General features: G+C 40.2%; 2 protein-coding genes and 1 long non-coding RNA gene across 11 annotated transcripts; all 3 read left to right on the top strand.

Annotated features, from left to right (window-relative positions):
* The first annotated feature begins 31,243 nt into the window (after positions 1-31,243).
* On the top strand, positions 31,244-39,104 carry ttpa (tocopherol (alpha) transfer protein). Its single transcript, XM_014970746.2, has 5 exons — positions 31,244-31,616; positions 34,289-34,442; positions 36,142-36,335; positions 36,446-36,556; positions 36,701-39,104. The coding sequence occupies exons 1-5, from the start codon at positions 31,437-31,439 to the stop codon at positions 36,947-36,949; spliced, it is 888 nt and encodes a 295-aa protein (XP_014826232.1). The 5' UTR covers positions 31,244-31,436; the 3' UTR covers positions 36,950-39,104.
* Positions 39,105-54,808: 15,704 nt separating this feature from the next.
* asph (aspartate beta-hydroxylase) lies at positions 54,809-101,555 on the top strand. Of its 9 annotated transcripts, none has more exons than XM_088015016.1 (12): positions 54,809-54,982; positions 66,305-66,475; positions 68,511-68,555; positions 71,015-71,083; positions 80,158-80,247; positions 80,939-81,031; positions 81,538-81,608; positions 83,550-83,618; positions 95,706-96,453; positions 96,596-96,628; positions 96,742-96,789; positions 99,222-101,555. In XM_088015016.1, exons 1-12 carry the CDS (start codon positions 54,940-54,942, stop codon positions 99,230-99,232), a joined length of 1,491 nt encoding a protein of 496 aa, XP_087871142.1. In that variant the 5' UTR covers positions 54,809-54,939; the 3' UTR covers positions 99,233-101,555. The 9 variants fall into 9 exon arrangements, with proteins under 9 accessions (XP_087871142.1, XP_087871140.1, XP_087871141.1 ...); XM_088015014.1 differs by lacking the exon at positions 54,809-54,982 and adding an exon at positions 63,619-63,773 and having other exon boundaries at positions 81,541-81,608; XM_088015015.1 differs by lacking the exon at positions 54,809-54,982 and adding an exon at positions 63,619-63,773 and having other exon boundaries at positions 96,745-96,789; positions 99,225-101,555.
* A 196-nt stretch (positions 101,556-101,751) lies between these two features.
* Positions 101,752-105,453, top strand: LOC148154863 (uncharacterized). Its single transcript, XR_015765929.1, has 2 exons — positions 101,752-102,805; positions 105,224-105,453. It is a non-coding gene; the product is annotated as an uncharacterized LOC148154863 (long non-coding RNA).
* The last annotated feature ends 15,192 nt before the right edge of the window (positions 105,454-120,645 follow it).

Here is a 120,645-nt window from a genome sequence, read left to right as displayed (position 1 = left end):
GACTCACCTTTATACTCTCTCCATGTCCAATGATGACAGCAGCATGGTGAGGATATTTTTGTTTCAGGTGTTCCAGGAAAACATCCTTTTTCTTTTCCAAATCCAGTTTTTGTATTATGTGACTGTTCTGCTGCTCACTTTTGCAGGTGGCACCAACAAGTGTAAAATTTCTAGGTAAAGTATTTGGAGAGGATAGAACTGGATCAACTGTGGAAAGATTGATGTTGGTGTGTTCCCTCTTCTTTGTTAGATGTTCTATGCCGCTGATACTGGCAGTCAAATTTGTGGAGTGAGAGAGTTTGGATGGTAAGGTTCCAAAATCTAAGCCAAACAGAGAAAAAGGAAAGAAATAAGTAAACAGGATGAGAGAAAAAAGATAGGGATGCACTGAAAGATAGGGGGATGTACAGTTACCAAACCAAATTCTATATGACACTTTAAGGGTCATATACAGGGGAGGGGAAGGCGGAGAGGGCTTGAGCCCCCGCCCCTTTTTATCCTTGATGCCTCTAGTGCCCTTTCTGAGTTTTTTTTTTTCTTCTTCTCAATTTTTCTTTAATTTGTGTGTCAGGAGACGTGCTTGTGTCCTCCAACAATAACATTTAGTATTATAATCAGGGGTGAAAGTAAGGAGGTACGGTAGGGTACTGCGTACCCCTAAAAGATTTAGCAGGGGTACGCAGTACCTGCGAGAGGAGCGGCTGTAAAAAATCAATGGGTTCACTAATCAGTCGTGACTGATTAGTTTTTCAAGAACAATCTAAAACACGACTTAATCAGTTAATAAATAACTTTTTTCTCATTTCATATGGTTTCTGAACTCTTCGTGCTTTGCTAGAGCAGGGCAGCAACACGTCGATCTCGGCATTAGGTGACAAACTGAACGCCGCCAGGAGGCTGAGACCAGCAGGTCTTCCTCTGACTCCTTATCAAAACGTTCATAACTTTATTAAAGAACAACAAAAATCAACAAAACGTGCTCAAATTAATGACCCAACAACAATAATAATCTCAGTGATTATTGTTTCAACAAGGTGTTGCGCAATTCTGCGGGTTTCGGTTCCTTTACCAAATTAACTAGCAGAGCAGGAGTTTAACATTAACTAATCAACAGTGACGCAACTACACATTATTCAGGTGGATGCGAATACATAAATCCTCCCTAGGCCTCCCTTGTTTAGATAGAGAAGCGCTGTAGCCCTGAAATTAAACAGGTCTCAGAAGGTAATAAAATTGCTTCGGACGACCCAACTTAGTAATTTGAAACTAGTTGTAGCCGTACAAGGGAAACAACACACCTTAATTGCATAATTGCATAAATTAAAACAAAGGAAACACCCTTTTGAATAAAAGTACAGTAAGGGCCCCAGAGGAACAAATCAGATTTGCTTTTGCAAGTCTCCAAAGACGTCTTTGCTTTTTGTTCATCGTTTCCATTTCCTCTCTCAGGTAAATTCATGTGTTGTTTGTGCTTTGAGTTTCTGATGTGTTGTGATGTGCTCTTGTGGTGATAATATGCATCTGTCTTGACTAAATGCTGATTATTGGGACGCTGTTGCCTCTGTGTGATCTCAGTTTCTTTTGCGCACAGCATTTTCTGAATCTGGGCATGAGAGGATAAAACGAGTCAAAAGGTTTTAAACAGGGTTAATAAGCTTTAAAATTTTCCTCTCTTAAAAAATTCCCTTCACCCTCTGTGGGGTGGTCTCTCTCTCTCTCTCTCTCTCTCTCTCTCTCTCTCCCTCCCCCCCATATAATCAATATAGTTGATTATATTTAACTAACTGATTTTCAATCAATCAGTGATTATTATGATTTGCCATGATGTATTTGTGAACAAACCCAGCTCAAATACAAAGATTACACCATACTGTAGCCATGGTAACACAACAATCAAACTATCAAGATGACTCTTTACAGTTTTACAAAGTAAACTTCCTAACAAATCCTCAATATACTATTTTTTTCTCTGTTGACCGCATTAAAGAAAATTTAATAGCATTGTAATTTTCAATAAATGAATGCTACAGTTTTAGATCTATGGTCTGGGTTACAATTCAACCATTTATAGGGCCCCTGAATGTCTGGAGGGCCCTGCCAGCAGCTACTGTCTTACAATTCTAGATCTGTGCTAACATCAACAAAAATAATGTAGAGTTAAACCCTCTGAGCTTTTTTGATATTTAAAGCAGTCTGCAGCCAAGTTTTAGAGGTTAAACAGAAGTAGTAGGGCTTATTTAGTAAAATAGCATAACATTTGTTTATTTCATAACATGCTTCATAACCAGCAAACTTTTCTCCTATGATCTGTTTAACAGCCACAGTCTCAAATCAACACAACCCTTCAGGTTTGTCAGCAAAAACAGTAACTTTATACCTGCTGGGGAAAAATAGACTTTGTTTGCTTTGCATTGCCCCACATGATGGCAATGATAGAGTATGATCCGATTAAATATTATATTCTTCATTAATATGGGTTGTTGCTATGTTGTTCAGTGTTTGAAGATTTTGTTCAATGTGCCCCTTTTTAACTTTGAGTCCCCGCCCCTCCAAAGGTCTCTGCATGGCCCTGGTGTGAGACCTCCTGTTCCTCCTAGGATCTTTGCTGCAGAGCAGGAGAGCTGCTGGTGTTCATCAAGTCTGCTGCCTGGATATAAAGAGCTGAAGGTTCATTCTGACCTATACCGGACTGCATTCTGGTCCAAGTTGACTGACTTCTCCTCCAGTTACTCTGCCAGTAACTCAATGTGTGAATTTCCTCAATATTTGCTCCAATCCACTCAGGTCTTAGTACTTACCCGCCTGCCTGCTCTGCTGTGTGTGGCTTATTCCTGGATTACCAACACAGTCTCTGACCCATGCTGGTCTCACCTCATCAAACAATCAAACCAATCTGTCAGCAGAACCTCCTCCCAAGGCTTTTTCTCCTTCTGCAAAACTTAAAACTGATCATTCAAAAATATTCAAGTAAAACTTACCTGTGAACTTCTGATATCTAACCCTGTCTCTATTCCAGAAGCTATCGATCTGGAACGGCGGGCGGGACTTCCTTCAGAGGTTCGCTCACCCTGTGGGCTGCACTAATGTTATACTTTTATATCATGGTGGGGGCCACGAGACATCGTCCTGCGGGCTGCAATTGGCCCGCGGGCCACGAGAATGAGACCTCTGGTTTGAAACAAATCCTCATAGTTTTTGCTGTTTCTCTGCTGTACACCCAAATCTTCCTCAAAGCACTGTTTAAATGTCACTGATTATTGTTACAACAGCTTAGAGACACTTCTGCTGTTACTGATGCTGGTAATAGGGCAGTTTGGCATTTCATATTATTATTTGAAACAACACACACTCAAAAACGTACACACTTTTATCATACATATTACATGCTGACTAATATTATTTGGGATTAATTGGAGCAGAATAATTAAGAGTCTTTTGTTTCATTACTTTTTTGCACACATCTTTCTGTGTGTTGTTTGCCTTGCATCATTTTGAGTCTAAGCAGCATATTGGGCCTCCTGATATACATTTGCAGAAGTAGCTAGATAGAATAGAATAGAAGTACTTTATTCATCCCAACAGGGAAATTACTGTGCAGTTGCAGCATACACATACACACAGATCAAATTACAATATGAAAAATAAAATAAGATAAATGCATAAAATGTAAGATTCTGTACAGTATGAACAGTGAAAATTAATAATCTGTACAGTCTGTACAAAAGTGCTTTGTAAACAATCTGTACAATATCGATTAATGAGCAGATATGTTAAGGTAACTTAACGTTTATTATATAAAGTGATAGCCTGTGGCAGGAAAGATTTCCTGTATCTGTCCCTGCGACAACGGAGCTGAAGCAGTCTGTGTGAGACTGCTTCAGCACTAGAGCATTTTTAATGCTCTAGTGCAGGGGTCCCCAAACTTTTTCCTGCGAGGGCCACATAGCTGTTCCTTTCTCTGGTTGGGGGCCGGTCTTAGTTTTTGGAGAAAGAAACCTTAGAAAATTCTTGTCGAGGGGGGGGAAGGGGGGGGAGAGGGCTGTTCTGTCTTTGAAACTGTCGAGCGGGTGGGGGGGTGCGCGACGACACATTCGCGCTTTTAGATAGATTTTTACCCAGAATGCAAATGGAAAAAACCGTGAGTGAAACGGTGACTGGGACTGACGAGTATATATTCCATTGAGGGAAAGCTGGTTTCACATCTGCTCAAGCCCACTGGTGGTTGAAGAAAAATCCACATATAAACCGGAAAATACAATATGTGAAAAAATACACTGAACGCTCTCTGGTATGAGCAGGCAGGCCAGATCCGGCATTGTTCAGGGGGCCGGACCAAATGACGTGGCGGGCCAAATCCGGCCCACGGGCCGTAGCTTGGGGACCCCTGGTCTAGTGCATTAAAAATGTTAAATTAAAAATTTTTATAGGGACAGCTAAAACATGTGATAAAGTGCATGACAACACATTAATGACTAAGCAAACTATAAGTTTGTAAATTCCAGGATCTGTTGTTTAGTTTTGATTACAGTAAGGAAAATTATGAATGTCTTACATAAGGTATTGATTTGAGTTTATATATATATATATATATATATAAGGGATATATATATATATAAATTCCCTTCTCACCCTCCGCGGGTGGTCTCTCTTTCATCCTCTGAGCTCGGGTCCTCTACCAGAGGTCTGGGAGCTTGAGGGTTCTGCGCAGTATCTTGGCTGTGCCTAGAACTGCACATTTCTGGACTGAGATGTCTGATGTTGTTCCTGGGATCTGTTTGAGCCACTGCTCCAGTTTGGGGGTGACTGCCCCGAGGGCCCCGATGACCACAGGCACCACTGTGGTCTTCACCTTCCAGGTCTTCTCCAGTTCCTCTCTGAGGCCCTGGTATTTCTCCAGTTTCTCCTTTTTCCTGATGTTGTGGTCACTTGGTATTGCTACATCCACCACAACAGCTTTCCTCTGTTCTTTATCCACCACCACAATGTCCGGTTGGTTCTCCATTACCATCTTGTCTGTCTGGATCTGGAAGTCCCACAGGATCTTAGCTCGGTCATTCTCCACCACCTTTGGGGGTGTTCCCCACTTTGATCTCGGGGCTTCCAGTCCATATTCTGCACAGATGTTCCTGTACACTATGCCCACCACTTGGTTATGTCGTTCCATGTACGCTTTCCCTGCCAGCATCTTGCACCCTGCTGTTATGTGCTGGACTGTCTCAGAGGCCTCCTTGCACAACCTACACCTTGGGTCTTGTCTGGTGTGGTAGATCTGAGCCTCTATTGATCTGGTGTTTAGGGCCTGTTCCTGGGCGGCCAGGATGAGGGCCTCTGTGCTGTCCTTGAGTCCAGCTTTCTCCAGCCATTGGTAGGATTTCCTAATATCAGCCACTTCAGTTATTTGTCGGTGGTACATCCCATGTAGGGGCTTGTCCTCCCATGATGGTTCCTCCAGCACCTCGTCCTCTGTTCCCCATTGCCTGAGACATTCGCTGAGCACATCGTCCGTTGAGGCTTTGTCCTTGATGTATTTATGGATCTTGGATGTTTCATCCTGGACAGTGGCTCTCACACTCACTAGTCCTCTGCCTCCTTCCTTACGGCTTGTGTACAGTCTCAGGGTGCTGGATTTGGGGTGGAACCCTCCATGCATGGTTAGTAGCTTCCGAGCCTTAACATCCATGGTCTTTATCTCTTCCATTGGCCAGCTAATTATTCCGGCAGGGTATCTGATTACTGGCAAGGCATAGCTGTTTATTGCACGGATCTTGTTCTTGCCATTGAGCTGGCTTCTCAGGACTTGCCTTATTTGTTGGAGGTACTTGGCTGTGGCTCCTTTCCTTGTGACCTCATCGAGGTTGCCATTTGCTTGTGGTATTCCCAGGTACTTGTAACTGTGCTCTGCTATTGTTCCTTCTGGGAGTGAGACCCCTTCTGTGCGGACGACCTTCCCTCTCTTTGTAACCATCCGACCACACTTCTCTAGTCCGAATGACCACACTATATACAGTATATACATATATATACTGCTCAAAAAAATAAAGGGAACATTTCACTTTAATTTTGTGTGTGGCTCCAAATCCAGGCCTCCATTGGTTAATAAATTTGATTTCCATTGATGATTTTTGTGTGATTCTGTTGTCAGCACATTCAACTTTGTACAGAACAAAGTATTCAATGAGAATATTTCATTCATTCAGATCTAGGATGTGTTATTTGAGTGTTCCCTTTATATATATATATATATATATATATATATATATATATAAAGCTATTCACAGATTACTCCACCTCAGTTTATTCTAAAAAACGAAAATGTTCACTGGCTGCTAAATGCAGCAATACATGATTGGGGCTTCTCAACACTTCATATGTAAACTGCAAAACATCAAATAAAATGTTACCATTTTCAAGTCTTTTTTGAAGCATTTATTTTAACACTAAAGCAATTATCGGTCTCAAGAAATGGCAAAGATAAAAACCACATCTATCTCACTAGCATATAAAAGTGCTGGGGATCAGGCTGGGTTAGTGTTTTTCCAGGTCTATCCACCAGAGGGCGCCTTGTGGCTGTTTTTCTCCAGAGGTTGGACCAACAGGTCTTGGTTGACACACCTGCAAGAAATAATCATCACCATGAGGAGTATATGAGCAGCAGGCGGCCAGTTCCTCCTCGCCAGAGTGTTTGCCAGCACTGGTACACAGAGCCCTCATAGTGTTGCTTAACAGCCTGAGATTTTGATACGTAACTTCTTCATAGTCTAACCTGTCTTTGTGGATCCTCTCTAGGTCGTTGCAAGTTCCACTGGAACCATTCGAGTTACCTGAGTCTCGGAGGAATCCTCTCGTGCCGCTTCTGCACCGTTTTCCTCTCGGTCTTGCGAGTTAGACCAACCTGTCCGCCCTCCAGCCCTGTGAACCACCTGAGCAGCCAACAACCTGGAAATAGCCTCGCCTACCTGGCTCCGCTTGCCTCTCCCCGCTCGCTCTCCAGCCACTGCAAGTAGGAACTTACGGAGTTTCCTTAGAACTGAAATTTCCCATCCGCATTTGAACTCACCATTGCTCTCTACCTGTGTGCAGTAATTCCCAGATCCTGGACCGAAGAAAGATAAACTCCAACTGACTGTAATATCTTTATTTGTCAGAGCTGTAAATAAACCTTTAACTAAACCCAGTCTCCTGAGTGTTTCTGCATGTGGGTCAAGAATCTAAAACCCATCATGACAAAAAGTTTAAGTAACACTGTTAATCAGTTGACTGAATAGCTACCCAAGTGTCTAAATTGTATCTAAATATTCACAGTGTTGCTCAGCATAGTGAATAACCAACATTTACCTCCAGGCCTCCAGTGAACTAGATCAGTCCTGTCTCCTTAATCACATCATGGGAAACCAAAAAAGAGAGATGTAATAAAAAAAGAAATACTTCTAATGATAAATATATTGTTGTACTTGTATGAATCTGCTTATGCCTGCATTATTTCCCATACTGGCTAGGCCGATCTGAGTTTAAGTGTGTTACTGTGCATTTACCTCGTTAACAGAACTCTGCATGCAGCGGTTGTGTGTTCCGGGGGAATGTTTTTTGTGTTAGTTCTTGATGCTCGCTGACTCTGGTGTGGTTATTATCCCGCACCTTTACAATCCATCCGTGGCCCACGTTAACAATATTGGTGTCTAATCTCATGTTTTATTTCTCCAGAATAATGCGATTTCCATCCTTCTATTATCTGAACATGCTTGTCCTTGCACGGTTGTGAGGGGGGTGGTGCTTATCTCCAGCAGTCAAGAAAGTGATTTGTTCTAATTAATATTGCTAAGTATAACAACAAAAATATATTTTCTAGATTAGGAAAAAGTCATGATAAACCAAGGAAGTCTAGCTTGGCTCTTTCGCTTCAAACACCCTGAAGGCCAACAGGCTTGAAGAACTAAGTCAGTATGATTTTGACATGGAGCATCGCTCTGCTCTGCAACACTCAAATGCTGATACACTGTCAAGACAGGCTACAGAAGGGTCAACAAGCTGTGACTGCTATCAAGCAGGCAAGGATGTAATGGAGCTGCCCTGCAGAGGATGTTCTCACTGTCAAAGACTGCACAAACAATGGGCCAGATTTGAGGAATATGTTGATGACATTGTCCCACTCATTATAAGGCATGTGACAGTGGAAGAAGTTGGAAACAGCACAAAGGAGCAGCACCAAGCTGAAGCTGAGATTCAAATCCCCCCAAATAAATTGGATGCAAACTTTGACCAGTCAGCAGCTTTCAGCAGCACAGAAAGAGGACACTGTACTTTCCATCCTACATAGCTGGAAGGAAGCAGGGAGTTTTCCAACAAAGGATGAAGTTGCGATCGAGAGTCCAGCAGTTAGAAAATACTGGCTCTGCTGGCCACAGATAGAACTCCATCAAGGGGTCCTATATTATCACTGGCAGAATGTGTATAGCTTAAAACCTTCCGTCCTGCTGTTGGTCGCTGCTTCATTGCAAATGGAGGTCATGCAGGCCTGCCATGACCCACCACTTTCAGGACATCTAGGTGAAACAAAGACTCTCCAACGTCTCAGGCAGAGCTTGGGAAGTGACCTCCACAAATACATCCAACAATGCCCCCAGTGCATAGGTCTGAAGTCAAGCAGCCCCTCGAAGAGAGCTAAGCTACTAAGTTACCAGGCAGGGGCACCAATGGACCGGTTGCACCTTGACATATTAGGCCCCTTTTCCATCTCAAGCTCTGGAAACAAGTATATTCTTGTCATCATGGATCAGTTTACAAGGTGGGTTGAGGCTTTCCCAGTTCCAGACCAAGGAGCAGAAACAACTGCCAGAATGTTAGTCAACAACTTCCTAGTTCATTTTGGAACCCCATTAGAGCTCCATATGGACCAAGGCTGCAACTTCGAAAGTGTGCTTTTCAAAAGTATTTGTCAACTTTTCCAGATCTCTAAGACCAGAACCACTACCAAATATGCTGATGCTGGGGAGAGAAGTTCATCAGCCACAGGACCTCTGGCTTGGTCTTGCAGAATGAATTTGGAGTGAAAAGGACCCCCTGGAGTATGCTCATGACCTTGAAAAGACCCTTGGCGAAGTCCATGACATGGCACGGCAACATCTACGTGGAGCTCAGCTCAGACAGAAGAGGATCCATGACCTGCATGCCAAGCAATGCAGTTACAACATAGTGGATCTGGTCTATGCAAAGGACAACACGAGTAAGTTGGGCTTTAGTTCCAAGCTGCAGCCCCCCTGGAAACGCCCATGTATTATTATAGCCCAGCTTGGACCTGTACTATATGAGATCTTAACACAACGTGACAAAAAGGTGATGCACCACGATCAGTTGAAGCCTTACACAAGTGATGTCATACCAGCATGGGTCAGATGACAAAGACATGTGGTCCTTCCTCAGTGCCGAGATGTAGTTCCATTACCCAAACACATGACCACTTTCCCTACACCAGCACAAGATGAGCCTGGAAGTGACAGCGGAAGGAAAGCTCTGGTTGGGTCGCCGAAACTGCTAAGGCAAAAAGGCAAGCGTCAGGTTGCAGCTCGCAGAAGAAGGTTGGCTGTGCAACATCGGCAGCAAGATGAACTACATACCTCTGGATCTGAAGAAGACAAACAAGGACCCCGTATTCAAAAGACTCTTAAGGGTCGAGAAATACGGGCCCCTGCCGCTATCAAAATGACTGGACTGAATATTTATCCTTCATTAAGAGATGAGTTATGTTAAAGTTCCAAGCAGGGTGTTGAAAGTTAGAGAAATAAAATAAAACAAAAACGGTTTGCTCCAGTAACCTTAAAATTTGCACTAGTAATGTTGCAAATGTGCATTTGGCTGTAAAACTTAGCCATGCCATAGTAGCTTGATGGTCTTTGAAAGGGGGGGAGGGGTAGTGTAGTACTTGTATGAATCTGCTTATGCCTGCATTATTTCCCATACTGGCTAGGCCGATCTGAGTTTAAGTGTGTTACTGTGCATTTACCTCGTTAACAGAACTCTGCATGCAGCGGTTGTGTGTTCCGGGGGAATGTTTTTTGTGTTAGTTCTTGATGCTCGCTGACTCTGGTGTGGACGTGTAAAGTTTGTCTGCATCGGTGTTAGAGCACATAAACCATCCAGCTGTACTCCTATTCAGTTATCTTTATTAAAGGAAGATTAACACTATTCAATCCTGGAGTGGTTATTATCCCGCACCTTTACAATCCATCTCTGGCCCTAGTTAATATCTTTCTCACATCTTGTGTTGCAACTTTATTTTGTTATATAGTACAATGGAAATTGAATCAGCACAAAATAAATAAATATTTATCATGTTTATTAATATGACATTTTTATTAATATGTCATATTAATAAAATATGCCATGTGAGTTGGAATGTAGTTTTTTTTGTACAAACACTCATGTTTTGGCTTTGTAATGATAACTAATAGATTCAATGTGGTAACCTTAGAAGCCGTCAGATTCAGAGCCCCTGGGAAGCTGCGGGGGCAACCCCGTAGACACACCTGCAGCTCGTTTGGAGGGCGCGGATTGAGGATATAAGCAGCGGCTGAACGACTTCTCATCGCCTGAGTGTTTGCTTACCTTGGTGATCCTGTTGTCTCCTCGTTGTCCCCGTGTGTGCCGTCTGCCACGGGGCTCAGAGTGAGTCTATGATCCTCGCTGTTGTGAGTTACCTTCCTTGTGTGTCCTCCCTCGACGCTGCTGGTGTTACCAGTCAGACGCCACTCCTTGTGTGCTCGCCTTCCCCCTGTCATCGGTCCGTCTCCAGTGGATTTCCCTTCGGGACGCTAGAGGATCTGTCGGTCCGAGCCCGAACCCATCTGGAGAAAGGAAACAACTGGACCAAGTCGAACTCCGCTCGTTCCGCCATAAACAAACCTGTCCGCCCTCCAACGAAGCTCCATTATCCAGCACGCTGTACTCTCCTTCAAACCAAGTAAGAATCAGTTCGACTCATTCCTGGAAATTACTCACCTTTCCTCGCTAATCCTTCTCTCGTTGACAGTAAGACGACCCGGTCACCTGCTTCGGTATTCTTCCCCTTTTCCCCTTCCCCTGGAATCAATAAACTTATCATTGTTCATTTATCTGCCTCTCCTGATTGTGTTCTTGCATATGGGTTAGAAAGCTTAATACCAACATGACAGTTTTATCAAATGACCAATTTATTAAACTGAGGAAGCCAGTGCAGCATGTCAACCACGATGTGTACAATGATCTGTGAAGCCTACCTGAGACCAGCTCACCATGACGAACCTTTTGTTTCTTCCTCTGTCTCATTCTCCCTTAAGGCGCATTTATGGAATGTTAAATATGCATATGGATGGAGATTTCAATCCATTTTAATATCTTCACATATCATCTACCTGTTTTGCCACATGTGGCCCGCCATGTCATTTTATGCGGCCCCCCTACCGTTTTATAGGTCCATGATTGACTTAAAATAGGTTTTGAGCACGAATTGACTACAAACTACATCTCCCACAATGCATTCCGATTGTTACCAGCTACATTACGGCTTCTCGCCACTAGAGAGCAGCAGAGTCACCTTAAGCTGCTTATTGATTTTCCCAGCGAATAAAACTGAGACATCGACAAGCTAACATCAAAACGTCCAAGAAAAGAAAAATTGATTTACAAGTAAGACTGAATGAAGATGTGTGAGTTGGTGTCAGGGCGGCAGGTCGCGCTAGACTTTTTTTGTTATCCGTTATCTTGACCGACAACATAAAAAAATCTGTCCTGTACTATTTTTATCCGTGAAATTACAATCATATTGGCATCGGCCATTTAGCTGCATTTTATGCGGTTTAGTTAATATTCACCGTGAGTCCAGATCCCATCACAAATTAAGCAAATAAATACATCTACATTTTTCTCGTAGTGAGAAAAACCACTGACTGAGGCCCCAATAACTTTTAATAAATTGAATTAAGCGACTTCACTTAAATTAGCATCACTTCACCCGCTGGGGTCTGAACGCACTTCCTCCTGGTTCCCATCTGCAGTAAAATCTGCGCTAATTCATCAGTCAGTTGGATCTGTCTGATCCAAACAGATCAACTGAACTCTGAGTATTTTTACCCGGCGCGGTCCGGTGTGCGCTTTTACCAGGAATTTTTTTTTTTTTTTTTTTGCGTGGTTTCGCTTCTCCCAAATGGTCAGATGTTACGTCTGCAGCTCCTCCAGAACGCCGCTCTCCTGGGGAACGTGCACCAAGGCTCCGTTTGTTAAAACCGCTGGATGAGTTTTAAGTCTTCGCAGCGGCGGAGCCTCGTCCGCAGTGGTTGAGCAGCGGACTGCGCAAGTTACAGTTTAATTAACTTCTGCGTCGTCATTTATTTCCTCAGGATAAACTGCCGACTCCTCAAATGGATTAACACAACGTTGCATTCTCTTTAGTTTTCTCTGGTCTGTAATGGAGACTTTAATTTAACGCGCCATTTCAACCAAAGGTTTGTAATGCGCTTCCTAACCAGACGCTCCAAAGCGTCCGGTCCAGAACTCTTCAACACGCTGTCAGCTCCTGGTCAGAAAGACGCTTTTAGTTCAGAGTCATGAGATGATATTCAGAAAGGATTTTTTTAATGAATTGATTTCAGTTGCCTCTGAGACTAAATCTTTGCGTAAAGTCTATAATGTATATATATTACAGCCCTACCATTATTTATTTATGCTAGGGGTACCCAAGTCTAGTTTTCCAGAGCTACTATCTGCAACTTTAGATGCATTCCTTCTCTAACACACCTGTACCATTGACTCATTATAAGCCTCTACAGAACTGAGTTGCTGCTAATGAGGGAAGTCAACCTTTTGTCTGGGGTGTGTTTTAGCAGGGATGCATCTAAAAGTTGCAGTCTGAAGGACTGCAGCTGGGCACTCCTGATTTGTACCGTCAATGTGGCCCGTTGAGGCCCGTATGCTAAAGTGGCCCTCGGTGAAATTGAGTTTGACACCACTGCACTAATGAATCAATCCCAGTCTGTTGTTCAGCACCTTTCTGACAACAGGTTTGTGTAATCTTGACTTGGATTATAATGCAGGATGAGGATGTTCTTAACTCTCTCACTCCCACTCCTGTTTTCACAACTTGTTTTGTCTATAAACAGAGAAATGTGATGGACATTAATCGACTGACAGAGGGATGACTCCCATCACCCAGGTCACCACCGTCCCTTAAGAACAGTTTGACAATGATGGACGTTACCAACTTGGCAAGCTGAATGTTCTGGAGCAGTGTATTGATATGAGACTGTGGTTTTTACACGACAATAGGAGAGAAGGTTACTGGTGAAGTATTGTAGCACTTTCAGTATCTAAGGCTAGATTTAGCGCTCTGGGTTCTATTTATTTACCAAAGCACCCAAAGAACCTGGTTTCATTTTATTTCCCATGAACCACCATTTGTTAACTTGGCAATATCAGACCCACCAATAATGAGACTTTATAAAGTATTTATTTATCAAACTTTAAAATTAAAATAGACCACATATGAAATTGTGGAATATACCATCCCAAATATTGTTAGCAACAAGCTGTATAATTAGAAATAATAAACAGCTATTATCCATTTGCTCTCTCTTTAACCTTCAAATAACCCCCAAAATAAAAATACAATAGGCAAATACCCAGATTAGAAAGAGTGACATTCCCTTTCTTTTTAATCTCTTTTAGAACTCAAAATTCACCTATTTTGAACATATGAGTCTTAGCTAAATTAACTTGGAATAAATGACAGTTTTTAGTTAGTGGACCACAAAAAATAAATAAATAATGCCAGCAATATTGTCAATAAACCCCCTGTTGCAGGCCTGATGCTGACGACACTCACCACTGTTTCTTGATCCACGGTGGCTGGTTTATATAAGGTCCTGATCAGTAGCACCTGCAGCTGTACCCACTATGCATACTTTGAGTGATTTTTTTTTTTTTTTTATTATGGTTGTTGTTTGATGTCTTTACAACATGGAGTCAGAGGCACTGACAATCATTTTTAGACCGAGGGCAGCTAGACTCATTTATTTTTGCTAAATTGTTATTTTTAGCTAAATACTACTGTTGAGGGGCATAACCAGGCCTCCTGATACCCCTAATAAAAAAAAGCAAAAAAAACAAAAAAAAGAGACACTTGGGGAATCAAGGATAAAAGGGGCAGGGGCTGAAGTCCCCTCCCCTCTAGCCTCGGACATGCCTGCTAGTTGCCATAGTAAATGTGATTATCTTAACATTAAATAGGCATTGAAGCAGTTTGTTTTATATCATAAGCCTCTATATGTAGACATGTTTAATGAGAAAACATGTTAATGCTCATTATCTTCACTGTAACAAGAGATATTCAGTCTCTTCAAGTACTAGCAAGACATTGGCAACTGATCATTTTTCACCGTGAACTGTATTGTTTCTCTGCTCCCTGTTAGTCCAGCTGTGTTTAAGTTAGGATGTAAAGAAAGGGAATGTACCTTTGCTGAAGTTAGTTCCTGTGCACTTGGGTTTGTCCTGCAGGCCTGGTAGTTGTCCTTGCTGTGATCCATCTGAGAAAATTTGGCTGTGTGTTTTGACGGGTTTGTCGAGCAGGTTCCCTTCACTACCAGCCCTCATCAGTCTCTCTCCAATTTTTAACATGCATGAACGATTGCCATGCACTTCCTTTCTCAAGCTAGGGCTCTTCCAACCAGCTGATCCATGCCGTTCAACTTGGGAAGAAGACTTGGACATCTTTCTTCCTGAGCTGAGCAAAGTGTTTGTGAAATACTCCAGTTTGCTTTCTTCTTACGTACTGCTTTGTTCTTCAATGTTTTCCTTCTCAGTTTGATTATTATGTTGCTCTGAGGATTTTGCTATCCTTTTTCTCTTATTTTTTCTTTGCTGGTAACGATTGCTGGATTTCTTTGCTGGATGAGTTGATTATTAGATTATTCTTTTGAAAATGATGTAGGTCTCCATTCTTGTGTTATTTCCTGTTCAAAGCAAAGCAATTTTGCATTTTTTGCATCCTTCCTTTTCATATCTTCTTCAAATGTTGCTTGCAGCATGTGGTCTGTTTGTATTCCTCTGTCCTGGACCACTGCTTTCCAGCCACCGCTGCATCCTTCTGTGAGACTGAACTACTCTGGGAGCGCTTGCTTGTCATCCTACAATCTCTCCCTCCTTCTCTCTCTTGACTCAGCTCTGTTTGCTATTGGGTCTGCTTTTGTCAGTTTCTATCCTCACAACAGCCTAGGAATTGCCTTACTCCATGAATCAACCCAGCCACTTTTCCTTCCCTTTTTTTTCAGTAAAAATGCATTAATTATTTTTTAAATTATCATTTTACACTTTTTGAACTTAATTATGTTTTATTTCTTATATATATATATATATATATATATATATATATATATATATATATATATGAATGAATGAAAGAGACCACCCGCGGAGGGTGAGAAGGGAATTTTTTTTTATATATATTAAATAAAATTCCCTTCTCACCCTCCGCGGGTGGTCTCTCTCTCTCTCTCTCTCTCTCTCTCTCTCTCTCTCTCTCTCTCTCTCTCTCTCTCTCTCTCTCTCTCTCTCTCTCTCTCTCTCTCTCTCTCTCTCTCTCTCTCTCATCCTCTTTCATCCTCTGAGCTCGGGTCCTCTACCAGAGGCCTGGGAGCTTCAGGTTCTCCTCCAGTATCTTGGCTGTGCCTAGAACTGCACATTTCTGGACTGAGATGTCTGATGTTGTTCCTGGGACAGATCCCAGGAACAACATCAGACATCTCAGTCCAGAACCTCACTACAACAGATTGTAGTCACTGCTCCAGTTTGGGGGTGACTGCCCCGAGGGCCCCGATGACCACAGGCACCACTGTGGTCTTCACCTTCCAGGCCTTCTCCAGTTCCTCTCTGAGGCCCTGGTATTTCTCCAGTTTCTCCTTTTTCCTGATGTTGTGGTCACTTGGTATTGCTACATCCACCACAACGGCTTTCCTCTGTTCTTTATCCACCACCACAATGTCCGGTTGGTTCTCCATTACCATCTTGTCTGTCTGGATCTGGAAGTCCCACAGGATCTTAGCTCGGTCATTCTCCACCACCTTTGGGGGTGTTCCCCACTTTGACCTCAGGGTTTCCAGTCCATATTCTGCACAGATGTTTCTGTACACTATGCCCGCCACTTATATATATATATATATAATTCAGTGACTGTGACACATTTTACATTTGATTTCTCTCCTAGATTTAAATTTTGAATTTTTAAGCAATGAACAGATGTTAAATTCCTCTCATTCCAAGAACAGCCTGTAGAGGGAGCTCTTACAGGGATTGACTGACAGGCTATCTGTGCAGTGTGCACATGCTAGCAAGCACCAAACAGATCCTACAACAGTCATATAAATACATATTCACGTTTGCCTGGCATGCTTTTACTATTGTTGTTTCTTGGTCAGATATTTTTCATATTTCAGCCCCGTCCACACTGAGAAGATTTTAGGGATGTTTGCAAAGATTTTTTTGTGGTTTTGGCATTTTGGGAGACCACAAACTATCCCAGAAACCAGAGTAGATATATTTTAAAATCTGAGTTTCATGTTTCAATGTGTCCATAATGACAATGTAGCTCCATCTCTGTAACCTGCATGCACCTCACTCGCACAAATAACAAACATGATGTCGTTCTGTGTTGTTTGGAGTGTTTTTTGCATCATTCTGTGGCTCGGCATACCTTCGTTAGCGTTTTCAGTGATGCTTCATTCAGTCATGTGGATGCACATTTTTGTTCTTTACAAAAATTTACCGGGTTTCTCTCCGTGTGGACGGGGCCCTAATACAAAAGATGCCAATGTTCACTCTCTGTTAACTGGAAATGACTGGTTTGAGAATGCTAAGACTACCTCACAAAACCAATCATTACAACCAAGGTTGTGAGAGTATCCTTTCTGGACTTACATGATGAACAGAAGAGAGCTGAGCTGCTGCTCCTCACCTCCGCAGACGTTTCTACCTGTGTTCAAAACTTTTCTTGTTAGTGTTAAATACTATTTTCATTTTCACTCTACTACTATTTTAAATTTTAATGTTAATAAATTTGCTCCAGTCCAGGAGTCCTTTGGTTTTTGTTTGGAATAGGTATAAACATCCATCCATCCATCCATCCATCCATCCATCCATCCATCCGTTTGTCTGTTTTCTTATACCCTTATCCCATTGGGGGTGCTGGTGCCTATCTTCAGCTGTCAAAGGGTGAGAGGTGGGTAGGTATAAACATGTTGGATGGATTTTTCCAAGCAAATCATCAAAACAATTCTTATTAGACTGAATGATTCCAAATGGCTAACTTAAAAGGATTGCCTGGGCTTTGAATAAATAATACCTATCTATAGTTTCTATGCTTCTCTTTTTTTTCTTTTTTTTGATGAATTTAGTACAGCTAATGTTCAGATTCTGTGGTGTGATTTGCTTGATAGTTTGGATTACAAATACTAAAGAATATTCAGACTATAAAGAGTAATTTGTTCAGGCAAAAATAATCGATAGTGTTACTCAGATTTAGAAATGTGTGATTTTATTTGCAATGTGGACACGGAGTGGAATAAGTCTGCTCTGACTACTGGTGAAGGTTTGGTGTTGAATGGTGTTGACTTTATGACTGTCACCATTATACTCTCCAACAACATAGAAAAGGAGTCGCTAGATTTATCACTGGTTGTTTTGAAAAAAGTCACTAGAGCTCTAGTGAAAAATAAATATGCTAAGTATATTAAATCTTAGCACATTTGAAGCCAGACTAATCATCAGTATACTTCAGGTTTTTTAAGGATTATGTAACTTGAAACATGCTATGTTGGAACAACTAATTTTGTGCTTAATATATTTAAAGTTATACTTTGTACACTTTAAGTATACGTTTTTTTATGTAATAAAGACATGTTTGATTAAGTGTACCATTTTCAGGAATAAATTACATTTAAAATATATTTAGAATGTATTTTAAATAAATAAGCATTATATATATTTTATATATTATAAGTGTGACCACAGTATGCTTCTTCTGGTTTATTATAATTGGTAATTAAGTACACTTTTTAATCACTTAATGTTGCTTATTGTTCTGCTTTGTCACTTTGTACATTACATGCTTCATACACACTACAGCACTGCAAACATATCAGGTACCAGAACACAGAAGGATCAATTACAACACACCACACTTTCTGGCTAAAAAATTATATTGTGTATTCAATATATTCACATTTATCAACAGTATATTGTCAATTGTATAAATTGTTATATCAAATGTTTACAGACAATATGCTTATGAAAATTAGCACAATAAAACGATAGGTACACTTTAGAGGAAATGTGAAAACTGTTTCACCAAGGTCAGAGTATTGTTTTAATTCAATCTCACAGCATTCCAGTATTACTGCAGACAAACTGACATTTCTCCTTCCTAAGAACAGTGAGGATCAACAACAGAACATTCCCATTCACTGCACCTTACAGAAACCTACAAAAAAGAACAATAGAGCAATTAAACAGAGAAAGCATTTGTAGTTTAAAGAGTACCGAAAAATGGCAAAGAAAAAATAAGACTTACAATTTTAAGACGTTGTGGACTCGCTGTGTATGTGACATCATCAGAAGTGATGATGTCACAACAAATAAAATGTATGAAAGAGAAATGTTAGATTAACAAGGAGAACAAATTCTGTTCAGTTACCTTTAAATCAAATCATGTTTATTAAGCACTTGGTGTTTGTAACACACCAGTTTTTGTTGTTGAAAATGTAGCTAGCTGGTCAGTAAAAAAAAAAAACTTACACCATGAAGACGATGTGAAGGTTCATCCTCAGAGCTGGTTGTTGATCTGGTGAAGCCAGAGCCTCTTCTGAGACGGGAAAGTCTTTAGGTTTTCTAATACCTGATTTCTCTGGCTTCATCTTTCATCTTCTTAGACTGCAAAAATATGTTGAAGATAAAAACATTGATGAACAAGTTATAACAACAACCTCACAATATCAAAGTCTCTTTGTCATATGGAGCTTAATTAAAACCAGGTTAACCTTTGTGTTGTCTTGCGGGTCAAAAGTGACTCACTAGCATGTTTAGCTGTAGAAAAAAATACCCTAAACCTGTGGTCCCCAAACCCGGTCCGTGGACCGGTACCGGTCCATGGACCAATTGGTACCGGGCCGCGCAAGAAATAATTAAATTTTTCCGTTTTATGTATTATTTGAGTCTGGAGGATCTTTTATTTTGAAAATCCTTTAACCGGATTCTCTCAGTTACTTGCGCGCCAACACTGAGCCCACAAGCAGCAAAATGAGTAAGAAACAGATCAGATGTCTTTGGAAAGTTTCTTTGCTAAGGGGAAAAGGCCCAGAGACATGGGCGTAGGAAGCGGGGGGGACGCGGGGGACATGTCCCCCCCAATATTGGAGAGAGCCACATTCGTCCCCCCCAATAATTTCACTGCAGTTGCGAAGAATTTTAAAATCTTCCACTCGCGTGCTTTTATTTTGAAGGCGGATAACAGCGCATTCAGCAGAGCGCTTCCTGCCCCTCCCCCCTCTGAACGGCTCAGAGTAAAGGCAGCAGCAGACGGAGTCAGAAACTCCATTTGAAGGAGGTAAACGATCTGTCAGGAATGTTGCCATGAATATCGCTCGTTTATTGTCAGTTTACTTTCATATATAGAACTAAATCTTTTTGGTTTAGCTGTTTAAATTCTGGAATAGTCACATGTCCAAAATTTTACCACTAACTTTAACAGTTAGCTAGTCTAGTCACAATGATTTAGACTGAAACAGCAGCAAACTGAGCAACACCTGATCATACTCGACCACTTAACATGTGTTTATATATTATATTATATTATATTATATATTTAGGAGAACAGCAGTGCTAGAATAATGTTGAAGAAAGGGGAAGAAGCTCTGGTGAGGTCTTCATTTAGTTTATTGAAATATGTATTAACTGTTTTTAATTTTTAAATAAACTATTTTATTATGAGAGGAGCAGGTCAGGGAAGACATAAGAGAGCCAGTTGGCGTTTCAGGGTGTGAAGATATAAAAATTATATTAATTATAATAGAACCAGAAAGGAGAACAGGAGGAGACTGATGTCAGGTTGATTTCTTTCAACGTTTCAATATTTTTTCATTATTTCCACACCATAAGGTTAATGGTTAGAAGACAATAAGAAAAGTGCTTGAGGAGAGGTTTAAAAATAAATTAGTGAAAATTTTTGCTACACAGTTAATAGAGTTGAGATGTATAATAATGTATACATCTGAAAATTAAGTTAAATTCTCATTCTGTATGATAAACACATACTTTTTATATTTAGTTCACATTCTGACACTGTACATCACTGTAGTGTCTGTTGTAAATCCATGAATCCATGCAGGAACATCAGGCTGCAGAGAGTCAGAGGGAGGCAGAGACAGAAACACATATCCGTAGATATTTTAGTTAAATGTTTGCGGCTGAAAATGACAGGAGAAAAAAAAAACATTTAGTCTTTTTGCCTCAGTGTTTTTCATGGATCTTTGGTAAGTTACTGAATGCAGGGCTGGAAAGTGAGACTGAGTTAACAGTGAGGAGCTCAGGTGTCTGTTAGACGTGAAAAGTATAAGTTTTGTTTATTTTGTAGATCAAACTGATCTGTTAAAAGATGTTAAAGAAGAACAAAACTTGTTTTTTTAGATTTTATTTTTGTTGGTCAAACTGCTGTATTGGGTTTAAAACTGTTGTGTCTTATTTTATGAGCTGTTTTCTACTTTGGTTTTAGAAATAAGTAGAACCTGTTCAATTGCAAGTCAATTTATATCAATGCATTTTGACCAATAAGATACATCAGAATCTGGTCAGCTCTGTGCTACCAGAGTATTTAGCTTGCTAGTTGTGAGGCAAATGCTAAAGTGAGTGTTCATCCTGGAATGACAGTCATTATACTGCATAACTTTAATCTGATTATTGGATTGTAAATAGCAACGTGTTAGAATACTTGTTACTGAAACAAGGGTCAGATTAGAGTAACGCGTTACTGATGTGTTGATGGCATAATTGTTTGACATTTCTGCTCAAGCTATTTACTGATCTGTCAGGTTTCCGATATGCGTCCCCCCCAATGACAGACTCGTTCCTACACCCTTGCCCAGAGAAGAGACAGGAGGATGGATTTATCCCGGACCGGTAGGTGAGTCAAACATTACAAGCCGCTCTGCGTAACATGCGGCGACCGGCTGCTAATGAGGCAATGAAGCTTCAAACTGCTTCGCCACGTAGAGACCAAGCAGGCTGAGGATATAAGCAACACTTCGGGTGTCATTGCCTCCATCACTCCCAGATGGGACCGTCTGGTTGCAGAGAAACAAGCTCAGGGCTCCGTTAGTCATTATCGTGAGTTAAAATCTTCACGAAAGTAAAATGTTCGTTTTTGTGGCGCATCTGTATCTTATTTTGAAGGGATATGTAAACGTTACCATAGCGACCAGAGTCAGAGCGTTTGGGCACTGGTCGAGAGGAGATGAGTAGAGCTTGTGAGTCTTAAGTCTGGTTTAGACGGCAAGATTTAAGAACTGTCGGCCGATTCTCCAAACCTTTGTGACCACAGAGCTGATAAAAGTACAACAGGTTCGATCGGTTCATGTTCAGCCACACGGCAGGAGCAACAAACCACACGAACCGATTCCAGTCACGAACATCCCGATTCCAGAGGATAATCCAGAAAAACCCCAACATAGCGGGAATTTAAAATAACCAAACACGGATGACGATGTAGAAGCAACAGTGACAGTTTGTGGAGTCATTTTAAGAGATAAAAGACTAAAAAAGAAAAGGCGGTGGATAAAAGACGACGGGAGCAGCCGCTCTATTTGCTGCACTATGATTTGGAGGTGAGTTATGATTTTTCATAGTTAACATTTTTAACTGAATAAACATAAACATATATAATAACGACCTTTACATATAATAATAAACATTTCCACATATCATCTCCGATATCCACCAGACTCTCAGTTACGCGATATGTGAGCTGTTTAGGATTCCCCTCTGTTCTTACGTCACCGCGCTTTCTGATTGGCTACCTGTCACATTCAACAGGTTGTGTTCTCGTTCCCAGTCAGGGAAGGGAAAACCCCACAGGCTGCGATAAAAGTGCCAAGACAACCCAAATTGGGGATATTCAGGATTTAACGGGAACACCAACGTGCAGAAGCCTTATCTGACGGTTCACCACCCCTTCCCCCCCCACCCCGGGTCCGCAGCAAAATTTTCCAAGTCTTGACCGGTCCGTGGTAATAAAAAGGTTGGGGACCACTGCCCTAAACTATCTTTTTCTAATTTGAAATTTTATGACTTTTTCTAAATTGACCCCTTCATTAGAAAAAGTGATACTTTGTTTTTGTTTATATTTCCATGTGGGCTGTACACCACTAGGGTATAAGGATTGTCTTATGGGTCATTTTGGACTCGTGAAATAAAAAAAAACATTTAAACACCAGAAAAAGAGTTCAAAGGACACACACAAATTCTCTCCAATACACACACACACACACACACACACCTGCTCACTCCCACCCACACACACGCACATATACACACACATATCAAAGAAACTGGATTGATGTACGAATTGGACTTGTATTTGACCTACACCTGCACCTGCAGCTAACCCCTCACATCACACAAGTTCCTAAACACAACAAAAACAATCTCAGACATAATAAAAACAAATTAGGTTTATAGGATATGATGGTATGGTGAATCTAAGTACTGCTAGTAGGTTCCTTGCTGACGCCATGAGTAGAAGTTTCACTGCCCAACAGGTCCTATGTTGTATGTTTGCACATATTGTCCTACATGGGACCTTGAACATAAGAAGTTGAACATATTCTTGTGCTGAAGATGTTCAACACAGCAGCATCTTCATATTGTGAAGAATATATTCACGTTATGAAGATTTTCTTGAACATATTGTATTGAACTTTTTGTGTTCAATGTGGGATGTTCTTCAGTGTATGTTGAACGTGGGGTAGGAAGGATAGGATGATCTTCGGTTTATGTTGAAGATGTTCAACATAAGAGCATCTTTATAAGATGAAGAACATCTCCATCTCATGGGGTTGTTCTTCATCTTAAGTTCAATGTGGGGTGGGAAGGATAGGATGTTTTTTGGCTTACGTTGAAGATGTTCAACATAAGAATATCTTATAAGTTTAACACCTTATGTTGAACAGAAGATGTTCATCTTGTGTTGAGGATGTTCAGCATAAGAACATCTTCACGAGATGAACATCATCTCGTGAAGATGTTCTTATGTTCAGTACCTTATATTGAGCAGAAGATTTTGTTCATCTTGTGTTGAAAATCTCAAATAATTATGAGACATAACATTAGCTGATGTTAAATTGTTCACAAAATCAAGCAACATTTTGTTTTGTTGTGTTATGAGAGGTATTTTTATAATTCACTTGTCATGAGGTGGTGGTTTGTGAAGGTGAGGATGAACGCAGGAGTCCAAGTTATGAAGAAAGTGATGATGAATTTAATGATGAAAGTAGCTCAAACAGTCCAGATCAGGCAGCACGGCAGAGACAAAAAGCACACAGCTAAATACCGGTAGCAACTGACACAAAGACTGAACATGGAGCAAAGTAGTCTCAGGACTATACACTTCGACTGAGAACTTCTGACGACAACCGACAAGCTACATACAACTAGGATCTGACAACAGACAAAGACAACAGGTGGACTTAAATACACTGGGAGGGTGATCAGGGAATGAGACACACCTGGGAAACAATTAACAGGGAAGACAGGACATCACAGAGACTCAGGGAACAGGATCACAACAAACAGAAAAAAACAAAAATAAACACAGAAAACTCAAATCCTAACAGTACTTCCTAAAAAATATAAAGCAATCAGCCGTTGACTAAAAGATTCCTGTTGACTTTTTGTTCCCTTTCAGTATAATTAATTTAGAAGTAATAACTTAACATTTATATAATTACAATAATAAAGTGTGTAAAGGAAAACTGCTTCAACACTTGGCTTGTGGTAAAGAAAGAAAATACTGTTGATCATCTTTATTGTGTAACAAGAATACATGATAAAAAATTTATTAAATTGAGTTGAATTGATAACAGATTGTTTCATCGTGCCAAATAGATTTTGGATTCAAAATTCAATTAATTTGCTTTATTTTGGGGCTTTTGTTAGGGCGGGTCATTTTTGACCCTAAGGACAAGGGGAGTAAACAGAATATGAAGACAACACAAGGGTTAAGTTTATGAAGAATATATTACACTATATTTATATTAAGTTGCAACTCACAGTGAGACTGGCATTAGAAAATAAATAATCAATTAAATTTTGTTTAAATGTGTGCAGTTTATGCTGTTTCCATAAATATACCCATGAGGAAAACGGTTTGCTGTAGGTATTCTTAATCGTATTAGAGTAGAGGAATTAATTCTATATTAATACAAAAGCATGACACACCAAGTTACACAAGCCTAGGAATGTAGAGCACTGAAGCGGTAAGATGAAGGAAAGAGAATCCATGACCTCAGGGCAGGAGAAGAGAAGAGAAAGACAGTTAGAGCGTGAATAAGGGGGAGATGTCAGAGTTAGCTGAACTGGACGTGAATGGGGCCCTGAAGTACCAAAGTACACGAGCAACATCTAGGGATGAGAACTTGAACTGAGGTTCAGGAGAGTCTACACCTTTTGTTTCTGTCAGTGGTGGTTCTTTGTGGACTGATGTTTGTCCCTGGGCCCAGGCATCCCTCCAAAATACAAAAAATTAATGTGTGTTAGATTAAAACAAATTAATGGGATACACTATGTGCTTTCATTCATATAGTGCTCAGGGTGAAAATAATGAAATGTGACAGAAATGCGTAGTTCATGGAATAGATGCATCTAGAAGCTCTCTGGGTTATTAAATAAATTTCACAGTTGTTAGTGCTGTTGGCTCTCATAGATTCAAAACAGGCATATGAGATTAGCTGTCCACTGTAAACAGGCAAAGATGACAAGAGGAAAAGAAAAGGCTGAGTAAATGGGCAGAGGCTGCACATATATCAGCATAAATACATAAATAAATATGCACACTCATACATATTCATGTTTATTTACCCATTCTATATAATTGTAGTGAAAACCAATAGTATGGGGTCTAAAGTAGTGAGTGAAGCTCAAAATCCTCTTAATTTTCGAAAACTCAAATACATTTGGAAGTCTGAACATTTTATTTCAAAGGAAACTGAAGCCCTCTTTTTTCTTTCCTTTCATTTCTTTACATGTCCAGTCGTTGGCATTTCATGCAAATCATACAGAAATAATGGTTGCCTTCACGTGTCTGGGAAAATTCACTCTCTAAAGGGGACACTTCAAATTCAAATTAAAACATACTTAATTGAACCCATAGGCAAAATAAGTGATGTTGTAACTCATTTGCTTTATTAGTGTATTTGTGACATTTTTTTTCTTTTTTTGAGTGGTAAATTAGACCATTTATCCATCCATCCATCAAATTAGGGAGGTTATTTCAAATTTTGCATGGATGTACAGACTGCAGTAGGCATGAGGCACCAGAAGAGGGCGGTAATAATACAAAGCAATGAAGTCTGCAGTCCTTTTGTTGTTCCTGTTCATTTATCAGACTGAGTTTGAGTATGAGACCTGAATACTTGAGCTGCTGAAGCAACATTGTCTTATACAGATATAATTTTGAAAGTGTAGGAAAAATTAGATGTGTAAATCTTTAGCATGTGGGGCGTACTTGGATTCTATATACTGGACTGAAATGCACATTGTATACTCTGTCAGTGGTCCCCAACCTTTGCAAACCAACTGCAAACCATTTGCACAAGTGTCCATCAAATGTGGCATATACCAAGGAGATGCTCTGTCCCCACTGCTGTTCTGCATAGGCCTGAACCCCCTCAGCCAAATCATCAAGACTGGCTACAGATACCGACTCAAGAATAGGGCCACCATCTGTCACCTCCTATACATGGATGACATCAAGCTGTACGCCAAGAGCGAGCGAGACATCGACTCACTGATCCACACCACGAGGATCTACAGCACTGACATTGGGATGTCATTCGGACTAGAGAAGTGTGGCCGGATGGTTACAAAGAGAGGGAAGGTCGTCCCCACTGAAGGGGTCTCACTCCCAGAAGGAACAATAGCAGACATAGAGCACAGTTACAAGTACCTGGGAATACCACAAGCAAATGGCAACCTTGATGAGGTCACAAGGAAAGGAGCCACAGCAAAGTACCTCCAACGAATAAGGCAAGTCCTGAGAAGCCAGCTCAATGGCAAGAACAAGATCCGTGCAATAAACAGCTATGCCTTACCAGTAATCAGATACCCTGCCGGAATAATTAGCTGGCCAATGGAGGAGATAAAGACCACGGATGTTAAGACGCGGAAGCTACTAACCATGCATGGAGGGTTCCACCCCAAATCCAGCACCCTGAGACTGTACACAAGCCGTAAGGAAGGAGGCAGAGGACTAGTGAGTGTGAGAGCCACTGTCCAGGATGAAACATCCAAGATCCATAAATACATCAAGGACAAAGCCTCAACGGACGATGTGCTCAGCGAATGTCTCAGACAATGGGGAACAGAAGTTGAGGTGCTGGAGCAACCAGCATGGGAGGACAAGCCCCTACATGGGATGTACCACCGACAAATAACTGAAGTGGCTGATATCAGGAAATCCTATCAATGGCTGGAAAAAACTGGACTCAAGGACAGCACAGAGGCCCTCATCCTGGCTGCCCAGGAACAGGCCCTAAACACCAGAGCAATAGAGGCTCAGATCTACCACACCAGACAAGACCCAAGGTGTAGGTTGTGCAAGGAGGCCTCTGAGACAGTCCAGCACATAACAGCAGGGTGCAAGATGCTGGCAGGGAAAGCATACATGGAACGACATAAACAAGTGGCGGGCATAGTGTACAGGAACATCTGTGCCGAATATGGACTGGAAACCCCGAGATCAAAGTGGGGAACACCCCCAAAGGTGGTGGAGAATGACCGAGCTAAGATCCTGTGGGACTTCCAGATCCAGACAGACAAAATGGTAATGGAGAACCAACCGGACATTGTGGTGGTGGATAAACAACAGAGGAAAGCCGTTGTGGTGGATGTAGCAATACCAAGTGACTACAACATCAGGAAAAAGGAGAAACTGGAGAAATACCAGGGCCTCAGAGAGGAACTGGGAAAGGCCTGGAAGGTGAAGACTACAGTGGTGCCTGTGGTCATCGGGGCCCTCGGGGCAGTCACCCCCAAACTGGAGCAGTGGCTAAAACAGATCCCAGGAACAACATCAGACATCTCAGTCCAGAAATGTGCAGTTCTAGGCACAGCCAAGATACTGCGCAGAACTCTCAAGCTCCCAGGCCTCTGGTAGAGGACCCGAGCTCAGAGGGTGAAAGAGAGACCACCCGCGGAGGGTGAGAAGTGGATTTTTAAAATTTATATATATATATTGCTTCTTTGTGTGCTTTGGAGTTTCTGTGCTGATTAATTTTTTTGCGAAGCGATAAAATCTGTGTAGCTCTTGAATTGCTACAAAATAAAGCTGTATTTCTCTCAGCCCACTGGCTGCAATGTTGAACCTTGAGATGCCATGAGACCTAAATTCTGAACATCATGGCATGGAGTGCATCCCAGCTTTCCATGTCTGGCATATAACCATTCATTTTATCTTTTAAACTGGTTCTATTGATCCTGTGTCCAGACAGAGGGATAATCAGCAGCCCAGCATCATGACCTGTTTGTTCTGAAGATCCTGCAGCTTCCACTTCTCTTCCTAACATGGGGCCTCCTCACCCTGACTCTCACACTGACAGGAGGAACCACAGAGCTCTGTTAGGTTAAAGCTCATCTTCTGAAGTTGGGATATTTTTCCTCCAACAGGTTCCAGAGGAATCACCTCAAACCAGATGTTGGACTGGATTTTATTTCACTGTCATTTGTGAATGTTAGAGCCTCATTTTCAACAGTGGAGCTATAAAGGTTGAAAAAGGTTATTATTTTGGAGAAAATCTCATCAACATCAATATTTCCACTAAATAAGAGGCAAATAAAAAAGTTTGATAAAGGAAAAGCCTCTCAGACTCTGAGCCCGACAGCACCAAACTATTTTTTTATATTAGACAATTAATTTAATTTCACATAATTATCATGGTAGAAGCCATTTGTTTGTTAAATACTTAATGAAACATATTTACATTGTTTGATGTTTGTTGTAAATGACAGACTAACGAGGTAATTAGTCCAAGTTTGTCGTTTATTGAACATTCAGAAACTCCAGCGGCTGTGATTCGCCACAGCAAAGGTAAACAAAGGTAAAACAACCTGAACAGGTGATCAACTCTAAACCACTCCACCTTTTTATTCTCCGTCTCTCTCTGTCATTTAAGCTCACCCGTTGCCATGGCAACCTCCTGCGCTCCACAAGCCGACCAAAGATTATGTTAAAAACATAACATTCAGTCCGTTATGATATCAGGTTTGCAGACTTGATATTTATTTTGCGATTATTAATAAGCCTCCCTGAACAAGTACTTCGTTACTGTACTTAAGTACAATTTTCGTGTATCTGTACTTAGGTAGATTTAATAATGGATACTTTCTACTTTTACTCCACTACATTTTACAGTAAGTATCTGTACTTTCTACTTCACTACATTTCTACAAAACTGTCACGTTACTCGTTACATCCAAGTCCCGTTGCGCTTTTTGTCCGTTAAAATGTGAAGTTCAGGGTCTTAAGGTGGCGCCGTAAAATCCAAGCAATAACGTGACTTACTGTCTGTTGTCACCCATGCCTCCACCTTTACTTGCACGCGGATCTCCAGACATGCGCAGTGGTTTCCTCTGAGCGGGAGAAGATGTCTGTCTAATCGTCAGTAATATATTAGCGCTGCATAAATTATAAGATATGGTGACATGTAAAATCAGCAGCGCTTGCTTTCACAGACGGTGGGAACTTCGTCCAACTTTTAGCTTAACTTGGAAGGAAAGATTAAAGGTAAGATCTGTGGACGTGATGCTAGCAAAGCTAGCTGTACTGAGACACACATGTTGCATCTGCGATGAAAAAAAGTTGTCACTCTTGCATTGTGTGGAGGTGTTGACTGAGGTGTCCATATATGGGACAACGCTGTGACCAAAGTCTGCACTGATATGACATTCAGGAACGATCCAATTCTTCTGGACGGATCTTTACTGATTAAATTTATTTCAGCTCTAAGTATTTAATATCTAGGTGTTTTATGGGAATCTAGATCTTTCAGATCAATGGACTCTTTGCACCTAGGGCGCTGACGTCACATCTCCATGAGCCAGCGCGGCTTATTTCTTTCCGCTTTGAGTTACCATGACAGGTAGAAAAGACAAAGTCATATTTGAAATGCAAATAAAGCAATTCTATGAAGATTTGTGTCTTCCTAATATAATGGGCTTTAAAGTTTTAATTAATTTCCAAGCGATCCTAAATTAAGAAGTCGTGGCTTGTACATATTTGTCCTTACCAGTTAAAGCTAACACCGCACAACATAAAGTTTGCAGCCTTCACTTCACTCCGAATCAGCTTCTTTAGCCTAAATGCACCGAGGGGATATGGATGGTAAATAAAGGAGCCTCCCTGAGTTATTTCCATGGAATCACTTCTATATTCAGCCTGAAAGAGTTTATGGAAACGAGAGAGTAGACCAAAGCCAGACAGCCAAGCAACTGATCCGCTTGTACACGCTGCTACAAACACCGTCATATTCGAGCTCTTCACAAGAAACATGCTAAGGTAATAAAACGAAATAACACGGAGACACGAAGCAACACGGTCATATTTTTCTAAAAGCAGCAACTTTGAACCTGAACCGCTGAACCAGATCTCTGACACCAGAGCTGCGCTACTGTTAAGCTACGAGGCTTGTTGAGCTTCGTCAGGCTTCGGAAGTAAAAACCTCCCCGTTAGTCTGTGACACTAACGACAATAAGATAAAAATATTGTCCGTTGGAATGTTTAGATACATAAATAGCACATTTGGCTCAACAATGTCAGAGAATATTGCCTACTAACATAAGTTAAGGTTAATGTTAGCCACAAAGTTTAAGTAAAACTCACCTTCGTGTCAGTGAATGCATAACGAGGCGAACATCTAAAACCTTTCTCCAGCTGACTTGTTGGGGCTTCGGATCGATGTACAAACCTTGGCCAATCCCTGCAAGCACCTAATGTAAAAGGCCATTTTCAATAGATTGGAAACAACCGAGCCGCTTTTCCCCGAACGCGGAAGCTCAGGTGCAAAGAGCCCATTTGAGAAGCAATTTTGAAGGTAAAACTTATTTTTTTGTGTGTGTCAAGTAGCGCGGGGTGGTGGTCTTGACTTGGTCTTGGGTAGGTGGTCTTGACTACAACTCTGCTACGTGGCTCCTGGTTGCATGTCCTCCCTCACCCACCTTCTTTCCATCCCCTTTCTGTTGGATTTCTTTCAAAATAAATGCCACAGTGGCAAAAAAAAGTGAAGTTCATGCTATGTTAGGACAGGAGACAAGATCCCTGAAATTATGATGCATATAATCACATATCTAAGTCTAAACTATGCAGGGCTTAAAGAGCTCCGGCCGGGGGCAGGTCTAATGTATTGTCAGGATTAATTACGATACAGCTACTGTGCATTCACAGTAAACTTCTGGCGTGTATAGCTGCCAGTATTTGACTGTAAATTTACAGGATTATTTCTTAGAGTGTAGTTTTGGATCTATTCAATTTATAAAAGTTACTCTTACTATTTAGCTTAAATGAGTACAAATAACTAACTTATTTTTATTAAAAAGCACCATTGGGTTTCACAGTGTAGAAACAGCACCCAGCTTGACGCATTGATCTCTGATTTAACCATTAAGCATGTACGGATGACTTCATAGGAACAATATGTTTTAATATGTTGATCACTATTCAGCTCTTTATGATCAATTATCAATCTTTTACATTTTTCCAGGCTCCAGGTTTGAAAATGTAATAAAGTCTATTCCGTCCTCTAATTGCTTTGAGTAAAGCGAGCCTTGTGCATATTCCCCACTTACAACTTTTAACAATATTTCCGATTATTTTTCACCAAATCTCTATGACCGCAGCGCGTAATAGCAACCAATCAGCAAATCAATAGACTACTTTGTCCTCAAGGTAAGGGGCGTTTACTTCGGGACAAATTGCGACAAACCCAATGAGTTGATTGACAGGAACACATTCAAAGTGCTAACAGAGGTGACGAAACACTTCACTTTCACCCCACTGTACAGTAAGTGCATTCCGAATCCCTCCCCTCTGGAAGCCGGACCGGCCCCTCCTGTCTAGCAGCGTCCGGAGGAGACCAGCAGCAGAAAACCGACCTGAGTGCGATATGAACGGTTCTCAGCTCACGGAGCTCCCGGACAATTCAGAGCAGCTGAGGCCGCATGTGGTGAGGCTCAGGCGGGCAGCCCTGCAGGCCGATGATCTGTCCGCTGTGGGAACGTTTTCCGACGGCTTCCTCATCAGATTCCTCCGCGCCAGAGACTTCGACCTGACGCTCTCTCTGAAGGTACAGAACCTGCGCTTTCCCAGCTGGAAAACACTGACAGTTACAGGCTGGAAGCCCAGCCAGCAGGAAGGCCTGGGCTTTTACCACTAAAGATTCAACCGATTGCAGAGACTTTACATTTTCTGTGTAGAAAAGAAAAACAGTTTTTTTTTTTTTGTTTTTTTTGTTAAAAGTAATTAAGCTGAATAAGATTTAAAGACCAGTCCATTTTTATGCATTTTGTGTATAACGTGCCAAAGGTTTGAAGTTTTGAAACCAAAACAGACACAATAGAGCTTAGACAATGGAACTATTGTGTTAAAACAAAAACATTTTATTTTGGATATCTTGCAAAATCAGTCTGCTCTGAGGATGTCTTCCAGATGGCATCCGTTGTCACAAAGCCTGTAAAATTATTTCCTGAGGTCCTCAACAGGCCTTCACAGATTCAGTATAGAAGTACAAACTTTAACATCCATCATATCATGGACCACAGATGAACCCAGAGTAGAATTTAATTTGGAGGCTCACTATTAAGTAATGTTAAAACAGCAACACTATTATTTACTTTATAATATTCATGTTTTACAAATTGTAAATATCCCATATCTTGTTTTGTTCTGAAATGTGATTTTCCCTCTGGGATTAATCAAGTTTATCCATTTATTCATTCATTCATTCATTTAGAAGAGCTGAGGCTGCATTAATTTATAGTTAACTGTGATCCAGGGATAAATTACCTACATTGACTGTTAGCTAAATGTGTTCACAAAGCCTCATCTGCATGAAAATTAGGGATTGCTTCAGAAAGAAAGAGCATAGAAATTATAACAATATTAAAGGAATTATGGACATAATTAAAAACCTATAAGATATAAGCATATTAAAAGTATCTGGTTAAAAGCAGCATTAAATAAGAAGTTGAATGAATAAAGTTTTGATTTTCATGATTTTCATTTGTTTTAATTGTGTGTTTTTTGTAGTTATTCAGTCAATATTATAATGGAAAATTAGCAAAGAATGTGTTAAGTATTTTAGACTCTAGTTTTAGTCCTCGCAACACCAAAAAAATTTAAACTACAAAAATCTAACTAGATAATTGTCCAGATAAAAATCAGACACCATCTACTGAAATAATACAATGAAAAGAGGCAATATGTAAATGTAAAGCGTGAAGAGCCATATTCTTCACAATTCAGGAAATACATCTACACAAAAATGTCTCTCGATGTCTGGATTTGGCATCAAAGTTCCTACAGCCGAATGGTACCAGACCTGTATAAAGTAAATTCATGCATTGGTTCATTGCTCTTAATCATGTGGCAAATCTTGATTTTTCCACCATTCTTTGGGAGATTTAGCATTGTGGACGATCATCTGTATCAGATTTGAGCAGGGGTAAGCAGAGTAATTAGCACTTGTACTCAATAAGAGCTGCTTTACTTTAATATATTTTAGAATTTGTCAGTCTAAAAATGACTCAAGTAAGAATAAAAAAAATATTTGGTACAAAGATGTTCACATACATGATAATGTCTGAAATTGTCAAAATTATGTGAACAAAACAGAAAGTTATATGCAAACTTTGGTGCTTTCAAATAAAAAATGTTTCTAGAAATAAATATTAAAACAATAAATAATTCAGGCACAAGAAACGCACATTTACAAATCTCACTTTTTGTCAACATAAAGTTCACAGGAGGTACTTTGAGGCACTTCAGATGACAATATTGAGACATATTCACTTTACCTCAAAGCAGAGAACAATTGTAAACCAATGAAGCATGTCTGCTGCAAAAAACCACACTTTTTCTGTCTCACCCATTAATTGCAGGGAAAGTTGCTGGTTCTTAAACAACACACCAGTGCTAAAATCTAAAGTATTCAGTAATATTTGGTTTAATACTAACATTGCAAAAAAGCTGAGTTGTTACAATCTGCATGATCATTTAAACACACATAAGGCAAAACAAACAGCATTGTTGACTACTGTTGATTGAGCAACATTTCCTAAAAGACGGAACATTAAGAAATCTCATTTTAGGTGAACTCTTTTCTCCACTTGCTCTAAAATCTTGAGAAGCTAATGGTTCTTATTTGAGCACTAATTTCTGAGTAATTTAGAAACAAACTGTCCTGCAATGTGAAGAAAGTGTAAAATACTTATGTCTGACAAACAAGACCAATTGAAAGCAGTGCGAGCCCAGCCAACTGGGTCAAAGCTCTGCAATTGGGACACAAGCAAATAAGCTTACCACAGAAACAGCTGCTAAACTTTCTCCTTTGGTTTTTATATATATATATATATATATATATATATATATATATATATATATACATATATATACATATATATACACACACACACACACACACTTTAATTTTATTTCTACTGCACAATTGTTTACCATATTGTGTTGGTCTTTCACATTAAGTTCCAAAGAAATATATCTATATTTTTGGTTAATATTCATTAAAGTGCTCAGTGGAAATTGTCTTAGTTATGCACAGAAGCTAACATCTACTATGTGCCTTACATCCACTCCTGTGGATTCAGTACATTCCACAGAACCTTCTGTGAATATTGAATAGGCGGGGGTCTACGGACGGTGTATCAATTTGATTGTCTAGTCAAATGCAAAGCTCATGTATAGGAGAGCAAGCTGTAAGAGTTCTTCCACATGTGTTTCCAGCTCTTGCTGAACTACCTGCACTGGAGGAGGGAGAGTCCTGAGATCAGCACATGCCTGTCTCCTTCATCTGTGTTTGGTCTCCTCAAGACATCATACCATGCTGTTCTCCCACAGCGGGACCACACTGGCAGCAGGGTGCTCATCTACAGAATTGGTGAGTATAGCTGTGTGTTTGTGAGAATGTTGTACGAAGCCTCTACAGGTGCAAGAAAGGCAGGAATCTCAGTGTTTTTAGACAGTTCTGTTTAACTTGAGAAACAAATGTCGACTTGGTTTTATCAATTATGCCAAACTGCCAAATCCTACATTCTTCCTAAAAGGCTGACAACTATTGTTCTTGCATTTATTACCTGCAGATTAGATTACTGCAATCCTTTATATTGTGGAATCGATCAATTAATCACTCAATCATCAATTCATCACTTGCAGTTAGTCCAAAACACTGCTGCTCGTCTTTTAACAGGTACCAGAAGGCATGACCTCCTCACTCCAGTTTAAAGGATTTACATTGGCTGCCTGTTCATTTTTGTATTGATGTTGGTGTTACTTACTCGTAAAAGTTTGGCATCTAATTATCCAACTGTTCTCCTTAACTTTTACAATCCAAAAAGTCTCTGAGGTACTCCTAGAGCAGCTGATGACCAGATTAAAACCCAGTAGAGATCGAGGCTTTGCCATTGCAGAAACACGACTCTGGAACCAGCTCCTTCATATTCGTGCTGCAAAGTCTGTACAGTTTTTGAAATCTCTTCTGCAAACTCATTTCTTTGGTTTCTGTTTGAGTTCAATCAGATCTGTTTGCTTGCACTGTCCTGTTAAGTTTATCCTATTTTTTGATTTCATTATTGTTTTTACCCTTTGTGAAGCACTTTGTAGTTTTTAAATAAATTTGACATTGACACTTTTTTAACTTGAAGAATTCAGTTCCTCCCCATGAAATTAAAACCTTTGCTTGCCATCCATTTTACAATCAAGCTTAGGTCCTTCAGTGTTTGCAGCGAGATGCTGCAAATCATCTGTAGCTGCTGCTGCTGTATCATCTGTCAGGATAGCATCATCAGAGTGAGGGACATAAACAGGCAGGTTCTGTTCTGGGGAGTCTGGAACCTCTGGAGATGACTGGACAAAGGAAGCTTCTTCATAACATGCAGAACATTACAGACAACCTGAGCATCCTCTTCATCAGACTGTTATCTCCTGACTCACTGTGAAGCAGACTGCTACTGCATCCCCAGCAGAGCGTATCTGAAAATCATCTGAATCTAAACACCTGTGTATGTGCTGCATCACATTCTCAAAGTCTTGCCAGTGTTAACTCGCATTACTGTCATGTAATGTAAATGTTATCTTTGATGTGGACAAAGATAACATTTGTCCAAAGGCTGTTTTTGCCATGTTGGGGTTATTCTGTGGCCAGTCAGGTCTCCTGCTCTTAAACACATTTTTATGGTGCTGGGATGTAAACTCTGATCCAACATATGGGGTTCAACCTGGTAAAGGAGAGAATAGAAAGGAAATAGTGTTTGTGTCAAGCTTTAGAGGAGACACTATTTGTTGACATTGGACCAGTTAAGCAATGTTTGTTTCATTCTGCACAATGAAACACATGTTTCTCAAATCTCAGCCTGGGTCACTCAGTGTGTTCTCTGAGTTTCTCCCTTTCACGTTTCATAATAAGGCATGCTATGTTTTTGTCTGCTCCACAGTGTTAGTAGATGGGTGTATGTGTGCATGGTCTTGGCCTTTGTGTTGTCATGTGATGAAATGGGGACCGACCCAGGGTGCACTCTGTCTCTCACCTATTTGCAGTTACATTTATCCAAAAGAACTAATGCCACATGTCCTTTCTGCAGGGCAATGGAACCCAAAAGATTGGTCAGCATTCCAGGTGTTCAGGGTCAGCCTGATGACATCAGAAATCATCTCCAGGGAGACAGAGACGCAGAGGCGAGGTTTGAAGGCGATATTTGACCTGAAGGGGTGGAGTTTGGGCCATGCCCTGCAGATTAACCCTTCCCTTGCCAGAAAGATATCCTCTGTGCTTTCGGTATGAAGGTGACATGGGATGAAAATGACACCCAAGACTCAACTCTAACTACTGTTTATATGTTATTGTGTCCAGCACCAAATAATGTGATTGTATAATCCTTTGTTCAGGACTCTTTTCCACTAAAAGTGAGAGGAATTCATTTGGTTAATGAGCCGATGTTCTTCCGTCCAGTCTTCACTATGATCCGTCCCTTTCTACCAGATAAGATCAAGCAGAGGGTGAGAGTCATCATCATTGCCCGCTTCCACACAATGATTTGCTACAGCACAGAGCTAACAATAACCATTTTCTTACATTCTGGTTTACACACAAACATCCACTGTGGATGTACCCTAAGGTATATGGTATTTTTTCTGTCATAGGTTCATATGCATGGTACAGACTTTCACCGTACTTTAAGTGACTTCTTCTCACCAGATGTTCTCCCTCCAGAGTATGGAGGAGAGGGTTTGGGAATAGAAGAAGTCTGTCAGGCTTGGACCCAGGAACTGTTTCAATCTGAGAACCTCTTGAAACAGATTGCTGCTCACCCAACAGGAGACATTTCCACAAATACTGGAGACGCTTTGATCTCAGAGGAAAATGAGACAATGACACTCACCGAAGGCTGATGTTTGGGACCATGATAACTTGGTTGTGTTGGTGTAAAACAGATAAGTTGTTGGCTGGGTGACATCATGACTAAAGTCAGATCTGCTTTATACCTTTCAGGACCAAATCATCTGAGTGATGGTATGTTTTAGTGAAGTTTACTTTTGAATTAACAGCCTTCTTGTTACATTTTTAGTTCAAATTCTGATCAAGAGGATGAAGTTGCAACAAAATTACTCTGATAAACATCAACTAGAAGATGTTGATGTCAGGATTATGTCTGGGCAGGCTGGGATTAATCTGAGGTCCAGAAAGTAAAGCTACTATTTCTGATTCTCATTTGATGCACTAATAAAGTATTTAGGTTTTTACACCTGGTTGGCTTTGAACAGGCAGTTATGGAAGCCTCAAATGCTGAACACTGTCCAGTCTGTCATACCTGGAGGGAGCTTGGTATACGATCTGCCTCAATCTTCAATGTTAATAACAATTGATTTCTATCCAAGTCACTTTCTGATGCAAATGTGACATGTTAAAAGAACAGAAAATATTATGTTAAAATGTTAAAAGAACAATGTCATTTTCTTCTTGAAACTCTAGGGAAGAGAACAAATTTCTCTGTTCTTGAATAGCCCTGCTCTCATATGCTGTTAGCTTGAACTTCTACAAAAATAAAAACCTTCCTCAGATGTTAACAGTCTTTCCACCAAATTTAAGCTTTTAACTGCTGTTTCAGTCTGAGTTATTAATATGAGTCTGTGATATGAAGGTGTGAACTTTAAGCTTGGCACCCTGTTATCTAAATTTAAAACTTATTTTCAAATAAAATTGGAAGTTGTTGTCCAGTTGTATAGCAGAGCTGGCTAACAAAGACTGTGATTACTAGGAAGCCTCCCACACTTTTCAGTTCTTTTTGAGGTATAAGTGATGATGATGAGTTTAAAATGGAAATAAGAAAATAAGACACTTTATTTATAACTGTTGTGAGCCTGTTGTGACTGGGTAACGATCAGCCACTAATAATGTTAATTAGCAGTAGCTGTTCAAAACAGAGACCAGATGCAAAAAGCCACTGTTCATTTGTGCACTGAAAGCACAAATGAAAAAAAGAATCAGAAAAAATATTACAATATTTACCAAGAATATTGCAAAGTCAATATGTTTTTAGGATTCATCCCTAAAAGTGACTCTTTAAAACACAAATTGAGATAATGAAATCCCCTATTTTTCTGAAAACATAAGACTGTGTGTTTCTAAGTTTTCTTAGACTTAGAACAACATAGAAATAGATACAAAACTCTAGAAAAGTCTGGACTATTATTTCACACTTGTTACACATTCTTCAAGCTAGGTTCCTGATTTGTGAAAATCTTATAATAGTAAGGGGAAAAGGATGTTTGTTTTGTTTTTTTGTTTGTTTTTTGTTCATGTGAACCCAATATCACATGTTGTCTCAAGAGCTTGATTTAGCATCACACACTGAATACTAATACAAAATTAAGGCGTTGAAAGAGTTAGGCAAAGCAGGTAAGATGTTACCTACTGATAACGTCTCAAAAGAACCAAGTTCATTCATTCCGATGTGGGTTCTACTGGCTGAGATCCTCCACATTTTTTGGACCAATCTCTAAAAACCTGCTCAGTTCTTTGCTACAGCGAAGCTTTAAAGGCAGAAGTCATAACATTTTAACTGCTCCACTCATAATCAACCTTCTTAAACTCACATTCCTACAGTTTGTAGAGCATTTTAATAATGTGTTCATTTTAATTCAATCACATTCCATATCTACAATTTGAACAACTTTTCCAAAAAAAACTTGACTGTCTCTATTCTTCATACTTATAAATATATATTTGGACTAATATCAGTCCTGTAGAAATGACTAAGATAAATGTTAATGTAATAATGTGAGTGATCTGTGTAATATGCAGTGTTTCTGTCACTGCTGCAACAGTTTCTGTGAATACAATGTATTTTGATTATTATTGCTTTCAAGAAATTGAATTTATTGATAATTATTTTTACAATGCTAAATTATGATTTCTGTTGAGAGTAATTTAAGCTATGAAGTATGACTTAAAAATGTCAGTATATTTTTCATATGCAAAACTCACACAAAAGCAAGTCTGCGCAATAATTGGATTGCAGGTGATAATAAAATGACCTGAAACATTCATATGTCTGATTATTTGTGTTTTCTTAAATATGGTTATGTTCAATTTTACTTCATAGCTTGAATGTTTTAACCCGTCATTAAAGATGAATCATAATATCTAAATATTATGATTCCATAAATGTTGTTTCTCTGCTTGTTAGACAATATCAAAGCAACATTGCACTAATAGAGATTTATAACTTTGTTTAGGTAAATAATATAATGTAGTGCAATCATCAAATTTAACTTTTCTGACAAAGTTCTCACAAGTACCAAAAAAAACTATTGTTTTAACTAGAGATGTGCCAATCAGGTTTTTTCCTGCCGATACCGATCACCCATGAGGGCCGATCACCGATACCGATCACCGATACCGATCACATAATTATTATTTATTTATTTTTTATCATAAACACTACCGGTTACATTATGTGGAAAAAGGAACCATGAATTCACCTTAATTTAGACAAAAACTTGTTTTTAATAACTTTTTTCAAGAAGAAAACTAAACAAAACAGGCTTTGTGCAAATTGTACTGCTAATGATAATACTATCTTTAACAGACTGATAACATATGAAGGCTCTGAAGAGGCTAAATAACGCAAAGAGCCAAAATAAAACCTCTCAACATTGCCAAAAAAATTCAAGTATAAAACTTAACATTCAAAGGCAAAAACAGGATCCATTACAATAAACAATCCAGAGTTACTGAATGAAAACTTCCTGATAGCATGGCGGCTAGCTGATTACTGCTAGCTCTGATTGGCTGTTTCTGACTGAGCGGAGTAATTATGCAGATCAGGGAGGAGATGGATTATTTATTTATAGAGATTATCTGTCTCATGTTAGGACAGCGACAGTTTTAATATGTAGGTAAAATTTATTTTTTAAGTTAGATGCTGCAGCTTTAAGCAGGTTCGGTGTGAGAGTCACTACCAGGTGGAGCAGAAGCGAAGCTCAGTCTGTGAAATATTACTACCTGTAGCGTAGCAGCGGTTCAACAGCGAGAGCAGAACCAGCGTCTTACATCGCAGCTCGATGACTTAAATAATTTTCCAGGTTATTTGTTTAGCTTTCTGACCGTCATGCTAATCCGGGTGAGTGTTTGTAGCTGTGCGCTGCTTTACCTGCTATCTGATCCTCCGTATGTCTTTTTTACTGCAGTGAGCCTCGATGTAGCCAAACTCCGTCAAGTATCTCATTGTTTTTATGTCGTATTAGATTCGTTGTGTTGATGCATTTTGACCTGCTTTAATTTTCCGCCGCAACACGCAAACTTCCCCATTAACTCAGTGCGTTATAGTTCCACATCGCTTAGGATTTGTTGCTGCGCGTTTGGGCAGAGTGAAGGAAAGAGGAGACCAGCTGTACAGGCAGGCTGGAAATGAGATGATCGGTATCGGCAACAAGAGACAATGATCGCCGATCACCGATCATGCACTTTTTCACGGAAATCGGCCCGATTATGATCGGTGACCGATCGATCGGCACACCTCTAGTTTTAACCCTTCCTCCTTCAATATGAGCTGTCTCAGGTTCTTAGCAGCGCTCAGGCTGCCCATCAGCACAGACTTGTTGTGGTGCTTTTTTTTTTTATAAAGTTATAATTAAAAGGTTTGTGCTTCATAAAACCCCAGCTTAAATGTATATACAATAGTAGTCTATATATATTTTAATGAATATATAGATATAAACCTTTATTTATTTTGAAAGTGGAAACCAAAGCCAGAACTTAGTTTTCCCTCCATCTGGTACTATATAAGATGAGTGCTAATACCAAAACATAAAGTTTTTCACACGTAAATATAGGTCTATTCACAAAACTGCAGGTTGAAGTTTCAACTTCAAGTAGAACAACAGCCCTAACCTTACAGAAAGAGCAACAATTAAATGGTTTAGGTCATTACATATTATTTTTAAGGATGGACTAGTCAAAGTTTAGACAAATCTACATAAGAATCTGTGGCAAGGCTTGAATACTGATACTCTGACAGTCTGGCTGAGTTCCTCCTAATTTGCTAAGAAGAATGGATAAAAACGTCAGTCTCCAGAAATTCAAAGCTGGTAATGGGGTACATACCCCCAAAACAACTTCCAGCTGAAATCAAATTAAACCAAATTACATGAATAACTCAAAGAAAATTTAAATGTTGTAACTCAAACAATTCAAATTGTGTCTAACAGTCATTGTTGATAGTGACAACTGTGTGCAGGTAGGATAGTGGCTTGTACAGCTTTTATTGTGTTATTGCATGTCTGTGTTTTCTTCCCTGCACTAATAGTCCATATTGTAAACACATGCACATTATGTACGTAAAGTCATTCTCTTCAGTTGCAGATCTCCTTAACTGTGAATGTAACACTTTTAGTTTTGATAACTGGACAGTAATTTATGTCATAATCTTGTAGATAATTTTGTGATTATTGCTATTAATCTTGTTTTTCATATTTTTAACACTTTTTGATCTTTGTGTGAACTTAGGCCTCATGATGCTGCTGCATCATTTTAACAAAGTTCTGAAATCCACAACACTGTAATTGAAAGCTGTACTTTTTAATGTGCTATGAATGTATTTGTTATTTTCTCTGAATTGCGTGTTTTCAGAAAGTGATTTTAATGTATTCTGATATGTTCTGGCACATCCTGTGAGTTGATAGGCTGTATCAAACAGGACAACATAGCGTCTGTCAGTTGATCATAAAAATGTGCCTGCTGAAGCCGGCATCCTTCTGGTCATGTTTATGCTCTTATTGTTAGCATAGATCTCTGTCTCCATTTTTGATTTTTTCATTTTTCATATTAAATATTCAGAATGGACAAAGTTCCCTCCATCTTATTCCTGCTTCTCTGCAATGATAGTTGACATCACAGACGATTCTTTTCCTTGTCACTCCTTGTCTCCTCGTTGGTGTTTTTGTGCCGCTCTGCTCTGTACACAGTGTACAGACCTTTGGTCAGTGAGGGAACCTCATGTCAATCAGCCCAAACTCAGTCAGACAAACATTCTCTGCTCTGCAGCTGCTGATCTGCCTGATGATGAATGAGCTGTGAATGTTCAGACAGATGCACAGAAACCTTTTAGATATGCTGTTCTATGTGTTCCAGATACATGCTGTGTTGTGGAAACCATTTACATCAGGTTATCATGACCTACTTATCTCTGCTGGCAGTTTGCATATCAGCTTATATCGATAACAGTTCAATGGGCTCTGCTTAAAACAGGTTAACTGATAGTTACAATACCAAATTCAAAGGTCTGACTGATTTTGAATATTTCTTTATGACTCAATGTTTTTCAATTATCATTAATATTAAAGTAATAATCATTCTTAATTAGGATAACAATGAATTAGAATGTATTGTAGACTACTTGGGGCCCCAACATTTAGATTTTCTTATCAAACCACTAACCTCCCCTCCATGTGATTCTGAAATATTGCTTAGTCAACGTTACACAACTTAGAAACAAGTCTGTGAAAGTGCTGTCCTCAGTTTCAAACACTATGAAACTTGACCTATGACCAAGTGCGCGCCCAGAGAAAAGCAGTTAATCATTACATTGAAACCTGGCAGGAAAGAAAAAAGAAATCTGTTGTTTTTATATTTTACTGACCTGACCTGTTGAAGCTTATTTCATACAAAAAAGCATAGGTAGATTATTTGATTCTTAAAATGAACTGAAGCAGGCAGTGTGGTCTTCAATGTGTCAACATTTGGACAGTTGTTTGTGTTTGTGTGCTACTTTACATTTTCAGGACAGCACAGAACAAAACAGATTTTTCTTTTCAGGTTCTGAAAATTTTAAAATGGTTTTGGCTCAACACTATTCTAATCAGGACAAAGATGAGTGAGAAAGGTTTTTTTTGTCACAGTACTCAATAAAGACTATACAGGCCTTTCTGTCCCAAACATCAATTGGCTTAAAAACAGTTCCCAGTCGTAAGCAGTTTCTTCCTCTCAATGGTATTTTTTCTCCTCGCTGGTGAGGAGAAAAGGATGTTCTTTTGTTGTTGGCATAAATCTCTGTCTCTGTTTTGAAGCTAAAGGATGTTCCTCTAGTATCTGCACTTTATCCCAACACTTTTTACATTTCATATTAATGCTGGTCAGAATGTTAACTCTCTTCGTCTGAGTAATACTACACAGTCGCTTATTATCATACAACATGGCTGGCCTACTGCTGGTTACATTGATTATTCAGTTACATTAGTTCTAATTTCAACTTAGAAAGAAAATCTTTGCAGTTTTCCCCAGTTATGTCCACATGATACACATCCATTTAATTATTGTATTGTTATGAATATTTGGTATATTAATTGATGGAAAAAAATGTTTTATGATGGAGGATCACCCAAGCTTCAAAACATTCTTGTATTTGCTACTGGAGTAAATGAGACACCACCAATCGGTCTCCTCCAGCACCGTTCACTGAGTTTCCCATTGAGGGCAGTGAAGGCAAAAGTGAAATAAAATTAAAGTAAAACACATCATTTTCATCCAATTTCTTTGCCTTAATCTTTATTTTGCCGTTTGTAAAGTTTGAGTGTCAAATATTTGTTTTACTGCCACCTTCTGGGCAGTTATGTACAGTCCAGCATGGCGTGTTGGATTAAAAAAAAGTTTTGTTTTCTAATGTCAGCTTTTGGTTTTGTGCTACATTAATTTGGAAAGACTGTGTAATTTTACACCATACATTTCCTAGATGGATGTGCTTTTTATAGCTGTTCTACGGGTGATGGTGGGAACTGCAGTTTGTCATGTTATTATTATTAAATAATTGTTAACATATTATGTGTGTGTGAAAGTCAACTGTTTCCTTCCCCCCCAAGAAGGTTCTGGGTTCGATTCCCAGCCTGGGGTCTTTCTGCATGGAGTTTGCATGTTCTCCCTGTGCATGGTGGGTTCTCTCTGGGTTCTCCGGCTTCCTCCCACAGTCCAAAAACATGACTGTCAGGTTAATTAGCCTCTCTAAATTCTCCCTAGTTGTGAGTGTGTGTGTGCATGGTTGTGTGTCCTGTCTGTCTCTGTGTTACCCTGCGACAGACTGGTGACCTGTCCAGGGTGTACCCCGCCTCTCACCCGGAACTTTAGCTGGAGATAGGGAATAGTACCTCCTGACCCCACTAGGGGACAAGGGTGTACAGAACATGGATGGGTGGATGGATGGGTGGATGGATGGGTGGATGGATGGATGGATGGGTGGATGGATGGGTGGATGGATGGATGGGTGGATGGATGGATGGATGGATGGATGGATGGATGGGTGGATGGATGGGTGGATGGATGGATGGGTGGATGGATGGATGGATGAATGGATGGATGAATGGATGGGTGGATGGATGGATGGATGGGTGGATGGATGGATGGGTGGATGGATGGATGGATGGATGGGTGGATGGATGGATGGATGGATGGGTGGATGGATGGATGAATGGATGGATGGATGAATGGATGGATGGATGGGTGGATGAATGAATGGATGGATGGGTGGATGGATGGATGAATGGATGGATGGATGGATACAGAAAAAAAAGAAAATAATTACAAATGTCCACTAGAGAGGACAATTTTTCAACTTTTAAATACTACGATAAAGTACAGTCAAAATAATTCATAGAATGTTTTAATATGTTGCTAAGAGACTTATTTAGAATATTCCAAAACAATTTTAAACCAAAATTTGCACAATAAAAAGTTTTATGCACTTACTTTTTCTATTCCCATAAAATGTGCTTGTACTGATGTGCGCTATTTTTATGAATGAGAAAAAGATACGTACAAAAGTCCCACCCCTTCATAAGTGGCATCATTGAAAAGCCCTAAGTGTCCTCTGTAGATACCAAAAGGAATTAATTCAGTAGCATGCAGTGGGTGGGAGATATTCAAGTTTAGAAACTCTACAGAGGACAAATTTTAACTACTGGTAGTCAAGAGGATATTCAAATTTTCTGAGATGCAGAGTTTTGGGTTTTCATTATCTGTAAGTTATAAACATCAGTATACAATAAATAAAAGCTTGAAATATTTCACTCTATGTGTAGTGAAACTATGTAATATATGAGTTCCTCTTCATGAAGTGAGTGACAAAATGCATTGCATTTTTTCACAATATTTGAAATATTTTACATATACCTCAGTGGCGCAAACAGTGTGTATGCAGCGCAGGCAATGCATAGGGGCGCTGCACCAGAGGGGGCGTCAAAACCCCGTCTGGAGGGGGCGGCGCCGATGATGACTTTGCCTACACTTCACCGCGCCCTTACGCGCCCGATTTAGGGTTTTGCATCCACCTGAATAATATGTAGTTGTGCCCCTGAGATACCTGCTTGTAAAATGTAATTTTGCCAACTGTCAGTGAAAAGCATTTATTCCATTATTTCAGTGTCATCTGCCTGTCATAAAGTGAAAAACAGAAACTAGTCCTAAGAATTTATTTTAAATATCCCATCTGGTGCCATTTATTTAATCCTCATTATCCCACTTTTCTAGATAGATGATGTTTCTGTTTACATGGCATCTAAATGATGCATTATAGGGATATTGTATAAAGCTTTAGAGGGTGTCCCTAATTATTTGATTATCAAAAGATAATCAAATAATTTGAACTTTAAAATGAGAAAATCCATGACAGACATCCACTGGAACCAGAACTTTGCATTTGTATGTGTGCAGGCTGAATTGTCAGAATGTATAGAAGCATGAGGAAATGGATTCTGTCCATTCCCTCATGCAGGAGCAGGAGCAGGAGCAGGAATAACCGGAACAAAGAAAACAGCCCCACATAAGCCTCTACCCACAGAGCTCAACACACAACTATTACAGGGAACAGTCAAACAGGAAATAATTGACAAAGATTTAGAAAGGTAATGATTACTTTTGGGTTACCAAAACAAATCTGGATATACCTAATTCAAGGCTATGTTTAGATTGGCTAGAAAATTGAGAGAAAAAATCTTTAAGAAAGAACCAAACTTTGTAAACCATGCATCTTTTACTTTGTTAATTGTCTATTGCTGGGTTTTTTTTAGGTTTTGGCGTAGTGACCTGATGACTTGAATTTTCAGTCAAGTTTATTTATAATCATTATACTGAAGTCAATGTAATGTAAATTAGAAGTTTTTGATAAATCAATCTCTGCATTAAAAAACACAAATATACTAGGGCTGAAACGATTCCTCGAATGATTCGAGTACCTCGATTACTAAAATTCCTCGAGGAAAATTTACCTGCCTCGAAGCTTCGTTAATTTGTGTTTTATTAGTTAGCGCACCGTGTTCCGGCCGGGACTTCATTTGCGTTGCGCAGAGCACTCACTTCCGCCTCTGAGTTGTTAACAAAAGCTAAGTCTCAGCGGCATAAAGTCCAATCTTCAAGATTGGCCCGTGGGGATTTTATTGATTGATGATAATGCCCGACTTTTTATCGTTTTTGGGGAACCAATAAGCATCCTTAAAATGACTGGGGGAATGCCTGGAGTACGGCAGCATTTCTCCTCCGGGGCTGCTGGTTGAAAGCGAACGGCGGGAAGAGCGCTGAGGTGAGCGGATAGCCTGAACAGGGCGGGCGGCTGAGTAGCTGATGCTTACCGTGTAAATGTAGCTTTACCGACGAACCGCACAATAAATTTCATATCCCGGTCTGAAGAAACGGGTGGCGGAGCGCATCGTACATGGCTGGTAGATGAGTTTCTGAGTGTGACCAGTGAAGGTGTCGTAAATATCCCGTATTGCTTCCCCCCGTGTTCGTCCCCCGGTCTAACGGTTCGTCAGTCCGCTGGTCTATTTCCTCCCCTCCACCCCATGTTCGTTCATTCGCCCTCTCCTCCCACTCCAGGCACATTTCCCGTATTTTCAAACCCAAAGCGTGACAGGTTAGGTGGCAAGGTGAGTTTAATTAATCTATTAAACTCACTGAAGATGAATACATAAACTAAAAGCTGGATTGTAGACATTTTTTATAAGCATATTTGTGAGCCTGCCTCTTTGTTATTAAATTCAATATAATTTCAGATTTTTCTATAACTTTTCTTCTGGTTAACTTAGAAAGTGAGCTATTATTGTTACAGGTTAGTTTTCTAAACTACAAAAAAGCAACTGTTAGGGATGCTCAAATATGAAAAATTGGACTGATTGATATCTGATAGTAACACCAGTATTATGCCAGATTTACCAATATTTCATTTTATAATTTTTTTTTATCCGATTACTCGATTAATCGTAAGAATAATCGATAGATTACTCGATTACTAAAATATTCGTTTACAACAGCCCTAAAATATACATTAGCAAACTACAAACTAAGTGGACTTGTGCCTCTGTTCTCCCTTCATGCAAATGATAATCTGTTAATCTGATTAGCTCACCTCTCTCTATCATGATTAGGTTATATCAAATGGCTTATTGTACAAATAGTAGGCAAGGACAGCTGTCAGGAAACACACATGCACACAAACGCATGCCACACACACACACGTTTTTGTTACAGAACAAAAACACACCCGGAGGCTACTGTCTGTAAGCTGACCAAACAATGGAAATGCCTGCTGAATAACCAAATGTTCTGCTTTGTGCAGACGGGAGTAGAGTCAAGTCAATTCAATGCAAATCATTGCTTATTTTCACATATAAAACTACTCTATCCATTTGAAAAAGGTACTTATTTTTAATGACAGAAAGCAAAAACATTGGAATCAAGTAAACCTTTTGTTTAGCTTTTTCAATCCAGACAAGAGTGCAAGGGCATTCTTACATGTTATCAAGAAAAGCTTTTAGTGATCAACTTTTATTACTACATATACAAATTTAGCATCTAAATGATAGTGAGCAAAGATCATAGAGACGTTCAAGGGCGGAACTACTGGGGTGGCATGGGGTGGCAGTTGCCACTCCAAACGAGAGCCTTGCCACCCCTGTTCCCACCTCAGCTAGCGACAATGAATTCAACAAATAGTTATGGCAAATCGGATATTAAGCGCATGAAACTCTTTGTTCCGACAACATTGAATGCAACACAATGTAACCTGACACCCACTGCTAAGTAGCAGGAAGTGCGAGAGAAGGACAGTGATTTATCGTAAGTCACACATGCGCCATTGCTGTCCATGGGCTCTTTGCACCTAAGGCGTTGACGTCACATCTCCAGGAGCCAATGCGGCTCACTTTTTTCCGCTTTGAGTTTCCATGACTGGTAGAAAAGACTAAGTCGTATTTCAGATGCAAAAAAACAATACTATTAACATTGTTGTCTTCCTAATATAATGGGCTTTTAAGTTTTCGTTAATTTCCAAGCGATCCTGAATTAAGAAGATGGCTTGTAAATATCTGTTGCTACCAGCTAACGCCGCACAGCAAAGTTTGCAGCCTTCACTTCACTCCGGATCAGCCTAAAACTACCGGGGATACGGATGGTAAATAAAGGAGCCTCCCTGAGTTATTTCCATGGAATCACTTCTATATTCAGCCTGAAAGAGTTTATGGGAACGAGAGAGCAGACCAGAGGCAGACAGCCGAGCAACTGATCCGCCTGAACATCCTGCTGTAAACACCGTCCTATCTGAGCTCTGAACAAGAAACATGCAAAGGTAATAAAACGAAATAACACGGAGACATGAAGCAACACGGTCATATTTTTCTAAAAGCAGCAACTTTGAACCTGAACAGCTGAACCAGATCTCTGACACCAGAGCTGCGCTACTGTTAAGCTATGAGGCTTGTTGAGCTTCGTCAGGCTTCGGAAGTAAAAAGCCCGAACCGGAACCTCCCCGTTAGTCTGTGACACTAACGACAATAAACATACATAATATACTTGAAAATAAGATAAATACATTGTCCGTTAGAATGTTTAGATACTTAAATAGCACATTTTACAAGAACAATGTCCGAGAATATTGCCTACTAGTATAAGCTAACGTTAATGTTAGCCACAAAGTTTAAGTAAAACTCACCTTCGTGTCAGTGAATGTATAACGAGGCGAACATCTTAAAACCTTTCTCCAGCTGACTTGTTGGGGCTTCGGATCGATGTACAAACCTTGGCCAAGCACTGCAGCACCTAATGTAAATGATATTTGTATTGGATCGGAAACAATCGAGCCACTTTACCCCGAACGCGGAAGCTGAGGTGCAAAGAGCCCATTGAGCAGGGCTTAAAGAGCTCCGGCCGCGGGCCGGATTTCCGGCTTTTGACCAAACGGTCCGCCTCAACTAAACTGTAGTCTCCGGGCTAGACCGGAACGTGTCGGCGGCGACACATCTAAATTTGCAGTACCGTAATTCCGCCACACGTAGCGCTATCTGAAAAATTCCAACGGCTTCTGAAAGGGGAGACGTTGCACTTTCCAGCAAATATCGGGTTAATACCAACTTCACAGCTGCAGCTGCAGAGAGTGTAATTAATCCGGGGGGAACTCATTTAATAGACGGTAAATCGCGAAAATAACTTGCTGGATATTGAAAGTTCCTGTTGTTATGGATACATGGGTAAGTATATCATCTCACAGGACATTTAAAGAACTACTTACCATTAAAATAAGGAAGATTTATTTAGTCAGACGTTTGAAACTTGGGCGTAAATAGCTCCGTCTGGGGACCAGACTTCCAAGCAAAGCGAGCATGGACCTTACCAAGCTCCGCCCAGAAACCCCCCCTAAAACCCCACATGGCTGCATGTCTCACAAACAAAGCCTCGGAGCTTAGTTTCTATGTGTAAACACGGCGTCTTTCACTTCGATTGATTCTCTGCAGAGTATTTCTGAGTCGATTAGTGTAGCATTTCTGCCGGATTTTCAAAAAAATATCAGCCACGACAATGTACAGGGTAACCAACAAGTTCATATCATCTTTTTTGGACGACATCAAGGTGTTTGAGCCACGGGATGCCTCCAACATTGTGCGCGTTGCAGCGAAATGCTACCGGACGATGAGGAAAACAGCAGATCCTCACACCCTCAGCATAAATATAGCTGTGGACAAGATCACTGATGCCTGTTGTTCTTGCAAGGCTGGGTAAGTCGGGCATTCATGGTTTTGAGGGTTACTTTTGAAATCAGTGATTTCTGTTGTTGGCAAATATTTGAGTGTGCCTAGGCCTGATACACTGTACTCGGTGCTAGCGTGGCTAACACGATTACAATTTAGTAAAAAGCCTTTTCAGGTAAAATAAAATCTTTAATGTATGTCAGATACGGTACACATTGCATATTGATCTGTTCAGATAACGTAAGACTGTGTAACAGACAGGCTTCAAGGTGTAGAAGTTGTATCGGTACTGCCATTATGCTGTACTTAGCTAAAAGGTTTTCATAATGGATGTGTTAATTATTGGCTTTCTTTTTTTCATTCACTAAACACAAAGAAAGCAAAGCAATAATACTTACACCGGCACACACTCCTTTGTTCTTATTGTTCCTAGACGGTTGAGCTGCAAATGTGATTGTGCACAAGCTTTGATCCAAGCAAGGCATTCCGTTTCAGATTTTGGAAATCTGTGAATTTTAGTTCCACAAATACTATCAGGATACCTGACATCGCCTGTACAGATTTCCCACTGACAGTGGAGAACCATTCTTTTTCGAGTCCTGAAGCAAAAACTTTCTGCCGGTCTGCTAGTCCACAATGTACATTAGCATGTGTTTACTACTGTGGCTTGTGTTTGTGAGACGGTCACGCACGTGGTAGCTGCGCTGTGACGCGAAATGGGCATTAGCCAATGAAACGCGGCCCCTGTGGTAAGGTTTATTGGACCAAACGGCCCGCCTCAACTAAACTAGATAATAGACAAAGATGGCTGCCAATCAGAATTCTAGCTCCCGTGTTCTTGACCAATGACTGTAAAACGTTTTGTAGAAAAGAAGCGCATGCGTTCGGTTAAATCAAATGCGATATGAAAGAAGATGGAGTTTGTCTCACCCGGTAAAGAAATAAATTTACTTGAGAAAGGAATTAAAAACAAGTGGCGCTGGGCATGGCTAGAGGAAAGGGGAAAAGACGGGAAGCTGGCGGAAAATTTTACAAAAGTGGGGCGCTGGGATTTCTTTGGGGGGCGTTTGGTCGAAGGTAAACTTTACACCTTACAATGACAACAATACCAGTTTAGACTTTAAGCAACTTCCTAAAACTGTATTGTGTAACATTAAAACATTCTTGGTTGCAGCTGTATCGACGCCAGCTCTTCTTCTTCTTCTATTCAGTGTTTGTAGCTTCTTGGCGCAGCTCCGCTCCTGCTACTAGTAGCTTCACCGCATCAGTTCAGTGTTACACCGGCTGATGACGTTGCTTTGATTCACTTTGTCTGCTGTCTGATTTTCTAATATTTTATGTTTTATTGAGGATTTTTGTACTTATGTTTTGTCAGTTCTGTGGTCATGTCAAAGCAGCAACTTATATTAAAAATTGTTTTATTTCCGGATGCTGCCCGCTTCCATGGAAGGACAACAGAAAATTGCTTTTATCAACAAATAATTACTAAAATCACGATACCCTGACTTTGTATCCCTCTGAAAAATGAACCATTTAAATAAAGAAATCCCTCCATGGTGACACCTCGATAGAGAGCGTTCATTTTGTAGCGTTAACACCGGAGCTGTAAGTGGTCTGGTATGAAACGGGTGTGACAGAACATCGGAACCACAATTTCAATAATCAAAATACCAAAATTGTTTCCGTTGTTTTAAAAAGTTTATGTCAGTCTGCCTTTTCCCCATCGATACGCCCTGCACCTTATAGGGTAAAAAAAAAAAAAACGACGCGCAAATCACACAAAACTCTGAAACAGGAGAAGCGGGACATAAAACGGAGCGACGAACTAGATGTGAATTATGGCATAAAAACAGAGAATCTGATGCTGAACAGTGAAAAATCAACACATGATGTGAAACATGATGATTAGGCGGCGCAGCAGGTGATGAGTGAAGATTACTGATGGTGAGCGTCAATAAATGCTAAAATAAATCTAACAACAGGAAAGAAACTGAAGTGGACACAGCAATAAACCAAGAGAGGATAATACTAATCAAATGAATCTAAATGGAAATGAATGAAGAACAAAATGCAAGAATAAACTAAGAAACTAAAGTAAATACAGAGGAATAAACTGGTATGGCAAGACCTTTTGATCAATAATTAATACAGAGGACTGTATGGCAAGAATAAACAGACACTATTTCCAGATAAAAGGTAAAATAATATTGTTGAAATGCCATGGGTTTGGTGAGACCACATCTAATACTGAGAATAAATATATCTTACAGACCATAACAGTAAAGAACTGATCACTTATTTATGTTTTTAATTAGATTTGATATATTTATTTCTTCAATATTATTTTTCATGTCAGTGTTAATATCATGAGGCTGATGACTCCATGACACTTTCAATTTGACTCATTAGGATTTGATTAAGAACCAGATTTGTTCTTTGTAATTTCTGTCCAAGAAAACTATTAATCTATAAATCAATAGACACGTCTATATAAAGATATAGACATGTTTCTGTCTCATAGGGTGCGTTCACACTGCAGCCTGATGTGACTCAATTCCGATTTTCTGGCAATTCCGATTTTTTTGCCGGGACCGTTCACACTGCCAGTAAATGCGACCTCTATGCGTTCTGTAGTGTAAACGGGCAAAAGACCTGAAAGTGTCCTGCATGCGCAGTAGAGGGCGCAATAGCGTCAGCGCCAACCGCCATAAAAAGAAGAAGTGCTCAGTGTTTGCGGAAGTAAACATGGAGGCTAACGGTGGAGCTTAGCTTACACATTTGAAGTTGTTGTCCGGCCGGAGCAGCATATTAACAACTTAATCCTCATATAATCCGTCATGGTTGTTGTTTTTCTTCCCACTTGCGCTTATCAGGACACAGATTAGTGAGATTTGTTGAGAAACAGTGACCTTCAGTTTGGATGAATGCGACCTGGACGTTAGGTCGCATTTGAATCGGATATGGGTCACATTCGAAAAAGAATCCGACCTGTGCTGCTCACACTGCCATGAAAAGATCGGATACAGGTCGCATTACGTAAAAAAAAATTGGAATTGGGTCACTTCAGGCTGCAGTGTGAACGCACCCATATTTGTGTGGCACTAAAATGATCTGGAACTTTTGTTTTTCCACTGAAAGCTCTGGTTTGCACAATAAATGCCATGTCGGTGAAATTTTATGGATGGTACTCTGATGTCCCATTCTCCTGAAGGCAGCACAGAGCTTCACCACCAGAAACTGACAGAAACACTGAAGAGAAGAAGAGTTATGATTAATGTAGTTACAGTTCTATCCATGTTTTAATGTTGCAGAGCTCAGTCATTTAGCAAATAGATCAAAGTTTAAACTGGCATGTTAAACATCTTTTATCTGCTCATTTTGTGTAATATTTAACAACTAGAAAATGACACAAAATAAGAATATTTTTCCACTCTGATTGGCTGCTGTTGGCCCACAAATTTTAAGTTGATTGTTTATTAAATGTTTCATAGACACCTGTGAAAATAATTTCTATTCCCATGGCTTTTTTGTTCTCTGGGAAATTATTTTTTGATGATAAATACAGAAACAAGCATAAAAATCAAAACATCTACAATAGTGATAGTAATATTAATAATAAAATAATAATCAGTGCAAAGTAGCCTACAAATTCTTTGTTGGGGGGTGGTGAGGGACCTGGATAAAGCAAGGCACAATTAATCAGCACCAATCCAGTGCTGTCCAGTGATTGGACAGCACTGGATTGGTGCTGTCCAATCCAGTAATACATATCAATTAGCAGGAGTATGAAAGACATAAAAATAATTAACTATCCTATATTAGCAAATTATATTTAATCCTCAGTGCTACATGAAGCTCATTTTGAAACAATGCAAGTTAAAAACAATATTTTGCAACAAGTAAATCAAGTAAATTAAGTCCAATGTTAGGTCTGTATCTATGTAACCTGACACCTACTGCTATCTATCTATCGATCTATCGATAGATAGATAGATAGATATCACACATTGTCTGTCCCATAACAAACTGCTACAACATGCTGACAGCTTTAACAAATATGGAGAAAACATATTTTTTATTAAAGTTATACTGCAGCTTGAATAAAATGCAACTACATAGCATTTTTGAGAAGTCTGGATTGCTTCATGTGTAGTTGCACGTTGCTTTTGAATGTTGCTCATGGGGAGAGACATTTCAGTATCTAAAACTAATAGAAAAAATTTAAGCATATTGGATGTGGACTGTTGGATGTTAAATTCATGAGCAGTAAATATTGTGCTAATTATCAGAATTGAACCAAAGAAAGCAAGGCAGATGCAAGCCTTTAAAATTGTGACGCTTTTTATGGGTCAAATAGACTCAAAAAATTGTAACAGCAGCTACAATTTTGTGGGGGATGGGGGGCAGATTCTTGGCTGCGCCCCTGAGCGTATGTATCAATAATGTAAAATAATATTACATCTGTTTTTTGCCAAATGAAAAAGATAATGTTTAGAACCCAAAGCATCGTTTAACGGCAGGGGTAGGAGATTTAAATATTAAGCGCTGTGGCCATAAATCCAGGAGCAGAAGCGACGCCACTGGATCTACCATCTTGCCACGTTCCAGGGGAACACTGGAGGCGGGACAAAGATAAAGACTAGCCACACGCTTGAATAAGTCCAACGCTTCTGGAATACCATTGGCCTGTAGATCTGTAAGACTCGCCTATTTTTGTAAGTGCCACATTTTATTGGCCGTGGGAGCTGTCGGGCATACAGCGGATGGGGTTTGTCTTCCTGCCTTATAGAACTCAGATCTCAAAGAATTTTTGATTTCTTTTCGCTGCTGGAACTGTCAGTACGCTGTTCCAGGTTCGGTTCTGCCATACATCCAGCATGGCTTCAAAGAAGGCTTCAAAGTCAAGCACAAAAGGCAAAGGTGCGTTGTTGCTAATCTTTTTCATTCTGTTCTACCAGGTTACAGAGGTTGAGATGCTGTTATCAAAGCCAGGCCTGGAGAAGTTTATAAGCTGTGTTTAAACTTCCCCCCTGGCTTATTCTCCTCGCTATTCAGGCATTAAAATGTTGCGTCACCGTGTCGTTTTCCGAGTGTTTTAGTGGTTCATTGAGTTCTGCACGCTTGTAAACAGCACCAGCGCGAGCTCACTACGTTAACACGTCAACACGGCTGCGTCAGAAAGAGTACTCCTTAGTTACGATTCTATGTCTGTTCGCTCAAAACGCTTTAACTTCGTTGCTTGCATTATTATGTCAAATATTTTCATAGTAGCCCATATTATCATCTGTATGCTTGAGAAACCGTCTGTCCTGTAGCTATTGGTTGACTGGCTGGCGGATCTAGCGACAGGGATTACTGTGGAGCGCCACTTCACACGCACAGATGACGCCAGTCGCTCAGCCCCGTCCGCGGGCTCTGCAGCAGGGAGGCCTCTTGCTTCTTTGCGGAAACTCTGGGACACACACTGACTTTCCCCGGCATAGTAAATGTGCGCCCCGCTTTCCAAACGTTCACGTGTCAGTATACCCCGCGGAGGGGTGTCTTACAGAAGGCGGCCCGTGGTCCAGTAACCAATCAGCACGGAATGATCCTGTACAGCTACGTCCTCACTACTTGCGTCTCTTCAAGCGTCAGGCGCAGATAGAATTCTGCTGGAGTCTGTCATGTAGGGAGCCTGCGCCAAGAATCAGACATTCAATCCCAGCACATCATCCACCATCTGAGAAGTTTAGGCTGTTAAATACAGGAAATGTATAGAAAATTTATAGACTGTATGGAAAGCTGCCTTGTTTATCTCTAAACCACACTTCTCCATCCGCTCTCCTAGTACTTTTGAAATGAATGATCACAGTAGGTAACATTCAGAAGTTACCAGGATATATTTACCTGGATGGTAACTTCTGAATGGAGCTTGGGGGTGCCTCCCTTCTGGAAAGACTGTCTAATTGCACTTATGTATAACTTTAAGCATGTTGCTCTTACTTCATTTATCTTTGAGCTTTTTGAGAAGATAACAGCAGATTTGTTGAGAGTAACCCAGAGTAACCTAAACCTCTGTTTGTATTTTAGATCCAAAAGAAGTTCTGAAATTACCCTGAAAGGCCGTTTGAATGACTCTGTTGTGTAGAATAATATATTCAGTTTTGAAGAGTCCAAGTATTGTATTTTTTATTTATTTATTTATTTTTTAAACAAACTCTCAAGGTAGTGAAAAATTAGGTGGAACTGCCCTTTAGCCATCTCCTGAAACAGACAACAATGGGAAGCCAACTTCAGCTTTGTCTTTGATTTTTTTTTTTTTTTTTGGATCAAATTTGCAAATGCTGTTTTTTTCTATTATAAAATCAGAAGACTCAATATTGGAAAATTCTGTGATTGGGTTGTCCCTTGGACGTCTCAGACACTTTCACTATGCAGAAGTAAAATCAAGAAGAAAACAGTATTATAGTTGAGGGTTTGCTAACTAGTGGATGGCCATGCATTTGTTACCTGGGCCATAAGAAGGGGTTTACCGATTGTATCCACCTTTATGATGTCACAATTATAAAAGTTACCAATGCTATGGTATACAAAAAACCCAACATAGCAAATCCTGACATCATCAGCAGCTTCCTGCTTTAAATGCGTCATTCAGACAGGTATTTAAATGCATTCTGAGTGGACACATTGACCTGGATCTCACTAACTCTGCTGTATGCAAATAAATACAGAGACAAGACAGCTAAGACTTTATTGTGGACATTTCTGTTGGGGGGCAGCTCTGTGCTTTTATACCCAAATGTGGGGCTGTGACCAAGTTGTACCAAGCTGCACTGGGTGCAACCAATAGGAAAATTCAACTGCCTAAGAATCTGTTGACAGAAGAGGCTCAGTAGTGAGTAGTAAGATGGTTTTAGGCAAAAATATATTTTAAATATATTTTTAACAATATTGATAAAAATACATATCAGTGAAAATTGACGACCAAATTTTTACACCATAACTTGACAGAAAATGTTAATGTCTTTACAGTCCTTAGTGCTCCATTTCATCTAGTGTTGAGTCATCTGGGTGGGGAAAAATTAATTTTATAGGCTCTTATAGGTTTTCTCTAACAATTTTTTGTTTTCTTTAAGTATTTCAGTATCTTATTCACTAGTGATGATAGGATGTAACGGGAGATGAACAGACACACTGAGTCTTTGTCTACAGTATTGAGGACCCCACTCTGCTCTACTGGGGTGATGCCAGGGCAAAGCTCTCGATTTATTGGTCTATGTACGTTCTGACCCCATGAGATATGAATCATGACTGAAAGAACAAGATCCTGGATACAAACATTTGAAATGAGCTTTCTTTTGAGGGAGGCTGGACTCGGCCTTAGAATTAGGGTGAGGTGTTTCATCGTCCGGAAGCAGAGCTCGAAGTAGAGCCTCTGCTTCTCCACATCAAAAGGAGTTCGCTGAGCCGGTGCAGACATCTGATCAGGCACATTCTACTAGCTAGTTGTCCAGAAAAAGTAGTGTGTTCATTTTATTTTCATTATTTTTATTTGGTTTATTGCAGCACTTTACACACACACACACACACACACACACACACACACACACACACACACACACACACACACACACACACACACACACACAAGGAATTCAACTCTTTCTCTTCTTACAAAATATCTCAAAATAAAAAATACATTTTGTCCTAAATATTGCAAACACTAAAATGTCCTAGATAAAAGCCTCCTATGTTTCAGAGGTTTGATTTCTGATTGTCTTTACTCTGTCCAACCAGCTTAAAACATAAAGATGGGGTCCAAGTTCCCAATAACTCCAGAGTTAAAAACTGTGTAAGAATTTCCTGAGTTTATGTGCAATTTTCTTGTGTGTTCTGACTGGCTGAGTGCACACTTTTCTCAGGAAGCCATATTTTTGTCAGTTATTAGGCTGTTCTCCGCCTTTCTTGCTGAATGATTGAACAGCAAAGGAGTGTTTGATCTAATTGATGTGACTGGAACATGTGCCTCGTCAGCATTTCTTCTGTTAGGTCTTCTGATCAAACACTGACAGTGGCTCGTCAAATACTTACTTTGGCTTACTGAGTTGCTTGATAAAGGTGTACAAACAGTGAGCTGTTAGCCAGGCGTTTGAATATCTGATCATTAGACTCTTGGAATGTTTGAGACCTTTTTTTTGTAATTAGTATGTCTTCTTCTATTCAAAATGTACACAGCGTTAACTTTTACAAACAATAGTTGGGAGCACAAGACTAGATTTACTGTGGTATTTGTTTTCTAATCTAAATGGGATCAAAATCATACATACATTCTCGAATATTTGCATAAATGCACCAAATGTTTCCTGTTGTAAAATACAAGGAAACCACATACTGGACACTTTACCACTTTTACTTTATGGAATAAATTGAATGTGGCCCGTTTCCTGGCACAGACCAGACATTTTGAACATGCACAAGGTACCTTGTGTATGTTCTAACGTGTATAATGTTAGCCTTCAAATGGACAAACTACCTGTAAACTTAGCTAGTGTTCAGAAGTCGTCCAGTTAAAAGAAATAAAACTTGACCATTCCTTACACAAAGAGTGGTCAAACATCAACTTTTATCTAATTATTACTGGGGCTGTATGTATATATTTGACACTGTATAGACCAAAAACAATCCACAGAAAATTGGATTGTTAAACCCAATTCTTGTTTTAACGATTCATTGAATTTGTCTTTTCTGATTATTCCTCCATGGAAAAAGGCCAATTCAGAGACATTATTGAAGGTCCTAAATTAATGACATCATGTCTGATGGATGGATGAAAAGCTGGATCTGTGTGTTTGCAATCAAAGATTACTGCTCTCATCATTCTCATTGTATTTGCGCTTACATATTTATAATGGTTTCCTTAAGGGCTCTTGCTCCTCCTTCCCTGTCCAGAATCCTGGGAGCTGCTGAACTCTGCAGAGATGGAAGGGTAACAGCCAAGTCTGTTCCTCTGGGATCGTTGTGCTGTGTGTTGTAGTGTTCTTTTTCTTTTTTTCTTTGGATTTGCATAACGTCACAAAAATCCTTAGATGCAAATGCCTCTGGCTGACCTTGCATGGACTTGCGGTGCTGTGTTCATTTGGTTTTCATTAGGACGTGTGTTGTGTCTGCAGTTAAACTAATCTGTAAGCTGTAGCTCTGCAGCCTTGTTTTCAGGAAACGGCTGATTCTGTTAAGGTGTATTCGGTATTGTGGAATTTTAGCAGCACCAAATTAGATGTTTGACTCCTTACAGACTTCAGATCCAGCCCTTTTTATAAACTTTAGCGGCTGACTAAATAACTTCTAGTGATACGGTTAGGTTACTTTAGGAATTAATTATTTTACCTCCTCTGTATCTTTTAAGCCATTTTATTTTAAGGCTTAAGGCTTATTTTCAGGATTCTTCTCCCCACAAATCCAGATATGATTTCCTTTTTACTGCTTTTGAGGTGCCCAGGTCCCAGCCTTCATCCCTGGAATGCACTGTCCAACTTCACAGATTCCAGTGTTTGAAAAGTGAACCAGCCGGGGTTTCTGCTTGGAAATACTTGCAATAGCTTGTGTAAGATTCCACAAAGTGGGAAACCTGATAGTCCCCACTTTGAACTAAAAAGACAGATTTAGTGAAAAGTTTGTCAACTGTGTCAAAGCTTGCAGAGTGAGAAAAGCCTGAATGTCCTCAAAGGCATACAGAGATCCATGTGGGAGTGTGGACGCAACAGCAGGCATGCTTGTAAAAAGCCTGCAGGGGAAGAGTTGGGGTTAGGAGCCAGGAACTCGGCAGAACTTATGTAAGATTTAAGAGGAGTAGCTTAAACTGAACAATGTGTGCAGGGTGTTACAAAAAGAAGACACTCCACAGCAAGGTCTCCTATTTGTCTGAAAATTACTGGAATGCAACCATGTGTGTGAAATAACTGCTGCACTACTAATATTAACAATCTGGAAGGCATGGAGGAACAGAACGGTATGTTATGCAACAGTTCTGTGTTTGGGGATGGCAGTTTTTACTTATTGTGTGAATGGGCTGGATAGCCGTCTCTTTGCACAAACTGCGTTAAACATACTTGGAATAAATATTAGACAGCACTGGAAAAATGTTCTGCATTATGTTGATGATACTGACATTTATCCATGAAGACTAACAAAAGGAATCGTTCGGACTACAAACATTTCCTAAAGACAAATTCTGGATGACACAAACTGACTTCTACTTCTAAACTGTAAACATTGTCTTGCATTATCTAGTGAGTTGAATAATATCAATTATGAATTGTTATGCTAGATGTCTCAATGGGTACAGTTCTGTGAAAAAGTTTTAAAACTACATCCATAGTTTCTTTTTTGTTTGTTTTTTCCCCCCCTTGTTTTACGTTTCTGATAAATAGCAGTTTGTGTGCTGCATGGTGGTGAGTTGGTAGAGCTGTTGGTTTGCAGTAAGGAGGTGCTGAGGCCTTTCTGCATGGAGTTTGCATGTGTTCTCCCTGGATACTCTGACTTCAACAACAAGACTTTAATGTTAATTGCCTCTGGACCATTGACCACTGGAGATCATTGGTCACCCTCAGGCATAAGTGGTTTAAGATGGCAGATGGATAGAATATTTTAATTTTATATTTTTGTTTTTTGTTTATCAGTGAGCATAAACATTATTTCTAGAATTTTACAATTTGATAAAAATTACTTTTTCTAATTGAATTTCTGAAAGTTCACTTTTACATAGCCCTTCATGATAGAGACACACCTGTAGATTAGTCAGCTCCTCTAGTGTCCAATATAACCTTCTAAATTTGATTCCTTTTGCTAGACATTAGCTGCACAAGGTTACTTTAAGCAGCAAACCAGTGGTCCTTTTGGGGCACCGAGATCAGTGCAGTTTAATGTACATAGGTTTCTTCTGTTTTCATTGGTTTAGTTTGATTTGACCCAAATGCTATATCTTAAGCTCACTGGTGCTCAGGGACTCGTTTGTCATAATGCATAAACCAGATTTTCCTGCTTTCTCAAATATGTTGCAACATAACTACAAATGCAAAAGGAGCAGCAGCATTTACAGCCACGCTTTCTTTGTGGTTGACCATTTAAAATTGGGCCACTTTTTTTCTTTTTCTTGTTAAAAATCATGTTTCAACATCTAGACACATTCATAACAGATACTAAATGTTTAATTCATGTAAATCTATTTTATTCTAAACAAATTTTATTCAAACTCTTGCTGGATGTAAATTTGCTACTAAACTGATGAAGGAATTGTTCTGGTTTTGCCACCTCCATCTCAGTGCCAAAGTACGTGGGATTATTTTTTTTATTTTATTGTCAAAGAGAACAATGGAGTTAATCTTTGCATCTGTTTGTGTTTGAATGCCATGCATAGTGAAGTTATGAGAGATTTTAGGCTGGCTAAGCAGGACTTTGATATGTAAATGATCTGATCTTTTTTACATAGTTCTAAGACATTTGAATTCAAGCTCAAATTTACAAAACCACACCACAGATTTCACGCCACTTTTATTTAACATATGAAACCAAAAAGGAAAAGCTGTGTGCGGCAAGCAGAGGCACTACAACAGACTTTTCCCACTGATATGACTACATTCCCAAGAAAAACCTAACTGAACGAAACATTGGGAGGGGCTCTGATGCTGGGGTGGCGATGTAAGGAATTGTGTGCATTAATACACACTAGAACTGAACATTTTGAGTTGCCCAATTGCAACTTTGGCATAACTGAACTTGGACTACAAAATCATTGTGAGCAGGGAAAAATGGTGTATTCACAAAACTGATTAGCCATGAAGTCATGATCTTGTTTAGCAGTTCCACAGTAAAGTTGGCGACGTCAGAGAAGAAAACGTTGTAGGCAATACAGAAAAATGAACAGAGTGAAAAATGTAACCCAAAAACAGCACCGGCAGAGAATAAATTAAAATTATTTTCATGCCTAGACACTCAAAGTACATAAAAAAATATTTAAGGGCTTAGAAAAAAGTGAATTTCAGATGATTGTCCCCCCAACCCCCTTTAAATTACTTAATTTCTGAACAAATATAAATAAGAAAAACAAAATCCTTTTATGTGTTTTTTTTATTATTGGGGGGAGAAAAGTGATTTGAATACAATGAGTATTTTGAATTTGGCAAATTTGACCATGTGGCCAAAAGTTTGGAGACCACTAGCACTAGATGCATATAAGCCACTAGGATTTAAAGGAGCTGTACAATGTTTTTGCAGTGACTGTTTATAAGAAATGAGGGTGATGGCCTATCCAGCCATCTATTGTTCATGCAGGGTGGGAGGAGGCTGCATCTGCCTCCTGGGTCCTTCTTGCTGCAAGGCAACAGTACTTCCGACTACTGCCTAGCTGTATGAAGGCAGTGACCTCTTCACATGACATGACATGTCATGTAGGCTATCTGCTTTGACACTGCAGTGCAAAACAAATGCCTCAAGGCTCTGAGATGAGGTGGGCCCATGCTGGGTTGGGCTTTAATGTTTGCTTTGGTTTCTGTGCACTTGTCCAGTGCACAGAGCAGTGAAGTGAGATCCACCAAATTACACAAAGATATTCACACAGATATTTCCAGATTACTAAACAAAATGCTCTTCAGTCTCTACAGGTAGGCATGAGTTGGTTACCTAGAGGGGGCTGAATGATATACACTTATAAACTTTTGCTGCACCCTACCAGTCAACTGGCTGAAAGAAGGCTGCTATGCTTTTCATCAAACAGAGGCTATGAGAACAATATTTCCTGTTTCAAAAAGTCCCACAGTAGGGTAGTAGAATGCCAACATTGTTATGGCAAGCTGTTATAACAATGTTATAACCAGCAATATGATATTACATTGAGGAACTGAAGAAACTTTCATGGAAAGCAATGTCTCCTGTCATGCAAGCACGTAAAGGGAGACCAACATAAAAACTGCTGCTAATGTTTAAATGTGGTTTGATATTGTTGGAGTTGATCAAATGAGCTGACCAAGCTGTCTACTCAGACGAAAGTTGAACCAATCACAAAGTGTAGTCTTAATGTATTTTCCTGGACTTAGTAGAAACAATGCCTAGCTGACCTAGAATGACCATAAGAAAGATAGATGTCTGTTTGGAGGGACATAATAGGTGGAGAGAGAGCAGGGAAGAAGCTGTGGTTGTCAGGTTAAAGAGGGAGTTCTTGGTCCATTAACTCACTCAGTGAGGGACTGATCGTTGCTCAGGTTAGTTCACAGAATCATCAGTGCATTATTTAGCACAATCTTTAAATAATATTGTGGTCTATGTAAGACGTAGATGTCAAACATAAGATTTTATTCTTTTCTCTCTACTTGGGAGCAAATTCTTGTCGACTCCCCCTCCACTTGTTCCAGGCTGTGGAGGACAGTGACTGTGTTCCTTGCTCTGCCTGTATGTCAGGAGCAGCTGTTTAACAGCACTATAAATAGGTCTGAATGACCTCTGCATCCATACCCACAGCAAGAGTGACTTACTGACTGACCCGACTACAAACAAAACAAGTCAGGAGGGAAGGGCCGGATAGGAACACAAAGGAGGCAGCAGAGGCGGGGACTCAGAGCTGCTTTTTCAGCTTGCCACTAGTTGTCAAGCTCTCATACGGCAGGGATGGGTGATCCAGCAAACCTGGTAGAGTCCATCACACCGCCTGTTGTCACGGCGATTCCTGCAGGGGAAATGCAAGGTGAGGAAGGGGTCTGCTCATGAGTGACTGACTGGGTAGTAGGGAAGGTGAGGGCAGGTTCAGAGTCATTGAATGGGACTGGTTGTTAGGTTCAGAGTGAAGGACAGCTGTCTTCTGAAAACCTGTCGGTCTGGTTGTGTCAGGTCATCCTGTCCCATTAACTTCATTGGTTATTTTATCACGTATTCTAAATGTTTGTTTGAAGCCTTTAATGGAGTCAGGTTCACACCTATGTTTGACGTTTGGCCACATTTAGGCATTCTGTGTCCAACTGTGCATTCACTCAATTCTGAAGCAATAAACCTTTTGTACAAATGCAGCACAGATCTCTGTATCACACTTCAACATTGTTCTGGTCGAGTTTTACCTGACAGGTGAGAATTCCCTTACAGGTTAAAGGCATTAAACATTCCATTTGTTTCATCCAGGTTAGTGGACTTTACGAGTGGAACAGTGTTCAGAGTTGAGCACTGCTAGGCGTCTCTGAAATCTGACCTGGCAACACAACTCTCCCTTTAGCACCTGTTGATTCTCTCTGCCCTTTCTCCTGCCATGCATTGTGGGATATCTTTGGCACACCCGGAATAACTTTTTGGATCTGGTTCGTCCTTTCTGGTGTAGCCTTTCTGCTCCTTGCTGTAGTGCAGAGGTGCTCAAGTCCAGTCCTCGAGAGCCACCGTCCTGCAACTTTTAGATGCATCCTTACTCCAACAGACCAGGATCAGCTCTGAACAGGCCTGGCAACGAGCCATTCATTTGATTCAGGTGTGTTGGAGCAGGGAAGCATCTGAAAGTTGCATGATGGTCGCTCTTGAGGACTGGACTTGAGCACTCCTGCACTAGTGCTCTAGGATTTTCAATTCTGGTTCTCAGTTCACACTACTCAGCATGTTTTAACAGTTTCCCTGCTTTAACACACCTGATTCGGATGATTGCAGTGCAGGTAGAGCCTGTTGGATCAAGACACCTCTGATTTTCATAGTGATTTAAGATACCGTTGTTTTACAGCAACAAAGTACTATAGCATCAGCATGTCAAGCAAACATTTTATATGAGCAGAATAATTTTAATTTATAGCAGCACTTGTTGCGGATTACGGAGCTCCTCCTGCCCAAGGGCAGCCTCAGAATCACTTCGTCTACCCGCAGTCCAGCGCCTGCTCTGTTGCAAGGGTTATTGAGAAAATATCAGCAGATTGGAGTGGACTGGCTGGTAAACCTTCATAAGAAATGACTCGATGGCATCTTGGCTGATGAGCCGGGCCTTGGCAAGTCTGTGCAGACGGTGGCTTACTCATCTAGAAATAATTAGGGATGCACCAATATGAAAATTTGGGCCCATATTCGATATTAGTACATGCCATTGATGTTGCTGTGATGGCCAATAACTGATATTTACCAATATTATTTATATTTCACTGCTGTGAAATAAGAGAAATAAATATCAGTCATTAATATTGGACCATTTTAATTTATCGGGCCAACACCAACATGTTAAAAAATGGATATCAGCCAATACCAATGTCAGTCCTGATATATCGTGCATCCCTAGAAATAATTATCCATCCATCCATCTTCCGCTTCTCCGGGGTCGGGTCGTGGGAATCGTGGGGGTAACAGCCTAAGAAGGGAGGCCCAGACTTCCCTCTGCCCAGCTGCTTGTTTCACCTCCTCTGGGGGAATCCCAAGTCGTTCCCAGGCCAGCCGAGAAACATATGCCCAATAAACTAGGTTTAATTATTTCTACCTGTTTCCACTGGCTCGGCCCGGCCCGGCTCTACTCTGCTTGCTTTGCGAGCGTTTCCACCTGCATTTTTTTCCCCAAGGCTGCTGTACTGCAGCCTTGGAAACCTTATGAGAAAATGGGTGGTGGCTGGGCCCCCTCCCTCGGCCACCACACTGCACCCAAACCCTTTGGCCCCTCCCACAGGAGGTGAGCCTATGGGAAGGGGGAGCCTGTTCAGGTTGAGCCCGGCCGGGCTCCATGGGTAAAAGCCCGGCCACCAGGCGCTCGCTAACGTGCCCCAACTCCAGGCCTGGCTCCAGAATGGGGCCCCGGTGGCCCGCGTCCAGGAGAGGGAACACTGAATCCAGTGCTCTCAGTCATCATTAGGGGTCTTCATGCTGTACTTTGTCTGGTTCCTCACCTGTCTGCCTTGGGTGAAGCCCCAGACAGCATAGCTCCTAGGATCACTGGGACACTCAAACCCCTCCACCCCGATAAGGTGGCAGCCCATGGAGAGGTAGAAATAATTAAACCTAGCTTATTGGACTTGTTCTTTGAACCTCAGATACTCATCAAGCTAAATTAACAAAGCTAAATTTTGCTGGTGGGTAATAAATGTTCTAATTTTTACTGCTCAGCTGTTGATTACAAACATCAACATAAAGAATATGTTTTGCAAGACAAGGTAAACTGGTGCTTTGGGAAAAGAATTCACTGACCTTAGTTAGAGTCATCATTTAAATGGCTTTGCTAATGAAAACTAAATGACAGTCCTAAACCTGATGCTTTGTGTGTTTCTGGTCCAGATGCAGGTAAAAGCCTGTTATCCAGTAAGAACGGGAAGAAGCCGGACTCTGGCTCCGGCAGCAGCAGCAGCAGCAGTTTCTTCACCTGGTTCATCGTGCTGGCCCTGCTTGGTGTCTGGACTTCTGTGGCTGTGGTCTACTTTGACTTGGTCGACTATCAAGGAGTTCTAGGTGAGCACATGTTGGAACATACAATCACATCTAACACTTAAGGCTCATATTGTTGCTGTCTTCATGTATTTGTGACTATAATGCTCGCTGCCTCCAAAGTGAATGATAGTGAATTGATAGGAACTTATCTAACTATATCCACGGTAAACAGCAGTTCATGAAATGTGTCTCCTTCAGCACTTTATCCTGGTTGGTTGGCCTCTTTTTCTATGAACTGTAATTTTAAGCAAATGCAGATGCAGCACTGTGAAATAGGCTGTGGTTTGGCCAGTCCAGTGAGTCCAGTACAAAAGGCAAAGCATGCACCAACTACCTTAAAGGGATAATTCAGATTTTTGAATTGAGGCTTTGTCAGCAGGTCGTGACACTTTAATGCTATGTTGTTAACATCTTCACTTTAAAACAAAGATTAGTTTTCCATTAGAAGTGCACCAAGAATTCCACTGGTTGATGAATCAACCTTGATTTCCCTAATTTTGGGAGACTGACGATCGGCCGATACCTCCATGAGAATCCGACCTTCTCTCCCTCCCCAAAAATTTGAAAATCAGGAACAGTCTCCTTTTGCTCTACAGTGACAGACTTGCCCGCCAGATAACGCCATTGCTTTTTTTTTTTTTGTCTGCAAAGTCACTACTTTGCAGACAAAAAAAAGTCAGGCTGAAGACAGGTGATCAGTCAGAAAAGTGCAATCAGTTCACAAATATTTTCCACCCAGATGCTAGTCAGACTACATCTTAAGGTTTTAACCCATCATTAGGATGGGTTTTGAAAGTAAAGTGGTTACTTTACTTTCAAAACCCATCCTAATGATTTTATGTCTGCTTTTCTAAAAAACTACATGCTCAGTGTGCTGCATTAGTCTTGTGTTTACATTAGTATGCTAATTTCCACCACAGACCATGCAGGCTGTAACGGTGACCTCCCATGTGAAACCTGTTAGGGTTCTCCCTCTTACTTCTGCCCCAGGATCTGTGGGGACTTTACCAATGGAATCAGCTTTGATTGAGAAGGCTGAGATGAAATTCTAAATGGATTTGATGAAGTAACTCTGAGTAGCCACTGCAAGGAAGATACTGACTGCTCATAGCTTTTTAACAGAACTATGCTTGGTACTGGCAAGCAAAGCAGTTTTTGCTCTGGGACAATGTTTTTATTTTACAATATTTTACATAAATCTAATTATTTAATTTCATTTATAGCTTGTTTTTATAATAATCATAGGAAGAGTTAGCATCTTACCTGCATTAGACAGTGCACTGTACCATCCCTGTCTAGAATCAGTGTAGACAAGAATGGGCAGGTCAAGCTAACAGCCACTGACAGGACAGTCCATAGGAACAGAAAGATGTGCATTTAACTTAAATAGATTAATAAATCCTGCAAACACTTCAGTAATAACTACCCTGTGTTTTCAGCCCTTTTTTTATTTCTAAATTAAGCTCAGACTGATTGCTGAACTTGATCTGCAATCTTAACGCTAAGACCCAAGTCTTAGGTGCTGCATTTTAAAATAAAGTGTCACATTTACATGAAAGGAGGTGACGGCAAATCTCAGGGCCCTCAAAAGATCAGTTTCATCTAATTCTATATTTGAAATATTTCCTCAATATTTTACTGCAAAGCTTTCTTTTGCTGCTTTTCATGATGTTGCAAGTTTAAAAATCCTTCCAGAGCTCTTTCTCATTTTTAAACTCATCTCTTCCTGTGAGGTTGATATTTTTCCCCTGCTGTGATCCAGCTTGGAATCACTCTGTGCAAATCAGACTGAAGCATCACCTTCTAAAGATGGAGTCTGGAAATTAGTGCTGGATTTATAAAGGAAGAACATGTTTGTGAGAAACTTGATTTTTAAACCTGATCCTGTTGTATTTTTAAATGCATGTCTGATTGTTGGATCGGTGTTTTCTGATTAATCTGCATCCTAATAAAAAATGATACATTCTTGTCTGTGGTATGCTTCTTTGATTAATGTGTCTTATGAATTTCCTTTGCTAATTTTGCTGTTCTTCCAAATTTCTTGTTTTGCATGCAGACAAGGCTAAGGGCATACAGATTAACCTGTCTGAAACCTTGCAAGGTAAAGAACACTAGACATGTTTCTCTTGTTGCTATGGATATTTTTATTAGTTGTTCTTGTACTCCACAGATTATTATTCTAGAATGCTCAGTATTGCTCAAACATGTTTACCAAGCCAAAATTCATTCTGCCTGGATTAGAACAGCATGCAGTCCTGACCTGCACCCCAACCACACCCCTAGCTAGAACATCTAGTGCATTACAAGGTGAATTGTAAGTCAGACATGACTGCAAAACATTTCCTTTAAGGTCAGAATATAGTTTTGTTGTTGTGGTTGTTTGTGTTTGTTCTTTTAGGTAACAGCAGCTTTTTAATAAGTTATGTTGAAATACTAGTACATCAACAAATTAGAGTGTTGCATAAAAGTGCAATGTTTCATTCCAGTCATCTCAGAAACGGAAACTCATATATTCCACAGAATCATCACAGTGATTTATTCTAAGCCTTTTGTTTCTTGTCATTTTGATGATCATGGCTTATAAAAAAAACAACTCAAAATTCAGTTTCTCAGAAAATTCTGTTGCTGTGAAAAAGCTCAGTAATGAAATCTCATGGTGAAACTGACACCATAATAAGTGAATTAACCTGCAAACAGCTGAAGGTTTCCTGAACGCTCTCTCACTCTGGGTCAGTCAGCTGCACAATCTGCTGACTGGACAGACGGCCAGAAGACAGTCATGGACACCGTCCACAAGGAGGGGAAGACGCAGCAGGTCAATGCTGAAGAAGCTGGTTGTTCAGAGTGTTGCATCCAGCATATTCAGAGAAAGTTGAGTGGAAGGAAGAAGTGTGGTACCAGAAACAGGGAGGACTGGCCTGACCTTTAACCCCACAAAGAATCTCTGAGATGTTGTTAAGAGAAAGATGAGGCCCCAGACCCAACAAGGCAGATGACCTGAAGGCAGCTATCAAAGCTACCTGGACTTTGTTACAGCTGAGCAGAACCACAGGCTGATCTCCTCCATGCCGCGCTGCGTTGATGCAGTAATTCATGCTAAAAGAGCCACAATCAAGAACTGAGTGCAGAGAAATGAACTGACTTTTCAGCAGCTTCATATGTGTTTAAAACATCCTTTTTCATTAATCTAATGTAATTTTCTGAGACACTGCATTTTGGGTTTTCATTATCTGTAAACTGTAATCATTCAAAATGTAAAAAATAAAAACTTGAAATCTTTGACTGTGTAATGAATTTCTATAAAAGGAATGTTTCACTTTTGGAGATGACTGGTAAGAAATATTACACTTTTACACAATGCTGTAATTTTTTTGTATGTACCTGTTCTCCTTTGACCAGAATATTTTCTAGCATCATTTTATAAATGGGCTCTTCCTCTTTCAGTCCAGTTGTCTGGCCCCTCCCCTTAGGATCTAAATGTGGGGCTGAACCAGTCACCCAGCTGACTGCAGCATTCTAAAAGTTAATCATAAAATACAATTTCCAAGACTTTACGCACACGTGGCTGTTAGACTCTCCTTCTGAAGTACACACTAAACTCCTGGTAGAAAAACTGGACAGTGATAACATGATGATGAACTTACAGGACTAACTTAATGTCTTTGCTTAGTCCAATTGGATAACATTTTCTGAGCTTCAGCAGGAAAGTAGAATGTTATCTGATGTCTAGATCAGTGTTTTTCAACCTTTTTGAGCCAAGGTACATTGTTGTAATTGAAAAAATCTCGAGGAATGTAGCAACCTTCATGCATCACTAATTCTCTTGTTTTAATGTAAAATGCTCTGTACCTACTGCCATCTAGTGGTAAGAAAATGACATGATTACGCCGCTAGTCAGTACTACAGCAAAGACACTCAAAGATGGCATTATTTACAGATAATTGATTCGTTTTCAAAAAATCTTTTAAGACCAATTACCGTATTTTCCGGACTATGAGCACACCATACTATAAACCGTACCTTCAAATGTTTTGAAGCCCCCCGTACCCCCCGGAAACTTACATATATCAGCCGCACTGGGCTACAGGCCGCTGGTATCTCTGCCGCTCTCGGTTTCCCATAAGGACCCAGCAGAGGGCAGCAGAGAGCTGCGTCCTAATAACTGCTGGATATATTAAGGATGCAGTTCTTAGAAGCTGCATCATATGAGTTTGAAAACATTTCTCCGTCGTGCCTGCTGCTAGCATGTGGTTGTTCTAAATGAAAATTAGCGCTTTCTTTGATTTCCAATTTTGACTTCCAACGATTCACTTCCTGCTAAACAGCCCCCTGGTGGTTGAAGAAAAATCCACAGAAAAGCCGCATGTTCAAAGTGTAGGAAAAAAGTAGCAGCTTATAGTCCGGAAAATACGGGAGGTGAAATTGGATAATTTCCACGGCACACCTGATGATCACTCACTGTACACTAGTGTGCCGCAACACAGTGGTTGAAAAACACTGGACTAGACAGATGCAGTAATTCTGTTTCTGGATGGCTCTGTATGTTTGTGGCTTCTGTAGGTAAACTGGCGGCGTACGACACTGATGGAGATGGCGACTTTGATGTGGAGGATGCTAAGGTGCTTCTAGGCAAGTGGATTTATTTCTTTTTAACCAGCACTGCATTCACTGGTGATGATAATATGTGACTTGTTCTCATCAGAACCTTGAAACAGCCTTAAATAATGATTGGATGATATTTCGTCTCATAACTTGGCTCAGATGTTCACCTAGAAGCTCATTCTTCTTGTTCCTTCTTTTCTCTGTAGCAAAATCAAATCAAGTTAATTTAGCAACAAGTCCTTCACATCATAAAAACAAAAAAGTACAAAGTCATGGAATACACAGTCAACAAATGAAACATTACATTTTGTCAAGTGCCACCATGTTGTTGATTAATGTTTCACTGATTACAGCACTTCTGACAAAGTTTCAGGATAAAACTAGACTGGCTGACAAGCTGGCTCACGCTGTGTGCTTTCAAACGTTTGTGTGAATATCATTCTATTTACAGTTTGCTTAGAAGTCATTTTGTTTTCCACTAAACCAGGTTGTTGGATTGATTTGCCAAAGCCCCCAAAACTGAACCAAAATTGGTCAATATGTAGATCTTATTCCAATAAGAAACTACAAGATGCATTTTAAAGCATTTCTTGTACGTCGCTGATATTTTGCTAAAATAGTCAGTCATAAGATGAATCAGTGTGCATCCGAATATAAAGAAACACTCTGAGGCATTTACTTTAACAGAGGAAGTTCTTGCTGCTATACACCATTAAAGCTGCAGTATGCAACTTTTCTAAAAAAATATTTTTTTATGTTTACATTTTTAAAACTGTCACCATGTTGTGACAGTATAATATGAGGCAGGTGATCTGTCTCCATCTCCTCCCCGTGCTACTATTGCCATCTGAAAAAATGCATGTCAGAATAACCAAACAGAGCCAGAAACTCTAACTTTAAAATGATGTTTCATTTGGTGTCTATATTCTTTTTGGATTTTGTGTTTAAAGTTTGATTCAGTTAAATATTCACATTAACTCCTCAACTAAGCTTTGACCCCAGTCTCCTGTGCTTTGCTGCTGTGGTTCATAATAACACTGCGTGTCCAGATGTCTGTTCATCATTTCTCTACTTAAAGTTAACCTCCAAAAAGTTTGATAAGGCGCCTCATCAGGAAGTTATGATGCTCTATCAGCCATGTTTGTTTGGAAACAGTCGAGCCGAGGCCAGTGACTTCACGTAAACGGACTGCAGCAGTTTTAAGAAAATGTTAATTTGGAGAACTTAAAATTATGACATTATGATTATGTTTTGATTCAATTAATTGATTGATTTGATTTGATTTTTTAATAATTGTGATCAAAGCCCTGTTGACTTACCTTATGCAGCATGTCACTGTGCTTTAGAAGCAGAGAGGCTGCATGTTGATTTCAAAACTTAAAGTCACATTTGTCCTTTCAGAAATCAAACAGCTTAAACTGTTGATGAGAAGACACGTCAGATCCAGCTCGTAGTGTTGACTGTCTATTAGCTGCTACATTTGATCAGCTACCTCTCTATGCTGCGTTAATAGACCAGGAGAAGATTGTAGAAGATTTTAGTTTCAAATCTGCCAGCCACTGGGTTCAGCTGTTCAAACAGAAAACCTGTCACTTCCTGTTACTGCTGAGCAATCAGTGCAACTTTACATAGTAATTGTTGCACCATAAATTATGCTTAGCAGTAATTTTGCAAATAATATGTAGTATAAATATGTAATTATACTACATATTGTATTATAAAGGAGCAGAGTAAAATGCTTTTCTGGACCATGTCTAAATGTTCTCCTTTGTGCCCCTCCGACAGTCCATCAGAAATGGAATGTTAGATTTGCTCTTTGTCCTTTTTAGATATGTTGAAATATATACAGATTTGGGTTTTTTTACACATGAATTTTTAAGACGTATTCATGAATCAGATCTACATGAAAACATAATTGGAACTTTATAAATATAGGAGTTAGGCTCTTTTCAGCATCCAAATAACATGTATTGGTTTGCTGGTGTTCTTCCACTGCCCATGTAACAGATTAGATTTACGTTTTTAGCAAATAATTTGATTTATTATTTGGTATCCCTGTGAGGTCACAGTAAACTCAGCCTTAGTTTTCCTTCAGCTTTCAATGTACTGTGTGTCCATGACTGTCTGCACGTAGTGATGTAATTCTTTTCTCCATAGGCATCCCTCTTTCTGTTAGCCTAGCTTTAGCCCCAGGCAGCGCTCCCAGTTGATCCTGTGCAGATGGTCTGACTGGTTCTAGTGGTGTGAACAGTTCCCTCGCCACCTAACCTTCGTTTTAAACTTCTCTTACCTTCTCCGTTTGTTTCTCCCCCTCCTTCTCTCTCCTCTCCCCCATCCTCTCTTCCCTCCTCAGCACATCTTTTTCCTTCATTTGATCAAACTTTCTTTTTTTCCACCTTATGTATGTTGTTCACTACTTTTGGTTATCACCTCCACACATTTGGTCCCTGAACTCCCCCTCAAACTCCCCAACCCCTCACCCTCTTGTCTGCGTAGGCCTGACCAGTTTGGGCTGCGGTCAGGGAGAAGCCCAGGTTCTGGATTGGTTAGAAGAAGTGGAGGAAGGTGGCTCTGATTGGTTAAACAGTTTCTTCACTTTCCTGTACGCTGTGATAAACCCACTGGAGCCCCTGGAGGACGAGGAGGATCATGGCACCTCAGGAGTGATGAATGGTCAGAAGGAGAATGAGGAGGAAGAAGATGAGGAAGAAGTCAGACAAAGAGGTGCTAAAGACGATGGAAATAAGGGTCAGAAGATCATCATAGTGGGCCTACATAACCAGTAGCAATGGCAGCAGCTGCTCAGAACAGTGCAGGGTGTTCTTCCTACCTGCTTTAGCAGGTTCTGTCTTTTATCATTTCGAACTTTTTATAGATCCCAATGTCTCCAAGCCAGGGTTTTGCTATCCCAGCGTTTTCTCTCAGTGGAATGTAGTCCCTTTGTGAAGAACAGCTCCATTCTGCACAAACCAATACCCTTCACTTCAGTCTCACCTGTTCCATCCAGGTTCAGGCCAGTGATGCAGGCCAGGTAGGAACTGTGACTCAGTTCCAATCGGTCAGAGCAGACTGACTGCGCCCCTGGCAGACTTGGCCAGCTGTCTGCTGCAGCAGTCTGGGGGTGAGAGGGTGAACTCTGATAGAAACCTGGACCTCAGACTTTACTAACTGAATTCCTGCATCAGCTGATCTTTTCCAATGATGTCAGCTCCTTATCCTTGGTATGGAGAAGATCCTCAGGAACTCTGCTCTCACTTTCTCTCCATCAGCCCTTAAGAATTTAAACATACACTGCCTGGCCAAAACAAAGTCACCAGCTGGATTTAACTAAGCAAATTGGTCCAAACCTCCTACTCCATAATTACTGCTTGGGCGACTATCTTTCAGCTGACAACAAATTATTTAATATTTAGGTTCTCATGTCTTAAACCATGTAGAAAGACGCATCCTGTCATTGTGTAAAAGATGTGTAAAACTGCCAAGGTTTTATAATCAGTTGAAGGGAAAGTGGGGAAGCATCGTCTTTTAGAAAGAAAAGTGGCCAGAAGAAATGAATGATGGCTGATCACTGAAGTGTTCTGTTGGGTCGTCCTCCAGACTTCAGACCTGAACCCCACTGACACTCTTTGATATGTTTTGTCTGGACAAGCAGTGGTCAGACTCTCCCATCATCAATACAAGATCTTGATGAAAAGTTAATGCAACATTGGATGGAAGTAAATCTGGTGGCATTGCAGAAGCTTATCGAAGCAACTCAACAGCGGTGAGCTAAGGGCGGTCCGAACAAATGTCAGTGACCGTTTTGGTGGCAATTCTTTTATTTATTTATTTATTTATTTATTGGCCAGTCAGTGTATATTTTCTGCACAAGCCTGTTGACAACAGCCAGTAACACTGTAAAAATCATGAACTGTGTTAAGGCTCTGCTGCATGCCAGAAATCTGAGCTGAAATCAGCTGCTACACACTTGTACAGTTTGCATGCATTTGTGCCTTTTTTATGCCTCTTTCAAGTTTAAAACATTTGATTTTATATTGAGCAAATTTTCTTCACTGGTAAGAATAAACCTTTTGTATTTGCAATAAAACAAGATGTAAATATTATAATACATGAATGATTAGTACCCAGAATGCTGTAGGAATGTAGAAACCACAGCTGGAGGTGCTTCCTCTGGCGATGTGTGATGTATCTCAACGTCATACTAAACTGTGAAATATTAGATTAATGAAATTATTTTATGCCAGACACAAAGCCACACATTTATTCCCCAAAGAAAGCAGAATTATTGTGCTGAAGGAAATCTAATGAGATTTACTTAAATTACAGATTATTAACATTTGTGATGGGGAATATCAACTTCAAATTTACTGGAATATTTTGTGGTTTTAACTACTTTTATGACAAAGCTGGATCTAAAATTCAATTAAATCTTTTGGACTTATAACTTCTCAGTGCTTAGTGAAACCAACTGTTCAAATAGAGTTCATTACCATTTAGCCATGCAAAATAAAGATTCCATTCATTCATATTTTGAAACATGAATACAGCATTTATTAGTTTAGGGGAAATGAAAAAGAAAACATAAACATATCTTGATGGAAACTCGTGTGTAAGGTCAAGGAAAAACTATATATTTATACTTTTATTTCGTATTATGTCAGTTTTGGTCCTCCATACACACTGACATGGCGAATGATGGTACATTGTGCAGCTCTAGTTTTAATGTCTCATACGACGAGGTCTCTTTACACCAGATATCTTATGTGTGGTGTTTTTGTAGTTGACAGTTATTTTATGTTACAGTTTAGCAATGATTCAGGGGGACTGGTGATACATTTCCTCAACTAAAATTTATATCTTCATATTTAATGTTTGTCAGTGTTGCTTTTGAGTTCTGAACTTTTAAAGGTGTAATATAAAGACATGAGGTGATCAGAGGATTGTTCAGGACTGGAAGTGTTTCGACTCACTAAATTCAGAAAATGTCAGTAATGAACACCTGTTGTGTGTTCTTCTGCATATAGTATCAAATGACTTATTGCCATGGCTAGTTTGGTTCGTTTTTCTCCCTCTTCCTCTTTGTGTGTGTGTTCAGCTAAGGAGAGAAGGAAACACGAAGGAAGCAAAGCTAATGAGAGTAAATATTTGATGAATAAGAGCAGTTTTTTTAATCCTTATCTTGTTTTTATGCAACATCAGATGATAAACCTGCAGAAGGGCCATGCAGAGGAGTTAATAAAGGTATAGTTGCAACAGCCACGCATGAAAATGTGCCGTGTTCAAGTGTAGCATGGACTAATGGATGAAGTAAAATCCACTTCTACATGGTTCTGGTCTTGGACTAAACGAAGTGTGAGAATAAAACTACCTGTACTTGGTTTTCATTTGAATGAATTCTCAGTTTACTGGTTTGTTGAGATTTGCAGATTAAAATTGAAACCACAAGTTTACATATACAGAACACATACCCATGGTTTGAATGGAATCAGACCAACCCTCTCTTGCTTTAAGTCAGAATGACTACTTGATAAATGAATCGATAAATGAGAATATGTCAGATTTATTTATGGATGTTTTCAAAATCAGAAGTTTACAGTATGTTTACTGTCTCTATAAACGATGAGGGAATGTCCAGATGATGATGTCATGGCTTTGGAAACCTCTGATTGGTTCACTGACATATTTGAGTTAACTGGAGTCACACCTGAGGACATTCTTCACGGCCGTGGAACACACCGCTTTCTGGTTTGACACGATGGGAAGGTCAGCAGAAATGAGCCAAGATATCAGGAAGAGAATGATGGAGCTGCTGCGTTCTTCTGTTGAAAGGAAGTTAAACTCTGGTTGTAAATTTGTCTTGTAGATGGACAATAACCCTAAGATACAGCCAGGTTACATAGTGACTACAAAGTCAGTGTTTAGGTGTTTAGGTTTAGGTGTGATCATGAGAAAGCCCTGGTCTCGACCCTGTAGAGAATGAGAGAAGAGAGCGAGCGAGAGAATGAGGCGGCCTACAAACCTGACTCGGTTCCAGCAGTTCTGTCCGATGGAATGGACCAGGTAATGCTGCCAAATATGGAGGAAGTATGTAAACTTCAGATTTTGAAGACCTTGATAAATACATTTCATAGGCTTTCTCTCATTATTGTGGGATTTGGAAAATAGAAATAATTCTAGTAACTCAAATTAACCTAAAACAAGAGAAGCTTGGTCTGGTTTAACTTGAGACAGTGAGGAAAACAAATTGTCTTTTTATTCAGTGTATGTAAACTTCTGGTGTCAACTGTATTTGCTGTGGATGGACATCCTGAATTTAAACTGATTTTCCCATGGCTGCCTGCTGTGAACCTGAGCATGGTGTTGCTCCTCATCCTTCCTCTGATTGGTGCGGCACCAAACAATGTTGTTGATGGTTCTGTCCCAGAATCCCCTTCACCCAGAGATGTTGGCTTGAAGCTTCGGGAGGCTCTGAAGCAGCAGCTGGCAATCATCCATGAACGTGTGGAGGCCAAGAAGATGGCTAAGCTGGCTCTGGCTGAAGTCAGGCAGCTGCTGGCTAAAGAAGAGGAGGAAAAGGAGCTGGACCTGGGCAGGAAGGAAATAACTGCCAGGGTGAAGGAGAGAGTAGCCAGCAGACTAAAGGAGGAGGAGGAAAAGATGGAGAAAGAAGAGATGGAAAAGGCTCTGGAAAAAGTGCAAAAGGAAAAGGCTAAGCAAAAGGAGGAAAAGGAAGAAGAGACCAAAGATAAGGAAGGGGAGAAGAAATCAAAGAAAAGAGAAGAAAAAGTGCTGGGAAATGAAGGAAAAAATGAAGAAAAAGTGAAATTGACTCTCAAAGAAAAATGGAAGAAAATTAGAGCTGAGAAATCTGTTAAAGGAGGCAAAAAATAAACTCGGAGCTCTGTAAATTTTATAAGAAAGGCAATCCCAGTCACAGCCATTTTTGATTGGTGGGCTGGTAGTCAATATATGTTATATTGAATAGTCGTTACCTGTGTAATAAATACCAGAACCTCTAAATGATGGGACTATAGCTCCTGAACTGTTTTACCTGTGATTCCTGCTTTGTTTAAATATGACCCTTTAAATGGAGGCAGTGCAGTCAGCTGATCATTGTATGGAAACCAGTCCTTCCATTTGCACTGTTGTGATGAGTCTGATGCAGCCTATCAGAGCAAGGAGTCATGAAATCACACCTCAATAACATCTCATATTATCTATTTTTGCTCTTACTTTTTTGTGAATTTAAAAAATCTAATTGCTCAATAGATTTTTAAGTGTCTGAGTGTAAAATATTAATATTCACAAAAGCTTTAGGTGAGATCAGTGAGAAGGCTGAAGTGTTTCTGCTTGTAATTTTGTCGACTCCTTCTACAGAATTTCCCAGAAAAATGGATCAGACTGCCAAAAATCAAGCCATAAATAACGTTTTCACAGAATTAAAAAGAATTTTCTATTAAAAATGTCATAATTTTTATGTTCTGATTCTTAACATTTACAGAAGCATTAATGTTGTAGCCTTTAAGGCTAAAATTACTTAAAATAATAGATGGAAAACAAAAAAAAATAGTACCTTAAATTAGGTACTGTTTCTCATTATCTATGATTCCTAACACACAGCACATCAAAGCAATAATCATACTTTTAAACTTGATTTGTTTGTTTTCAAAAAGAATTGACTAGACTGAAGAATCGAATGGACCTAGCTTGTAAGATGGAATAAATAGATTTTTCTTTTGCCAATAAAGATCGTTCACTGGTTTAAAACTCTTTTTTTTATATATTTTTTGTTTAGTTTTGTGTTCTTTGTGTCTACACAAGTAAATTATGTATCAGCATTTGTTTGATTTCAATGAAGTTGGAAGACTTGATGCCATAGGATAATAGCGCTTCCACGCAGCCTTCCTGTGCATTTAATTCTGTTTCATATCCATTCAGGATTCAGCAGAACACTGAATTCCACTGCATCAGTCTCAGTATACATGCTCTATTCAGAGCAGAAGTGCATCAGAAACAACACACATGCTTCAAACACATTATGGGACTTGATGTTTCTCAAATTCTATTCCATGTCCTCACCTTTCGACTCGTGTAAAGCATGTTTTTTAAATCATGTTTTACACAAATGTCACAGGAAACTTTGTAACAGCAGCTTTAGGTCTTCACTGTTAACTTTACAAGTTTTTAATTACAATTTCATTTTCTATACACAGCTCTGTTGACATTACTTTGGGGTAGCATCTGTAGTTACACATTTTAACACAAACATGTTCGTGTGAAATCCTGGATTGTACTTAGCTAAGTTGGTTAACAGTGAAGAAAATGGAAAAACATAATGCAGTTCAAATCTACTGTAAACTGTAAATGAAATGATTGAATTGACAAAGTTACAACAAAGTGTTTGTGATGAGCCATACTTTAACAATACTAGAATGTTGAAATGCTGGGAGAGGCTGCTGACTGCAAAGGAAACCAAAACCATTAAAACAAGTTGATCAGAAACGTGTAGTGGGAATGAAGACTGTAAATACCCAAGGGTTTATTGCTAAGAATGCACTGAAATATAGCGTATTGGGTTTTAGTGAACAAGCACATCAAGTCCAAGGAACACAGCAGGGAACTGAAAACTGAATGTGGGGGAGTTTTAAACCGGGTTTAGTTATGACGGGGGGCTGGGGGGAGGGGGCTGATCAAACTGAATGGGAACAAGGATGGAGGTAAATCCAGAACACTATAAGATAAGCTGCTGGTTGTTAAAACAGACTAGTGGACCACCAATGAATCAGCCCCGATTTCCTTAGTTTTGAGTAATCAGTGATCAGTATTTTAAAATCAATTATTCATTCATTAACAAAGTCTCTCTTTTTTAAAGACCTTTTTAAGTCACCATACAGTATTAAACAACCCTTTTACTTCACAATTTGCTGTGGTGTGGTAGAAATCTAGAAGTTTCTGGTCATGATGTGACAAACTGAGGGGGAAAATGACATGATGTGGATACCTTTGAAAGGCTCTGGATACATGACAGTATAACACAAACGTGCACTCTTCATCTGTTCTTTACTCTTACATGCCACCTACCAACAATGTGTGCATTATAGGACTGAAAGAAAAGGCTGCTGACGCCTTCACCCGTAGTGAGGATTCTGCTCCTGCTGTGGATGCTGAGGATCCTGAACCAACACCAGAAGGTACCACCTGTTCCAGGTTTGACCCTCAGCAGCACGTCAGGGCCAGGCTGGACTGAAGGCCTCAGCAGAACAGTTCCTCACAGGATTTCAAGCTTAGCAGATTAAGATTTTTGTTGTCTGTAACAAGGTGTTGATACATTTCAGAACTGGTAACAGTTTGGCTCTCAAATTAATTTAGATTAGAACCACATGGGTACCTTTTATATTTGAACTTGACTTTTCCTTATTAATTTTCAGTCTTGTTCTACCTATTTTCAGATCTTATTTTTGCTGTTGCAAATTTTATATTTTGTTTTTAGATTTGCATCTATTGGTTTTACTTGAGCATAAATTTATACATGAAGGGAATGAAACAGTTATTACATTATGGACAACATAAAGATGTTTAGAATTGGATCCTGAAGCACTCGGTTACCAGACCTAACATGGGCAGTGTTGGGTTCCATTTCATTAGTTGGATCTACAGAGAAATCCAAAGATAACAGGTTTCAAATTTAAAACTAGTGCATTACACCAAATATGTCATTCCTAAACCATTATATGCTGCTGCAGATTAGCAATGTTTAAACTTGACATTAACAGTATTTACCTGAGCAATGCCTCATCCATAAGCAGATCCAGGTGACTAATTGTAGGTTTTCAGACAGCCGCTGAACTATAACTCTCTCTCTATGTCCTGATCTTTGCTCAGCCATAGTTGAACCGGACCCTGAGTCTGTGGAAGATCTGACTGAGGATGTGATTGAAGCTGCTGTGGCAGAGGAGACTGCAGCGCCATCACTAGGTGACTGTCTGCAAATGGTTTTATTATAATAAGTGTAGATCTCTTCATTGTTAGCAGGGATGTTGAGTGATTATCTATGCCAGGTGTCAAACTGGAAGCCTGCAGGCCAAATCCAGACCACAATGCTATTTATGTGACCTCCAATTAGAACTTTCAAGTACTAATGAAAAGCAGACAGCTATTTGTCAATTTTTTTTTAACAGATCATTAGTGGGCCATTTGATCAATAGGTTCTGCTACAACCAACTGTTTTTAGATCACTCATTATCTAAAAACATGATCTTCATGTGACCCAAAATAAAAAATGAGTTTGACCTCCTGCTCTGGGCTGATAGTAGCATATTCAGCCAGTAGAAATCTGTGGTCCCACATCAGCACCATTGGCTGAATGTGGACCATACACAGCAGGTTCTAATGATCCAGGTATGGGTCTGAACTGTGAGGGGGTTCTGACTGACTCACAAAGCTTCATGGACATAGAACACTTCTCTGCTTCTCTGTCCTAGAAGCTGAACCTGAAGTACCTGCTGAGCCTAAGAAGGTGGAACCAGAACCAGAACCCGAGGAGATTCCTGAGGTTAGAACAGTCCAGCAAGTTAATCTCCAGTTCACTTTTTATTTGGGGATGTTGTCTGTCTACTTACATGTTGAAACTGAAATGTTTTGTCGTTTATTGATTGATTGACCAGAAACCAAAGGAATTATGGGTCGTAGACAGTCTGGTCGATCAGGTAGTTGGAGGTTATTAGCTGACTTGCTGGAGTTTTATTCTAAAACTGACCCAAATTAGATCCAAGAAAGTCATCAGAAACGATCTTGGAAAAGCTGGCCACGCCCAGCACTACACATTAAAACAGCAGCCTGTCTGCAGCCTCAAAATCCTTTGTATGATGGACACTAAGCTTAATGAGCTCCTCCTGTCTACATATTCTATGCTCACCAGCTGGGCATTAATCCCAGCCAGGTTCACTAGAGTGGGTGGGATTCTTCACTACTGAAGTAAAACCTTAAGACTGGAGCCAGTGTATTTTCCTTTTCTGTGTATTGAGGAGAAATGGTTCATCCCAGATTCCCAGAATAATACTCTTTGATGCAGGATACATGTATGTAATACCAGTAGCGGAACAAGTCGGCGTCGGACCGGGAAGCGGGGCTAATGACCGGGCCCTATACCCAAATAATAAAGCTCATGATAATTCAACTTTACAACATAGACATGCCCGCAACAGCGAAGCTAACAAGTTTCACCACCACAGAGAGCGACTATGTCATTCTGAAATCCATCAGACATGAAGTACAACAAACCAAGAGAACAACAGAAACATCAGGCTACTGGTCACTAATGATGAACACAAATCCAATTCAGTTCAGAACCACTGAGAGCGATCCGATCATGTTGACACTTTATCAATTTCAACTCGGAACCTGGAGCAGATAGCAACTGCTGAAGCTAGGTTTATTGTTGACTCGTTGAACCTAGCACGCAGCAGCGCGCGCTAAAGCGGACACGCAGCGGCACGCGCCGCGTGCGCAGCCTGTTGCGGCGCCTCGTGGACCTCTGGATGTTTGTTGCGGATCGCGCGCGCCGCCGTTCACACAAACTGGATGATCTGGAAGATGCGGCTCCAATGTGAACCCTTCACTATAAACGCCATACTGCTGTCTCGGCTCACAGCGCTCAACCCGAACTGTTAAAACCGCGACTATAACTCAGCCTTCAGTCCCTGACATCACCGCTGTACCACCGAGAGAAAAGGAGATGTAAGCTCGGCGGCTGGGCTGATACAATTTACAATCAGTCTACAATTAACTCACACTGTGTGAATAATATCAGAGTTGCTACCTGTAACTAGTCCGGCTCCTTCGCTGGGCTGCCAACAAAAAAGTCCGGTTCCTCTCCAAGACAAAATATGCGTCCAGTTTTTGGCTTTTCTTTCCTCTCTTTTTTCCATCCTTTTGACTTTGCCGCTCCATGGAGCTCCAATCAAGTTAATTTAGTCTGTAAAATTACTCTAGTTAGTTTGCCATCTGTTATCAAGTGATGACGATGGTGGACGGCTGGTGACAAGCTTTACCCAGAATACACTTGGAGACAATAAGGACGATCCTCTTGTAATTTTGTATGTCATAAAGTTTAAATGTAAACTTTACAACTGTAAATAAAGCAGTCATGTAGCACAACATTTTGTTCAATATTTTACACCCAACTTGTAAAGTTTTTCGTAACCATGAGTCAACAATGACTGGGGCAGCCTACTATATAAACTACTGGGGCATCGTTCTATGTAATTTTATATACACCTTCTCCACCTCTCAGACATATAAAGGCTTGGATCCCTGAAGTCATATTCCGCCTCCCATCCGCCCGGCCGCCGTCCCCCCACGTCCCCCATAGCTCCGCCCCTGTGTAATGCAATACATATTCGTCTTGCTTCCAGTTCAGAACTTTTCTTATCAGTTTAGTTAAATGTTTGATTTCAAGTGTGTAACATTTACATGGCTGTGTGTGATGTTTTAGGTGACAGAGGAGGACCCAGAGGTGCTTGAGGAGGAGCTTCCTGCTGTACAGGAGGACGCACCTGTGGAGGTCTGTGATATGGTCATTCTGTTACATCATGGTGGTAATAACAGCTTTTTAATGTGACTATTTCAACTGGAAGTTTGGATGTGGAATAAAATAAATAAAAATATCTTAACTAGGTTCAGGTGTACCGCTATGCATTTTAGCAAATACTAGGGAGAAAAATCCTGCTTTTGAAATCTACACTCTAAGAAATAATCCTCTAAATTTACAGTAACATACTGGCAGCTATAGACGCCAGAAGTTTACTGTAAATCCACAGCAGCTGTACCGTAATTAATCCTGACGGTAGATTACCGTTCTGTGAAAGAAGGGTAAAATACTGGCGTCTGTAGATTACCGTTCTTTCGAAAGAACGGTAATCTACCGTTTTTCTGAAAGAACGCTAAAAAAAATACTGGTACCTACAGACACCAGTTTTTTTTTTTTTTTAACCATTCTTTCAGAAAAACGGTAAAAAAAAAAAAACAATATAAAAAAAAAAGAAAAAAAAAAAACTGGCATCTGTAGATACCAGTATTTTACTGGACATTTACCTTTTCAATCCTGTAATTACCTTTTAAAGTGGTTTACTGTAAGCATGGGCGTAGGTTTGGGTAGGGACGGTAGGGACATGTCCCGACCAATATTCACGGGATATGAAAAAGTCCCGACCAATTTTTGCCATATTGGCTCAAAGAACGTGGATCTACGATCTTTGATTAGCAGCAACAGGCGGTGCGCGGAACGGAAGCTTCTTAGTTTGACATTTATTATGAGCCTCCGAGACCGTGTCGGAACGGTGCTGTCGGGGGGTGGGGGGGGGAGTCAGTTGAATCGTCGGACGTTCTTTGATTAGCTGCAAAAGGCGGCGGCTAGCTGGGCACACGCGTCTCCTTCTGAGTCTCCGAGACCATGTCGCCACCAAAAAAGAAAAGGACAGACATTAGAAGTTATTTCGCTACGTCGGCTGTAAGTACAGTGAGTGGACCCATAAGTTAGATATCTATCACGCAACGCATTTGTTGTAAAGTCCGGTGTTTAGTAAGGTCAGCACTGAATGTGAGGTAGAATAGGTCTGTTAATTATGTAATATTTTTTCTTTTTTATTTTATTATTGATTTCTTCTTATCTGCAATTGTGTTTGCTGTATCCAGAGGATATTTCTTTTGATCTTACTTGTAACGTTTGCTGAATTTTGTAAAGGAAAAAGTAAAGTGTTCTTGAACTGATCTGCTGAGTATGACTGTATCTGGTTGTATACACAAGATGTATGATATGGTTATGGTTGGGGGGAGGGGGTTATTAAGCCAATGTGGTTTCCCCCCCCTTCTCAAAAATGTTCGGTGCTCTTGGGCATTTCACTGTGCTGCCCGGGGTGGGGGGGGTGTCAAGGTCCCCACCAAAACTTAGACCGAACCTACGCCCTTGACTGTAAGTAAATACTGTAATGACGCCAACACACCGCAGACGTAGTACCGCCAACAGGGTTTATTAGAAACAAGAGCGAGCTGCTATTCCTTAGGCTGCAGCTCGCGCCTCTAACAAACCGTTACACTCAACTGAATAGACCCTTTTCACTGTGACGTCAGACAATGGCCGCCATAACTCAAACCTGGGTATCTTTACTTCCGGTGTGATTTTGCATTGGGAACCAAGCTGAAAAATTCCTGCATTCTCATAATCTTAAGGATATAATAAAAGGTAAATTTAATAATAAAAGCATTTAAGTGTTAGATAGCTGTTATTAATCATTGTAAAATCACCATTCTCTAACTGTGTATAAAATAAACAGCCTCCGATCGGAGAGTAAACCACCTAGCAGCAGCTTTAGCCACATTTAGGAAAAAATATACTCTCTGTCAGCGCTGTAACGTTTAGAGGTTCACTTTCTGTATTTTATAAAACAGTGTTTACGTGTTAGATAACCGTTATTAGTCATTGTCAATTTACCATTCTCCAACCAGCCTCCGATCATGAGTAAACCAGCTAGCAGCAGCTTTAGCCACAGTTAAAGCTGCTGCTTTAACTGTGGTGTATATGTTAGGAAACATATACACCGCCGCCTGTCAGTGATGTAACGTTTAGAGGTTCATTTTCTGTATTAATGGAAAATAAAGGACATAAAAATAACTTTAATCTGATTACTGGATTTGAAATACGAGCTCGTTAGATTATTCGTTACCGGAAAAAGTGGTCCGATTAGAGGAAGGCATTACAAAGCAGCGGCGGCACCGGACATCTCTGCTTATAACAAACAAACCCCTATTTTATGGGATGAGTGGCAACTCCAGTCTATAATTTAAGAATCTGATCAAGATTAGAGCCTAAAACGTTATAGTTCAAAAACAGTAAAAAGTTCTGGTTAAGGAACAGTTATGTCACGTAGTTAGCTAGCTAACAAAATTCACTAATGCTAAGCTAACGGTTACGCAAAACAAAAATACCTACCTTCATAGTCAAACAGGTATTGTTCGGTGAAGAATTTCTAGCCTTTGTCTAATTTAGATTTTATTGTCAGAGAAAATTGGTTTGCAAATCGTGATCTATCTTCAAATCTTATTTTAGGCAAATGTTTTAGAGACTGTGTAAACTCCATGCTCCGGTGTTCTGTCTGATCAACATATGCTGTCAGATATATACATATATATATATATATATAAATATCTAAATCTCTCTTTCTATATATATGTCTCTATATAGATATACATAGATATATATGTGTCCATTTTACATATATATATATATGAAATAGACAACTTTATCGTTACTTACTATGTACACCGGAACTAAGGATACACAGCTTCGAGCCAAAACGGAGGTTGTGTGACGTCATGTGAAAAGGGTCTATAGCAGGGGTCCCCAAACTTTTTCCTGCGAGGGCCACATAGCTGTTCCTTTCTCTGGTCGGGGGCCGGTCAAATTCTTGTCGACGGGGGCGGGGGGGTATTGGGGCGACTACACATTCGCGCTTTTAGATAGATTTTTACCCAGAATGCAAATGGAAAAAACCGTGAGTGAAACGTTGACTGGGACTGACGAGTATATATTCCATTGAGGGAAAGTTAGTTTCACATCTGCTCAAGAGCTCCCCTGGTGGTTGAAGAAAATTCCACATATAAACCAGAAAATACAATATATGAAAAAAAACACTGAATGCTCTCTGGTATGAGGAGGCGGGCCGGATCCGGCATAGTTCAGGGGGCCGGACCAAATGACGTGGCGGGCCAGATCCGGCCCGCGGGCCGTAGTTTGGGGACCCCTGGTCTATAGCTTCACTACTAACACACTGAACTCTCCGCTCTTCCGGTGTTCTGTCAGATCAGCATCGGTCCTGGTCCTCCCGCTCCCCTTATCCCCCGTCCACATGACAGGTCCATCACATGTGAGGGGGAGTCAGCAGAGTCAGACAGGGGAACCCCATAACACTCTACACATAATAGTGATCACAATGCAACTTATAACAAATACACATAACCATATGGAGCCCAGCAGAAGTAAAATACAGAATCGTTAAAATACTACGGTGGCCGACAGGTGCAAACGCACAGCAAACACGAGAAAAACAGAACAAAGAAAAGACGCAAACAAAAAAAGAGATGCAAAAAATATATAAAAATAAGTGTTCCAGACCACTAGAGCTTTGTGTCCGAATTCAGGGTCTGTGTCCTTTCAAGCTTATTCTTTCATGGGCTTGAGAAACGACCCGGTCTACGGAAGAGGGGTCCTGCGAAGGCAGAGAGCATTGCAGAGAAGCTGTAGCCTTCAGCTAGCTGCCTAGCCTCCACCTCGGCGTTATGTTGCTTAGCAACCGTGACACAACATGATTTAAACAATGTTTGTAGGCGAGAATGTAGATGTATAAATCTCACATTTCTGCTCGGTTCATCATCTAATTACAATATCTGTCCGACGTTTTCGGAAATGTCTGCTCCCGCTGCATTAACACCCAGCTCCCCTCGCCTCCTGCCAGCTGGTCCAGGTTTAGAACACCTGACTGATTTGGGCTTTCCCAAATGACAATTAGTTAAACACAGCTATTAAGTCAGGTAACATCTAGTTGTAATATTTTGGTTCACTAAAATATTTCATTAAATATAATATTTCATTAAATATTTCACAATCGGTTTGACTGATAAAAGTCAAGCCTAAAAACACAATAGTTTGATTAAACTGTATTGTTTTACCTGAGATTTGGAGAGTATTTGAAAAGGGATACTTTGCTTACATTCCTTGTGTAAATGTGCTATACGTGTTTGAACATTTTAGAATCCGACTAAGATTTTTTAAATATGCAACAGCCTTTATTACAAAAGGTGAAAAGTACGGAGCCCCTAAGGGGACATGGAGAAAAAAAAAAAAAGGAAAGAAATCCCGACTTATTATCGCGAGATCCCGACTTATTATCGCGAGATCCCGACTTATTATCTCGAGATCCCGACTTATTATCTCGAGATCCCGACTTATTATCTCGAGATCCCGACTTATTATCGCGAGATCCCGACTTATTATCTCGAGATCCCGACTTATTATCTCGAGATCCCGAGAAAATAAGTCGGGATCTCGAGATCTCGAGATAATAAGTCGGGATCTCGAGATCTTGACTTAGTTTCTCGGGATCTCGAGATAATAAGTCGGGATCTCGAGATAATAAGTCGGGATCTCGAGATCTTGACTTAGTTTCTCGGGATCTCGAGATAATAAGTCGGGATCTCGAGATAATAAGTCGGGATCTCGAGATCTTGACTTAGTTTCTCGGGATCTCGAGATAATAAGTCGGGATCTCGAGATAATAAGTCGGGATCTCGAGATAATAAGTCGGGATCTCGCGATAATAAGTCGGGATCTCGCGATAATAAGTCGAGATTTCTTTCCTTTTTTTTTTCTCCATGTCCCCTTAGGGGCTCCGTAGAAAAGTAATAGAGAAATCAGGAGAGAAAAAAACATACTTCCAGTCCGTTTTTTTTCCTTCCCCGCTATATGATTCACGTTGTCACGGTTGCTAAGCAACAAACGCCACGGTAGAAGCTAAGCCATAGACACACAACGACGCTTCATGGAGCGGGTCGGCCCGTTGCAGCGATACGTAATCTCGTCCGCCATATTGAATGTGGCATCTCTGCCAGTAAGCTAATACAAATGAATGGATCGAACTTCAGAAAATGCCGTTCCACAAAGTATTTTTAGATAATGTTCGTCATGACCCACTCACATATAAACGTGAATATATTTGGAAATTAAACAATCACCAAAGACAACATTTATGACTTTTCATTATATTTTAATTGTAATTTCTGAATAAAGAAAATAAATGTGAACCTATAAATTGATTTTGATAAATCGTTTTTATATATACAGTAATCAACATTTATGAACATATGTACACACACAGACGTCAATATATTAAATAATAAAATATATGTATATATAAAATATATATATAATTTATTTATTAGTTAATACAAAATATTTTATTATTCAAATAACAAATATATGAATAATATATAAGAAATTATAGTCTTGAACAGTAAGGTTAATTTTTTCCTCTTTTCTGCTGAAGTGTGTGTGTGTGTGTGTGTGTGCAAATATGCACACACACACACAATTTATATATATAAATATAATGTGTGTGTGCATATTTACTGAATGTGGAATATGTGCCAGTAAGCTAATACAAGTGAATGGACTGAACTTTATAAAGTGCTGTTCTACAAAGTATTTTAAGTTAATATCTGCCATTGACACATTTTCTCACACACATTAATATATTTGGCAATCAAAGAAATTATTAAAGAGTGAGTTTCTAACTTTAAAGAGCACAATTAAATTAAAGAGCACAATGTTTTATTTGATAGAAACAATTCTGAAATTTTTTATGATATTGATAAACAGACACACTTTTACAGTGTTTTATTGAAGAATATATTTACATAATTCCATAGTTTAATGTACATTTAACATTTCAAGACAAGAAACAAATAATTTTCCTGTATTTTTTTATATGTTATTGAGAAATGACTTTTGATTTATAAATCAGTCATTGTGAAACATTAAACTACATCTTTTTCTTACTTTTTCCAGAGAATTTACAGTATGTCAACTCTGCTATCTGCAGCAAAGAGTGAAAATAATTCCAACAGAGTAAATTATTTTTTATTTCATTACATAAGCTACATTAATACACTAATACTTCAGATTGAGATATTTAAAAATACACAAAAAGTGAAAGAATAAAACATTTATTTATTATACTGGGAGCACTGGTCACAGGCTTCAGTCTGCTGGTCACACTGGGAGAACTCAATGACTTCTGAGACGACCTGGTTCACAGGCTGAAGCCAAGGATAAAAGAGAAATTATCCAAAAGTGTAATAGAAAATACATACGATATATGTTTCGTATATGTTTCTTTCACGTTCAGAAAAAGACATTTTCAGCATGTTGGGCTCTGACTCGTAGCATCTTTATAGCTAAATACCGACATGGAGAAGCTGAGCTGGAAACAGACTGAAGACCAGCAGCTCCAGCTCTGATCCTGACTGATCTTTCCTCACTAAATCCTCTGGTTTCTAATGAACTTCTCCTCTAACAGCGGTTTTTCCATCAGCTCTCTAAAACAGTATGAAAAAGTTAGCTGCTAAGCTAACAATCAGCTGTTATTTCGGGCCAATTTAGCTACATAGGAAATATTTTTCGGTTGTTTAAAAGCGAATTTCTGGCTGCAAAGTAATTCTGATCTTTCATCTTTACCTGGGGAAGGTAATCCTAATGAATCCAGATTTGTTTCGTAAAACGGTTGAAACAAGTCCACACAGCACAGGACTTAAGGAGCTCCGATCGCCCTGCTGCCACATAGAAGATGGCGGACGCTGTTACGTACGGCTCAGCGCTCCATGAGGGGTCTGCGTATTCATAGACATTATATAAGGATAGACGCCTCATGGACCGCTCTCACCTATTGTCACTGACGAGATTTAGGGCGGCCATCTTGGAGCGGTACTCCACTCCACTCAGCGTTATGTGTTTAGCAGCACAATGACGTATCAGCGGATTTAATCGATCATAACACACTTTTTGTTCCTGTAAACCATATTCAAACATCTATCAAAGCAACATTTATAAACAATTGTATTTTTTAAGTATGTTTTTAATACATAGTTCATCATATTTAAATATGCTTAGTGGCTATAACAATAGAATAGGAATGGAATATTCTGATATCGATGTATGAAGAGCATATTACAAAGCACACAGCCGTTCATAATTTATTTAATAGTAATATAGTAATTTAGTAATATCAATATATATTTATATAACTATACAAACACTAATAAATAAAGATTAATAATGGCACAAATAAATAGTGAATAATATATATATATATATATATATATATATATATATATATACATATGTTTTTCAGCCGACGATTCCAAAATCCGATGTGAGATTCATCCGTGCTGCAGTGAATCCGTCTCTCTTTATAGATTTCTCCCTCTTCTTCCTCACATCGTGTCTTTAGGAAACTTTCAAAACAAAAACGGAAGATTTAAGATGTATCTTACTTTTGACAGAGTGAAAGAATATAAATAATAGTCTTTACCACCTGTGTAGACTTTGCCGGTGAATGTTATAACACATAATATAAGTTTTATAATATGTGTTATATTGTTTCTTTTCTAATATAGGCCCTTGTGTCAGATAATCTAAGTCAATGTTAGAGAATAATAATTTTTTTTTAGATTTACAGAATCTCAGTTAGCCTTCATAGCGGGGCTGAACCCGTATTACACCAAGCACTGTAGCTAATATTAGCTGGTATCTCGCCGGTGGACATAAATACAGTAAAGTAATATTCTAATCACAATATATACACAATAATATGTCCATTTTACTTATGAAATGTTGTCTGTGGAGCCCTCGCATCAATAATCCATCGACCAGAACAACAATATCCCTCAGTGCTGAGGCATCTTCTGCTGTTTTGATTGAGCAAAGTAGGAGGGTATACCGCTCCAAGATGGCCGCCGTATTTCCTGCGCCGGAGCGGCCAATGCGGGGTCTACTCTTATATTATGTCTATGTGCGTATTGATGTCTATGGGCTAAGCAGCTAGCTGAAAGCTACAGCTTCTCTCTTCCGGTCCTCGAAGACCCAATGATGCAAAACCAGACTTCGGACACAGCTGTTCTTTGTTCGACTCCCTCTAGTGGTCTGGATCACTTCTGTTTTCAGCATTTTTTGTTTGCATCTTTTTTGTTGCATGTGTTTTTTGTGTCTTTGCTGGGTGTTTGTACCTGTTGGCCACGGTAAAATACAGTGGTGAAAGTAAATATACCTTCAAATAGTAGCGTTCCAGTATTTTTACAGTAAATTTAGTTTTACTACTGCATTCACTTTATGAGTAAGCTACAGCAAAGAAAACTGTAATGATACTTTTTAAAGTACAGTCTTAGTTTTACGATAGAACATTAATACCTGACCCAGTGTAGGCTTCTTAGAAGTGCTACAATTGGCGCGGTTCTAAAATGCAAAATCTGCATAATCAGAACTTCACATAACACAGAAGAGGATGTGATAAGCAACCTTCAGAACATAATTTTTATTTAAAGGCACCACTGTGCCTCAAACCAGATATATTTCCAGTACATTGAAACATTCAAAACAAATAACAAAACCATTCCTCAGAGAACTGGTAAAATATAGGCCTTCAAAGTCCATATATAGTTTCACCAACACTGTAATAAAAATTGAAGACTTTCATTTTACAGCGACATAAACTGGGTTTAACTCATTAATTTCTACAATCTTATGAACATAAAAACACAGTTCTTAAAGAAATATCCATGCTTTGGGTATCACTAAACAAATCAAAGAAAAATTACTTCCAAAACCTAAAATTAAACATGGCTGAAATAATGTGGAATTCTAACAGGGTTTTAAAATGTGAACTATTAATGGTTTTCAAGAGTCCAAGTGGCACTTACTTTATTAGATGCAGATGAAGGCACTGTCCAACATGGAAAAAGAAAAGACAATACAATTTAGATCCTAAATAATATGGAAACAGAAATATTTCAAAGAAAAGAAAAGGACAACAACTAACCTGAATGAGATGCCATTCAAAGTCCATCAAGTTTTTGATGAAGGTGGAAACCTGAACATTGACCGTCACTTTTTCTTTTGAATGGTCTTTCCTGTCTTTCTGGATACCATCTTCCCATGACCGGCTTTTGTGCCCCTTTCTGGGTTAATCCCAATGAAGCGACTAAAAAACAAAATCAAAAATGGGAAAATTCCTGAGAATATAAATAGTGTGGCATTCTGAATACAGCTGGTACAATATATAAATAAAGCTGTTTTTAATTACGTAAAGAGAAAACATCAACACCTTTGTCAAATGTTAATCATAACTTGCTTTAAAACCATGTCATTGTAAAAAAAATACAGGAATGGTTTTACCGTTGAATGAACCAAAGTCTTGGCTGCCTCATGTTAATATTGGAGGTTAAAGATGTAGAAGATGGACAACACTGTCCTGTCTGGAATGTTTGCTGGACCCTCTCAAAGACAATATGGCCTTCAATGCTGACCATGCAGAAAACTGCTTGCCACAGGGACTGTAATAAACCAAGTCCTTAATTGGAAGAACACAAAACAAATCCTCTTATTGATACAGTATGCATTTAAATGATCATCATAATAAAGAGTGTCCACTCTGCCATGTAAAGTAAAAGCAAGGATCTTAATCTCCTCAATTGTCGTGGAAGTCACATCAATGTTGAAAACTGTAGGCTGGATTAATTTACAGACGTAGCGGAATTTATGGTACTTTGCACTGAAGGTGAAGTGTGCTTTTGGAAGTTCATCAAAAGCTACCTTGGATGATCTTGTGATCACTGATGGTGAAGTGTCTTTGGTGCTGCTCTTGTTTTCACCAACATGCAGGAGGACGGGCTGTCCTGGTTGCACGGCATTGAGGAAGGTTTCAAAGCTGGCTTGCATCTTTGACATAATGATAAGAAGACAAATAATAAAAATTATTATATATATTTAGCAGCACAGCTACATTCAGATAGCAAACAAAGCCAATGAGAAAGTGCTTCTACAAAGTAGGATCATTAGAATAACCACATACCTGCACATATCTGAAAACATGGTCCACAGTTTGACATGAGCTGTTTTGGAGCACATGAACCCACAGAAGAATGCCTGGTTTTCCCATTATAGAAATATTTACAGCCTACATTATAGAAATTAGTCAGCTTATAGAAACATTATGGAGAGGATTTCTTCTGACAACCTGTCAGAAGAAATGTGTTGAAGTCATCATAACAGGCTTCAGTCACCAACATGACGTACTAATGAAGAAAAAAGAGGCAGCCAATGTCATTATTTATGAACATTATTATTTATAGAGACAAAAACATTTTGGCTTAGCTTTGCTCGCATAGATCAAACCACCGGTCCAGCACAGCCACTCTCCCCATTATGCCGTCTATAGCCGAAAACTTCAAGAAAACGACTCCGCAGCTAAATAATGTTAACTCAAATGGCCTTTCTGACAGTTTTAATGTTCGTTTAACCCCCTGCTACACCTGCTTGGCTAGCTTTAGCTGCTAACAAAAATAATAAACCAAGGGTGCTCACGTCCAGTCCTCGAGAGGTCCTGCAACTTTTCAATGCATCTTTACTCCAACAGACCAGGATCAGCTCCGAACGGACCTGCTAACCAGCCTTTCATTTGATTCAGGTTTGTTAATTGGAGCAGGGAAGCATCTGAAAGTTGCAGGATAGCAGCTGTCAAGGACTGGACTTGAGCACCCCTGTACTGAACAGTCGTACCGCGATATTCAAACAAATAAACTTACGTTAAGCATAAGTTGATACTGTTGCGCAAACAGGAAGTTAATGCATTCATAAAAAATAATCAAAATCATGATGGTTTTGTTACCTTTGTTTTTTGTTTTTTTAATAGATCTTTATTGAGATACAGAATACATAACAGTATAAACGCAGCATTCATTGTGGTATAATGTCCGCCACAGAGTTACAAACATTGAGACAACACATCACCATTACATTACATAAATACATTAAAGAAAGAACATAAAGAGCATGTTTTAATAGCTTTGGGGAACTTACCTTGTTATGATAAGATCCAGACAAGACGCCATACTGCTGTCTCCCGGGCAAACACGTGATGTCACAGATACGTTGCGATTGTGGGAGCAACTCTTTATCAAACACCATCTCTTTAGGGAAACTGACAAACCTATCTTTGAATTTGACTAAACAAGTGTTTAATTAACATTGTATTTTTAACATACAACACCAGCACTGGTATTGTAACATTTTTAATTATGCTCTGTAGATTTCGATTCATTCCCAAAAAGATTTATTTTGGAAAGTATTTTTTTCTTTCCGTTAATATTGTCTTTAAATGCCGGTTCTCTAAGATGCAAATACAAGTAAAATGTCTTTCCTGGAAACAAAACTGTATTGTACAATTATTTTACGGTAGTTTACTGCCAGTCATCAGTCTTGATTGTGACAGCAGAAGAAGACATCAAATTGACAATATCCTACCGTATTTTGGAATAACAGTATGTTACTGCTGGAATTCCACCGTAAATTTACAGCCATTTCTAAGAGTGTACCTATTAAGTAAAGCGCCTTATAGACGTCCATATCTATAGATTATAATACCATAAAAATGATTGATGTTGATAATTCAACTCTAAAAGTGAAACTCATGGGTTTCTGGAATAAAAACATACAGATTTAACAAACAGCTCTATTTCAGGCATTTATTTCTGTCATGTTTGATGAGGATTTATTGCAGTAAAGGAAAACCTGAAATTCAGTTTCTCAGAAAATTAGAATATTCTGAGGGTTTGGGGTTCTAGCTATAATTGATCATCTATTTGATATTCTCAGAAATAAAAGCTGAAATACATTATTTTGAGTTTAATGAATGGACCTTTCAGTTTACTTTTGAATTACTAAATTTAATGAACATTTCTATGCTGTTCTACTTCCTTGAGCTGCAGCTATAGCTGTAAACAGGAAGTGTAGGTGTGTTTTTCATAAAGTGAAGTATTTCTGCCTCAGGAGGAGGCAGCTGAGGAGGAAACTAAGGAGGCCAGGGATGCAGAACAAACCGAGGACTCTGATCAGCCCATGGAGGAGGAGAAACCTCCTGCTGGAGTTCTGGAGGAGTCAGTTCAACAGGAGGAGGAGGAGGAGGAGGAGGAGGAGGAGGAGGAGGAGGAGGAGGAGGAGGAGGATGCTCCTGCTGAGGAAGAGGCAGAGGAGACTTTCGCAGAAGGTACCACAGAAGAAGAGGAAGAACCTGTGGAGGAACTGAGAGAAGCTCCTTCAGAAGAGCCTGCTGGGGAGGGGCCTGCAGAAGAAGCTGGACGCTCGGAGGATGTAGCTGAGGAGGAGACAGAGCCCCCAGAGGAAGCTGCTGTAGAAAAACAAGAAGCACCTTTAGAAGAAGAAGCAGCTGTGGAGGAGAAAGAAGCTTTCTCAGAAGAACCAACCATAGAAGAAGAAGCTGATGAGCAGGAGGAGCTTGCAGAGGAGGAGGAGCCTATGGAGGAGGTGGAGCATATGGAGGAGGAGCCTGCAGAGAAGGATGGGCCTGTGGAGGAGGAGCCTACAGAGGAGGAAGGGCCTGTAGAGGAGGAGGAGCTTGCAGAGGAGGAGGAGCATATGGAGGAGGAGCTTGCAGAGGAGGAGGAGCCTGCAGAGGAGGAGGGGCCCGTAGAGGAGGAGGGGGAAGTTGAAGAAGCCACAGATGCAGCTGCTCTAGAGGAAACTGCTGAAGAATTAGAGGAGGATCAATCAGTTCCAGGTGAGAATAGATCTTGGAAGAAAAACTTCAGCTGAAGTTCAAGTAGTCAGAGTTTGGTTCTGGTGTTCAAATGTGTTTATTAACCTTCCTGCACTTTAAGCACCATTCTCTTCATACTTTCTGTTTCCCTGATAATCTACAGATGCAGAAGAGGTAGAGGAGGAAGCAGAGGAAGGTGGGTACTCTTTGGAAACATTCTTCCCATTTGAATGGTCCTCCTGGGCTCATTTCTCACACTGTGTGTGTGTGTGCGTGTGTGTGTGTGTGTGTGTGTGCGCGCGTGCACAGCAGCAGACTTTGCTGATACAGAGGAACAGCATAAGGATGAGCCCACAGGTAAAAGTCCTGTCAACCGTCCAAATACAACTTTAAAACTATTTTATTTTATTTATTTCCTTTATTTAACCAGGTGAACCCTGTTGAGATCTAGATCTCATTTTCAAAAGGGACCTGGGCAGAAGTCTGCAACACACAGCAACATGGTTGCAAAATAAAATGAAGTAATACATGTGCACAAGTGTAAAACAGTAGAAAACAATTTAAAAACAGTGACACTGTTTAGTAGCATCTTGTTACCTATTTTTAAGAATCGCTCGAAATAAGTCCAGTGAAATCAATTGTGACATCTTGATTTCAGACTAGAGCCGATTCCATCATCACACTGAAAGCTTGCTTCCCTTTTACAGTTTGGAAACGTGGAACATGCAAAAGAAAAATGTTAGAACATAAAGAATGGGAATCAACAGATCTATGTGAAAGAGAGTTTAAATATGCTGGAGCCAAGCCGAGTAGAGATTTATAGATCAGGATCATCAGGTGATTGTTTCTCAGTACGCTTAAAGGAGGCCATTCAGCTTTTGCATACAGCTTACAATGATATGTGAGACTCTGCTACCGGTTACAAGCACAGTGATAAACAGTATTTAGTGATTGAAGGCATTTGGTCGAAGCATTCATATATAAAACATCACCATAATCTAGGAGTGGCAGGAATGTTGCAGCTACCAATTTACTTCTAGCTTTAAGAGAAAAACCAGAACCATTTGGTAATAAAACCCAATCTTCATTTTCATTGTTTGTAACAAATTTGCTATGTGATTTTTAAAAGAAAGTTCTTTATCTAGATTAAAGCCAAGATATTTACAATTACTGACATGCCCAATTTGTGTTCCTGCAGCAGTTGTAAGCAATAGATGGATCTCTGGTAGTTTTCTAGAGTGTGAAAAAAACCATTGCTTTTGTCTTATACACATTCAAAACCAACTTCAGAGTTTGTAAGCGGGTTTGAACTACATTAAAAGCAGACTGCAAATACTGTATTGCCTGTACAAGTGATGAAGAATAGCAGTAAATTACTAACCATCTGCATAAAAATGATAATAAGCATTTGACAGATTTTCACACAAGTTATTTATATAAATAGAGAATAAAAGTGGGCCAAGAACTGAGCCCTGTGGGACACCATTTAAAATCGCACGAATACAAGAAGTGAAGCCGGCCAACTGGACTCTCTGGGTTCTGATCGACAGGTAATCAGCTGCCCACATGGTAGCTGGATGTGAGAGAACAATGCTGTGTAGAATGTCAATTAAATGCCTTTGATAAGTCAAAGGCATTTTTTCTTATCAAGAGCCTGAATAAGATCATTAATAACCTTTAAAGTGGCAGTAACAGTACTATGTTTTTTCCTAAAACCAGACTGTACATTTTGTAAAACACAATTAGAATCTAAAAAAAATTCTTCAATTGATCTGCAACTAGTTTTTCAAAATTTTTTGCTAGGATACATAGTTTAGAAATTTTGCTATAATTGTTTACCTGTGACGATTCTCCACTCTTGAATAGAGGCAAAACAAATGCTGATTTCCAGACACTAGGGATTTTATTAGAGATTAGACTTAGATCAAAAGTATGAGACAATGGCTCTGCTATAAACTGCAGCTAATTTTAGAAAAAAAGGATCCAGATTATCTGGCACTGACGATTTTTTGGTGTCTGTTTTTCAATTCTCTGAGAACCTCAGCTGTACAAACAGGGGAAAAATTAAAAGTGGTGAAAACTAGCACTGCACATCAACCCTGAATTCAAGTCAAATTCATTACAAAAATACTTTTTCCAAAAATTAAATGCTGTCATAACTCATATCATCCAAGTATCTTCAAAGATATTGTGGTTGGTGATTCTGTGGGCAGGAAGGGTCTCCTGTAGCAGTCAGTCTTACAACAAATACAGATGCCTCTGACTGAATTTCTGAGCAGCAGAGACAATATTCCACAACAACACATAAACAGCATCATCAGTTTATGTGTTAGTCCAACAATGTGGAAGCTAGCTAGAGTCTTGTGAAAAACGTGAGACTCTAGTGCTTTGCTAACTTGTATTTGTTTATTCTGTCTGGATTTGGCTCCAAACTGAACATAAGTGCTGCTTCACTTTAGTCGTGTGCAGATGAAATTCAGAGAAAAGTTGTTCTCCCTCTTCATAAGTTCTGTGTTGTGGTTGGACCTTCCTGACATGTAATGCTCAGTGTTTCAGCTGCTCTCATGCACACACACCTGGTTCAGATCACAAGGTTCAGATGCAGCAGACGAGACATTCTCACTACTTGTTAAGGCTCCTGTTTAGGGAAAACACATGCTTGCTAAATCATTACAATAACTTTGGATGTATATGAAGGCTTGCAATAAATCTTGGCCAGTATTTACTGTGTTCAGATACCAAACAAGAGCTACCAGAAAGAATTTGCTAACTGTGTTTCTTCCTTCCAGCAGAAACGTAGAGCCAGCAGTGCTCACTGTGCTGATGGATCAGCGTGATCTGAGCTCACTCAGTCATGCATTTCTCCACGTACAGAGAAGTCTCCGTGACAATCCCATCCCCATCTTCACTTTCTCTTTTTAAAATGTTCCTTAAGTAAAAATGTGAGACTTTGGATAAATTGTTTACTAAAACGGTATTCCTGTTTGTTTTTCCCCATTCTGTATTTTCATCATTCCTTTTTGCATCCTTTTTGTTTGTTTATTTTTTTGTTGTTGTTTGTTGTATTTTTAAATTTAGTAACATAAGTTGCTCGGAGTTTGAGGAATGTTTGGGATATGTGTGCATCTACCTGCAATATCAAACTATTTCTTAGCTTCATTTTTGAGTCTTTCTGTATAATAATTTTGTTTTAGAGCCAGATTCTGCTGCAGTTTCATTAACGTTAGTGATGAAGTCAAACTTTAATCTGAAACGTTGGTCTGAATGCAGCCAGAGCACATTTCTGTCTAGAACCTCGTTCTCTGTTCATCCAGTCAGTCCAGTCGGCTCTGCTCCTTCTTTCATGTAAATGTTGAGGTCAGCTCTGGCCACTTCTGATTCTATGCAAATGTAAGGCAGCATTCACCTCACCACCACCACACCCCCCTCTGCCCACTCCAGGCCAGATAAATGACCACTCCTGGATGAGCCATATGCTAGGACCTGCAGTCTGACAGAAAACTGTGTGTATGTGAATGTGTGTGAGATTGAGTTGTCTGTTGAGCGTTTATCCAATCAGTTCTTTCTGAGCCCTTGTAATCAGGATGTCTTTGTTGTTCCTCCTCTCAGTGTGACTGACTGACTATTTGCTCTGTAATCTCTGATTCTCTGGTATCATCACCTGACCAGAAAACAAGTTGTCAGAAGTTTTAAAGTGAAGTTTCAGGTCATGAAGTGTGAACTGTGAGCTCATGTCAGACATGCAGGCACAGGCCAGCTGAAGCATTTTCACACCATGACATCAAGTCGTTCTTCTTGTTGACTTACTTCTGACTCATGGGACATCAAACCGATCAGCCATTATGTTTTTTAGGAAACTTCAGCCAGGGGTGTCCTGATACAACTTTATTGGTTTTGGCTGATACTGATATTAACCAGATGCAATGTCAGCACAAGTTATACTTACTTTTATTACCTATTTTGTAGTGTGCAATGTTTGAAAAGGCTTGATCAAGTGATTTTACTCCAATAGTCAACAACAGGTATGAGAACAACTGACTCATTTATCGTTTATGTCTGCCTGTGGGATACGAGTGCTGCTGGATGGAGTTACTGGGCTAAATGCTCTGAATGCTACATGTCAATGTGCTTCTATCAGAGGTTTGAAATGCAGGCCGATATGATCTGTTGCTCATTTTTCGGACCAGTTTCTGATACCGGATCAAGACACCCTTAGCTTCAACTAGCTGTGAGTCGAATTGTGTTGTTTAACTTCCCGGTTCTGTCTTAACGGGATAACTCTTATTATTTCACCATTTTTCTTTTACCTTCATGACATGCAAACCTGATGAAATATTTTCCTACAAATCCAACCATGATTGATTTTAATGTCTGACTACAGAACTGTATTCTAAATACTGCAGAAGCTGGCTTGTAAACTGAGCATCCAGCACTAAGCTTCTGCTGAAATCCACTGACACACTACCAATCAGAGACACTGATGAAACGGTTCAGTCCCTGTAGCGCCGCATTAGGAAGCAGCAGCTGGGCTTTGGTGCCTCTAACCCCGTCACGTTGTTAGGGATGTGTGCTAGCTATGTTTTTGTCCTGTAACACTAACCGGTATTTTTTTTATTTCCTCACCCTTTGTAAGTGGCTGTGAACTGAAAGACCTTTTTAGTGTTGAACATTACAAACTTTACTAAAAGAGCTTCTAGATTTTTAAAATGAACCTTTCTAAAAGTCAAGAGAAACGACATGAAGCCTGTTTTAAGAAGCGTTCCGTTCTAAAGCCATAAGCTGTGTGACAGACAGGTTGAAGGGACCAGGCCACTCTCAGTGTGTAATGAAATAAACAGTAGAGCAGCCAGAGAATCCCTGTGAACCAGATCTTCATCACTAATGAGTGGGATACATTCGCAGCCTGACCTGGCCGCTTCAGAGGAGGATGCAGGGAAGCATCAGGCTGACTGGCTGCCTCTGTCTATGTTTTCTCTGTTTCAGTCTGCAGACCTGCTGCTCTTCTCTGGACAGTGACTGTGGTGAATAAGTTATTGTCATGCCACCATGGTGTTTTTTTGAAGTGGCATAGTTTTCTGTAAAAACTGTTCTGGAAGCTACAATAAAATGTTTGGGACAACACATTAATGTGTCCAGCTTTTTCCTGTCTTTTGATAGTATACATCATCATTAATATGAAAGCCTATCATCAGAGTATAAAGGTTGAAACGCTTGTAGTTTGAGCGAAGAGGCTCAGCAACCCCCCCCCCCCCCCCCCCGAAACAAACTGCTCTGTCTACATTTCAATCATCATCTGAATGTGGATCTAAATGTGCATTTGTGTTTTTATATTAAATCAAAGGTATGGAATCAATATTGATTCATGTACATCACATGTGTCAAACTCAAGGCCCGCCATGTCATTTTATGTGGCCCGACCCAGCATTTTATAGGCCGATGATTGACTTAAAATAGGTTTTGAGCACGAATTGACTACAAACTACATCTCCCATAATGCATTCCGATTGTTACCAGCCAACATTACTTCTTCTCGCCACTAGAGAGCAGCAGAGTCACCTTAAGCTGCTTATTGATTTTCCCAGCGAATAAAACTGAGACATCGACAAGCTAACATCAAAACGTCCAAGAAAAGAAACATCGATTTACAAGTAAGACTGAATGAAGATGTGTGAGTTGGTGTCAGGGCGGCAGGTCGCGCTAGACTTTTTTTTGTTATCCGTTATCTTGACCGACAACATAAAAAAATCTGTCCTGTACTATTTTTATCCGTGAAATTACAATCATATTAGCATCGGCCATTTAGCTGCATTTTATGCGGTTTAGTTAATATTCACCGTGAGTCCAGATCCCATCACAAATTAAACAGATAAATACATCTACATTTTTCTCGTAGTGAGAAAAATCACTGACTGAGGCCCCAATAACTTTTAATAAATTGAATTAAGCGACTTCACTTAAATTAGCATCACTTCACCCGCTGGGGTCTGAACGCACTTCCTCCTGGTTCCCATCTGCAGTAAAATCTGCGCTAATTCATCAGTCAGTTGGATCTACGGTGGCCCTGAGGTGCAAAACACTACAACATTAACGAAGCACAATTACAAATACAAAAACACTTCAACATTACGGAAAACACAACACATTAAGAAAACAGAAAAGGTAGGTCCCAGTGGAGACCTAAGAAATCGCTGATTGGACTACAGCTCGTTTTACTTCTGAACCGGAAGTTTTTCTGGAGACCCTTTTCACAGTGATGTCAGACAATGGGCGCCGTAACTCGAAGAGGTGTATCTTTACTTCTGGTGTGATTTTGCCTCGGGAAACCTGACTGAAAAATTCACGGATACTCATTATCTTAAGGATATACTAAACGGTAAGGTTAATTACAACAGCATTTACGTGTTAGCCGTTATTACTCATTGTCAATCCACCATTCTCTAACTGTATATATAATAAACAGCCTCCGATTGGAGAATAAACCAGCTAGCAGCAGCTTTAGCCACAGTTGGGAACATATATACACCGCTGTCTGTCAGTGCTGTAACGTTTAGAGATTCACTTTCTGTATTAACTTTAATAAAACAGTATTTAAGTGTTAGCCGTTATCAGTCATTGTCAATTTACCATTCTCCAACTGTATTTAAAGGACCCAGCCTCCTTTCGGAGAGTAAACCAGCTAGCAGCAGCTTTAGCCACAGTTAAGAAACATATACACCCCTGCCTGTCAGTGCTGTGTTGTTAAGTTTCACTAAAATCACTGACATTTTCCAACAGTGGTTTAGAAAAGCATTTTAAATATTGACTTACTGGGAATTACTTAGCAATAGTAATTTGTTAGCTGGCTAACATTACGTAGCCTTTCTGTTTTGGAAATAAAACGTATTTAGGCTCTAATCTTAATCAGATTTTTATAGTATAGACTGGGGTTGCCGCCTGTCACGTAAAATGCATTATCGTCACCCTCCTCACGTCATACGCTAGTTTCACCACCCTCTCAGTAGCGACATTACCTGTAGTCTCAAGTCCAAAACCTGACAGTTATGCTAAACGGAGAAGTCAAACTCTTGCTAAGATAGAGACACGAGTAGGAAGATAGATAGATATTAAAGTTTCATTGGAGGAATGTGATGAGCTCTACTCACATATGTTGGAGCCTATTAACCATTAGATTAATTTATTTTTTGCTAAATTAATTTTCGCAGATCTAGGTTATGTGAATGATAGATCTATTGTATATTTATTTATGTATTTATTTTTGCTTAGACCCTCCTCCTTGTCAGTCAGCCTCCTGCAGTGATTAACAGGCAGAAGCAGCTGCTGGGTTGATCTGATTGTTTGGTGGAGGAGTGAGGAGTGAAAAGGTTTTTGTACCACAAATTAACATTTATATTTGAAGTCAACTCAGACATTATTTTTTGTTACTTTTATAAGTAAAAGAAACCCCTTTCAAACAGGAGAAGTCTCTGCGAGTGCTTTTTATTTTTTCTTTGAGTGAGTTGAAAACTACGGAGCCCCCCAGGGGACATGGGGAATTTTTTTTCTTTTGCGTTCCCTCGCAAAAGGTTTTGCGTTCCCTCGCAATAATCTACTGATCAGTTCATGCGGCATAATTGATACTATAAGCCTTTTTTACGGTGGAAGCCGTACTTTCTGCTTTAATACAAGCTTATAAGGTTTTTCCATGGACTTGAGTTATTATCGCGGGGTAATAAATCATCTGATTGTGTCTCCATTGTGTTCGTGTCTGAATGGTTTAAAGTGCTGCTTTCTGTGCCGTTCCATCTGAGCCTTAACAGACATAAACATGCAGTAAATAAATCGATTTTCAATCAGTTTTTTTGCACCAAAGCGTTAATAATAATCACGTTTTCACTGAGGCTCTATAAGAGCAATATGAATGAAATAAGTAATTATTGATATAACAGGAGCAGTGGCTTTGACACCTGGTGGTGGGCGTGTCGATGTGAGAGTGACGTCATCAAATATGAATGGGAAGGTGACGCTGCTGGCTGTGTGTGAGGAAGCGGGTGAGCTGGGGGGTCAGTCCTCGCAAAGTTTGGAGCATGATAATCAAAATGAAATAAATCGATAATTGTGACAGAACAAAGAAGAGGCTAGGAGTTGATTGATACACAGAGTTAACCCAGTGCGGCCGTCTACCACCATTAGTTTGGTGTGTTTTATAATAATAAAACGTGTTTATTATTATTAACGCTTTGGTGCAAAAAACTGATTGAAAATCGATTTATTTACTGCATGTTTATGTCTGTTAAGGCTCAGATGGAACGGCACAGAAAGCAGCGCTTTAAACCATTCAGACACGAACACAATAGAGACACAATCAGATGACTTATTACCCCGCGATAATAACTCAATAGTCCATGGAAAAACCTTATAAGCTTGTATTAAAGCAGAAAGTACGGCGGCCACCGTAAAAAAGGCTTATAGTATCAATTATGCCGCATGAACTGATCAGTAGATTATTGCGAGGGAACGCAAAAGTATTGCGAGGGAACGCAAAAGAAAAAAAATTCCCCATGTCCCCTGGGGGGCTCCGTAGAAAACCTCCTAAAAGACTACTCTTGCATTTTTGTTTTTTGGACTTTATTATGATGCAAGAGTGGCCATAACAATATATATTAGCTCATTAACTTCACATTTCTCCAATGGATATTTATCAAAGGTTATGATTAGAAGGATAAATTTCTTTTACTTTGTTTTCCTGCGGTTGTAGACTTGGCAGTAGAAAATTGATAACATAGGAATAACACCTTTATATCCCTTTTAACAGGTTACACTTGATTCTGCTGTGGTGCCTGTGGAAACGAAGTGCATGAAGTTTGTGCTCAGCTGGGAAAACCCTGTGGATCACATGGTGGGACTTCTGCTTCAAACTGCTCACTACAGTTTACCATTGGCTCTGTCACACCAGTTCACTGCAACTTCTTAAGTTGTAAACCCTGAGTACATACTGTTAAAATAAAAATATACCTTTTGTAAATAAATTTTCTCTATCAATGACTCAATGACTTAAATTGTTAACTGTGATAATTATGTTTGTGTAATGTTATATATATATATATATATACATATATATACTGCTCAAAAAAATAAAAGGAACATTTCACTTTAATTTTGTGTGTGGCTCCAAATCCAGGCCTCCATTGGTTAATAAATTTGATTTCCATTGATGATTTTTGTGTGATTTTGTTGTCAGCACATTCAACTTTGTACAGAACAAAGTATTCAATGAGAATATTTCATTCATTCAGATCTAGGATGTGTTATTTGAGTGTTCCCTTATATATATATATATATATATATATATATATATATATATATATATATATATATATATATATATATATATATATATATATGTATGAATCCATGTACAGTGTTTAATATAATTATTACATAGATGTTTGCAAGAAACGGTCACAAACCTTATGCCTTTGTTCCACAATGGCAGCTTTAATAAGCTCCTCTCCTTTCTCATTTCCTCTCCTCCACATACTTTGTTGCCAGATGTGTAAGATTTACAAAAAAAAGCAATTTAAATGTAAAAGTTGCACATATGTAGATTACTCAAGAGAAGCTATTTACAATAGTTTTTACAGAACTGTACACATCAATTTATTAATAGATACATATAGATATTAATTAAAGGATAGATACACAAAGATTTAATTTCTAGCACAGCTGCAGTATTGAGTGTTCATCCAAGAAGTGTGACTTACAGGAGCAGGGAGGCTCTGTACTGGTTTCTCCTTTTAAATCAAGAGGCCCATGATAGTTTGACTAGGCAGCAGGTGTCCCACAGCTGATTGACTGAACCTGCCATGGACAGAGGAACAAGACCATCCCAGATATGGTAGGCTACTGTTGAGAAAGATGAACAAAACAATATGAGAAATTATGAATCACATCAGAATATGTAAATTATTTGGCAGATAGCGCTTAAGTCAATATTTAAAATGCTTTAATAAATAACAGCGTTGGAAAATGTCAGTGATTTTAGTGAAACTTAACAACACAGCACTGACAGGCAGGGGTGTATATGTTTCCTAACTGTGGCTAAAGCTGCTGCTAGCTGGTTTACTCTCCGAAAGGAGGCTGTTTATTATATATACAGTTAGAGAATGGTGGATTGACAATGAGTAATAACGGCTAACACGTAAATGCTGTTGTAATTAACCTTACCGTTTAGTATATCCTTAAGATAATGAGTATCCGTGAATTTTTCAGTCAGGTTTCCCGAGGCAAAATCACACCAGAAGTAAAGATACACCTCTTCGAGTTACGGCGCCCATTGTCTGACATCACTGTGAAAGGGGTCTCCAGAAAAACTTCCGGTTCAGAAGTAAAACGAGCTGTAGTCCAATCAGCGATTCCTTAGGTCTCCACTGGGACCTACCTTTTCTGTTTTCTTAATGTGTTGTGTTTTCCGTAATGTTGAAGTGTTTTTGTATTTGTAATTGTGCTTCGTTAATGTTGTAGTGTTTTGCACCTCAGGGCCACCGTAGGAACGTGCACCAAGGCTCCGTTTGTTAAAACCGCTGGATGAGTTTTAATTCTTCGCAGCGGCGGAGCCTCGTCCGCAGTGGTTGAGCAGCGGACTGCGCAAGTTACAGTTTAATTAACTTCTGCGTCGTCATTTATTTCCTCAGGATAAACTGCCGACTCCTCAAATGGATTAACACAACGTTGCATTCTCTTTAGTTTTCTCTGGTCTGTAATGGAGACTTTAATTTAACGCGCCATTTCAACCAAAGGTTTGTAATGCGCTTCCTAACCAGACGCTCCAAAGCAGGGGTCCCCAAACTTTTTCCTGCAAGGGCCACATAGCTGTTCCTGTCTCTGGTCGGGGCCGGTCTTAGTTTTTGGAGAAAGAAACCTTAGAAAATTCTTGTTGGGGGGGTGAGGGCTGTTCTGTCTTTGAAACTGTGGGGTGGGGGGGGCGACGACACGTTTGCGCTTTTAGATAGATTTCTACCCAGAATGCAAATCGAAAAAAACGTGATTGAAACGGTGACTGGGACTGACTAGTATATATTCTATTGAGGGAAAGTTAGTTTCACATCTGCTCAAGCCCACTGGTGGTTGAAGAAAAATCCACATATAAACCGGAAAATACAATATGTGAAAAAATACACTGAATGCTCTCTGGTATGAGGAGGCGGGCCGGATCCGGCATTGTTCAGGGGGCCGGACCAAATGACGTGGCGGGCCGGATCCGGCCCGCGGGCCGTAGCTTGGGGACCCCTGCTCCAAAGCGTCCGGTCCATAACTCTTCAACACGCTGTCAGCTCCTGGTCAGAAAGACGCATTTAGTTCAGAGTCATGAGATGATATTCAGAAAGGATTTTTTTAATGAATTGATTTCAGTTGCCTCTGAGACTAAATCTTTGCGTAAAGTCTATAATGTATATATATTACAGCCCTACCATTATTTATTTATGCTAGGGGTACCCAAGTCTAGTTTTCCAGAGCTACTATCTGCAACTTTATATGCATTCCTTCTCTAACACACCTGGACCATTGACTCATTATAAGCTTCTACAGAACTGAATGAGGGAAGTCAACCTTTTGTCTGGGGTGTGTTTTAGCAGGGATGCACTCCTGATTTGTACCGTCAATGTGGCCCGTTGAGGGTGGCCAATATGCTGAAGTGGCCCTCGGTGAAATTGAGTTTGACACCCCTGATGTACATTTTTTGCTCTGATAGGTTTACATAACATACCATTAAAAGTTTTTTTCAATGGTATAAAACACACAATTTTATTGGCAGGCAATGCCAGTAATGTAAAAATTATGTTCAAAATTGTCTTACATGCATATTTCCAAAAGATGTGTGTACACAAACTTAAAAATGACAACATGGCATTAATATTACATTATATCTAGAAAACAGGCATAGATCTGTAAACATGTTTGACTCCTTTTTGAGTCAATAGAACAACAGTCTATTGGCCATGGAAGAACAGAGTCTATGAGGTTAAGCCTTGTACTTTAGAGGAAATGTGAAAACTGTTTCACCAAGGTCAGAGTATTGTTTTAATTCAATCTCACAGCATTCCAGTATTACTGCAGACAAACTGACATTTCTCCTTCCTAAGAACAGTGAGGATCAACAACAGAACATTCCCATTCACTGCACCTTACAGAAACCTACAAAAAAGAACAATAGAGCAATTAAACAGAGAAAGCATTTGTAGTTTAAAGAGTACCGAAAAATGGCAAAGAAAAAAAATAAGACTTACAATTTTAAGACGTGGACGTAATTAACCCTTAATTTAAGTAGGTGGCAGTCAAAGCAAAAAATAAAAATAAAATAAAATAACAATTAATAATGGGGGCATATTCATGTACATGCATACGTGGCGTGATCATACTCACATAACCAGCAGGGGGCCCTCCACAATTTAATTATTTATATTTTGTTCATAGACATAAAATAAATTTAAAAAAAAATCAGGGTCCTGTCAAATACAAAAGTAATCATATTGTATTTTCAAAGATTTTTTTTAGCAGTAAAAAATTAATGTTACCCCTCCCAGACAAAAAAAAAACCCACATCCGTTTTTGCCCTGCACCCCCCTATCTGCGTTAAATGGTTCGTTCCTGCTTGGAGCGCTTAACAGTGACATATGGAGCTACTGTCAGTAGAAGCTGCAGCTGAATAGAGCGGCAACTGTAGCAATTACTATGCTGCTAAGAAAAGTTATAAAATCAGGTTTTCAAAAACAAAATAGAAAGACAGAGAGAGAGAAAAAGGCAAGAGTGTTAATTTATAGCCCAGTTATTCTCCAAGAGAGGTTGGTAGACTGTGAGATTATCAACCATCTATCCATCCATCCATTTTCTTCCGCTTATCCGGGGTCGGGTCACAGGGTCAGCAGCCCAAGAAGGGAGGCCCAGACTTCCCTCTCCCCAGCCACTTCTTCCAGCTCCTCCGGGGGAACCCCAAGGAGTTCCCAGGCCAGCAGAGAGACATAGTCCCTCCAGCATGTCCTGGGTCTTCCCCAGGGCCTCCTCCCGGTGGGACGTGCCCGGAACACCTCACCAGGGAGGCGTCCAGGAGGCATCCTGACCAGATGCTCGAGCCACCTCAACTGGCTCCTCTCGACGTGAAGGAGCAGCGGCTCTACTCTGAGTCCCTCCCGGATGACCGAGCTTCTCACCCTATCTCTAAGGGAGAGCCCAGCCACCCTGCGGAGGAAACCCATTTCGGCCGCTTGTATCCGGGACCTCGTTCTTTCGGTCATGACCCAAAGCTCATGACCATAGATGAGGGTAGGAACGTAGATCGACCAGTAAATTGAGAGCTTCGCTTTTTGACTCAGCTCTCTCTTCACAACGACGGACCGGTACAGCGCCCGGTTTACAGCAGACGCTGTGCCAATCCGCATGTCGATCTCCCTCTCCCTTCTTCCCTCATTCGTGAACAAGACCCCCAGATACTTAAACTCCTCCAACTTGAGGCAGGATGACCCCCCTGACCCGGAGAAGGCACTCTACCCTTTTCCGGCTCAAGACCATGGCCTCGGATTTGGAGGCACTGAGCCTCATCCCGGCCGCTTCGCACTCGGCCGCGAACCGCTACAGCGAGAGCTGCAGATCACATTCCGATGAAGCCAACAGGACCACATTATCCGCAAAAAGCAGAGATGTGATCCTAAGGCCACCAAAACGGATCCCCTCAACACCTCGGCTGTGCCTAGAAATTCTGTCCATGAAAGTAATGAACAGAATCGGTGACAAAGGGCAGCCTTGGTGGAGTCCAACTCTCACCGGAAACGAGCCCGACTTACTGCCGGCAATGCGGACCAGACTCTGACACCGGTCATACAGGGACCTGACAGCCCGTATCAAAGGGCACGGTACCCCATACTCCCGGAGAACCCTCCACAAGGCCCCCCTGGGGACACAGTCGAACGCCTTCTCCAAGTCCACAAAACACATGTAGACCGGTTGGGCGAACTCCCATGCACCCTCCAGGACCCTGCTGAGGGTGTAGAGCTGGTCCAGTGTTCCACGACCAGAACGAAAACCACACTGCTCTTCCTGAATCCGAGGTTCGACTATCCAACGGACCCTCCTCTCCAGGACCCCTGAATAGACCTTACCAGGGAGGCTTAAGAGTGTGACCCCCCTGTAATTGGAGCACACCCTCCGGTCCCCCTTTTTAAACAGGGGGACCACCACCCCAGTCTGCCAATCCAGGGGGACTGCCCCCGATGTCCATGCAATATTGCAGAGTCGCATGAGCCAACACAACCCTACAACATCCAGAGCCTTAAGGAACTCCAGGCGGATCTCATCCACCTGGCCTGGCTCCTCGGTGGCTCTGCCACCGAGGAGCTTTTTGACCACCTCGGTGACCTCGTCCCCAGAGATTGGAGAGCCCGACCCAGAGTCCCCAGGCTCAGCTTCCTCAACAGAAGGCATGTTGGTGGGATTGAGGAGGTCTTTGAAGTATTCCGCCCACCGGCCCAGAACGTCCCCCTCCTGAGACGCCGGATGGTAGACCAGAATCGCCTCGAAGCCGTGCAGAAGTCTTTCTCCAGGGCCTCTCCAAACTCCTCCCACACCCGGGTTTTTGCCTCAGCGATCACCCAAGCCACATGTCGCTTCGCCCGCCGGTACCCATCAGCTGCTTCTGGAGTCCCACAGACCAAAAAGGCCTGATAGGACTCCTTCTTCAGCCTGACAGCATCCCTTACTGAAGGTGTCCACCAATGGGTTCGAGGGTTGCCGCTGCGACAGGCACCAACAACCTTGCGGCCGCAGCTCCGATAAGCCGCCTCGGCAATGGAGGTACGGAACACGGTCCATTCAGACTCAATGTCGCCCACCTCCCCCGGGACGTGTTCGACGTTCTGCCAGAGATGGGAGTTGAAGCTCCATCTCACAGGGGATTCCACCAGACATTCCCAGCAGACCCTCACTACACGTTTGGGCCTGCCAGGTCTGACCGGCTTCCTCCCCCACCACCGGAGCTAACTCACCACCAGGTAGTGGTCAGTGGACAGCTCCGCACCTCTTCACCCGAGTGTCCAAGACATACAGCCGCAGATCCGATGAAACGACAACAAAATCGATCATCGAACTGCGGCCTAGGGTGTCCTGCTGCCAAGTGCATTTATGGACACCCTTATGCCTGAACATGGTGTTCGTGATGGACAATCCGTGATGAGCACAGAAGTCCAACAACAGAACACCACTCGAGTTCAGATCGGGGGGGCCGTTCCTCCCAACCATGCCCCTCCAGATCTTACTGTTATTGCCCACGTGAGTGTTGAAGTCCCCCAGCAGAACAAGGAAGTCCCCAGGAAGGGCACTCTCCAGTACCCCCTCTAAGGACTCCAAGAAGGGTGGGTAATCTGAACTGTTGTTCGGCCCGTAAGCACAGACAACAGTCAGAACCCGTCCCCCCACCCGTAGGCGGAGGGATGCTACCCTCTCGTTCACCGGGGTAAACCCCAACGTACAGGTGCCAAGATGGGCCTTTCACTGCGGGCAACTCCAGAGTGGAAGTACGTCCAGCCCCTCTCAAGGAGACTGGTTCCAGAACCAGAGCCATGCGTCGAGGTGAGGCCGACTATTTCTGGCCGGAACCTCTCAGCCTCGCACACTAGCTCCGGTTCCTTCCCCACCAGAGAGGTGACGTTCCACGCCCCAAGAGCCAGCTTCTGCAGCTGAGGATCAGACCGCCAGGGTCCCCTCCTTCGGCCGCCGCCCATTACACACTGCACCCGACCCTTTTGGCCCCTCCTACAGGTGGTGAGCCCACTGGAAGGGGGACCCACGTCTCCTCTTCGGGCTGAGCCCGGCCGGGCTCCGTGGGTGAAAGCCCGGCCACCAGGCGCTCGCCATCGTGCCCCACCTCCAGGCCTGGCTCCAGAGGGGGACCCGGTGACCCGTGTCTGGGCGAGGGAACGCCAGATCCAAAGTTTTCGTGCATCATAAGGGGTCTTCGGGCTGCACTTTGCCTGGTTCCTCACCTAGGACCTGTCTGCCTTGGGTGACCCTACCAGGGGCATAAAGCCCCAGACAGCCTAGCTCCTAGGATCATTGGGACACTCATCATGGTGGAGGGTTTTGATAATCCCCCTCTCCTTGGGCTGCCACCTTATCATGGTGGAGGGGTTTAAGGTGGCAGCCCAAGGAGAGGGGGATTATCAACCATTTAGCATAATTAACTTAGCTACAGACTACTGATTACCTCCATTTCACTAGCATTTAATGAATTAAGGAAAAAGATTTCTGGCAGAGCTCCTGCTCACATATGTATCGATATATGATCCTTATGAGAAAAACGGTGCATCCACTTGAAACTGAAATATTATTTTATCCAGTCGTTCAATGCAGAGTACACAGGTTCAAAGAATACTGATTTTTTACAGGGCATAAATATTGTCAACTGAGTGTGACACATTAATCACCTAAACCAGTGTTTCTCAACCTTTTTCGGGCCAGCGCCCCCCAGTCTTTATCCAGGTCCCTCACCTACCCCCACCAAAGAATTTGTAGGCTACTTTACACTGACTATTATTTTATTATTGAAGTTACTATCAGTAGATCTTTTGATTTTTATGCTTGTTTCTGTATTTATCATCAAAAATAATTTCCCAGAGAACAAAAAAGCCATGGGAACAGAAATTATTTTCACAGGTGAGAAAAATGCAATGAATGGACATTCAACTTAAAATTGGTAGGCCTAACAGCAGCCAATCAGAGTGGAAAAAATATTCTTGTTCTTTGTCATTTTCTAGTTGTTAAATATTCCACAAAATATGTTCAACATGCCAGTTTAAACTTTGAACTATTTGCAAACCGACTGAGCTCTGCAGCATTAAAACATGGATAGAACTGTAACTACATTAATCATAGCTCTTCTTCTCTTCAGTGTTTGTTTCTGGTGGTGCAGCTCTGTGCTGCCTTCAGTAGAATGGGACATCAGAGTATCATCCATAACATTTCACCCACATGGCATTTATTGACGCTCACCATCAGTAATCTTCACTCATCACCTGCTGCGCCATCTAATCGTCATGTTTCACATCATGTGTTGATTTTTCCCTGTTCAGCATCAGATTCTCTGTTTTTATGCCATAATTCACATCTAGTTCGTCGCTCCGTTTTATGTCGCGCTTCTCCTGTTTCAGAGTTTTGCGTGATGTGCGCGTCGTTTCTTTTTCTTTTTTCTTTTTTTTAACCCTCTAAGGTGCAGGCCGGTAGGGAAACGGATCGATGGGGAAAAGGCAGACTGACATAAACCTTTTAAAACAATGGAAACAATGTCGGTATTCTGATTATTGAAATTTAAAAGTGCTGTGTTGTTCTATCACCCCCGTTTCATACCGGACCACTTACAGCTCCGGTGTTAACGCTATAAAATTCATTTTTCAGAGGGATACACAGTGAGGGTTTTAATAATTACATGTTTATAAGAGCGATTTTCTGTTGTCCTTCCATGGAAGCGGGCAGCTTTCAAACGGAAATAAAACACTTTTTAATATAAGTTGCTGCTTTGACATGATCACAGAACTGACAAAACATATCTACAAAAATACCAGACAAAGTGAATCACAGCACCGTCATCAGCCGGTGTAACGCTGAACTGATGCGGTGAAGCTACTAGTAGCAGGAGCGGAGCTGCGCCAAGAAGCTACAAACACTGAAGAGAAGAAGAAGAAGAGCTGCCATCGGTACAGTTGTAGCCAAGCATGTTTTAATGTTACACAATACAATTTTACCAAGTTGCTCAAAGTCTAAACTGGTATTGTTGTGCATTTAATGTGTAAAGTTTACCTTCGACCAAACGCCCCCCAAAAGCATCCCAGCGCCCCCCTTTTGTAAAAATTTCCGCCAGCGCCCCCTGCCGTCCTCTGAACGCCCCCCGGGGGGCGGTACTGCCCACGTTGAGAACTGCTAACCTAAGCTCAAAGTACCTGCACAGGTTGCCACTAGGTAAACTGCTTCAGTTTGGTTCAATATGGGGAAGAATGCAAAGCTAACAACTGGCCAGAAGACCATCATTAATAGCTTCCAAAGTTCATCGCTAAGGAGAGCTGTTGACAGCAGGGGCAGATCTACTGGGGTGGCATGGGGTGGCAGTTGCCACTCCAAACGAGAGCCTTGCCACCTCTGTTCCCACCTCAGCTAGCGACAATGAATTCAACAAATAGTTATGGCATTAAGCGCATGAAACTCTTTTTTCCGACAACATTGAATGCAACACAATGTAACCTGACACCCACTGCTAAGTAGCGGGAAGTGCGAGAGAAGGACAGAGCGCCAGCAGCATTGATGGATATATTATTGGACTGGACATTAGTGATTTATCGTAAGTCACACATGCGCCATTGCTGTCCATTGAGTCAGGAATATCGGTGGTCAGGAAACTTCTACAATCACGCAAAGAATCTGAAAAAAGGACGCAATGTTTAGCGGTTAATTCCACGCTATGACTGCCATAGATAACAAGGACTTCAGATTTCACAGGTGAGGAAAAAGTTTTAATTTAATGAAAACATTGAACAAGTGAGCAGTGGGTCAGTTATACTAGCCTAACTGTTGCTGGCCTTCTATTAACTTTGATAACCTAACATGTGCTGGGCAGTTCAGTGTGTTATGGTTCCGTTAGCACTAAAATAAGACAACCCGCCCACCAAGTCATCAGTAGAGCAGCTGTTCAACCACCGCGGTGTTCAGGCGAAAACTTAATAATGACAATATAGACATCAAGCCTGACAACAAAATGTAACAGGCTGAATGTTCTATTATGGTGTTTTTGATGCTTTTTGTGTGGGAAATATTTTGTATGTGTGTGTTGATTCTCCTGATCGGTGATCTCCGCTCTATCTACTCGTTGAGCTGTTGTTTGTTGGTTGCCGTGGCAACGGGTCCGCATGTAATGCAGACACACAGAGCGTGTCTGCATCTATCTATCTATATATATCTATATATATATAGATATATATATATATAGATATATATATATATATATATCTATATATATATATATATATATATATATATAGATATATATATATAGATATATATATAGATATATATATATATCTATATATAGATATATATATATATATATCTATATATATATATATATATATATATATATATATATATAGATATATATAGATATATATATATATATACTGGCATATGCTGCCACCCCTGAGAAAATCCCTGCCAACCTCTTGCCACCCCATAAATATTTTTCTAGATCCACCCCTGGTTGACAGAATGCTGTGTCCAAACCTCTCAATGGAAAGTCTAGTGGAAGAGATGAGTGTGGGCTTTAATGTATTATCAAACAGAGAAGATTTAAGAATCTAGCAGAGAACCAGAAAGAGTGGAATGAAGAGGAAGTCACCACGTCACAAACCACCACATTCAGATGCTTCTGGGAAGACGGGCTACATCTGTCAGATTCCTCGGGTCAAGCCACTTCTGAACCTGAGAACTTAAATCCAAGAGCTTGACAGTTTCCCAGTGATCCAAAGTCTCTTTCAGATGAAAGTAAAGTTTGTATTTTATTTTGAAATCAAGGTCCTAGAATGTGGAAGAAGAGTGGAGCTGCACAGAACCAGGCTTCTTCAGGTCCAATGTGAAGTTCACAGTCAGCAAGGATTTGGGGATTCGTGTCCTCTGCTGGCGTTGGTCCCAAGTCAATGCAACCATCTTTTATCAAAACCTTTTGAAGCACTTCCTGCTAGGCCTGACATATTTAACTGAATATTCATCTATTGTTGTCGGATCAATAACTAGTGTGGTGAGGTTGAGACTTTTGTTTACAGTTTTTCTTCTATATGTCCAGCAATTCACTGGCATTTTCATGCTAAAAATGCTAAAGCTAAGAGCTTGCATTTTCAGTTTGAGAGCAGGATTTCATACCTTTATAATGTGTGCACTCAAAATGCATGTGTTTCTTCAAATACAGTCTTTTTAATCCCCCTCATTAAGTACATCATATAATGTGGAGACTCATTAAAGATTTTTTTTTATTGATCTCATGTTATATTGTAATTTTCTGAGAAACACATTGTAGGATGTTATGAGCTGTAAAACAGAAAAATACAATATTTCACTCTGCGTACTATTGTCATACCAACTTTGGCCATAAGGTGTCATCCTAGCTCTCTTCCTTAGGGCTTTTATACTTCGTCAAATTAGTCTCCATCTCGTAGCATAAACCAGAACATGTAGTTCAAATTCTATCAACTGATCACATTCAGTCTCAGTGTGTTTTCAACCTTATCCAAGAATTTCTCCTTGTTTGTTTCTTCTTTAGTCTGAGAAAGCTGATCTTTACTACAATGTTGTTTCTTCAGTGCTTTTTAATCAATCATTAGTAAATGGGGCTCCAAAACATGTATTTTTAAAAAATCCAAATATAAAGACAGGTCAGTATTTCGGAATTAAACTGGGAAGAACCAACTTTAAAAGAAGAATGAAAACACATGAAAATGTCTGATCTTGTTGGTAAGAACACACTAGATTTCTAGTTGCAGCTCTCACCTTCATGGTACTGATTCACCTTTGAGAAGAGAAGATCAAAGTCTTTTGGAGGACGACTGGGGAATCAGAGGTAATTAGCTGCTAAACTCATTGTGATGGCAATCAAAAGCTTTTCTGTATTCACTTTAAAACCAAAGTACCAAAAGATCCCAAGCAGAACATAAACTGAAGCAGCCTGGTGAGAACCAGTTGATGGAAATAGGAAAACCTGCAACCTTCCTGCAATCAGAAGGTTGTAGGTTTGAGTCCAGTCACATGATGATTTGTAAATGCAAATGGGTAAATGTGTGCAACTGAGTGGTCAGCTTAGCTGGAAAAAAGACTCCATCCACCAACACACTAAAAACCTAAACTATGAGGGAGACGATACAGACAGAAGCAGAGTTCATCCTGTGTCATCCTAGACGAGAATCGGTTCAGGTGTTGACACTGTTCTTGTCAGAGCTTGTTGAGGCTGCCTCCATATCAGAAAAGACAAAAATGCATTAATGCAAATTTTGTGAGATAAAACTGACCCTTAGCCGTCATCAAAAAGCAGTGTTGGTTTGCCCTGGTTCTGCCCGGGGGCCCCAGATGAATGATGCTGGCTGGCCCTGTAAAACACACTCCTCTGCAGCCTCAGTCAGGTCTTTGCTACCTCACTCCATCCTCACTCCATCTCTTCCTTTTTTGCTGTGTGTGTTTGTGTGCAACACTGTGGTGAAGTGAGCTCCTTGGCATTGTTGCCATGGTGAATTTTTGACCAGCCAATCAAAGCTTACACAGCAGTGTAATTGTCACTTGTGTGTGTTTGTGCAAATGTGTACACACATGGTTATGTAAAGCTCATACTACATAAAGACGTGAAGAGATTGCATTTCTATACCAAAACGTCTCTGGTGTCTCTGCACCCGCCCCCGGTTTGTTTGGCTTCCCAGCGCTCCCTCCTCTTATTGCCATGGAAACTCAGCTGAAATTGCAGTGTTGCAGCTGCAGAGAGGAGATCCGGTGGAAACCAGGGAACGAGGAAGACAGAAGGGATGCTTTTGTATATTTTTGATTTAAATGTCTAATCGGGTGATGTGGAGGTCATCGTTCCTACATCAGTCCTGCATCTGCACAGAAATCAGGTCAGCAGCTCTGTCCCTGCTGTCTGTCCCTCCCTCTGACTGAGGGGGTGAAGAAGCTTTCCTTGAAAAGCTCAGCCCACTCTAACAGGCACTAAACACTGCTGTGCTTCTCTTTCCCTCTCCTGACTCAAACCAATCCAGATTTCAGTGACCTTATAATGTTCCACGTTGGCCCTAATCACTGTCACTCAGTCAGCTATTAATAGCAGGGAACACTTCCATTAACACATCCCCTTCCTCCGCTCTCATCCCTCACAGTGATTATCATGTGAGCTGGCAATCTAAGGCTAATCATCACTTTGACAAAAAGCATTGACTGCAGAAATCAAAGCTTTTCATAGCAATTATCACACTTACAGTGTTTTGCAAGCGTGCTTGAGCCCTTGAACTTTTTTTTTTTACACATTTTAACTAGGATTTTATGTGATAGAACAACACAAAGTAGAGCGTGATTGGAAGGAAAATGATGCATAAATTGAAACTAACATTAGAACATGAAAGCTTGTTTGTTCTACAAAGCTCACTTTAACACAAACTGTAGGAGTGTTTCTGTATCAAGGTTTTGGTTAAAACAAGCTTTGTCTTTATTCAGTGAAGTTACTGACCATGGGGAATGTTTTCAGAAGTTTACTCAATTAAGAGTCCAATACTTAATATTTATATTACTCAAGCAAAAGTAACAAACACATTGTAGTAAAGCTACTCCTAAAACTATGTTGTTTTTGTTTTTTTGCAAAGTTTCTGAAGTAAATGTAACTAGTTACTACCCACCTGTACATGTTTGATCAGGACCAGAGGTCAACGACCTTTACATTTTGCCACAACAGGTGCATCAACTTTTATTATTATTGTTATAATATATATATTATTCTATTTTATTTTTTATATATCCATCCAACCGTTTTCTTTACACCCTTGTCCCTTAGTCGGGTCAGGAGGTGCTGGTGCCTCTCCAGCTAACGTTCTGGGCGAGAGGCGGGGTCACTCTGGACAGGTCACCAGTCTGTCACAGGGCAACACAGAGACACACAGGACACACAACCATGCACACACACACACCTAGGGGCAATTTGGAGAGGCTAATTAACCTGACAGTCATGTTTTTGGACTGTGGGAGGAAGCCGGAGAACCCAGAGAGAACCCACCATGCACAGGGAGAACATGCAAACTCCATGCAGAAAGACCCCAGGCTGGGAATCGAACCCAGAACCTTCTTGCTAGGCAACAGCTCTACCAACTGCACCACTGTGCAGCCTTATTTTTATATATATTTTTATATATTTTATTTATTTTTTTTTATTCAAAAAAATCTACTTTTTGATAATGGAACATTCACCCATCCATCCATGTTACCTAACACGCTTCTCCTTGCAGGGTCACCAGGGGGTCATCAGAGGGTCACCAGTTCCCTTCGTTCACCTTGGACAGGTGGCAGCCCTGAACATTCACATTTTATAGCATTTCTTTAAGAAAAAATAAATAAAATTACTTTGCAACCTGAAGGCAAAAACATAACCACAAAATTATTCAGTGCATATACATTTGAGGAACTGCTAAGGAAACATTTATTTATTAACTTTAATTTTTAAAAAAAATTCTTTATCATTTTGGTAACAGTTTCTCGTAGAGGTTCCTGACCCAGACCGTTCCACTGCAGCTCCGGCAGTCTGTTCAGGTAGGTAAATCTCTGCCCAGTGAAGATTTGTAGCTCTAACAGGTTCACTGTTCCTGCTGAATCGTCCCTGCAGCATGATTTTCTCAACACAAAGTGTCAGAAATATTAGAGGGCGTTGCTCCTTTTTTCAATTGTCTCGTTCCTTCTAGCAATGGATTGTCAGCAACAAGAATGAATTTCTGCTTAGTGTCTTTCTGTAGAAACAAAATACAGTTTCTATTACAATAAATGCAGATCAGAGAAATATAACAAAAATTTTAGACAGTGTCTTTTGATATCAAACCTTTATTTTGTTACAGAAACACCACTGCAAAACAGAAACTTTGATATTTGTCAGTATCGGTACACTGAACTGATCAGTGATGGTACAGTAACAGTTCATTCTCTTCATCAACGGTTAGCTGCTAGTCTGAACTCCACTGCATGTAGAAACCTTTCTGTTTCCAGTGCTTGTCTTCATGTGACACTTTGAATGTGGAAGTCACCTTATGGATGCCATAGTGTCAGCTCAAGAGCAACTCTCACACATTACCCTTGTTCAACTTTGATCCCAGTTTCAATGTCTGAGCTGGTGGCTTTCTTAAAACACTCCATGGTCTGCATGTTGGCAAAGATGATGTGAAAGCACAAAACAGGCTGAGAAAAATCTCAGTTAAACACAATCTCTTCATCTGAGAGGCGTTTACTTCTCAGTGATGCAGCACACCTCACTCACTAAAGGCTGGGGAAAAGAAATGCTTAGGTTCTAATTCCAAGAATGGAGAAGAAATAATAAAAAAAAAAAAACAATCTTGCGCTACAGTGATTAATCACTGTAACTGTCATATAAAAATACAAGTTTTTTTTTTCCATCTCTGAAGACTTTATGCTCCTCTATATAAA

This window comes from Poecilia mexicana, unplaced genomic scaffold (genome assembly GCF_051168715.1).
Source record: "Poecilia mexicana isolate PSO_F unplaced genomic scaffold, ASM5116871v1 scaffold_17, whole genome shotgun sequence".
Lineage (NCBI taxonomy): Eukaryota > Metazoa > Chordata > Actinopteri > Cyprinodontiformes > Poeciliidae > Poecilia > Poecilia mexicana.
Note: the sequence above shows the minus strand (reverse complement) of the source record. Positions and strands in the feature narration are given on the sequence as shown.

Bases quoted from the DNA above. Each gene is read 5' to 3' on its own strand.
- ttpa (XM_014970746.2), top strand. From the start codon at position 31,437: ATGAACGGTTCTCAGCTCACGGAGCTCCCGGACAATTCAGAGCAGCTG. The intron at 31,617-34,288 runs GTACAGAACCTG...ATGTGTTTCCAG, and splicing joins ACCTGACGCTCTCTCTGAAG to CTCTTGCTGAACTACCTGCA. The intron at 36,336-36,445 runs GTATGAAGGTGA...TCCTTTGTTCAG, and splicing joins AGATATCCTCTGTGCTTTCG to GACTCTTTTCCACTAAAAGT.
- asph (XM_088015011.1), top strand. From the start codon at position 63,698: ATGGGTGATCCAGCAAACCTGGTAGAGTCCATCACACCGCCTGTTGTC. The intron at 71,084-80,157 runs GCAAGTGGATTT...TGTGCATTATAG, and splicing joins GGATGCTAAGGTGCTTCTAG to GACTGAAAGAAAAGGCTGCT. The intron at 80,248-80,938 runs GTACCACCTGTT...ATCTTTGCTCAG, and splicing joins TCCTGAACCAACACCAGAAG to CCATAGTTGAACCGGACCCT.